A 144179-nucleotide genomic window follows, 5' to 3' on the forward strand; every position below is an offset into this window, starting at 1 on the left:
GTCTCGTGAGAGCACGGGGTTGCAATTTTCAGTTATGGGTGCCCGCAGGACTAAATCGCTATAGTAGTCCGATTTGCGTACACTTAGCGCCGCTCGAAACCAGCCGTGGATTTGGAACCTACAGTCTAGTTAACGTCCCTGCAGATGACGTTTCCTCACAGCCGACCAGCGTACTACTTTTTGCAGCGTCACGTGCAGATAAGTGATGACAAGTCGCTTTGCGCCCTGAATGCCGCTGCGCAAGGTACTGATTGCTGCACGTTGGTGTAGTCTCGCCTCTAAAGACACAAGCGCTTCGAAAGTCCCTCTGTCGCTGTCTGAACCACATCTGGCTCCGTTATATATTCGTGCAGCGTTGCGGGGATTAAAACCGGATGAATTCTCTGCATCTGACAATGGTATTTGCGGATGAGCTAGCTGAAACAGTTGTCTAGAAACCGTGAAACGAGGGAGGCGACGGTTGAGAGGCAGTTCCCGTACACCCGCCGGCGTTATCGCACAGAATCACCGCGTGCTACTCCGGGACGATGACGTAAATCCCTGGAACTTAATTACTACGGCATAATGAGGTTTCGCTATTATCCCATGATAGATTCAATTCTGCCGTAGTCCAAACGCATCGTGGCTAATTCGTTTGGACGGCACGTGAACGCGGGCACTTTGTGAAGACAACGGCAAACTGGATAACAGCTGCGGTGCCATCTTGCCCCTTCCCCACACTTCCCCTCCCCCATGCCACCTAAGTGAATGACCGTCAGCGGTATCTAATTTGCCCGAACGCCTTGAAGAGATAGCCAATTTCCAACTTTCTTTATGCAATTTCGAAGCCGGTAACTGCACAGCTTGACGGATTATGCATCCTCTTAAGAATTTTACCACGTTGCTATGCACTCACTCTATTTACTGAAGTCATAGCCTCCATTTGCCAACTTATTCGCCCGTTCACTGCTCGATGGTGGTTACGGGCTCGAGCTAGGATGATATCGAAAACGTTTCTTAATGCGATCAGCATTCTTTGGGAACTGCATGAACTTTCTTACATGAAGTCCGTTTTTAACTTCTTACACACCAACTTGGGCCACCGATTATGCGGCCGAATAGACAATTTAGGAATAGCCAACTTGGGCCATTGGTTATTAAAGGCCTGTCATATGACACTACGTATGCTAAAAATTCTATTCAATCCTTGAGAAAAGTGAGCGCTTGAATAAACAAGCTGAACAAAAGGCAGAACGTTATGAAGAATTCGGCAAAAGAAATTGGAAGTCCGCTGCAAATAATTGAAAGTGCTGGCATCAAAAGCATTGCAATGTGCAGCAAAAAGTGAGAGGAACAGAATACTACGAGAATGTGCATTGATGGAGGCGCTTTGAGCTATAGCAAATTAAAAATGTCGGTAACAGTACACTGAAGAAGTCGGCTACACAAAAAGGAAGAAATTAGTGTAACTAAATTTATTTAGTGTTAGCGGCATAACCGCCTTCGATCATTTTGGGATAGATTCTGACGATAATTTTTATTAAAAATAAATAAAGAAATAAAAAGGTAAATAATACTAACGCATCAAATAAACAAAATATGTGTGATACGACAATCAATTGAGAATTTGAAGAACGATCCTTCGTCTGGCGGCTCACGAATCATAAGAAAAAAACCCTTAACAGGAACAGGCAATTTGCGCTGTGCTTCACAAATATTGATAATGCGCAGGAAATTCAGTGAAATATTTAGCCATGTTTCCCACAGACTGATTTATTTACAGCTCTTGGTTAAACATTGCCTTGAGAAGACGCCACAACTAATGACTCGTTGCGAAGGAAATATTCGCTTCATTGAACGATTAATACCTAATGAGAAAATGCTTACTGAAAAAAAAAAAACGCAACAATTCTGGCCTGCAAAATAAAGAAAAAATGTTCGTGTACCGCAGATTGAGCAGACGTCTCCTGAAGCGCCTGTTACATACTCTTTTTGAACGCAATCAATCTATCAAACAAATAAATGCAACCATTTATCTCCAAGGCGCACCTTATCTTCCGTCTGCCGTGGCCATCTGCTGCAACCTCGCTGGTTAAGCACTAGCCATGTGCCCTTCTTGTGCTGTAGATCAAGGGATTTTTTCAAGTTTGAGACCACAAGAACAAAAAAGGAAACTAAAAAAAACGAGTTTCTAAAGAACTAAAAGAAATCAAAATGTATCATTAAGAACGCGCCATACGAAGAGAAGCTTTTCGTGAAAGGTTCACAAAAAGCGTTACTGGTAAGCTGCGTTATTGGGTTGAACAGAAAACTTTATTTTTGAGTAGCACTTACACGCTATTTTAGTAAGAATCACTCTAGTTATGCAGCAGCAGACGTCCTTGTTCTTCTAGCCTACTTGCAATACTCTCTTGTACGAAGAATTTAAATCTGTAATAACAAAAAAGGGATTTAATTTAAATGCGCTGAACGTGGACTATGGGAGTTGCGTGCCTGTGAATTTGCTTTTGTGCTACCTAGTCGAATGACATTACATCAGTATTATCCCCATGCACTGCACTTTTGGCACGTTGCCGAACACTTCCAGTCATTTATAAGTGGCAAATCTGTTTCACAAACAGCAGCACAGATGAAATCTTGGCTTAAAATAATAAGCCAGCATTAAGGTTACAGCGCTGAGTTTTTGGGATTTACTGCTCTTAACAAAAGGACAGAAAGGAGTCGTTATTTAGTGCAAAAATTATTGTTGTGTTCTTCCAGACCATGAAAGCAAAGCGGACAGTCATTTTCATTTTATGATGTTTTAATGGCACGGTGTAGTTATAGTCATTGAACTTTAAGCGCATTGGCGACAAATTTTCACGTTTCTTTGCTTCACGTCCTTGGAGATGGTGTGAACTGTACAAGTGCACTGCTCATGGTCAATCGGTGCTTCAAATTAATGCCTCAATAACTGTTTGATCAAAGAAAATAAAGCTAAGTTTCTTTTGTCGACTATGAGTAGTGCCCTTACGCCTTTCAGTACAAGCTGCTCTCCTCCTTACACATGAGTGAACAAAGTGCCTCTGGTCTCATCTGTGTTGGATACGGTGTAATTGACACACCATTTTGCTAACGAAACATTTGATTTGTTCTTTGAAGCCAATGCCGCAGGGCACAATTGCAGCCACCAGTCTTCGATATTACTTGCCAAGAGAACAGGGCCAAACCCCTTGGGACGATCTGGTCGTACAAAGTAATAATTCATACAAATACAAGCAGCCACATTTGATAAAGAAAACATTCTGATCACTACAGGGATGTCCTGCTGAGGCTGTTGAATTGTCGAAACAGCAGTTGTCTCCGCTGGCCCTCTCAGCCAGATACAGCAATCATATTTATATAAACACAAGCAATACCCTTCCCATATGGTGCCGTAAATCAAAGCCCATCTGTTCGATAGCGCGCCAAGGCTCTACTTTCGATGCATTAACTATGATCCCCCTTCCACTTCAAGGCTTGGCGTAGAGTTGGTACGCAAAATAACAACGTCACTTATCATTGGTGGCGCTTATATGCCTCGTAAGAACGCTAACATAATCCTGATCCATAAGAAAGCGCACGCCAAAGACTTGAAAAATTATAGACCGATCAGCTTACTGACCGTTGCCTACAAAGTATTTACTAACGTAATCGCAAATAGAACCAGGAACACCTTAGACTTCTGTCAACCAAAGGACCAGGCAGGATTCCGTAACGGCTACTCAACAATAGACCATATTCACGCTATCAATCAGGAGAAATGAGTGAATATAACCAACCCTTATATATGGCTTTCATTGACTACGAGAAAGCGTTTGATTGAGTCGAAAGCTCAGCAGTCATGAAGGCATTACGCAATCAGGGTGTAGACGAGCCGTATGTAAAAATACTGAAAGATATCTATAGCGGCTCCACAGCCACCGTAGTCCTTCATATAGAAAGCAACAAAATCCCAATAAAGGCGTCAGGCAGAGAGATACGGTCTCTCCAATGCTATTCACAGCGTGTTTACAGGAGGTATTCAGAGACCTGGATTGGGAAGAATTGGGGGTAAGAATTAATGGAGAATACCTTAGTAACGTGCGATTCGCTGATGATATTGCCTTCCTTAGTAACTCAGGGGACCAATTGCAATGCAAGCTCCATGACCTGGAGAGGCAAAGCAGAAGGGTGGGTCTAAAAATTAATCTGCGGAAAACTAACGTTTAATAGTCTCGGAAGAGAACAGCAGATTACGATAGGTAGCGAGGCACTGGAAGTAGTAAAGGAATACATCTATTTCGGACAGGTAGTGACCGCGGATCCGGATCATGAGACTGAAATAATCAGAAGAATAAGAATGGGCTGGGGTGCGTTTGGCAGGCATTCTCAGATCATGAACAGCAGGTTGCCATTATCCCTCAAGAGAAAAGTGTATAACAGCTGTGTCTTGCCAGTACTCACGTGCGGGGCAGAAAACTCGAGGCTTACGAAAAGGGTTCTGCTTAAATTGAGGATGACGCAACGAGCTATGTAAAGCAGAATGATGGGTGTAACGTTAAGGAATAAGAAAAGAGCAGATTGGGGGAGGGAACAAACGCGAGTTAATGACACCTTAGTTGAAATCAACAAAAGGAAATGGGGGGCATGGGCAGGACATGTAATGAGGAGGGAAGATAACCGATCCTCATTAAGTGTTACGGACTGGATTCCTAGGGAAGGGAAGCGTAGCATGGGGCGGCAGAAAGTTAGGTGGGCGGATAAGATTAAGTTTGCAGGTACAACCTGGCCACAATTAGTACATGACTGGGGTAGTTGGAGAAGTATGGGAGAGGCCTTTGCCCTCCGATGGGCGTAACCAGGATGATGATGATGATGATGATGATGTGCCTCGTATCCGGCTGGAGATTCCTTGCACAGGTTGTGGTGAATAGTGATAGTATTGCGACATATAATAAAAGTGACATGGATTGGCCCTCCGGCCACAGAAATGGCATAGGAGGCGTGAATGCGAACCACTGAGGCGATGGTCAGGATGGCAAGGAGAATCTGCGGAGGGAGAGATGACGCTACGAGGTAAGTTTATCATAGATGGAATGAAGGGGCAAATTAGTTCGCACGGCATTCACTGGCTGCATTTACGAATTACGTGTACTCATAACCCAACCAATTGAAGCCATCCTTAATCCATACTGAAAGTTAGTTTTACTTCAAGCTCCCGCATGAAAACCATACACCTCAGCTTCTAAAAGCTGCGGCTACATCAAATTAGTGCCAATGGCCATGTACATATTAAAGCTACTTTAGTGCGCAGGCAACGGACAGTTTGCATAAGCTTCGCCTTTCTTTTTCTTTAACATTTATGTTTCAGTTATTTGCCGTTTAGAAATGCATCCCGTCCGCATGGCTTGATGATAAAGGAATGCGAGTCAGCACAGCCACTTCGTTGGCCTTCGTAATTTAGGAATATTGTACACGTCAGCACTCGCACCATCATTTATCGCTACGTTTTGGCAGGAGCTCATCGCTGTGAAGTTTAGTTGGGTAAGTCACAAGCGAAGACGTTCCAAATATGCAGTGGAAGCTCTTCTGCTATAAATTCGACACACCAAGACGATACGCGTATAAGGTGAATGAATGGCGCATGTTAATAATCCTCGGCAAATAACGCATACGATTGCGTTACACGCAATATGTGATGAATGCAATTCTAGGTTTTTATGTGGCAAAACCATTATCTCTTCATGAGATACGCCGTAGTGGGGCACTACGAGCTCTGACCACCTCAGGTTCCTTAATTTGCGCCTAAACTTAAGTACACAAGCGCTGTCGCATATCGCATCCATCGAAATGCGCCATCCGCGGCGCCTATCCCGCCGGCGAGCTCGACCTCAACATCGCAGTGTCATAGCCACTCGGCTACCGCGATTGGTCAAAATGGGACAATTATTGGGGAAATACGCACAATCTACAGACAGAACTTGAAAGAGCGAACTGTACACCAATTTAGGCTGAGTACACTGGTTAGTCACTACCAGTTCTCCCGGCATATATCTTCATAAATGCATGGAATCTTGGGATATCTTCTTTAATAAGTTCCCAAAACACCATGCAAGGCATAGTGGACGCTTGTCGCATGCCAAAAAGAACGGGCATCTCAAATGTGAGGGCAGTAGTATACAAAGCAAAATTGTACATTTTCCTCATATATGTCGAATATGTATCTTACAAGGCGTTGAAACGTGTATGCCAGCAGCGCTAGAGCCTTTCTGTTACAACACAAAAGTCTCTTCGCATCGTGATCTCATTGACGCCATTTTGTATGCCAAGCGCGTCCTGTCAAAGGAACACAATCTAACTTCTTGGGCAGCTCCTATGGGAACCTCTGCATGCAAGATACCATTAGAACAAGAATACCAAATACCAAAGGAATTTACAGGAGCAAATACACTCTCTCTGAGAGTAATCTAATACGCGTGTCTTAGTAACCTTTGCATACAAGACGCGAAAAAAGAAAGCAGATGTCCCAAAATACGAAGGCATGGCCACAAGTGACGCAAACGTTCCAGGCATTAAGAAAACAAAGGAGCATAAAAAGTTTCTTTGACCCTTAACTAAATTTCCTTTGCATACCCCAAAGTTACTAGCGTTCACCAAGGGCCTCAAAAGCCCTATTTTAACTATTTTTTCCAGTTTTTATTGTGTGCAAGCATATCACGTACTACTCTTTTATTCTTGGTCTATTTTCATCATCGTCAGCCTACTAAAGCGGAAGACAACAACAGCAAAAAAGAGACATGGCACACGATTTACTGTAACAGCCCACATAGAAAGTCTATATAAAACCATTAAGCACAATTAAAAGTGAAGAAGCCAAATTTCAAAAAGTCATATCAGATGTAGAAATACATGCAATCAATGATATTGCTTGACGAAGCAAAACCACTTTCGCAAATTAACGAGTACCTTAAATGTGACAACACAGGCACCTTATTGGCGAATTATTTTAAACGTTGAAAAAAGCGTTTGAATTCATTGCTTCTTATCAAGCCCGGAATAAACTCGATGTTGTTTATGCTGCATTTCTCCATCGTCTCCTTCGCAAGAATCGTGACATTTCTTGGTGTTTCATTTCGGTGTCGATTCTGAGTGTTCTTTTTTTGTTGTTGCGTTGGAGGCGTACACTTATTAAAAATTGTTCAATAAAAACAAGGCACAAAAGCGAAATAATCTATGAGCAGGACCTACAATGACGTAACTATTACATTCGCTTGTTAGGAAACGAATTTGCTGAGGAAGCAAACAAGCACTTTATACCAATGGCATTCTGGTGGTTTCCCTATGAATTTCTACGATCTTGTTGATGTACGTCTATATTTTACTTTTCGTCTTTTCTCAACTTAAGTATCGAAATAAGCCAACGGTGTTTACATGCGTCACCACTGCCCCACAGGGAACCTTACCTATCCCTGTCTCGCCGAAATTTGGAGCACGCTTCAGTCACTTCGCACCACAGTCACACACATTGCGCAATGCTACACGTCACCTTGAAGCGCGTTTCACTTAGATCCTGCTATTGTTGCTGACGCTTTGTGCTTTAGCCGCCAGCGTAAAACAAATTATATACTGCGCCAGTCACACTACAGCCGGATTGCTAATGCTTGCGAATAAGGCATCACGAAACGAACACACCATGTTGACGTTACGTGATATCATCCTACCACATGTGTAATCATTCGCAACAGTTATTGCTTTGGAGATAGCATGGTGTGATCCGGCCGAGATTCTGTTTATATAAGCATAATGATCTTAAACGCCAGGTAATTCTGCGATGGAATCGTGCATTCTAAGCTGAGGACCTGAGCACGCTCCTCCATCTGCTCGCACTGGCATCTGACCACACAGAAATTAGGCAACGACCACCAACTTACCAAGGGCGCCTACGAAATTCACGTCTATTTCATCTGCCAGATTTTAACATTGGAATACCCAATACTCGAATATTGAATACTACATAGGATGAAATGAAGTGCTAGCCCAATAAAACTAACTGATTCAAAACATACATTTCGAGTCCCCTTTTTACTTCTCAGTTAGTGCCACCATTTACACATAACAAAAAATACAGAAATAAAGAGCTGATATAACACCCATTCTCAGGTTTTCATTGCTGCTGCCATCGTTTTCTATTTGACACTAAATCGTAAATATACGTAATAATGACAGTGGCATGCACGAACAGCGGATCCGAAATGTATGGCAGGTCGTCCAGCGGACTGATTGTTACGCAAACAATGTTCGTATTACGTCAGGATGCGCCCATGTTACTTATCGCGCCAGTATTTTGTGCGTTTTCTACCGCCTAATCTCTTCACTTCGCCCGGGTCAGGCATCGCTTTAATTTAAAAGCACGTTCTACGTGACCGCGCGATATTATACACTGCTCTATATTTAAGACGTCTTTTTATTACTTTTATCTTATGCCAGGCATTGCTATTGAGAAAGCGAGATAATTCTTCGGAAAGGAGAAACACAGCTTTGGGAAAGGCGGCTTTGCTGTTGGCAAAAATAATCTTTTAAGAGCGTGTCTAACCTGTTTCTGAACTTTCAGGCTCGGCTTCGCATAGTCATTTGTCTTGGCCAAGTTTAATACGATGGTGGTCTTCTAAAAAACTTCGCGAGAAATCGCCAACAGCTGCTTATGTTCACAGTCGATGCTCCAGTGAATAAATCTCAACAGAATTCGGTAGCGGGAAGGAGAAGGCGCCAGGTGAAATTACGTCAGCCTCGTTCTGAATGTGCGAGCTTCATCGTGGTTGCAGTATTCGAGATGATTTTTCGGGGCGTATTTGCACTAGTCTCCCCACTGTGGTAATGTGTCTGCCACAGAGGTGCGCATCGCGGAGGCTCCAGGAATGTCGGTATAGGCCTGAAAAGCATCCACATGATCTGTAACAGGGGCATAAGAAGCGCAGTGGTTAAATAAGTAGTGTATTCTTTTTTGTTTAGACCCTAGCTTTTCAGAAGCTATCCACCAACAGCGGTAGACGTTACAGTACAACACAGAAAAATCAGGCAAAGCAAATAAATTAAGTTATGAGGTTTTACATGACAAAACTACGATTTGATTATGAGGCGCGCCGTAGTGGGGAACTCCAGAAATTTGGGCCACGTGGGGCTCGTTCACGCACACCAAAATCTAAGTAGACGAATGTTTTCCAAAATTTGTTTATGAATCATGGATTTTCCCTCACAATTCGTGACACCTCCCAAAGTCTATTGATAAAACTGTCGCAGCCAGATTGCTTCCTTAAAGCGGAAAGTTGAGCGGACAATTGTTCAATTATTTCGGTTCTCCACGACCACTCGATGACACGAGCCCATCGGCTCTGCGCGGTTTCCAAGCTGCTACAGGAAATGATATGGCTGACAAAAATTCATTCGCCCAACTTGAAGCCTTCGTTTTCTATTTGAAAGAATGAAGTCAAGAGGGCTTATATGGCTGATTTCTCATTCGAAATTTATTGAAATCATATTCAAGACGCGAGTACCCTCATTACCTTCGAGTGTCTCCATTATTTTCTCTCTATACCCGCTTTGCGGTGTGCAGTTACGTGGCATGCAGGAGCGTACATTGTGTCTATATGATTAGTGAGTTGTCGCGGGTATCGACTTTCTGTCCTTCGACTTTGGCCCTCTAGGGCATAGTGCTAAACATTTCACTAATCGCACCATAACACCCTACTGTAGTATGATCCGGGATATGCTGCAGCTGGTGAATGCACTGGTAGGGAGCTTAGTCTGGAGCATACTCCAGGACTAGCATCACATGCCTCCAAGAAGGCATCACGAACAAACCTCTCCAGGTGTCATTAAATTCTACCTCTCTCTCTTTATCTCTCTCTCTGGCTCCGAGCACAATGCTCTTCACCAAGCTTTTCCGGGGGTCATTTCAGAAAGATAGTGAAAAATATTTGCGCACAACACTCGAAAGCGCTGCGCTCCTCTTGAGTGAAAAATTCCTGGCGTCTTCGCTATAGGCGTCATTGGAGCATAACTTGAGAGGAAATAAGAGACAGAAACATGCAGAGCACCAGCTTGTCTCGCGGACGAAACTCTTATGGCCGGAAGCAACACCACGGGAAAGGTTAAGCGAGTCATGATGCCGCTTAACACTGCAGGCTCCAGACAACGTTCATCTGGGAAGGATTGATATGAAGCAGGGACTATCATGGGACTTGCGCTACTCGGAGTACCACTCTGCTCTTTTGTTTCATTTTTATTTATGTTATATCACTTTCACCTTTGATACATTTTCGCTTTAGTAATTTTCTTCTCCCATACAATTATTTGCTGAGAAGCAATACTATTTGCAGAGTATGCAGCTCGATATTTTGACTAAATATTTCATTCATTCTGTTCCGCAATGTAGTCGTATCTATGCTGTTTGCCAGTTTACATATATACCGGGTGCTTCGATAGTGGAAGAAATCGTAATCAAAAGGATCGACTGACTGGGGGGGGGGGGGAGTTGAGGGAGGGGAGAGGGGCCTAGTTGTATTGCATTATGTACAGTGTAGGCGCGCAGGCGAAAGCCACATGTCGACAGAGAGACGGGGGCCGCGACGCTACGGACAACTGAAGGCTTGTTGCACGTGATCGAATTATATTTTATCACACAACATCTAGGAAAAAAGAAGTAGAACAGTACAACCCAACGAAACCGCGTGTCTCAGGCTGCTACTGATCAATAAAATTAGATTTTTTTTCGCAATGAGACGGACGAGAAATTCGCACAATCATCCCCTCTGCTGTTAATCTCTTCGGCTTCTTCGATCCTTTTCGGCAGCTGATAATTCTCATTTGCGAGTGCTTGCACGGTACAAAACAAAGCTTTGCATCCACAGGCCGCGCAACTTTCAGCAAGGTGACCTGTTACTACATGTTTAATTGCTGGCGTTATTATGCCGCTCCCTGAATCCTTAGGCCATCCGATAGTGGGGCTAACAGACTATTTTTTATAAAGTATACGTAACTCGTATGTTATTGACCTAGCACTCTACATGGTTCTGGAACACACATACACGCACATATATATAAATTTGCAAACTGTACCTTTTCTCCAGGTGTTAGGTATTCTCCTCGCTGGCCAGTGCGTCATATTTGACAAGCAAGCAACAATGGACTGCTCCAATAACTTCAAATTTTTCGCCAACGGGCATTGTGTAGAAGTGCCAGGCACTATTTCTGGCTCTGTTCCAGTCTGCTTTCTCGTATGAATCCTCGCTTGGTCGATCTGTCGGTCAGTTTACCCGCCTTTGTTTACTTCATTAAATCACTATGTTATTTCCTCGTCCGCCACTGAGCCAAGAACACGCGCATAAATTACAAACAAACTTACTGAAAAGCCACGGCGAAGAAAGGCAATCATGATTTTGGCGGGAATGGAAAGCTGCAATGGCGCGTAAGCGTCCGCGGCTCCCACATTTCTGACCGCCCCGGGGGCCTTTCATTCTAGTGGCTTTTGTTTACAAACTTACCGACTTGTATGTGGTGTAGACTGGCTGAATTTTTCCGACAGTCAATCCTTTTCATATTGTTTGCCCACTTTGTCTGGCTGTCTTCTCCTTTCAAACCTGCATGGTTAAACGTTGGTCAGCTCCACTTCGCATGGTCTCTCTTGCCTTCTCTCGCTCAATATTTACTGAAATTATCGTCGATTATGTCAAGGTCTCTCCACTTTGTATGTTTTACCTCAATTGCCTTCCTTCTAGATAATTTGCTTTTGTTTTATTCAGCTTGCTTATGTATGCTTCTTCAAGATTATTCATTACGTACGCGCACTGCTTAGAATTATATAAGCAGGTTGAATAAATGTTAGAGGAGAGTGTGTCACAATATATACGAATGGACATGTGCGGATGAACTTAATCTATGACACAGGCTCCAATAGTGAATGTCAAGCGCGCTATATTTTTTTTACATCTGATCACAAGTGTCTTGGAATTTCCAGTTTTAAAATTTAATGCTCTTTCATGTCACAAAAACACAGTTCCCGCAATAAGACCCTTCATGTCGTAAAGGAAATTTGCCATTATAATCAGCAAGTTTATGGTGCCGTGAAGTACAGCAGAGTAAGTTCTTGATAGAAAAATGATAAAATGAACAGCAATATCTATTTTATAGTAACGTGTCTGAACAGAAATGAGCTGCGTATGGAAGTTATTAGCCTTATTTCCAAAGCTCACCTCGAATACTAAACGGAGAAACTTATGGCGAAAAATATGCAAAGGCTTAAAATGCACCTAGAAAAGCTAGAGTTCCTTGACTCTCAGAACAATTTAAGGTAACGGAGGTAGACATAACTTTTTTTCTGTTCTCAGTATGTTAACGCCAGAATGATGTGACAGTGACGTCAGCGAACAAACGAATCCTACATGGAGGAAAATGTCATATTTTATTGTAACGTTGCATCGCGGATGTTTTATGTCGTGTTTCTCTTTTCTATGTAAATTATTCCATGCCTTCAAAAACACTGGGCTGCCAAATTATATATTGCATAGAGATAGGGTGCGCGTTTTTTGACAGCACTCAAACAACTGCAATGCATTGATATACTATACTGTGCTTCCATGTTCTGACAGCCAATCAGTTTACGTTTCCCAGTTGGACATGAGAAAATGTTGTGGTTAATATAAGAATGAAGTGAATGACGTACACAATTAGAAAGTAAAAAATTTATCTGTGCAGCTTCGTATTGGGGAATGAAAGAAAGTGCAAAAAAGAATAAAAAGAAATAAATGACGCCTGGCATGGCCTACATTTTTAACACAAGATAACTTAGTAAAGGAACTTAATACATAAAGACAGCTATTTGGTAGAGAGAGGAAACTGCAGTATTTAGAAACTAAACTTGATGGACCAACTCTGGCGGATGTCTAGAAAATGATGCCATCCAGCAACTAGCTTCTGTTTAAGTACTGGTGCTGTTCACAAGACGTCGATACATGACTGAGTGCACATGTAGACGGAAAACATCGTTTTCTTTTGTACATTATATGTTTTCTCTCTGCGTTCTGACATCATTACCCACTTGGTACTGATACGAGAAACGACTAAATTACGCAGAAATGCTTGAATGGAGCAACTAAATTGCATAGCTAAAGAGTATGCTTTTTTACGCCCATGTTCAAAAGGGCGAAAACGAACACTAGGTAAACATTCGCCCAACATGCCGACGCATTAAATTGACATATGTCTTTTTACCCTTGTAACGGTTTGTTTCGTAATTAAACTTGCCTTTAAATTCACTCATACGTGTTAACAAGTCTTAAACCATAGTGTATTGCCTTCGATATTGAACGAAGCTAACCTAAAAGAACGCTGGCAAAGAGATGTCTTAGCTAATGGGCCAGCGTTTACGAGTTTTTTCTCGCAAGACAAAAGTCACAGACATTTATTTTAGTCAAAAGAACATAGCCTGTTTTAATAATTCTGTTTCTTGCAATATGGAACGAAAGCACGGTAATTAAAGAACACCAAAACAGCGAATGCCTAAGAAATTCACTATCACAGTAATAATGGAAAGGGCGTCTTAAATATACCTATTTGTCTTGATGATTGTGCAAAACAATTTAAATGCATGCTTTTCAAAAAAGAAACTGCTCGTATACAACTTACTTGCGCTAATATCGCTGCATGTTTAGAGTGTCAGCGCCATCGGCATTACCGATAAAATGATAAAATAGTAGCTACCAGAAGTTGGAATACTGGTTGCACCAGAAGCCTCTTTGAGGGAGGGGGAGGGGTAGAGGGGATTCCTAAACTTCTATAATGCATTTACTTACAGCCACGATGCGCCATGTAGACCTGTATATTAATCTGTAAGTTTTAATCACTAGGTCTTATTAGATAATGTACTGCAAGCCGTTAAAATCATGTGATCTTTTTCCGATATTGCTATACGTTAAGCTTGATGACTCATGTCAACGTTTAATAAAGATTCCACTATACCGTGAAGCACTATGACATCCAACATTACTATCAGTATTCAAGTACTAAAGGCATGGTAAATATTAATGTATATCTAGGCTGGTTAAGTAACCGAAAATACTTGTTTTTACAAGGCCTTCATCAAAAACGTACGTCATTTTCTTGCATCACGTTTTATTTGCACCCTTGTTCGCGTTGTGCGCTTCCTGCAAGCGCCGGTACTATTGTTCTCGCGAGCCGAGCATGAAACCTTCTTGCGGCTCCCAAACTCTACCGCGAAAGCAAAAAGTCGCGGCGCACAGTAACGACACCTAAGTGCACGGATACTGAAGAACAAGAACACATCAGACGCCACTTGCATTTGCGCAAGCGTGCTGTTACACGAAACTTGGAGCTATTTAATCCATGCTATTTAATCCGTCCCTTCTCGTGCTAACTGTCATCTAGCATTCCATAGCACGAGGATGTGCACAGTCTACAGGTAAACAAAAATAGCACGACTACAACCACGAAAATAGCACCTTAGTACATTGGACTTGACAGATCATAAATGCGCTTTTCTTTGGTATTTACAACTAACGTGAACAACAAAAAAAGTTGGTTTGGCGTTTTAAATGCCGAAAGTACGGTATGTTTATGAGCCACGCCGCAGTCGGAGGCTCCGGACTAATTTTGAACCACGTAGGGTTTTTTTACTGCACGCAATGCACGATACACGAATGTTTTTGCATTCCACCCCCATCTAAATGCAGCCGCGGCCACCAGGATTGGATCCTGCGCCTTCTGGCTTTGCAGCACAATGCCATGGCCACTACGCTACACCGTCAGTTGTGTGCAATGAAATTTACCGAGATTTTTTGTATTATACAGTTTCATGATGCGATAACACATCAGCCTAACGTGATGCTAAAGAAAGCAACTCACGTTTCTCCTATATCTAGGAATCCTAAAAATTCTGACTGAGCTGAAGAAAAGTTCTCTTCGAAAGAAGTTCAGCACTGTGTACAAGAAAATACTAGGAAAACAACATGAAATGATCGAGGAACACAGCGATCGGTGCTGTGGCACAAAGATAGGAAAAATAGCAGTGCACCTCACACAGAACTATATGCTGAGCAGCTCCGAGACATATGGGCGAAATTAAAGCACGCTTTGGTGGACTGAAGTGGCTGTTCTACGCGGATTCCGTGAACTGTGTCCTGCTGGTTTCAGCATGCGTCAGCAGAATTCCTAGAGCTTGTGCAACAAGAGGGTCACTGTTTATAATGAAACGAGAGAAAAGGTCACACACTGCACGTGAGAGCGTCTCCAAAGTTCAACTTGAGCATGACAATGCTAGTGGTCTCTGACAGTCAAACTCAACGCATTGTTTATGACTGCGCTTTGAGTCGCCAGGGCCACGAAAGAAGTCCCGCTGCATTTTATGATGACAGCGGAAGGAAAAACTAATCTTCAGTGGGTTGTAAAAAAAAAAATAACTGCATAAGATGACGTGAGGAAAATTTTTGTCTCTTACTCTTCTTCTTTAATGCGACTAGTATTTTTAGAGTACTTCTCGCGCTTTCGATGGTCTGCCTATATATTGAGGTTTCTAACCGTTTTCCCGTCAATCTGGTGCACTGGGTAGTCCTTGGTGGAAACGATAGCGCATCAGGCTGCTGTGCTGATGGAACATGGTTCGAAACTAACGGTCAGACAACTTGCTACACTGGACACGCGCGACTTTGAACCTATGCACTGCACTTCACCAAACCTTTTTAACATCGACATGGGTCGCTGGGGATGTGATGCTAAGCATGTGGCACTGGTTATGTGCGTACTTCTCTTCAATGAACTTCTTTAGAGCAGACTTGCAGCACTATGCGTCATTCGGCCTGAGGTGATCTTCAATGGATATCTTTAGTACCAACACGGGTTACTGGCAGGACTTAATATTTCCCTTAAGTGGAGGGACGGCCTTCATAGGGCGCAGACCAGTATAGTATGCGCAATCTCACACACGCTCATACATCTTAGTGAAGCGTTCACTCAATCAATCCGCCAGCACAATAGTTAAAGAACATATAAACTAGAAGAATACCAGGATTTAACTGACGTCTCGGCCGCGAACCAGCCTTCACCCCGACGGAGGCTGGTCTGAGGTCGAAACGTCAGTAAGATTCTGGAACTTTTCATACGTGCTTCTATTTTTCTAACTATGCATAAATGGTGGTCCCGTCTTCGTAAGAGTGATCAGTCTGATGAAGGTAGGAAAATCTGCCGAAGCGTAATTGGGACATTGTACGGTTATGGAACATTGTAAGGTTCTTGATCATTGTAAGAATATTCTATGGTTCGACGTATTTCCACTGCTACTTCGCAGAAAGCCCTTGCCAACAAACTCTTCTCTACACCTAAACTCTGACATCGAACTTGTAAAGAACAGATTGTTGCTGTCGCTTACAGCTTCGCGCGTCATTGTCTGTATGGTTTACCACTGTGGCACGCACTTGTTTCCTGGCTTTCCCCGAACGCTCAGTAAAATCCATTTGGAACAACACGCTCCCGCGGGAGCGATCGCATTGCAAAAAAACTACCAAGCCTTCCCCTACCGGAAAATGGGTGTAAGTGAAGCTTGTCCTGGGTGCACCTGAACTTCGTCATTGTTAAGTAACGCACAAGTAACGGTGCCCGATTGCTTCTGTCTCGCGCTCCCTCAGCGCAGCATTTTCTCGTTGCTGTCGGATTGCCTGGGCTAGGGCGGCTCTAACGGCTGGATCGGCATCCCGACGGTGAGCCTTTTCGCGGGATAGTTCTTGCCGCTGCTCGTCGAGCATTGCCCATTCCTCGCGGGAATGCACAAGGCGTTGCCGCCGTTCTGTCCGTTTTCCGAGACTGAACTGAACGGAAACGAAGCTGGCGCAGTGCGAGCGAGAACCTTTCCTTCCCTTTCCTTCTCCAGCTGAAGCAAAATGGCTCAGATTGGTTACGTGCGTTGCGTGACCGCACACCTACCCAGCTGGAATCCTTGCTAATGACTCACGTTCAGGCGCTGGTGCAGCAGTTAGCCCGCAGCTGCTCTGCTCTGGGAGCAACTGGGTTTTGGCGTAACCATATCGCCACCGAAACTTGTGAGCCAATACAAGCTTCGCTTGAAAACTAAAGGAGTGATCTCGCTAACCATCATCACACTAACAGCAGCACGCTCTTAGCGTGTAATTTTAAAGAATTAGCATAATGAATCATAGCATCGGGCATCTGCACTGCGAGTCCCGGGCTAAAAACCGACCTTCAGAAACAGTATTTATTCGTTAGTTTTGAATCTATTATGAGGATGCCCTAACGTCACATAAAGAGGACGCCGATGGAGGAAAGAAACAATGTTTCGCCTTAAAATACGCTTCAGTAAAGATGAATTAGTTCATATAGATGGTTAAAAAACTGGGCGACCAAATCACAGGACACAAGTTGTGCTGTCTTCCTGTTCTCTTGACATGTCCTAGCTACTCTGAGTTCAAACTAAGGGAAAATACTCACATCTTTGTTTGTCTTAGCTTAGCGCAACACGTGGTAGAAGCGGCAACGGTTGTCTCAATCATCACTCTACGGATCTGAGAGGTACACGCGCACACGCACACGCACACACACACACACACACACACACACACACACACACACACATATATATATATATATATATATATATATATATATATATATATATATATATACATTAGTAGAAGTACTGCAACAGCCAGTACTATGCGCTTTAATGTGGTCCAAAGAACTATGACAGTCACTAAATATGCTATGAATTTTTTTAGTTCTCTTAATGGCAGGTGCTTGATTGCAGGAAACGAGCAGAAAAAGGTCATTTCATTTACTTCACTGGATTTTAACATACTGAAAAAAGACAACGAACTCAGAAAAAAAGACAACGAAGATCTGGAGGAATTGAAAACATCGCATGATAAGCGGGAAAGAGACCGAAATATATTTGTTTCCATCATATACTGCGCGGCCACAATAGGAGGCAGTATTTGGACAACATATTTTAATAAGAAGCACACGTGGCGCGTTGCAAAATAAGCACATCAGAAAAATCTGTTTTCAACTTCTCTTTGGGCCACCCATAGACAAAGCAACGGGGTCATTGCCATCAAAGAGCCATAGCCGTCGTGCGAAGTAGCGAAAGAGGCGAATAAAGAAATCCAAGCGGTTGAGCAGGTCGTTGCGGTGGTGGCTAACACAAGACCCGAGCTAAATTTTCGAAAGTGTCGCAGTGGTAGGCAACCATTCATTGTCACTGCGACCACCATTAACACCGCAGCAGACCTATACCGCTTTCTTGTCATCTGCGTCATCAGTGCTACTGCTCCGAAGAAAAGAAGCTTCGTGTAGAAGAAAAACATCTTGATAACCTTCAGCAGTGAGCTTCTCGGCTGTCTTGCCTTGCTCACTCACTGGCTATTACGGAAGTCCTCTCTTTTTTCGCTTCCTATCTTTTTTTAATGCAAACCTAGACCACTGCCTCCTTGTACATTAATCTTGGTTTCGGAAGATGAACTCTGTAGTTCTATGATGCCTCGCCACCGATTCCTTAGAGCTCACAACCAGGCGATCACTTCGTTCATCTAGCTTCGAACCCATCGCTGTTTCCCCTACCGAAACACCCATCAGGCTTCGTGTTCGCCCGGTCATTCTGCCTGTCCTCATGCGCCTGCCATCGACGGACGATAAATTCTGATCTTCTTCCAAATGAATACCCAGCGTTCGTAACCTCGCCACCGGAAATGTTTCCAGCACCTCGCATCACTTCTCCTCGCAACGTAGCATGCATGATGCATCAGCCGTCCTCATCGCAGCCTCCAGTCCGATCGGTTGGTTACCCCTGAAGTAGAACGCTTCCAAGGCAATTTCTCATCACGGGCTAGGAAGTTCTGGGCTGTGTTTGAGTCGATGCATTGGAAAGTAACCCGAAGTGTGCGCTCGGTCCACTCGACTGCGATATCCTTCCGCCTTCCTTGCGGTGATACCATCTGTCTCAATTAAAACCGAACGTGTACCTTGGATGGTTGTAGTTCTTGTTTATTGGATGTGAAAGCTGATACGCTGATATGCTGATATTGACCTGCCGATAGAGGTGGCACATTATATTGCAGAACAAAAAACACGAAAAAAAGCCTCTAGAGTGCAAAGAAGACGAGGGGAATATTCAGGTCATAGTTCTTTTCCTGATAACAGGCGTTACCGAAATATTTTTTCATTCTGTGCGGGGGTCTGGTGATGCGCTATATAGGCGTCTTCGGCGCGAAGCGTCATTACGTTTTTTACGAAGGAATGAAGGCAACTCAATATTGTAGCGTTTGGATCAGTCGCTACTGGGAACCACGCTCTGTTTCTATAAATGTGGTATGTTTATGTTTATTACCTTGGTGGACACTAGACATATATAATTATATAGCAAATTTTATATAAAACTTTTATAGCGTCGGAACACACTCATTTTTCTAAAATACTGCAAACTGCTAAATGCTCACAAGTACTTTCTTTGATATTTCGTACTCGTAGATTACTTTTAAAAGAAGCTGCCCTTCTTCAGATCTGCTGCTGAAAGAGTGATTTGTTTTCTTACCAGCCTTGTTACAAGCTTTTGTACTAGCTGTTCTAGGAATTGCTTGTGCCAAGACATAGTGCTGGACTATCAAGACTTATCACGTAATCAGCGAAAATATCAAGTTTACACACCGAATACATTATTCTTGTGGGAAAAAACATGAGTATCATTTTTTCAGCACGTAGTATAAACAGTGCAGAGTACCTTTGCGAACTGAAGAGCATGACAACAGTTCCGTATATATTTTGTTTATGTTACTATAAAGCCATATGTTGAAATTAACGTTTGTACGTACTTGCTTGTCGGGGTCATTGTTTGGCTTGAATATTTATCAGCGTATCTGATAAAATAAACCGTACGTTCACCCTTATGATAACATGCGTGGTATACGGTTATCTTTGATATAAATGCAACAGGTATTTCATTCAGATTTTATTCAACAAACGCTGACATTGCATTTCAGGAAACTGAGCATAGCTCTTGTAATCAAGAGTTGTTCAGCTATGTATTCGTTTCTCTTCGGGTAAAGAGCGTTGCCAATGGAGACCTCAGTACAACAGAATTCGCTGCTTACGAGATATTACTGTGCGACACAAACGCAGACTATTCTTTACATCTACTTATATTCTGCTGTTATAAGCTATTGGACAACAATGTGCTGCTTCTGTTTCAATTTCTAAAGGGAAGCAAATTGGAAGCTGATGTTTCCAGCGTACCAATACGAATGAGTAATTAGCCTCTTAAGCGAGCCATTCCATATAGCCTAGTAGATAATTGGTTAAGATGACCAGGCATTCACTTTCCTGTTAAAAAAGCGTCCAAAAGGCGAAGCATCCATGGCAATAGCACATTACTAGGCAGCTAGTAGGACAGCTAATAGTAGATTTAGTGGCCGTATAATCTTCTAAACATGGGAATACTAACTAAATTAACAAGCATGGTGTCACGCGCACACAAGCAAACACATCTGACTTAATCACCGCGCAAACTGGCTGTCAAAACGCTAGGGCGAGGAAACGTGGCAGCAGCAGTGAGCGAAGTCATATTCGTGCTGTCATCGCTTCAACGCAGTGAGCGCCAGGAACACACAGCACGCACAGAGCTATGAGCCACCGACACACCTAGATGCAGCCCCCAACGCAGATCGCTCTCGAGATGCGCCCGCACGACCACCCACAGCCGGCACATGCTCACTTGCAGCCGGTGTACAACGCCGACCGTCTCCCTCCGCCCGGTGCCTTCTTGAAGGTGCCAGCGTAATCGCTACCGTGCGCGCGCCTTCTAGAAATTTCTACGCAATCGATGTCGTGCATGCAATCCGATTACTTAAAATTCGGTGACAACAGACAACGGCTAGAATCAGCGATAACGTTAGAGAAGCTTCAGATACAGAAAAGTGCGACTTGCTCAGAGCGATAACGCTGCAACACAGACCGCTTTAAAAAAAAACACTCACCGAAAACAAACAATTTATAAGCGTGCCAATCTCGTGGTTCTCGCTCGTAAAACCCCAGAATTTTTTTTTAATACTTGTTCCTCCAAATAAGGGTTTTTCAGCTATTTGCTGTTCTCTACCAAGATATCGCTTTCGTAATAAAATGCATATACTGTAATATTGTGATTCGGATTTCCCTGCGTTCATTCTTCTTTTGATTCTTTTTCTTGCAGCACTTTTTAGGGAAATACAAGGGTGGTGTTGACGTGCGTAAATTGAACATTTTAAAAAGTAACGTAGTGAGGTCATAATTCCCTATACACCTAATAACAAACACTAGTATGTTAAGACAATAAAGACAACAAACTATATGCTTCAGAATAGTGGCTAGCCAAGCTTGTGGATGCAAACAAATACATTAGCAAACAGCGCATTAAACGGAACACAGAAAAGAGGCACACGACACAGGCGCTATATACGATACACTATACGAGAAACTATATACGATTTCATAAAAGACAACTAAAAATGAAAATGCTAAAGATACGTTTCGTATACACCTTTTATTCATTCACCGATTTAGAAAAACAATTGGCTCATAACAAAGCTGGTGAAATGTCCGAGTGACTATACCTAAATGCCAGTCCAGGAAAAAAAATAGAACAAAGAAAAACACCACATCTCAAAGCGTTCAATAGCTCTCACTTCACCCTGGGGCGTTTACAGCTATCGACGGGCAGGTCAGCTCACTTTCCTCTTTTTGGATACGTTGAGCAGCACGTTGCTAGAAAGGCATTTAGTCACCCTTCCGAGACAACTCGGTTTTCTCATACGCAGCCTTAGTGCAAATCCGCGGCTAGCACACATAGCGATGCGGTGTTAGTGACTTTCAGCGCGCTCTGTCGGTCGCCTTTCTTTCCCCCTCAGTAGGATGGGAGGATCGCGACGGTATGTCGCCGCCATAGAAGCAGCATGCGGTCGTTGTTTATTCAAATCGGGGACAACACTGCTTTGTTCTTCATGTTCCAGAAGGCGCACTAGGAAGAAAGGCTGTTAAAAAAGGGGCGTGAGCTAATTAAGTGGGAACGCCTTTGCATGGCTGACTGACTGGGATGCTCACAGAGCTGACCCGTAAGCGCAGGTGGGAAAACGCAAACTGATAGCAGAAGTGGTTGCGCGAAAACAACAAAATAATACAGCTGTGCTAGAGTAGTTCGGGTATTGTTCTAACCAACCTTAACAACACTTTCTGCCTGTTAATTTCTTACGCACTAGGGGACGCCACTATCGCAGAGGTGGCAATATATTGTATGGGGATGGTAGATAGTCCACCGTGCAAATAATGTCTGGTGTACCCGTATCCGACCGAGTTGAGCTCTTCGAAAGATCATTAGAGCAGATGCGTTGCGCCACGAAGACTATGCAATTGGGAATGAGAAGCATGAAAACAATGAACAGAATGAAACTTTAAACAAAGAGTGATGTGAAAGGATTAGAGTTCTTCATATTTAAAGAGGCGAAGAAAAAAAAATGTCTTTTTGAGTAATTTCTCAATTATTGTTTTGACAACGTTGGTATGTTAATAGGTCATGTAGTATTTGTCAGATTACGGTTTGCGGTGCCGTATGTGCCAATAACACAATTATTTACAATTTGAGCGTTTCTGTTTATCGACTGCTGGTAATACAGCATCGTATAGTCAACAGTCAGCACGCAGTAATAATGAATCTTTGTGGTGGAATAAATAAAATCTATAATCAGTTAATCAATATTGGATCCGGTTTCATTTCATTTCATTTATTCATTTTCAGGGCCGTTCCGCATGACAGATAGGAGCAGTTAGTAGACAAGAAAAGATGTGTAGATTAATCGCAGATTAATGAAGATGATCATGTTCAGCAAACTTAAAAGCTTCAGTTTCTGCGACGGACACGACGGAGGCGGGAAGGTGGTTCGAGTCCGCGCTTAGTCTTCGGAACAAATAAATCAAAATGAAGATTAACCCTGCAGCTTGGCACGCCAACTTTTAACCCGTGGTCCATGCCAGATGAACAGTAAGTGGGAGTAGTAAAAATCGATTGCCCTAGAGTTTCATTGGTGAAATATATTTTATGAGAGAGGCCCGAACGAGAAATATGACGGTGTAAGGAAAGGCCGGGAAGATCTAATGTTTTCTTCATAGCGTTCCACTGGCTGAACGAGAATAATCAGGAAGCATAAAACGAACAGAGTGATTTTGGATGGATTCGTGGTCTTGTATGAGGGATTTGTTGCAGGGATCCCAAACGGAAGAGGCACGCTCTTCTTTCGAGCGCACACTAGTCTTGCATAGAAGTAGCTGTAGAGACGCAGGAGCCAGGGGAAACTTACGGCGAAGGAAACCAAGTGTTCGGATAACATTATTAGTGATATGTTCAACGTGCATTTTCCATGATAGGTTTGCGGTAATGTATACGCCAGGATACTTATAATCAGAGTCAGAACCTAAAGGAAAGTTAAGGAAGTAGGTGCATGAAGACTGGTTAGATGTACGCGTTATTGTCATTGCATCGCACTTACCAATATTTAGTTTTATACACTAGGTGTGGCACTAAGTGGAGATGTTATCCAGATAAGATTGAAGAGTGACTGCATCATATGGTTTCGATATTTGTCTATATAATACACAAACTTCAGTATATAATCTAATTTGTTAGTCAGTGGAGTCAGGAAGGTCGTTAATAAAAATTAGGAAAATCAGATGACATAGTACGGAGCCTTGGGAAACTCCCGATGTTACGGGGCCTACAGGTGAGTCGCAATCATTAATTTTAACGTAGTAAGTATGTGCCTGCATAAAGCACTCGACCCAGTTCATCATGTTAGCATCAATATTTAATTTACTAAGCTTGAAACGTAGTAGTTCATGTCACACAGCATCAGATGCCTGCCCAAAATCTACAAAAAGGATATCTACAAATGATGAACAATCTAAAATGGAAAACAAATCATTGGTAAAAGTGAGCAGTTGAGTTTCGTAGCAGTTGTGCTTGTGAAAACCATGGCGATTAGGTGCGAAGAAACAGTTTGATTCGAGATGCGAAATTAGGCTAGAATAGATTGTCTTCAAGCAACTTGCATTAAACTGGGGTTAATGATATAGGTCTGCAATTTTGGGGGCTATGAACGTCACCAGATTTATGCACCGCAATCTCCTTTTCCCCCTTTCGGTCGTCCGGCAATGTGGTACTCTGCAATGTCTTTGAAAGGACATACCACAGTATGTCTTTTATGAGTTCTAGAAGTAGAAGTAGAAGTAGGCTTTAGAAGCCACGAAGTTTCACAGTGGAAAATTTCTAACCAGCGAACTAGCTGCGTCGACCGCTTCCTCTCCCAATGCTTGCGCTGAAGCAAGTTTAGCTGGTTGACGCGTCTACTGGCGGCTGGGGATGTGCCACAGCAGTCGAACAACACACGATGACCTAATGCATGACAAATATTCTGAAAAACAAGGAGGGCTGACGAGAAAAACCGAGAAAAAGGTTCAAACTTCAGGGAAGTCCGGAGACCTGCGACAGGCCTGTATTGTGACCTTTGCATTTGCGTCCTCTATACTGTGCCAGATGGGCGCCTTGTTTGCTGTTGTGCCTTTGTGATTGAAGTTATGTACGGCTATAGTTGTTGATAACTAAATAGCAAATGAATCATGATATCCCGTTAACTTTTAATATTTTTTCTGATAGTTCGGTGTTTGGTATTATTACTCGATAAAAGGAACCGATGGATGTACAAACAGGATAATCCGATGGGGTAGGCAAAAAATGGTTTGACTTGAAATAACCACTGGTCTAGAGAGTCGCGTAAGGTCTACGATTTTAGACGTTACATGAAAAAAGTGACTGACTACAACTGCAATTTCTACGTTCAAAACCGTAATAAATTACAGTGAAAAATTTCTGCTCCACGGAAGTAATTGACTGCCTTTGGTTTACTTTCCACAAAAGTTTTATTAGCGTTCATCGAATATAGTTAGCTACAACCAGCAGGCCTGGCTCTTTCAGTGCGCCAACTGTAGCTCTTCATATGTTCGTTATCTTTACTAACAACATCTTTTCAAAATTTGCGTCGGACATCTTGGCTTGTTTTCTTGCGAATACACGAACAGCGATTGGCAGCGATACTGACAACTCGCTCTATCAGCGAGCAACAATTTAGGGCGACGTTGTGATGTACGAACACTGTACAGGGGAAGGGGGTATACTCTATGATGCGATGATTGCGCTTGGGTCTTCCGTGAAGTTCCGCACTTAATTATTGTTGCTAGCGTTCAGAAAAAGCGCTCCCGCTATGGCCAATGAAATCGTGGATTGATAATACTAACGGTTACTCCCACTCTCTCTTTGTTGTTGTTGTTGCTGCGTTTTATTCTTTGCTTCTTCGGTGAATAGAGTCTAGAGCATCGCAGGGAGTATATTATTCGGACAGTTCTTCCTCAATGGCTTCCTAGCCTATTGCTTTCGAATCACATTGACGAGTTAAAGTGAAGCTTTCTTTTTTTTCTTTTCTTTTTTGCCTAGACAGTATCACTCACAGTCCAGGTAGAGGCCATGCCAGCTCGGACTAGTTTTATATGAAAGAACAATTGCTTATGACTTATCTGCAGCGCACCCGAGGAAAGTCAATGATGTCTCACGCAACTTCTTAATTTATAGATCTCGCTCTGCGCGCCCTCCTGTCCATTTCAGTTCAATTGAATCTCTTGTCGGCACACAGATCCCAATTTGCGCCGGCAGTTGCAGAGTCTAATGCCCACTAGGTGTTATCGCGGAGACGTCGCCTGTCGACCGACTCCAAAACGCAGCTGAAAGCTTAACGCTGAGGTTAGTCGAGCGTCCACAATAAAAAAGACGAGTAAAAGCAAATGAAGGACCTCTCTGCCAAGGGAACTACTGCGAAGAGAAAACTCAGGCGCCCTCTGCATGAGAAAGGCCAGCTCATCACCATGTCAAAAAGTGTTTTGTTTATGCAAAACAACAAAACAGACATAATGCAGCATCACCTACCCTAGAATATACAAAGAAGAGCTGATACAAAGACACTAGAAATATCAATTTCCGGGAGACCTCTTCAAGATTGTCTGCGCTGTGACAGGGTCAGTGACACGGGCTGGGAGATGATGTCTGGAAACTTTTCGCGGAAGTAGCCATAATATAACGCAGTTATAAAGTGTACACAACGTTTTTTATCATTCAGAATAAAAACAGGAACAGCGCAACACAGGACGAGCGAGTAAACAGCACAGGACTGAGCGCTGTGTTCTGTGTTACGCTGTCGCTGTGTTTATTCTGAAGATGAACCAACCAGCCCCTTTGAACATATTTCTATTGTTTTTGACGCAGTTGCTTGACTTCTTGATATTATGTGATGTGCAAGCGAAGTCGATTTTTACCACCGGCTGCAGTCGTAGCAGTCAGCCAGCAATCATTTCAATAATAACGCTAGAACTTCTTACAACCACATCACTGCCATTATTTTCAGCATGCAACTAGCGGCTTCATGGGCAAATTACGACAAATCAAGTTGATGTCCGACAATCATGGTAATGGTTTCTTAGCCTCCAGCTAAACCTGATGCAACATTTGTGACTTGGGCACTCCTGATTTATGATCGTGTGGAAAACTCAGTGTAGACAGAGTATCGATGCAAAGGTATAATCATGTAAAGTTTCTTGAATCAAACTCTGTAAATTAAACATTTAATTTTTCAGTACAATGCAAGGCCGGTACCAGCTACCTTGAGCACTTTAAGGAATAAAATTCACAATAAAATCAAGACCTTTATTTAAAATAACACTGTCAGTTACGTCCTATTAAGGCATGCAATGCATATTGTTGAAGGATGTTAGTCGTAGTTTAGCAAATATGCAGAAATGCGCAATGCTATAAGTATATTGGTCTACGTTCCCATTTTTCAATTGAATAGGTAATAATCTCTTCTAGCGGTCGTGATTAATAAATATAGGTTGTAAGATGTCACTTGTTCTTAAACCAAAAATTGGAAAAAAAGATAAAAAGGTGTCCGAGGAATACTACATAGACAATGCATCTTGCAAATTAGAGTTATGCGTCAACCAAGGCCGAAAGAGTGAAAGCTCTTAGGTTTCTTGCGAGTTAAATGGGATAGCGATGGTACATTCAGAACGTCGACATTCGTCAGGAAGCAAAAAAAGATCCAGTACTTGGTCCACAGATAAATTAAAGATATTAGGGGCTCTTCATGCTTTGCATTGACTTAGACGTCATTCTACAAAATGGCATATTGGCAATTCAATAAAGAATGGTCAATTACATCTATGATGATGCATATGTAGAAAAAGCATCAAAAGAAGCTGCACTTTGTAGCCATACTAACTAAGGCCTTATCTCTGTGTCTCCACTTGTTCCTTCCAAACGTCCTCTATCACTGTCTCCGATGTCATGTCTCTTTTCTAGTCTGACAGCATTCAGATACGTAAAAAAAAAAAAACACAGCAAGGGTTTTTAAAGAGCTCCCGTGAAACTAATGAGTCCAGATATTCGCCACGAAGAAGGACACCAAAATGTATCCAAAAATTTTAGCTGTAAGGCAAGCAGAGGGAGAAAGAGCGGACTGCCACGCCTCCCTACAAGAGGGGGAAAGTACAACGAAGAAAAAAAAATTACCAACGATTACGTTACTTCCTAATGCGAAATTTGAGCGCAGCAAATAAGCTGTTTCACCTTTTCGATAGATTGAGGCAAAGAAATCGAGCAACACATGTATGCGCTATCACAGAATTTTTTTTTTATTTTTCACACGTATTCCTTTAACAAAGACTCCACTAGGTAAGCTTCTGCTTCGGCGGCACGCACCTCTGGATTCTTACGGCGACGGCGCTGGGCCTCTGCTCTGGCAGCTCGTTTAGCAGCAGCAGCTGCAGCAGCAGACGGAGGACTTCCATCGGTCGTCTCGCTCATGGCTCAGAAAGAACTGGCAGATAATTTCGCAGTGGCGAACGGCAGCGGCAATTTCGGCTCGGGCGGTGCACATATACAGATCCGCCGCCACCGATCTGGCTCTCTGATTGCCACCGCACAGTGCGAACGGCAGCGGCAATTTCGGCTCGGGCGGTGCACATATACAGATCCGCCGCCACCGATCTGGCTCTCCGATTGCCACCGCACAGGTGTTGCATTGGAGGAGGAGCGAAGAAAGGAATTAAGTTCGAGCCGGCGCTTTGACAACCGGAGACTCGCAGGAAGAGGGGGGAGGGGGGCGGCGTGTACACCCAGCGGCAAACGATGGGGGCAGAAGCGCGCGCAGCAAGCGGACAACACGATAAAGGGAGGAGGGAAGAGATAGCAGCGACTGACTGATGCCGCTGACGCCGATAGTGAGTCAACCCCAGCTGCGGAGTTGGTTTCAGGGACAACGCCGCCGATGCCGACACAAACAATATGATACCCTCGCTTCCACAGCGCTAAGAACCAGGTCTAGCCGTGGGAAGGTGGTCACGTATTCGTCGACGTGCCGGGGCCTACGTGAAATAACCGGCGCGTCGGCAACTGAAGAGCACCCTATCCGCCACACAAGAACAGGGGGGGGGGGACCCTTTCCTCCTCTTCCTGCATGGCGGCGACGGTGTTCTATGCAGTCACGTTATCTTGACTCTCTAGCGGCGTCAGCGGCATCCAGCGGTATCAGTCGGTCGCTGCTAGCGCTGGGGAGATGAAAGGGGGGCGGAGCTGGTTACCAGGCCGACGACAACGCCGACGACGACGCGAAACCCAGGAACGGACGCCAAAGAGCTGCGCTCTAAAAAGGAAAAGAAAAGAGGCTACATTTAAGGCACGAACAACACGATTTGGAGATCTGAACAAAAGCAGATGCCTTGCCTACTTCCTCCACCATGAGTGATCCTTGTCTCTCAAGCACTATTGCCTTTTTAATCTCAGCTAGCGCGTGTTTCTTTTAATGTATGATCCCACGCTGCTTTAGTACAAATATAAAACATCCCGAGAGCACTGGGTCCCATATCCTAGTCGCGCTCTGCTTGCTGTTTCCTTCTCTCTGTCGAGGGAAGCATAGGCTCACCCATATAGCCCCAGTCAGGGTTGCACACGTCCAATGAAAGCCTTGTTGACCATAGCTAAACAACGACTGCAATGGACTTAGGCAAATCGTCGCACTGCGGATGAGATGGGAAGGATAAAGTATGTACACTCCCATGGAAAGCCCAGACTTCTGCTAGGATTCCTGTCGAATTGCCTTTCCATGTTTCGCCAATAGAATTGCTTCTGCACGTCAACCCAGAAAGTGAAAAACAGACGGACCAGACAGAGGATGAAAACCAGCAGACTTGCATTTGTAAGAACACTGCTCATCCGCCATTTTATTGCTCGATCCCGTACCGCGGGAGTTTTCCCAGGAAGAATGCAGCGTGCCAGAACAAGCTTGCTCTACAGGTCTGGTGATAAAAATGGTTTTTCCAGCTAGCATCCCAACTGCCTAATTTCTTGCCATTTCCAAAAGGCCAGAAAATATTATTTACCAAACTTATGCTTTTTTTTCTCGGAGAAGTGTTCCACATTATTCCTTCATCAGTTTGTCTTCCGTCGGAGTATGTCGATGAAACTGGCTTTGGATAAAAAAAAGTCAGAGTTCATTAATTGGAAAACGAGATACTAACATTAGTCATTTGCACAGATCATTCTAAGGCCATTCGATCGAATTACCTCTGAAAGAGTTTATGCGAAATGAGACAGCCCCGGTTTTGAAGGAACGCCCCTTACTCTTTCAGTGTCATATTTATTACACAGGAAACAATCTGTGGCTGTAAATAATAACCGAACCTCCCTATTTACTATAACATCAAGTGTACCTCAGGTCAGCATATTCGGCCCACTATTGTAAAGTATTTATAATAATGAATATATTCAAATAATATTGAATATATGCAGATGATACACACCTATTTATTCGGCGCTTTGACTTGAGTGAGCTTGTAGATACGGCCAATACTATTCTTAAATAGTTCTTTATTCGGAGGAAAGTACACTATTTAGTAATTAACACTACGAAATTAAAAGCTGTCTCTTTCACTTCTGTAGAAAAAGCTGTATGCCCTAATTAGGATATATACCTTATAGGGCTGCGCCAGAAATAACGTCATTACGGTCTTATTTTCAATGAAAACTAAAATTAGGACAAACAACTTCACAATGTAACTCGAAATATAACTAGGACATGCGGCATACATTCTAATTTCGGCTATATTCTGTTGGATAAACTTATCAGTGTATTCTTTAAATGTGAAACAATATTTCTTCGTATCTAAAGTTTCTTATACGCTAGTTCGTGCCTAAAACAGAATGAAGCATAAGACATTCATTCTTGCCTTCTGTGATTCGACCCTCTTCACCCTCCGCTCTATTTTTTTTTTACATTCACCCATTGACTAACCTTTGCTGCACAGCCTAAGAAGATGAATGAAATCTAAGTTAAAGCGAATCATAATCACAATGGAGAACACTCCTCCCACTCAATGATGTGTTCATATAAACAATGTTAGTGAGTATGAGCCGGCAAAAGAACATTAACGCAGAAAAGAAAAAAGAAATGGAGGAGCCATTCTACCCTATGAAGGTGCTTGACCAGCGAAGCGGTTACGGTTGTATAAATTATGTTGGTGAAGAGTTCTGATGGTATTTAATTATACATATAATTACGTATATGTCATCTATGCAAAATGCGCAATCATTAGTTGTCTTTTTTCTCTTTGTGTTATTTTTATCTTGTCTCGCAAGTGATGATAGCCTTATGGTCGCTGTGATACACGGCCAATAGCCCTGTGACGACGCCGGTTAGGTTGTTGGCTAGCGTCAAATCTATACAGCGTAGACCATTGACGCGTCGTCTTGCGCGCTTTGGGGTCACTGCAACACTGTAGACCGAACTGTTGGAGCACAAGGGACAGCAGCCACTTGCCACAGGGTCGCCACACGTCGACGTTGAAATCGCCCACCACGATGACGGGCGTGTCGTCGGTGGAAGAGAGCCACCAGAATGTGTCCCTCATGAAGTTCTCAATGTCACGTTTGGAAAAGCCCTGTTAGATGTAGATGACCGGAAGTTTAGTCTCGTCTGCGGTCTTGACGGCGCACAAGTAGGCACACTCCGAGACGACAATCTCTCCATATCGACGCGAGTGACGATATGCGTTGACCGGGGCTCAGTCAAGAGGAGTGCGCGAAAGAAAACACGCTTGCGTGTAATTCGCGATTGATCACAGTTCATGTTCAATTAGCTGAATGAAACTTGCAAGGACTAGAGTTTTATTCTAGCGGACAAACGTGGGGCTGTCTGTTTCCCTTCCATAGAAGTCCATGTTTTGACAGAAGACGGGAATTACACAATATTTACAACTTCACTCTGAACTACGTAATTATGAAAAGTAGATGAAACTTGGGGAAATGTTAAGAGTCTTCTTCGCGCCTAATTTTCATACAATTTATTTCGGGACATCATTGATAATACAAGAGTTAGAGCCGTTTTCTGTAAGCATACTCCCTCCGTAGTTGCCCGCGTATTGACATCAGACGGGAATTCTGTAACATTTGCAACTTCACTGTGAACTAATTATGACAACTAAATGAAATATGGTGGAATGATAGACTCGTTCTAGTGGGCAATTTTAGCTCCTTTTTGTCTAAGATACCTACATCATATTGAGAGCTGCGGAGCATTCGCGAGAAAATTGGCTCTCCCGCAAGGCGTTTTCTGTTCGCCGCAACGATATTCCCGCAGGGTAGCCATATATCGCTTCGCTGTAAAAATTCTAACAAAAGATATCTCCTCAGCAAGACACGGGTTGCGTTTCCTAATCTAACCAAAGCATTTCACGCGGTTACGTGTGCAGTATGAGCGATATAGAGCCACGATTTTCGTACAATATAGCCAGCAAATATGAAGTTCTGCCTGCATGAAATGGCACAAACACATCGTCTGTTTGCTGCTCCAAAATGTTTTCACCTCTTACAACTCATTTGCCGTTTCAGTGCCTTCCTTGCGTGACTGCATAAGACGAACCGTTTACGCGTCACGCACGCGCATTAGCGAACACTTTTTTTTTGTTGTAACGGCTCAACTGAAAAGAAATGGCTCTTATTTGAGTGTACTTGAGTCACCAGGCGCCGGCAGGTGCTATCAGTGAACTAAGCTAGCGAAATATGAGAAGGCACTAAAATGTGAAGTCATAACTTGCGTGATCCATCCGTCAGCACCTGCAACAGGAAGCGAGGCACCAATGCCGCTTTAGTTACCGCGGTGCATTAATCGATTTGTAAAAATCTGAGAGCTAACTTAGCTGTCAGTACATGTTTTTTGTTCGTCGTTGTTGTTTAGAAATTGTATGTTTGAGATCCATAAACGTTTTTTTTTTTGCACATCATTTTGTTTGGCTTTTTTGTCTGCGTTACGCAAACTTCCACAGACGCTATATTCGATATGCGCTCTCCCTACTTCATTGCTGTTGTTTTTTGTCATTACGTTAGACGATAGCCTTTCCTTTTATTTAATGCATTTTGGCTCTCTCACACTCAAACGCATTGACATCGACCGATCACTGCCTCTCGCGCCGAGCTTGTGACCCGAAGTCACGCAATGAGCTTCTGTTGCCCCTGTGTTCTTGCATTAGTAATGCGCTCCTCTTATTCTGAGTTACTTGTAGCCCTTACTTAGAAGTGCACATCTGCGTGTGCGTGCCTTCGCGTCTTTGTTCTCCTTAGTCTCATCGACCACAGCGTGGACAACGAACTGCTGCGAGCGCGTTTTCATTTATTTCTTTTTTTTTTAGAGTAACGTCTTGTTCGAAACTATTTTTCGAGCCCATGCCCCCCCGATAACAGTGTTTTTTTTCTATTTATAGTATCTTCTAGTATGTCTATCCGCTTGCACTGCACGAGAACTCATTTTTGACTGTAGAAAGTGAGCGTAAAATAGGGAACCATCCCTTCGCCTTTTGCCCCCTCTCTGAGGCACAGCTAGGTGTTTCATAGCCTTAGCGTTCCTTCGTGACACTAAACCACAGTACCGCAATGAACCCAATAACGGTTATTGAAGTATATGGGCCTGAATGGTGATGTAAAAGATGGCAGTTTCGGCCGAAGAAAAGCTCTTGAAAGCAGTAGCAACGTTTAATTTGGCCACTCTAGGTGTATCAGAAAGCTGGCCTATTGAGGAGCACTGCCAATGGCATTGAAGTCATCGCACCTTGACGGTGCTCGAGATGAGACCGAGCATGTGTTGGTGGGCTAGTTGGTTAAGCACGATTCCAAAGACGGGCCTACGTGCTGTCTCGTGTCCCCCTTCTTCGTGTGTTGTTCTATTCGGCGCCGTCTTGGTAATGAGACCGAGGGAATGCGGTCGGTATTAGTAAGTGTTCAAAGAATGAATTAGGTTGCCGTTTGCTTCTCGTTCACCTCAGACAATTGTATACACCCCCTGCATTCTATGAGATGGATGCTCGGCAGGAGCGCTAAACTGTGGGCGCACAACGCCGATGCCAGTGGCGGGAGCTAGAACACTGTCTTGGCCCCGACAGAGCTGATTGAGCGGAAGCTGAGGTAGTGTTTGCAGCCAAAACCACTCCACGTCTCTGCAGACCTCTAACCTCCTACGCGTGAGCTGCGCATGCGTGTCGTTACCATGACTGCAGGACGGCGCCAACGACGGCGGCAGAAACGCGCCTTCAGCGTCCGTACAATTGCTACCGCTCTGAAACAAACTGCATTTTTCCTCCGCGCATGATTATTTTGTGCTCTTGCGCCTCTCCTCAAAAATGGGCTGTCCTGTCTTAAACAGTGCAAATATGCAAAGGGCGGTTGTGAGGCTTGATTAACTTTTCCTTTATATTCTCTTTGTAGGAAGAGTGGATTACGGCTTAGTTGACGACGTTGCGTGAGCCAAGAAAATCAGCTCATTACTTTCTAGACAATGCAATATTCCTATGCGATATGATATCACTGTGCAGACACTGAGTTAACTGAAAAGTTTTTTCGTAATCATCGCGCCGAAGGTCAGGCCTGTTTTTTTCCCTTTTTTTCACCAACGTTGAATTTTGATAAATACAAGATTTTTTCAATTGGATCAGAGCGAAATCGGCCACTGATACCGCAAAACTGACAAGGATACGTATGACAAGATTTCATATTTCGTGGGTACGCATACAAACCTGACACTTATGTTACTTACGTAACATAGAATGTAGAATGTTCGACATGGTGCCCTTGTTTGTGTAATATTAGTGTGGCGTGATTCAGGCCTCGGTTTCAGGGTCACGAGGTATTAACTTCTTTTCTTTCCTTTACTTTCTTCATTTACCATGCGTAATTCTTATCAGAGCCGGTTGCGGACCAGTATTACAAGACCTGGATATCCAGGAGAAGAAAGGTTAGTGCACAGGCGCTTGTATTTATTTTTGTAGTTTTCTGAACATTTTTGAATGACACAAAGAGTATGCAAGACACGCCTAAATAATAACGAAGACCCTTATTTACAAAAAGAGTCGTTACGATAGAAGTCTACGTGAGAGCAGGTGTCAGCCAATCGTGACCTTGAACTCATTATCAGCTGCAGGGAAAAATCACTCGCGAGCGAAAACATTTTTTTAGTTAGGCCACACATTTCTATCCGCTTGTGTTACACGAGAACTCAAATTTGGGAGTCAGCAGAACAAAAAAGAGTGAGGCTAACCTGATACACAAAAATCACATTTCATCCCAGCTGCGAAGGAAAAAGCGCCTTGACTCGGCTTAATATGGATGTCAGTGAAAAATTGAGCCCGATAGCGAAATCAAAAAACTAAGTAGTTTCACTCTTAACTCGCTCTACGCAGTTTCTAGGGAGTCTCTAAATAAAAAAGGAAAGAATATAGGAACAAGGGTCGATGCAAGATTAATAATTTGTCAAAAGCGAGCAGCTTCATGCGTGCCTATAGAAACCCCGCAGAAATAAAAGCTGCAAAAAACAAAGTTCAATGCCAAGCGCGGGAAAACGGAAATAAACTCTTTGTGTAAGAGCAACTCTGGAAATAGCACGAAGATAACGCCGCAAGAATTGAGCGTCATTTGGGACATTGTATTAAAATTTTTATTCCTGTCCCGTCGGCATTTTGGTGCCAAGCCTGGAAGGTGTCATTTGCACGTCCTAAACGACAGAGCCGCTCAGACTGCTGCAGCCTCATTCCAGACTATCGGCAAAAAAAAAAAAAAGGCGACGGCGATAAGTGCATTCGACAAAAGTACGAGTAAGTATTCCATGTTTGGAAACTGACGCGAGGGGTAGTAAAAGTTGACAATCACTTTAGCATACGCTAAAGAGAATAAAGGGAAGAAGAAGAAGAAGTGTATCTGTTCGGTCGCTGTTTTTATGTGGTGCTCTGAGTTTTCTGGTTTTTTGGATAGTTACGGTTACCTTTGACGACGATTGATTAACAAGACATCGGGTGAAGATTCAACGAGCCAGGCGCCTTACAGGTACGACATTTCTTTTTTGAAGACCTGACTATTACCCTGCCGCTACGGTGGTCGGAAGCCGAGAACATCGTCACGAGCCTTATGCTCGTCCAAACGTAACAAGCCATATGAATGACGCTACGGGCCGTAATGAAAAGCCTGGAGCCTTGCAAGCGTCACAAAGCTTCATAAAGCCGGCACGTTTGGTTCTCCCCAACTCAGAATCAACTTCAGCGAATTCAGGAATGATGGCTGATGGTGAGGCCGAGACCAAGAAACCTCGCCTAGAAGACAGCAAGTACGATGATAGAACATCGACTTATGAGCTAAGTGATGAAGAAGAGATGGGTGAAGATGCACCATTTACTGTGGTCACGTATAAGAAAAAGCGAGCCGAAGGCATTCCGGTTGTCTTTCGCCCAACAAATGAAGGTGCTACTTTTTGGCAAGTAAATCCAAACCGAGTGTCTGCCGAAATAGTTTCTGCTGCCAAAGAAAAAGTACAGTCTTTCAGGACGACCAGAGATGGAAGTTTCAGTGTCAGCGTTGCTTCCTTAGCATCGGCGAAACGCCTTTTGATGCTCTCAAGTGTAGGCGGCCTGGAAGTCAAGCCATTCATCCCACAGTCGTACACGCGAAACGTTGGGAAAGTGAAACATGTGCCTCTGCAGTACACAGACGATCAACTCCTAGACTTCTTGAAAGACGCAGGAGTTATATCAGCACGCAGACAGATAAGGTATTCCCGCCAAGAAGATGGAGCAGTGAAGTCATATCCACTTCACACGGTAATCCTGACTTTCAGAGACGACCGCCCTATTCCTGGAAGAATTTACTTGGGTTTCACTAGTCACCCTGTCGAGGAATACCTAGGACCCGCACTTCGCTGCTATAATTGCCAGAGATTTGGGCACATGGCGAAAACCTGCCGTAGCACACGTCGATGCAAAATCTGCTCAGAAGACCATGACCACAAGGAGTGCAAGTCACTTCTTCAACCTAAATGTGCAAACTGTGCGGGGAACCATGCCGCCTCCTTCTCAGGCTGCCCACAGAAAAAAGCAGCGGCACAAATGCGTCGACATGAACTAATTCATGGAAGACAACCGCGACGCAGTGAACCCGCACCAAACCTCGAGATCGTGCATCCAGTGCCAGATCACCCACCTCAGCGGGCACCGGAACCACCACAGCCAAGAGCACCAACAAGATATACCTCCTCTAGAGAACAACCAACAGTGCAATCAAGAGACCAATCAAGAGGATCAGAGTCAAGCGCCCAGTCTTATGCATCAGTGCTACGGAAAACCACAGGACAACAGGCACAAAGTAATACACAAGAAAGCTCCTGTTCTCGCACACATTTCTCTCAGCGACCTTACGCATCTACTGCAGAAGTAACACCAGCTAATAGCGAACATACCACAGCATCGGTGACAACTGATTTTGCCGATGCTTTTCGCAGCTCTTAAGGCAATCCTATCTGCTTTGCCGGAAGCAAACAACCTACCAGAAGTAAAAGCCTTGTTGCCTCTAGAAGCACTGTTGTGTCAACAATCCGGGCCGAAACTGCGGCAGGCACTACATGAATAACCGCTACAAAAATGTCTCCATATTTCAGTGGAATGCCAACAGTCTTCGAAGAAAGTGCGCTGACTTTCGTAAACTGCTTGTACAATACAACTTCCCAATACTTTGCATTCAAGAGGCGGGAATCACTGACGACTTTCGCCTCTCGAATTATGTGATATATAAGACTTCTCGTCAAGGTAATGTTAGCAGTGTGCTCCTGTACGTCAGAAAGGACCTACCATCTTATCAAATTCAGTCCAGTGATTCAGACTTCCCGGAATTCATCGCATGTAAAGTATCCTTTGGCAAGCTCTGTATAACAGTGATTAATCTATATCTACAACCTTCAAACCGGGTTTCAGTAGAAGCGTTAGTGGATATCTTCAAAATAGCTCATTCTAATGTATTTATATGTGGCGACTTCAACGCACACAACATCATCTGGGGCAGTGATCATTGTGATGCACGGGGTAATGTTATTGAGTGCGCCATAGATAAATGCAACTTGACTGTTTTAAATGATGGGTCGCCAACATTCCTTCGTGGATACAATTACTCAAGCTGCATAGATGTTACCCTGTGTTCACATGATCTAGTGAATGGTGTGGGATGGACAACAGATATGGAAACGCGCGGAAGTGATCATTTTCCCATCCTTGTTAACCACCCTAGCATGCACTATGATATCAGGCGTTACAGCAGACTAACCAACTGGCAAGCTTTTCGGTACCGCCTAACGGATCAAGTTAACCAACATGCAACAGTGGAAAAATTTACAGAATTTTTGCAGGATAATATGAACATATGCACAAAGAACGTCCCAATACCAAAAGATTATGCTGCAGTTGACGGAGAATATGAACACCTAAGAGGCATCCGACGCCGATCCGAAAGAGCTTACCGACGGAGCGGAAGTTTGGAAGCATACAGAAACGCTCAGAAAATACACAATGTAATGCGCAGACGAATGGAAAGCTTAGGCAAACGGCGCTGGCGCGATTTCTGCGGCACGCTGTCTCCTCACACGTCTGTCCCACGAATTTTTCTTGTAATTCGTTCTTTAAGCGGACCTGTAACACAAAGCTTCCCATTTCGTGCTCTCGCTGTAGCCCGGGACACGTGTGAAATAACAGTTGCAGATGAATTTTGTGAGCTTATTTCGAGATCTGCTTTTTCATCCCAATGTGCAGAATTTGATATTTCAGTAGAATTGGCTAAGCGAAAAATTACTGCTTGCTACTGGGCCCAACATCCTCAATTAGATCACACTTTCACATTAAGCGAGCTCCAATTTGCAATTGCATCATGTCGCCAAAAGTCCGCTGCTGGGCCGGACGGCATTACGTACAATATGCTAAGAAACCTCGGACCGACAGGTACAAATGCGCTCTTAGACATCTATAATAACTTATGGATAGAGGAAACTGTACCTGACTCTTGGAAAGTCGCTCGGATCATACCAATTTTAAAACCTGGTAAGACGCCCTTGTGCCTTGAATCCTTCCGCGCCATTAGTTTGACAAGTTGTTTATGCAAAGTAATGGAGAAAATGATTGACGCGCGACTTCAATGGTGGTGTAATGAAACGAATGTGTTGTCCAACTACTTAGTAGGTTTTAGAAAACATAGATGCACAATGGATGCAATATTAGATATAGTAACCTGTGTGGAGCACGAGCGTGCATGTGGAAACATGACTATAGCAGTATTCCTAGACATCAAGAGGGCATGTTGGAACTTGGTCTATCTGGCAGGTCCTTGCGATGGATTTCTGAATTTCTATCAGGTCGCAAAATATTTGTTCAGACGGGTGAAGGAAAGAGTGCTGAACATCTCGTCAAACAGGGAGTACCACAGGGAAGCGTACTCAGCCCCTTCCTTTTTAACTGCGTCATGGCTGATTTAACACGAAGACTGCCATCACAGTTAAAGTTTTCTCTGTATGCAGATGATGTGTGTATTTGGACATCTGGATCTAATGCTCAACTACTCCAGATAACATTGCAAGACGGCATAAATATCATCAACCAATTTTTGAGAGAAAGAGGAATGGTACTATCACACGCAAAGACTGCTGTATTGCCCTTCACTCGGAGGCAGTTAAAAAATTTCACTCTTAATCTGGAAGGACATCCTCTAATGATTGTCACACAGCATCGATTTCTTGGCGTAATACTTGATAGGCAGCTATCCTGGGCACCCCACTTAAAAAAACTCGAAAACGAGGTCAATGCCACAGTGACTGTACTTCGCAGACTTGCAGGCACATCATGGGGCGGATCAGTATCGTCCATGCTGACTGTTTACAATGCATTAATACGACAAAAAATTGCATATTCCGCGCCCATCTTACACGGACTTTCCCACACGTCAGAAGAGAGACTTCAAAGACTTTTAGCTAGAGGACTACGCCTATGTCTAGGAGTTCCACGAGCGACTTCGAGTTCTCTTGTAATAGCTGAGGCTCGCCAATCACCATTTCCTGTTATGCGAACTACAGAAACATGCCGGCATTATTTCCGTCTTCAAACCCAGCATAAAAACCACCCATTGGCTCTAGACATAATGAAACGAGATAGAAGTTATGTTCATATAGAAATTCAAAAAAAATCTTCACATATTGCCAGGAAATGAATTTTGGAACTCAGACATCGAATATCCTCCATGGCTGCTTACAGTTCCAAAAATCGAATTGTCAGTAGAAGGAATATTCAGCAAAAGAGACATGTTCATTCAAGCTGCTCAACAACTCGCACTACACCAGATATATATGCGGTATTCAGGATACACACACGTCTATACAGACGGCTCCAGTACAGCAACCTCTTCAACTTCATCATTCATTATACCGCACCTCAACAAACAAGAATCATTTAAGTTATCTCGTGCGACTTCGTCCACAACGGCTGAACTGTTCGCAATCCTATGTGCGGTAAAATTTATATTGTCAGTAACAGAAGCGCAAAAATGGGTAATTTTCAGCGATTCACAGGCGGCTCTAACATCACTCTGCAGCACAAAGGGGAAAGCCTTCAGCGACAGTATAATTTATGAAACACTTAAAAACCTCACAAAGGCAAGCGAAGCGAAACATGCAATAGCACTCCAGTGGATACCAGGGCATTGCAACATTCCTGGCAACACAGCAGCCGATGAAGCAGCACGACAAGCGCACCTGAAAGATGATACGGCTCCGCTCCCAATATCAAAAAATGAATTACGCTGCATTATAAGGACAACGTCTGTCAACATGTCTAGAAACACTTGGTTTGACCAGAATTCTAAGAGCTCTGACTTATATCATATTGATCCATTTATTGAATTCAAATTTTCATTGTCATTAGATAGAACAATGGAAACGCTTATTCATCGATTACGGCTAGGCACTGCCTACACAAAGCATTTCTTACACAGAATTGGCCGAGCGGAAACCCCCGAATGTGATTGTGGATTTGTAGATGAAGATATATATCACCTCCTTCTAGATTGCCCACATCACGACACACCAAGATGCCGACTTAAATCAGCGCTAAGTAAATTAGACCGCAGACCTTTCAGTTTAAGGAAACTTCTGGGCCCTTGGCCAACAACGGCCTTGCAGAAGAGCGCTTTAAAAGCACTAAAGACTTTTTTTAAAGACAGTGGCATCGTTGGACGTTATTAGCGCTTTCATTGTTCTGTTCATTTGAATGTCACTCTATATATCCATCTGTTTGGGAATTATGTTATGTTGACTGCTTTGTTGTGACTGTATGTGCTAATATTTTAACACGATGTATATACCACCCGCTCACTAGACAACGTGTTATTAGGCGACAGTATCGATTGTACTTTTGAGACTTTCGACTACATAAGTGTGAAGACATTTGCCATGTATATTGTATGTACCCGCTGACCCGCTGACTAGAAAATGTGCTATTAGGCGACAGTATCGTTTGTACTATTGAGACTTTCGACTACATAGGTGTGGAGACATAGTGTGCTAAGTGTTATTAGGCGACAGTGTTATTAGGCGACAGTATCGTTTGTACTTTTGAGACTTTCGACTACGTAGGTGTGGAGCCATAGGTGTGCTTGTGTGAAAAGACTATTTGATATATAACCGTGCACCCTGAATGATGTATGACGGAACCACCCAAGAGATAAGGAGTAGCCGGTGCCTTAAACTGCGCGCCAACATCTCCTTATTTCATATGAATAAAAAAAAAAGAGAATAAAGCAGAAAGGCTGCGCACTCGCGAGACATTCATCAAATTACTTGACTTTTTCGTTCGAATGCGTTGTTACTTCCCATTACTTGTTGCTCCACCCAAAGGTCGTGGGTTCGAGTAAATTAATTGCCTCGACCTTAATTAACTGTGTCTTATTTACCTTGGCCCTAATTTACCTCAAAGGTCGCGGACTCGACGCCAACCAAAGGTCAGGGGTTCGCTTTTTCCCACGAAAGGTTGTGGGTTGGAATGCCTTAATTAGCCTCGTCTTAACTTCAGAGGTAGTGGATTTGACTCTCGCCCTTCACGATGTTAAGTGGAATCCAATTTGGAGAGGCTGGTTCGCCCATAGCTCCGTGTTGGGTCACAGGTTCGAGTGCCTTAATTAACTTCGCCTTAATTAGTACGAACGTTCTTGGGTTAAGCTCCCAACAAAGGTCGAGGGTTCGACTCCCAGCAAAGCTCGTGGGTTCGAGTGTTTTAACTCTATCCTAAATAAATGGGCTTTAATTCATTTTGCCTTAACAGAGGTCGTGCTGACGCTTCTTCGCCTCGGCTTCACGCTTCGGTACAAAGACATTGACGGCCTAATTCGCGCTAATTAACAGTAAATGTCGTAGGTTGGAGTCTCACCTAAGGTCGAGAGTTCGACTCTAGGAATTTTGGTGCCGTAACACGAGACATCTGAGTTTTCGATCCATGAGACATCTAAGCATTTCGCCTTAGTACGCGCAATCTATCTGTGACCTATCAGGTATTATTACCAGTATTAGAAAAACGATGAACTGTATTTAATTGTTCGCTTACATGTCAGTGCATAGTATCGAAAGTGTTCATCCAAGTAAGCACTATGGAGACTCGCAGTAGATATGAGTGTGAAACTAAATAGAAAAGCGCGACGCCTTCAAAGAACATTTGTGACAGCCTGCGAACTACACTGTCCTTTATTAACAGATGATAGGTGCTATAAAATGAAATAAGCTGCATTTTTGTACAATAAAGAAAAGGCAGCACATATGACAAAAGCTAAATTTCAAAATGAATAAAGTCCAGTTCGTACGGGAACTGGCGACCATCATCGTTTCTCCTTCGGCTATGAGAAAGGAGAGCACGTGGCCATATATTTCAGGCCGCAAATAAGATTTTTTCCTGCAATCACACCCACAAAAAAGAGCACATGTTTTGTCACTCCTTCGCGTAGTGCAAGAGCACGAAGAGGCAGGAAACGCAAGAAGGAAAAATTCGGCGGAAGAGCGTCCCTCCGAGTGCAAACGGTTAGAATAGCAATTCGCTTCGTGCTTCCAGCAGCCATTAGGCATGGGGGACACGTAGGTCTCACTATCAAAAAAAGAAAGCTATTCTTCCTTGCCGACCTCCGCCGCTATCAGCTACCACAGCGGGTCCCCTTAGCATCACAAATGCCCGTGCGGCGCAGAGTACGCTCTGAGAAGACTTCGCGCTTCCGTATGCCCCGGTGGATTGGTCGCGCAGAAGAACAAAACCGAAAAAATATAACAGAAAGAGAAGTTGGGAAACCCATAATAAGAAAATTACTAAAAAAATGACAATACGTAGCGCAGATAACCATAAAAACGGGCGCGAAATCTTCCAACGTCCACTTTTCTGTACCCGATAGCTTCCGCGACACGCCGGTGGTAATGACATCCTGGCTTCGGCGCTACCAGCACCGCCTCCCCACATTGCTAGACATAAAGGAATATACCGCACGTTACTGCGTATTTGGACTTTCCTTCTCCCCCTATTCTCACTTGGTAGATATTTTCTCGCCCGCACGTCCTTGGCAAAAGACTACTTTGCTTCAGTCATGATCTTGTTATTAGCCTAAATTATTCTCTTCATGTTCCTTGACGAGTTTCTACCCAGCACGCGTTCGCCACGTGTAATTCGGAATACAATTGTGCTTTCTTTCTCCTCTTTCTGTTACCGCAGATGTAGTTTTTCTCGAGCCTCTGCGCAGACCTAAGTTTCAGGTATGCAAATTAAATTCCGCCATCAACGGACAAGTCAGCAATTCGGCTTCGTCGCATCAGGTCAAATACATAGCCGTTTCAAACTCGTTTGTCGCTTTCATGGGCAGTGAATGGTGTTGTAGACTTTCGCTACGGTTTACCTCACCTCAGGCAGCAAAGCTGAGGCGTTGTCTTGGCGGTCCTTTTGAAATTGGTTCTCGATATTGAGGGATGAAGGTTTAGCCTATGGTCACACGCAGAGACCTCGCGATGTCTCTGAAACTGAATGGCGGCGACAACTGTAAATGCTACGGCGTACAACGGCGAATCACACCGCGCGGTGACAGATGGAGATGAAGCCACTGTTGCGTAGCAGAGAAATTGGCATCTTTTGAGCCATCTCGCCGCAAACAACACGCTCTTTCCAATCTCGTGGATTGGCGTTCCTTCAAGCAACATGCGCTGGTATATATGCTCCCCTTACTTGTATATATCAACCCTCGGACGCGTCGAATCGGCTTTACCGCAAAAGGAATTTTTCTGTAAACCTGCCCCAGTTTTCCGTTGCACAGAAACTACAGCATCGCCCGTCAACCGAGGATAGCACATATGTATACCTAGTTTGTGTACACGTGCCACCATGCCAGCTGCGCACATCACCACCACACATGCACTGGTCACTGGCTCTGCGCTCTAGAAAATCATGTGCAGGCAACGCAGCAATAAACGCTGCCTAACCGCCGTTTACATACGCTGTCAAGTGGATCGTTCTTTAACAAACGGAACGGCTTATTTCTTTCACTTTTCCTCCCGTTTTCAAACAGCTAAGTTTCCTTGTATATTCAGATCTTTACGCACTGGATCTTTCTTAGCTAAGAACACTTCCACTCGCAGAACCTCGATGCCAAGAACGTTCGTCGCCGCACGACCACTAGCTCTTTCAGACGCGTGCGTTGGCCCGCGCTACCTTCATGGCGTCTGGAGGGGCAGGTGTTGGTGTTGTGGTAGCAAAACAGGAATGGACTTCGCGCGCGCACGAGGAGACCAGTCCTTAGGTGGAGGTAGCGCTGTGTCGCATCACACGGCCACATGGCCTGACGGTTGCGCGCAGTATTTGTAGCTGAAATACGCTGCGCGTCTGCGATCAAGTCACGCTGAAATGTATTCTTCTTGGGTAAATGAATTGAACTGCGAGGTTTTACGCTCCAAAACCATGATATAGCTATGAGGCACGCCGTAGTGGAGAACAACGGATTCATTTTGACCACCTGGGGTTTTTTTTTTCTTTGCGAGCACCTGTATCTAAGTACACGGGTGGTTTTTGCATTTTGCATTTCGCTCCCATCGAAACGGGGCAGCCGTGGCGGCATTTGATACCGCGACCTCGTGCTTAGCAGAGCAACCATAGCCACGAACCAAACGCGATAGTTAATCCTTGGGTAATACACATTTCAATGCAGTATAATGACAAACCTCTTTTGACAACTTCCAACGTGGCTGTAGCACACAGCAGTCGCTACTTCTGGGTTAACCCCTTTCGGTACAGAAATTCCAGGCACAAATTTTTCGACCCGCACTTTTTCAAGCCGCTATTCACGCATCCTATGAAAATCTTCTTGCGAGACTGAATTTCTTTCCCGTCGTAAAAATACAAACACAAATAAGCAGATTCGGAAATCTAGAGCAAAAGATTAGTACCTCTTTCAAACAACTTAACAATCATATGAATGTGAAAAGTGTATTCTGTTAGACAGTTGGCGACAGGCGAATCAATTAACTTCTGTAGAACTGTCTGCATTAAGCAATGTTGGCAACCCGACTGAAACTATGATCAACAGTGCAGCTATTGCACCGCATTGCTGAGAATAATAGGCGTGGTCAAATCCCGCCTCGCCCTGTAGCGTGGTGCGACATTATTAATCGACCACCACTTCATAAACTCTTTCAAAAGGCAAAATCAACAATACGAGTCAATTTTATTAGATCGATGCCAGCTATTTCCTTTTATGTAATGTTGCCACTCTTTCTAAATAAAATTGTGCGGTTTTATGTGCCAAAACCACTGTCTGATTATGGGGCACGCCATAGTGAGGGACTCGGGAAATTTGGAACAGTTGGGGTTCTTTGACGTGCACCTAAATCTAAGTACATGGGTGTTTTCGCAATTCGCCCCCATTGAAATGCGGCCACTCGGATTCTATTCCTCGACCTCGTGCTTAGCAGCCCAATACCACGGCCACTAAGCAACCGCGGCGGGTCCTCACTTTCTCTGAGTGCCTATTATATATAAAGAGATGGCTTCGGACAGCAAACTACGTATCTATGCACACTCTCACAGTTCTACCGGATCGTATCACATCGGCACTGTCACTGAACCTTATTGAATCACTGAACAAATTATATGCATCTGCAATGGACACAATTGCCTATTCGGCAACAGTCTGTAATCTGCACTGCGCGTACACTTGCTTTATTCAGTGAAGAGGTTCGCCACTTGCGCGGCTCATTTTCCTTGGTGGAGTCATTTAGTATTTACAATACTAAGCAATATTGTTGCCAGAGATGGCTGCTTGAGGATAAAGTACTTCTAAGCCACCTAAAAGTTTGAGCCACTATTGTCGTTACTCTCGTCGAGCTCGTGACATAATAAATGAACATTCGGAGCGAATTAGCCCCTTTAATTGATCTTAGAGAAAAAACAGCGAAAAAGAATGAACGTGAAAAGTGCTTCACGGCGCCTGACGATATGTAATACTGAGCGGGTATTGTAAATTACTTGCCAATGCGGGAGGGCTTCTTTAAGAAACGCCTTATCGTGAAGGCCGGTAGCAGAGCTTTCACATAATATACCTGTAACGAGGGAATTTCGTGGGTAGTGTTTTAATAACACAATACCTTCGGCTTTTATGTTACGATCTCTTGCAATTGCAAATTGTACTGTATATTTATTCACTTAACAGCGAACCGGTATACCGCCTTCATTCGGTAATTCGTTATGGATAGTCACTGAGTGCTCGACAACTACTGAAGGAAATATTGTGTTGGAAAAAAGTATTGCAATGCTTTCAGCTCACTAGAGTTATTCAATGAAATATTTAAAGACCTTACCCAACTGAGCCGTGCCCGATATACATGCACTACCCGAAAACCACCGATGCCGCTCACAAACCAGGCCGTATGCCCGCCTAATACACAAAACAGACATGAAAAAGAAAGCTCAAATTACCAACACTATAAAGAGAGCACCGTCAAGCGAGAATATCCACATTTCTACTTGTAACTTCGCTGGTAACACCTTCTCGCGAGAGCCGTGAAGAAAAAGTGGCTTTCTTTGTTCATCCATACCGCACACCGTTCGCCGAAAAAAACGGTTAGGACACGGTCGGGTCGTGGAAAGAAAGCGTCCCCCAAGGCCTGCAGCCCAGCCGCCTTGACAGGGAGGTCGTAAGCGCTGACTGGCTGCACTGATGGCAGTAAAATGCATTCCTCGTCACATACGTTGCAATGAAAGCACGGCTCCCGCGAGTCTTTGAAAGCGCAAGTGCCGTCAGCTACACGACCGGCCACCGAACACAACCATCAGGTAACACCTGCTGGAGTCCTTCGATCAATCTGTATCTGTGATTGCATTGACCGCATCACCTACATTGGCTTTTATCACGAGTTGCTCATTTTTCAGTTGCTGTTTATGTTCGTTACATACTAAATTTTATTCTACACACTTGTACTTTTTCTTGTTTTATTTGGTTCTGCACTCTCTCAGTGACGCAGAAGGCTCTAGACAAATTTATAGCTGTAAATTATTGAAAAAACGTTTGCCTTTCTGGACATTGAAAATGAAGTCAAGATTGTCATCGAAAGAAAGCTATGAAACTCAGAGCTTATTCTTAATAGTAGACACGTGGCAATGCAATTCAAGGAGATGAGAACGTAGATCTTTACCGAAATATGTGTGATATTTAGAAGCACCGTCCTGGCTTTAAAAAATGACAATGTACACCAGTGATTATGAAACCGCGATGAGGGAAGGTTACGTTTATTTGGTTAGCGGCTATCGTGTGTGTACACCCAGAACATGATTGTGTATTACTGAGAATTCTTGCTGAGACATATCAAGCGTGATGTTCTAGATTGCACAGGCGCGCTGGTATGCGTATTTATGTTCCGTAGCATTGCTGCTTGGGCCTTGTATGATAGACCGGTGACACGTTTCCTGCCAACCATTAAGGAAGTGTACACGTAGTACTTTGTCGTGTTCAACAAGCCTTCGTTTTCATGTATGTTCATCCCACTCAAAAAGACTTCTAGAAAACAGGGAAGATATAGGCGTCAAGCTAAACAAACAGTGACGACGCGAAATAGAGCGAACATAAGATAGAATTAAAAGTGAACCATTGAAGAAGCAGCCAGTAGAGAAGAAATGATTCACCGACACAGCTTATGAACTTAAATGACATTCCAAAATTATGAAAACGCAGAAAAGGCAGCGGCTATCATTCTTACATAAAGTGTTTTGAGGCAAATTCTCAATAAATTTACGAGACCGTGAAAGCCCTCTCTTCTAGGAAGACGCTGCACAGCCACACATATTAACTGGCTCGTGCAACAGAATATAAAAGTGGCGTCTTTCCTAGAACTGTGAATGATTGTAACTATATGGCGGTAAAGGTTTTTCAGTCCAACAATTTTGTTGACCAGCTTGGCAACATTATTTTCTAGTTGTGTATTGTACGCTCCGGTCGCGTGTGATTGAAACTTCCGTATTTATTGTACATATTTATTGTATAGTAAATTTTTGTATTATTCTGCGTATTAATTTGTATATTAAGTTGTGTAATGTATGTATTGTGTATCATCGTATATTGTGTGCTTCTGCTCCAAGGTTAATTCATTCCTGTGTAATGTCGCCTGTGGTGTTTTAATTAGTTGGTTGCCCTCCTGCTTGGGCAAAATTAGCGCTTTTGTTTTTGTAAATAAACAAGTCAAATAGAGATGTTTCAATAATGGGGGATAACGGAGCACATCGAAGTTGAGAAAAAAGAGAGTGCAGTTTCCTGGTGGTCCTACCACCTGGGAGCCGGTTGTTCGCACCGCCTGCTGGAGACTCTTTCGGAGAACGGAAATAGAATTGGGAGCCACGATATCGGCCTTCATTTCTTTCTGTTTTGGTGCACTACGCTTATACAGGACACCATGAATCTCTCTTCTTGCCGACGCATTTTGGGGCTTTGTTTCCTTTGATGCCGCTAGAGGAAGAGCTTGGCTGCGCTTGAGATCTCTTTGGCAGAAAAGCTCCCACAATACCAATGTCAACCCCGTAGGGCACACTCCCGTGTTAGCGTATTTTTTATTACCTACATCTTTTCTGAACTATCGCGAAAGAAAAAAAAAACTTCTGGTGCGGTGAGATCGTTCAGCAACCTTCTCGTGCGGCAACCTATTCTCCATCATATATTTGTTAGAGATGAGCCTTGCGTCTAAAATGGGCCTCGTCGCAACAATAATATTCGTGGTAACCGCATATTGGACAATATTAATACTGCCGAACTGCTTACGAAAACAGTGGTGAGGTAACGTGCCAGCTGGTGCTGTATAATAATACATGTACACATGCAAATATGAACGTTGACACGCATAGATACAATTGGAAAGGCGTTTTCATTATTCAGCAAGCATTTGTACCGCAAACAAGGATGATATGTGGGCGTACTCTTATGTCAATATGCACGTCGCACTCTACGTTGGCATTTGAGAACAGGGCATGCTTGTATGCATAGTTCAGCTAAGGTAGCTCATTTCCTATATTTGTACTTTTTTTCTCCTGAATCTGTGATGCATCATAAAAATACTGAATAATGGAAGTGGCAACGCACAAACAGCCATACGTGCGCCACAAAACAGTACGTTGCTACACTGCACGCTTAAATTCAGATTCGGCAGTAACAGTAACGCACTCAAAATATGTATTTCATCCTATCTGTATTTGTATACTGAAATATTCATTTCATTCTGCCTCACAGCGCTCTTCTCTCCCAACCCTCTGTGTCTCTTAGTGATTCTCCTTACTTCCTCAAATTTGCTTGTGATATGTTGTATTGTTATTCTGTTTGCCCCGTTTGCCTCCAGGAAACACCCCAAAATTCCAGTGGATTCTACTTGCTTAATTGATTTTCCTGCCTTCGTGGTTAGTTAGTACTAACCTACACCATGTGTAACCAAGATATATATAATCAGGACTCTTTAGGTTTAAGCTATACCATCCTGCGGTATGCTTTAATGTTTCTCAATATTTGGTAGAAAACAATTGAGCTTCCGCAGCTTTCACTCCGATAACTTTATTTCTAGCAAGGAAATATAGCAGCACACATGGCAGTATTATAAAGAAATACCACCGCAAATTTGGCCATTCGTGCATAAAAGCTCCGTCAACGATAACGCAGTATAAAACTGCCGCGGTAAGTCTGCAGCTCCAGCGCGAAATTCCAGAGCGCGGGAGGAGGGGGTGTCTGTCCCGGTGTGGGCCAGCGTTCAGCCGTATACGCACATCTGATTCGAGGCGCGCTCATTTCTACGCATTCGCTACCGAACGAGAAAGCCGAAATGGGGGTGAGTGCCGCCGCGTCTAATGTGAGAAAACGGGCGGAAATATGAAATTACCTTTTTTGATGCTGCAACGTTGGTGCTGGATATCCATTCCCGTAGTACCGTAGGCGAATTGATGTGCTCTGTTTACACGAACCAATAAAATGCAGAACACGCTGTCAGTTTGGGTCAAAGCAGCGTCGTAGAGCATGTTCAAATGTAGCACAAAGAATAAGTCTAAGAAATCCTCTAGAGACATAAATCGGTAATTCTTCTCAATGCCCTTATTCGTGACACGCTAGTTAATTGCACAGAAATATTAGTTCTTGTGCTCTTCGAATATTGAAAGACATTACGGGCGAAATATGTGATGTTATATGTGGCAAAAATATTCTTTAATGTTTGAATAATAACGCAAGAACAACAGAGGGGACAACAAAGCGCTAACTTGCAACAGTTTATGTTCTTTTCAGAAAGCATATCCTGTTATATAGCCACAAACTAGCACACTAACCATGCGCAGAATGCCGCGGCAAGGCCGGACAGAATTCAGCGTGCCATCGATTGCCGCAGGTATCTGACCTCCTTGCTTGCCAGTTAGCGTGAGAGAGAATGGGTGCTCACGCACCCATGCTTGAATAGAAGTTTGCCCACTTCGATTAGTTCACGAGTGACATGCACGATCACTGTGTTTTCCAATGAAAATTTTTTTTTTACCTTGGCTTACATCCACACATGCAGCAGTGGGCAGAAAGCCACCATTGTTTAGCGCGGCCAACATTGTACTTGTGCTCTTTGAGTCTTTCATCAACGCATCGGCCTGTATGTCCAATGTAATATTCAGCACAGGACAGTACGATCAGATGCACCACCTTGCCTGTGCAATCTACCAATTTATTCTTGTGTGTGATAACGCACCCTTGTTTGGACCTAGATGCTGGGACGGTCATTTTGCAAAGGTTGCATAATTTTTGAGGGGCAGAGAAGACAACTTTGGCATTAACACGCTGAGTGACCTTTTGCTGATTATGCGCAATTCTATGCATGTATGGGATTACCGCAATTTTTTGTCTGTCCCGAATTGCTCTAACTGGATTTCTTTTTATTCACCACGGATGAAAAGATTCGCCGCAGGCCTTGAAAACAGGAACTTGTACAAGAGATGGATAGCCTGCCGAAGTTAAGCGTTCAGACTGCTCACGAAAGCTGTCGATCATTTTATGTTCGCAAGAGTTTGATTAAGGAATTTTTTTGTTGACTATATAACTTGCTATGCTTTCGGAAAAAAAATAAACTGTTCGAAGTTAGCCCTCTGTTCTCTCTTCTGTCCCCTCCGCTGTCATTGCTCTGTTATTCAAATTTTAACTCATGTTTTACCAACTAGCTTAATCCTACACCCTTCTTAATTAAAAATATTCAAACAATAATAAAGTGCACAGCAACATGGGTGCTGGAAGTGGCGAACAGTAGTCCAATAATGCATGTGTCAACCTGAAGCAAATGTTTCCGCAAGGAACATATTTTGGTCCCATCGTCAAAACCTCGCCTCCTGCGTGAGGTGACGTTTTGGCATATTGCAGCATAAATGTGTGTGATGTAAACCTTACGATAGCCGGTTTAATGTAGTAAGATATATACTGAATATATATATATATATATAAATATATATATATATATATATATATATATATATATATATATATATGCACACGCTATTCTCGCCGTTATAAGGCGCTGCATGCGTGCATGCGTGCCGGCATGTGTGCATGTGTGTCATTACCTTTTATAACTGTCATGCCACGGAGACCTCGGTCTAAAAGGAAAGTACATGTGACTGGTGCAGTGGTCACTCTTACCGGAGGGAATACCTGCACTGCTGGCGATTCCCGCAGCGCAGCCCGATTCGTCCATTAGAGGCGTCGCCAGCTTTACAAGCGATGTTCTAGAATGTTTGTAGTCATGATTCCCTTCATAGGACACATAAGTGTTTCCCTGGCTGCTCGTTCAACAGCTAAGTGGCCTCATCTAGGTATTAAAATTAACAAATTGACAAAGGAGAGTGCAGACGTAGGTAGCACATTGCTGTGTGCTCCTTTGCAGGAAGGTAATCATTTGCTTAACCAGCATTGCTTTGCATGCCTTACATTTAGGTGGGGTGGAGTACAGCTTTCCCAAGCCTGCTAATAGAAATATACATTAAACGACAGGGTCCGTGCTCCCCACTAAACCCTCCGTGTTGAGCAGCGGAGACTAGCCTACTAGAGTATGGTTTGTTTACTTGACGTTGTGGTTTATTATTTCCGATGCGAGCCAGCTACAGTAACGCTCATTTGCTTTGCTGATGGCAACTTCAAGAACATTCCGAGAATGAAGAACTCATGGAAACGTTCAATAAAACTCAATAAGCAGGTCAATAAACAGCGCTTGTGTCGCCTGTTCTTTGTGGCTTGTCCTGTGTGTTTGGGCTGCATCGTTCACCGTTTCATGGGAAGGTTAATCTCTGTGAACTTCATCTTATCGTTTCTTACCGTGATGACAGTTGGTTCTGGCCGTGAGGAGAATTACAGAATATCAGCCCGAAATTGTGTTTTGCCATTGCGATGTTTAGTGCCTCGCAGTTACTCACTGACAGCTCCCAAGTCTGTTTAGACATACGACTTCTAGTTAGACATACGAGGCGTCAGCACAGTAGTGCAGAGTGACATTTGTTATGGTCACTCACCTAAACGTATTTAACTTGTGATATTATTATTAACGGTATACATAAGCGGAGCACGGTCTAACCTTGGGGAATTTTCTGTTTCGTTATACATATTTTATTTATTTGACAAAGTTTGTAACGTGGTGTCACAACTGATACGAAATGAAGCAGCCATCGTCGCTCATGAAGCCTACAGAACTTATCCTCAGTTTGCAAGGATTGGCTGACGATCTATTTGATTCATTATCACTGAAAGAACAGCGCTTCAAGACGAGAAACAAACGTGGGACCTCACACAAACTGCGCTGTGTCTATGGTGTGTATGTATGTACGGTGTATGTGTGTGGCGTCTGTGTGTATTTCCTCCTTTGTGTCCCGTCTTTAGCCGCTGATTGTTCTGTTATCATTTGTCTGTAGTGCGAATGAACATTTAGGTAAAATTATGAGAAAATTAGAAATATTTGTGATTTCTCATCCCGACCTGCTTCATGTAGCTCTCACAAGCATGTACTGCCATTTCTTCAACGCTCCAAAAACAATTAACAGATCGCGTACAACCTGCTTTCCTCGTAGTAGCTGTTTTACTTCTTGTGCGCACTGTGAAAAAATTCAATCTCGAGGCAGTAGGATTCGCGAAATTGAACTTAGGCTGGCCGACAGATTCTTGCACAATAAATGAGATGCTATCGTTATCTTCGGTTCCTAGTATATAGGGTGCTTAAAAAAATAAAAGACGATGAATTGGAGCAATCGACTTCATTTACACCAGCGCGAGCCTCGTGAACACCTAAGGCCAGTACGTATACGATCTCACAATGCATAAAAGATCTGAACCCACTTTGTCTTTGCTGCATGGTCGCCTCATCGATTGATCCAGGGCCGCTGTGTTGTGCTTGTTGTGTGTCACCAGCCGGCGCAATACAATTCGTGAAATGACTAATGCTATCGTGCCCATCGGAGTGTTAAAACCGACTGTCTGCAAACACATCAAGTCAGCAAGTGGAGCACTTAAAACGTTCGATGGCTGTGCTTACGCTCCTCCCACTCAGCATTCCTCCTCCGTCCAGTTCACTGGCATTGACGCGTATTTACCCTTTTTCTTTACAATGGTGATAGACAAACGCAGGAAACTTACGCGTCCTAGCGATGGTAATGGTGATATGCCGTGTCTGTAGGAACGCATCATAAGCACTCGTCTGGCGACATATTCCAATCGATTCCAAAATAAATATGGTGCCTCCGTGACAGATGCCGCAGATCCTATGGGACCGACCAGGAGTGCATGAGTCACCGATCCATTTTATTCTGCGATTACTTTCTGAACTGCAGTGCCCGCAGGCAGCGATGTTCGTGACACCCATCATGGTGCCGGACACCATGTGCACATGTTTCAAGTGAGGCTGGAGAGCTGGTGAATTAATCAGATTTGTCTTACATAGGTTGTTTTCGCACTCATACGTTAAATATAATCTCAACAATCTTGGGCTTTAAGATTATGGAGCAGGCGCTAATGTAGCTGCTATTGATATGATGCAAAGACAAAGAACTGCATTGTGGAACCCGAGATAAAAGCCAATAAAAAAGGTTTTATAGGTTACCGGTTTCAAGTGTGTTATTTCAGTGGCACCAGAGACGCAGGCATGTTTACCTGTCAGAAATGGGAACATATCACTATGATAGCACCTCGCCAATAAGAAATGCATTTAGTAAAGCAATGAAAGGAGCTAGTTGGTGAACTTTCATGGCTATATTGCGCTCAGTTTTACACAGACGATATTAAATGAAGGACAGGACATCCGTCCACGTCCTGTCCTTCACTTAATGCCGTCTGTGTAAAACTGAGCGCAATATACCCATAAAGAAATGCATGGAAACAAAGCGTGCTGAAATATTTTCTTTCGACTAAGGAGCGATCGCCTAATTAGAGCTGAGTAAGACTGTTTTTAACGACTAGCCATCGACAATCTTATTTTTGGAAAGGAAGCCTCACCGCGTGGACGAAGCAGTGGTGACCTAACTTATGGCGTCTCTTGTGACATGTCCCTTTTCCATTGTACTCGCAGATTTTGATGGCGGGTGCACGCACCCACATCCATCAATTTTTGTTGTATTGTTTGAACATTCGTCTTCGACTCTGTCATATGATTAACATTCTTAGGATGCTTTATTCTTGGGATGTGCAGAGAGTTGCTCATTTTCATGGACTGTTAAAGGCTTGGAGCGATACAGCGTTATCCTGGTTTGGGGATCAGAAACACCTTTCTCATTGAAGCCACACCTAATTAACTATTAGAGAAGCTAGGTGCAGCCGCTGCTTTGAACCATGTTATTGCTTAAATGCGCTTTAGCAGCGACTTTCTTCAAGCCGGGTTTTTTTTTATTGGAAGAAAACTTCTTTCTCCACTCTCCTTTGTGTGACCTGGCTTATTTCCCATCGCTACACCTTGCGACCGAAGTTTCTATTGAGACCGCGCAGTGCTGTATTCGTGTTCATTGTAATATGAAGGGCCTGTTTTTAAATTAGGCAGCAAGCTATACTTAATGTGTCCACCTTTAAGTGAAGCCCTCGTTTGAGTTTTCATGTTCGTACTATCTGCTTCCGACATAATTTATAGCGCAAAACTATACTTGAAATTTTTAGGCTCGTTGCATCAGCACATTCACGTAGAATTTGGCAAGCACCGCAAGTTTACAGAAGTACACCGCGATTCTTTATAGCATGCCTCGTAAGATAAAAATGTTTCACAAGAAGTTCGTCATTCAGGAACATTTTATCTCGATTAATATGCCGTAAACAAGCCTTCCATTATGGCTTTGCAGAAACGTAATTCGTAAAAATCGAGAGGCGGAGACTTTACGCAGTTTTTTCGCTCAAAGCTCTTGACCGCCACATGAATGATAGGCACAGCGATCGTGCTGGATGCTCACGTGCTCATGTGAAATGCACTACAGCGGGGAACCAACGGTTTACTGGATGAATTATTTCTGGTGGTTTAGATGCCAAAACCATCATTTGAAGATGAAGCAGAGCCACATTGGAGGACTCTGGATTCATTTTGACTGCCAGGAGATCTTGGTCGTGCCCCCAATGCGCGATACAGGGCTGTTTTTTGCATTTAGTCCTCATGGAAATGCAGCCGCCGCGGTGGGGATTAGATCCCGTTACCCCGTGCTTAGCGGCGCAACAGCATAGGCGCTAAGCCACTGTGTCGGGTTGTTTACTGCACTTGAAGGTTTTAGTGAAAAAAGCGGAACGTAGATTACGCGTTGCGAATGTTAAAAGTTGAGCAAGGTAAAGAAATGTGTTATTTTTCTTTCTCGTTCTTATGGTAGGAACAATGTTACCCTACTGAAGTTCCTAGACAAGTGGATGCTTCTTCTTTTAGTGTTCACGTTGCAAGAGGAGAACAGTTTTAATATCCAAAGGACCCAGAATGTCGAATTTTTGCGCAGATTTGACGTTGAATTTCATGTAGTCGTTTGCAGCAATAAATGTCGTTACTTACGAATGCAAAATTGAAAGCTCATTTCAGCGCAAACACATACAGCAAGTGCGTTCTTTTGCGGATGCTTGAAACAGAACTATACTTTCCAAGCAAGCTAACTCAAATCTAATGCTAAAACTAACGCCTTTCTTCAGGTATTAGCCTTCTTTTTTTCTGTCGGGCATAGCCTCCGGGAGGCGAGCGCTCAAATTCGATAGACTTGTCTTATATCCTCAATGGTTTCCTCAGAAAAACAACAATGTATTGTTATCCCAGGCTACGAGTAAATAGCATTTCTTCTGGAAGGACAAAGAAAGCTTATTAGAACCTTAGGAATTTTTTTTTATAGAGAAAGTTGCAGTGCACCGCTTAAGAGAAGTTCTCGAAGCGGCCAGTTTCTTTTGTAATGTCTCCATGAAAGCCTGGCTCTTGCCAAACTTTATTGTTCGCTGTGAAAAGCTTTAATGAAGCTAAAGAAAGCTTGCAGGAGGAAAGTGCGATGGAAAGAGCGAAATACTTACGTCTCGAAAAATTTACGCGTGCGTGTATTGAACAAGAGATACAGTCGTCCCGACAAAGGCGACAACGAATTGGCCCTTGCAGAAGCTGTCAGCTGAATTGGTCAGCACTTCAATTCTTTTCAAAAATACATCGTGCAAATAGTCTGTCGAGTAACTAGTGCTTTATTCGCGTAAAAGTTTGATGGAAGTGCTCATTTTCACCTCTTTTCACGGAGCTCCGCAGTGACAGCTCCGTTTGCTTATCACCATGGCTTCCCGTAATGATACCTCACCGTGTTCTGCAACTTGAGCGCCAGCTACCACTTAGGTCACGCTTTCTTATTTCCGTAATTTTGGCACATTCTTTGACCAGAATGCTCGTGATGCGGAGGACTGGCTCAATATAATGGGTGATCATTTTTAGGCTATAGAGAATTTTAAAGAAAAACCGCCTAGTCCATAGGCGGTATAATTCTATTTCTTGAACTGGTATATTCAATGACGCGAACTTACTTGCACAAAATAATTCGAAACACATTTTAAACTAATTAATAAACATTCACTAATCGACTTCTTAAATATTTACTTTATCGCAAGTATGGCAATTTAAGACGAGTAGCACGTGAGTTTACAGGGCATATTCACTCAGAACGAATTCTCAGGATGACATCGGTGCCGAGGTATTCATTACCAAAGTGCGTTACAAAGTAAATAGGCGTTCCACTTATTTTTGTGCACCGGTGGGTAAAACAGCACTTTAAACAAAGTAAGTAGAAGAACTGCATTTTTGCCACGAGTTTGTCGGCGCATATCTCGAGAGCAGTGCTATTTGAATATGTGCTCTAAGCGGATATGACACAAACTCACCCACTACAATTCGTAAACCACAGCATGCGCCTTGAGGTAGTTATTTAGGAAGGTAATTAGGAAAATTTCTTAATCAATTGATTATGTGTTTTGATTTCTCGTGCAAGTAGCGTCCGGCTTTTTGACGAATGCTGCTCAAGGGATAGAATAACGTTATCGCCCAGATGCGAATTTTAAAAATTCTGTAAAGCCTAAAAATGATCACTCCGTATACGAACGTGTTAGTGAACTCCACTTGGGTGAAACAAAGTGTGCCTCGAGATGAACGCTTGAGGAGAAGCTCTCCAGCTGGGGAGTTTTCAAGCAAGAGCTACGCGATCTCTTTGGAAGCACATATGACCGCCAGTTGACCACACGTACCCACAGCCCATATCAGTCATGCCTGCTACCATGTCAGGCGTCTCGGACATAAAGACGTGCTGGCAGTTTTCTCGAAGCTGGAAGGGAAAGTCGTTAAACCTGAATAAGTTGACCACCTATTTGAAGGCATCGTGGACGAGCTGACTCAACATCGTTCATCTTATTAACACCAAGGGTTCTACCGTCTTGTTCGTTATAAAGAAATCATCATCATCATCGTCATCATCATCATCAGCCTTGTTATTACACCCACTGCAGCGCAAAGGCCTCTCCCATACTTCTCCAACTACCCCGGTCATGTACTAATTGTGGCCATGTTGTCCCTGCAAACTTAATCTTATCCGCCCACCTAACTTTCTGCCGCCCCCTGCTACGCTTCCCTTCCCTTGGAATCCGGTCCTTAACCCTTAATGACCATCGGTTATCTTCCCTCCTCATTACATGTCCTGCCCATGAACCCCCCCCCATTTCTTTTTCTTGATTTCAACTAAGATGTCATTACTTCGAGTTTGTTCCCTCACCCAATCTGCTCTTTTCTGATCCCTTGGGGTTACACCTATTATTATCCTTTCCACAGCTCGTTGCGTCGTCCTCAACTTAAATAGAACCCTTTTCGTAAGCCTCCAGGTTTCTGCCCCGTACGTGAGTACTGGTAAGACATAGCTGTTATAAACTTTTCTCTTGAGGGATAATGGCAACCTGCTGTTCATGATTTGAGAATGCCTGCCAAACGCACCCCAGCGCATTCTTATTCTTCTGATTAGTTCAGTCACATGATCCGGATCCGCAGTCACTACATGTCCAAAGTAGATGTATTCCCTTACCACTTCCAGTGCCTCACTACCTATCGTAAACTGCTGTTCTCTTCCGGGACTGTTAAACATTAGTTTTCTCCAGATTAATTTTTATACCCACTCTCCTGTTTTGCATCTCCAGGTCATTAAGCATGCATTTCAATTTGTCCCCTGACTTACTAAGCAAGGGAATATCATCAGCGAATCGCAAGTTACTAAGGTATTCTCCCTTAACTCTTATCCCCAATTCTTCCCAATCCAGGTCTCGAAATACCTTCTGTAAACACGCTGTGAATAGCATTGGAGAGATTGCATCTCCCTGCCTGACGCCTTTCTTTATTGGGATTTTGTTGCCTTTTCTATGGAGGACTACGGTGGCTGTGGAGCAGCTATATATATCTTTAAGTATTTTTACATACGGCTCGTCTGCACCCTGATTCCGTAATTCCTCCATGACTGCTGAGGTTTCCACAAAATCAAACGCTTTCTCGTAATCAATGAAAGCTATATAGAAGGGTTGGTTATATTCCGCACATTTCTCTATCACCTGATTGATAGTGTGAATATGGTCTATTGTTGAGTAGACTTTACAGAATCCTGCTTGGTTCTTTGCTTCGCAGAAGCCTAATGTGTTCCTGATTCTATTTGCGATTATCTTAGTAAATATATTGTAGGCAACGGACAGTAAGCTGATCGGTCTATAATTTTTCAAGTCCTTTGCGTCCCATTTCTTATGGATTAGGATTATGTTAGCGTTCTTCCAAGATTTCGGTACGCTCGAGGTCATGAGGCATTGCTTATACAGGGTCGCCAGTTTTTCTAGAACAATCTGCATACCATCCTTCAACAAATCTGCTGTTACCTGATCCTCCCCAGCTACCTTCCCCCTTTGCATAGCTCCCAAGGCTTCCTTTACTTCTTCCGGCGTTACTTGTGGGATTTCAAATTCCTCTAGACTATTCTCTCTTTCATTATCGTAGTGGGTGCCACTGGTACTGTTTAAGTCTCTGTAGAACTCCTCAGCCACTTGAACTATCTCATCCACATTGGTAATGATATTGCCGGCTTTGTCTCTTAACGCATACATCTGATTCTTGCCTATTCCGAGTTTCTTCTTCACTGCTTTTAAGCTTCCTCCGTTCCTGAAAGCATGTTCAATAGTATCCATATTATAGTTCCTTATGTAAGCTGTCTTGCGCTTGTTGATTAACTTAGAAAGTTCTGCCATTTCTATTTATAGCTGTATTGTTAGAGGCTTTCATACATTGGGGTTCTTCATCAGATCTTTCGTCTCCTGCGATAGCTTACTGGCACCCTGTCTAACGGAGTTACCTCCAACTTCTATTGCACACTCCTTAATGATGCCCGCAAGATTGTCGTTCATTGCTTCAACACTAAGGTCATCTTCCTGAGTTAAAGCCGAGTACCTGTTCTGTAGCTTGATCCGCAATTCCTTTATTTTCTCTCATACTCCTAACTCATTGATCGGCTTGTTATGTACCAGTTTCTTCCGTTGCCTCCTCAGGTCTAGGCTAATTGGAGTCCTTACGATCCTATGGTCACTGCAGGGCACCTTGCCGAGCACGTCCACATCTTGTATGATGCCAGGGTTAGCGCAGAGTATAAGGTCTATTTCATTTCTAAGAAATGTTGCCGCTTAACTGCTCAGCTTTCCCGTCTCCTTAACACAACACACCGTTCTTACCCCATGCATGACGCAATTGCAGCTAAATTCATTCTCTAGTTCGGCCTTCTTAGAGGCCTACTTCAGCAGTGCGTTTGCTATCCAAGCGCGCGTGGTGGCTTCGGCTTAAATATAGCTCACTGTGTAGTAGTATGCATAATACATCAAACCCAACCCTGTGCTCAATAGGAGCCATAACCCTTACAATAATGCAATTTGTTGCAGTCGCTTGAACAGTTGCTCGGCTATGGCGCCTCCGCGTTCGACCCATAGAGCCCATAAATGGCGTGAAGAGATTCAGGTGGTTATAGAGAGGTAAGTCAATTTGCGCTCACCACCTTTGACATTAGTTAGGTATGCAAGCTTTGTAACGAGTGGATAAATGTGAAGGGTGCATTTGTTAAGGACATTTCTGTATGCTATAGCTTCCAAAGAAAGCATCAGTGTGAGTATAAGATCTTTCGCGCGCCCGCTGCGACTGCGTCCCCGGTGAAGCCTACGTAACTTTATGTAGGGCCGATTACGTGGCTATCAGTACGAAAAGAAAAGGGGGCGGGCGATTGTGCCTATTTTTAGCTTTTATTCCGTGAGATCTCAAGGTTTCTGTCATAAATACAAAGCTGTTTCTTTTTCAAGCTAAAGAAGCTAAGCGACCTTGTTTCGATAATTCACATATTTAGTAATAGGAATAACTAAGAAGCTGGCTGTCCCACAAGTGACATTTTGCTTACAAATATGTGATCTTTGCTTAATGGAATAAACGTTTGCTATGCATTTCACTCCCACCTGTTTCTGTACAAGCTCTTCAGACGCAACTTCAATGGATCAAAAATATTTCAGTTAGGACGTTGGTAATGTTGATATGACGAGAAGTATGTCATACTGTAACAGAGAAATTCCTAATAGACACACCTTTCCCCACTCGTTTGCTATATGAGCCAGAAGTAAAGCGAGTGCTGTTCGTTTGGAATGAATGATTAATAACTTTTATCACATATTCCTTGAAAGGTAGTCCAATTATTTTAGTACATTTGCTCGTGATGGAAATCAAAACACATAGCCACCAGAAGATATGCAAAATTTTAGAGTAGCGAATATTTGAGTATTTGAATGGTTAGATATTAAAGTTGTGTACCTATGAACGGCAGAAAAATCATCAGCGGATCTCATGCTCATGTGGGAGTCAGTGTTAGCGAAGCTTTTAGTGATCATTGACTGAATCGCGAAGTAAATGCTATTCAAACTTAACGTTAATGACCAAAATGCTTGAAGGAAATGATCTAAATGGACTGGTATTTTACGTAAATAAAATGACAGTGACGCAAGCGCAACCAATGTTTAACCAAGCGAAATGTGGTGCGGCAAGGGTAATGTAACGATGGAAACAGATGCTGACGCAGCCTGTATTTAAAGGCTACAGAAATGAGAACTGAATGCACTCAGCCACTACGGGGATAGATTTTTTTATGTTGCCAATTTATTGTGTACCTCTCTGTTTCCGACTTCATTACTTTTTGCCGCTGGTAACTGGCAGTGTATATTGACGGTAAAAGGACGCCGGAATCTTCCCAATGGAAGCAGGATGGCCTGATAAATACGGCTTGACATTTACAGCTTGACCAGAGCTGAATGAAGATACAGGATGCTGACACTGAATTATCAGGATGGCAGCACGACTGCATGCAAAGAAGAAATGACGAGAAAGGAGGGAGGAGACACTGGAATGACGACATTCGAAGGACTATGACTGAGTGACCACGACAGATTGACGACAGTGAAACGATAACGATGGAATCACAACGGAAGTGCTGAGGACAGAGTGACAAAAACAGGATGAAGACCACAGAAGGAAAACCGCGGAACAATGATGTTCTAACCTCGAAGGCCTGACGATCATGGAATGGCCACGACAGAATTATGATGATGACCGAGTGATGACAGAGCGAGTAATCGCAGCGGATTGACGATGGAGGGAAGGCGGTGGAACAACAAGGGCTGAAGACTGTGCCATGACCACGACAGAATGACGACAGTGATGCCCAGTTATGCCACGCATACTATCTGATAATAGTAAGAGGCAAGCTTACCCCAAGAAACACTCCCGGCCGTATGTAAACTGTACTACCGGAAAGGTGTAGATATTACCAGTATCCTGTGGCAAGAGCTACGTCGGCCAGACTGGGCGCTGTGTAAATGAGCGCTCAGGAACACGAACTGCCTTTAAAAAGTAAAGACAGGGCCCATCTGCCTACCCCATTCCAGGCACACTAGTGTAATCCACGACTGGACCAGATAATGATTCTAGGCAGACGTAAGGATGCAGCTGCAAGTGAATTACTTGAAGCCAATCACATTAGGAAACTTGGGGCCCGTTGTACCAGTGACACGTCAGCTGCACTCTTTCCATCCGAGAGTAGTTTTACTGAAAAAGCGATGCAGGTGCTGTAATGCGCGCTTCTCATGCGCGGTTTGAAGGATCTTTTGGCATAAATTCGATGTATCAGTGTGCAAAACAAACATTTCAGAGCTAGCGCTCACCTTGTCATATCCTGCCTAATTTTTGTCAATTTGTGCTAAGTGAGCATAGTTCCTATGATCCGCATAACGCTGTGAACCGACCAGCCCAGCAACAATTATTATTAAGCATGACGACAGGAGCATGAATTTGACGGCTTGCCGACGACTGCATGGTTACAGCGGGACGACGACTGCACAACAAGGTGCAGACGACAGAATAATAATGGTGAGACGTCGACGAAGTAACAAACATGGCACATAAGAAACGAAGGACGACAAAGAATCGATGACGTCGGTATCATGGTGACGAAGTGACAACAGACTAATGCAGTATTTGCTCTCGACTATACCTGGGCGACTAAGAAATGACGTTGACGACGTGACGACGAAACTGTGTGCGTTGGAGATCATGTCGCCGATTGCGTGTATCACCTGCCAGCCCCAGCTGTATCGCTTTGCACTATATCCGATGCTGGTCTGCTTTATAGCCGGGACACCAATCGTGCAAAAACATCAGCCAGCACCCAACGCATAGTTAGTGGCATACAACCAGTGACCTAAGTTGTTGTCTAATGGGAGTGAAAACTGCAGCAGCCAGCAGCCTAAAAATGGGGAGGAGATCCAAAGAAAGCTTCGCTATAGAATATCCGTCGCCACAGATGAATTCCAGGCAGATGTGAGGGGCGTACCTCTGGCCGCCGTCGTGGTTCAATGCCGTGACGAACGTGAGCACGTGATGCCTTATACGAGGCACTGATTAGGCGAACACGCACGCAATTACACGGTGACAGAGCAAGAATGCCTCGCCCTAATACCAGCGTTCCAGATATTTCCCTCTTATTTGTATAGACGTCCATTCGTAGTCGCCACGGACCACACTAGCATGTGCTGTCTTGTGCATTCGTGGATCCAGCAGGAATGTTCGAATGCTGCCCCCCCCACCCCCTTCCACTTTAAATATGTACGCACAGCGCCAGGCAACGGCACGTAACAAGTTCATCAAGTTCTTTTGCTGATGCGCTTTATTGGTGAGCTCTTAGTTGGCCTGCATGCGCTATACTTCTTTTAATTTCGTTTTACATTGACTATATTAAGTACTAGCCCTTTACTATCGCAGCGCAAACAGCCGGCCGGTAACGTTAACTTGCAAATAGCATTGTTCCTTTTGTGTCTAGCCAAACACTGACAAATAACTATACTCTTGCTGTCTCTGTATGCCTCAGGAAATCAGTTGCGTCGGGGCCAGCACATAATATAACAACATGCCAACGATCATTGTTTAAAAAAGAAATATGTCATTCAAAGGCTCACTGGGACGCGAATTTATTATTATTATTATTATTATTATTATTATTATTATTATTATTATTATTATTATTATTATTATTATTATTATTATTATTATTATTATTATTATTATTATTAAGCATTTGGGCAGTCAATATAGTAAATCACTATCTGGAACTCGCAGGAGGGGGAGGAGGCGGGAAGGGGCTGAGTCTGAGTTAGTGCCTGGGCTCGTGAACCTCAGAAACTCTCGCGGGCTCCTTGCGAGACACAAAATATCGAACAAGAGAAACACGATGGCTGTGTACGCGCCATTTTCGTAGGAAACAGTGAAGGTATGTTCCTGTAGCCGGAGAGCCCACTCTGAGCTTACTTCGACATAACTTCAATGCATCCTACAAAAATGGCCGGTACATAGCCGCCGTCTGTCTCTGCTCCCCTTTCAAATCTCAGCATCGCTTTTTCGCACTTGTACGCAAGAATGTTGTTTCGACTGTGTAACAGCCACCTGCCCAATATTGCAAAAAAACGTTAACAGTGCCGTTGTTTTATGCCAGGGTCCTTTTAAAAAGAAATTTGTTTTCCCGCTGCATCATTTCTGCAAAGTACCTGAAGTACCCCAACTAAACCGGCCATCCATCTATTTGGTCATTAGTCGACTAGGGAAGCTTCCTAGAATTCTTGCACGGCTGTGGCAACACCAGCGCACTTGTGGCGAGAACGGCGAGAAAGCTGCTCCATCTGAGGCAAGAGCCCAACCATACGGGGTTGCGCAATGTTATGGCTCTCGAATATCAGCCCTCAGCCAGAGCGGTTTTCTGCTGCGGTGCACTTGCGAACCTAGAGGCCGCGATGTGATGCGGTGGCCGGCAGATTGCCCCACGTGCAAGGTAACGATGAAATGAAAGTTGAAACAAAGAAGTACCCAATATGATGCTTATTGGGTACTACATATAAAGGCAAAACCAGGCTGGGTAATCGAAGCTTAGAACCTTAATGCGGGATATCCCTTGAGGTCAGCGATAAGGCGATTATCGGCTAAGAGTAACCAGCAGCGCTCCGTGGAGGCCTCGACCGGGTTCGATGCGAAGCAATGTGAGGAGCATTTTTTTTTTCAGATGAATGTTGCTCACTTCCTCCTAAAGTACTCATCAGCAATACCCTGCCTGTGACGAAATAGTTGTTTAGACATCGAAGATGTGTTCTTACGTAAGTGGGCCTTTCTTCAGGTCCCTCGTCAAGGCGGGTTATTTCAGTAAGTTTCACCACGCTTTTACAAAGCAGCGTTCACAACTACAAGGATGGCTTTCCAGTGTTTCCAGTAACCTTGTCGAATTACGAAAATGCTTCATTTACGTGGATATATATATATATATATATATATATATATATATATATATATATATATATATCGGATCGTCCATGTTTGAATAATCATTAATTTTAAATTTAAGAGTTCATGTGTGCTCAAGATACCTGATGCGGTTGATTCAGGGGTTCGTTTTATGTTGATGTTCTTTTCAACTGAGCATGAAGTCTGAGATTCAGCCGCAGCGCTGATCTATATCCCTTTTCTTTAGACCATTACGGTATTAGCATCTCATTAACGAATAATTGCATTTCATTAGCGATGCATAACTACATTTTTAGACGAATCAAAAGGCATGACCAAATCTCAATTTGTACTTCGGGATATTGATGCATGGACATATGGATAGACACATATTGAGATACCGCAGTTGCTCTGGCAGCAAAAGGAAAAAAAACGTAACCGCATTTATCAGCAGAACTATGAGCGTTAGGAAGAAGGAATTATAGACTGGAGTGTACACATTCTTGATTTAAATAGCTTATTTTTCCCATTTGAGCTTGTAGTTACCGTAATTACTTTGTTATCCATGAAAAACGCAAAAATTGGGTAAAAAAGAAATAAATATGAGACGAGATTGCTACCCTAAATCAACGAATATAATAAGCACTGTGTGTGCGTGTGTGTGCGTGTGCGTGTGCGTGCGTGTGCGTGTACGTGTGTGTGCGTGCGCTTGCGTGCGTGGGCGTGTGTGTGTGTGTGTGTGTGGCTCACACTTTAGTTATGTGTCGGGTGCGCTACGGCTAAGGCCTTTAGTGTGGCGAATACAGAGGAGGGAAACAGGAGGAAGCTTACACCTGACGCCAACCCACTGTTCCTCCCGAGCGCCTCCTCGCGCCTCATCCTATTCCAGTCTACAGGGCGACTCTACACCAAACTCGGTTTTCAGGGCGGGCACAGCCGCATCACCAATTTCGAAGAGCTTAACTGCGTTTGAACTACTAACCGTATACGATACACAGGAACCCACATAAAGCGCAATGGCACAGTTATAAAAACAAACAAGCACACACATGCATGCATGCAGACACGCACATACGGTAACACGTGCACCCACACACAGAGACGCGCATACAAACACGCGCACACACGCACGCAGACACACGCAAAGCGCTCACAAAACACGTACTACGTAGACGCACGAACACACGCGGCCGCGCCAGGGAGAGCCAGTGTCGCGTCGGTGCTTTCGAAAGGCTAAGCCTGTTGTAACTTCTTTTTCTACGCGATACAAAACATTGTCGACCACATTTCCAGTAAGTAGGAAGGACCGTGCTATAAGCCGCGCTGAACTCGCACAAGCACCATATTTCTGAAAGTTCAAGCGCTCAGAAACAGTGCGGAAATAAGCAGCCACAGCACACCCGGCACACACGCAGCACTTTTGACAGAAACGCCTGCTACACGGGGGGCGATCGAGGTAGCCACCTTGACGTACTGCTAGCGCAACATCTTTAGAGCTTACATGAGGAAATTAGGCTATGGGATCATAGTGAAATACTTCTACTGTCAACCGTAACACGTGACGAAATTAACGAACAATAATAAACGAGCACTTGCCTGAAGCCTTCCATGGTGACAGTACTACCGACCGCTGGCACCCGGCACGTTTAAACTGCTCGCACCAGCCTCCGTACATCCATCTTCCAGCGCATGCCAGCACTTCGCGTTGAGCTGGGGCAGGGTTAATACACAACGCCTGGACCATAGATTCGTTTACACCGCGCACAATACCAACACCCGTTTAATGTTATTCGCAGAGCGCAAGACGCGAACAAAGCCTAAAAGAGACAATGCCTGTTTTGAATCAAGTGCTATAAAACAGCGAATGAGGTGACGAACAGCTTCCACCTTCCCGGTCTGGCGCATACTGGGTTATCTAGGCAACGGTACAGCGTCGTCGCGTCACTTCCTGACGCTTTTCATTATGAAGGAAGGAGACGCGTAAATTGTGCTGCACCGAGCACAGTCGAACTATGACAAAATTATCTGCCGCTACCCAATTATTCGGGCAGGTTTCCTTGCTCGCCTGGCCGCTTGCTTGCTGCCATTTCGTTGTTGTCTCTAGCTGTAGGAGTAAGCTGGGAGTTTCGAATACAATACGCTTCGTGCCGAGCCTTTTTTTTTTTTTTTGGACGCCGCCTTTGCCGCACTATTCTAGGTACAGTGCACCAATCGTGACCGTGAGCGAGACGATCAGAGCTCTTCTACAGGTGTTATCAAACTGTCAAACTAGGCGACCACGTGACGTTACCGGGTGAAGTTTCAGCGAGATCGTGGTTCGATAACGGCGTTCACATATTGGTCGTTTGACGGTGAGGCGCAAGCATTCAGTTCACACACGCACGTCTGTAAAAGGAGCGATAGTTGTGTTCTTCGGCAGCATATGTTTTGGTTTCAGTAAATCTATAGTCCGTAATTCATAACGCTGAAGCAATAAGCTGAATCAGTTCTTTGCAATCATACAATCATTTATGAACTATTTCCGTGGTGGGCTTCAAGTAAGTCATTAAGATAAGTCGTCTGACTTCGTTGGTTTACAAGTAAACTAGCCTAATTTTGATTCTTGCGTGTCGAATTACTACCTTGAATCGCTTAGAAAGATATCTCACCGTGCTTACACAACCCTGAGGAAGTTGCCTAATTATAGCATCTTTACAAATTTTTAAGTATTTTCGAATTTATTTGCTAAAATCAACGTAACCTTGCCTAAGTAGGTTTACTGCAGAATGATGGCCTGGCTCACCGATCTGAAATTAGTCCTACTAAATTCCTACCTATACCAACTCCATACCAACCTTTACTGCAAATTTCTTCATTTCAGCACACAACCTAGTTATCTCAACTAACATGTCCGTTTCGTAGAAACAGAGGAAGAGACTGAAGGTTGCGTTTGTAAGAGCGTATGTTGTGGAGCAGCCATTACAGTTCTGACCTTAATGCGGGGACGAATGAGAAAGACTTTGCCTCTATATTCTTTAGCCAAATTACGGCTGCAAATACAAATTCAACGTATACATTTCCAGCGGTAGACATTTCTTGGACGGGCCGGTTTTATCTGCTGGTAGCTCCAGCGCTGCACGGTACTGCTGTCAGTTGTTGAATATGCTGCTTGTGCTTCACACGTCCACGGCATACAAGCAACGAAGTGTGATTCGCTTTCTACGGAGCAAGAGAATAACGCTCATCAAAATCCACAGGGAAATGCAGCGCACGTATGAGGTAAACGTGTCTCACTGTGATAAGTATAAGGTGGTGGTCTAACGAGTTCGCAAAAATTCGTCCGCCTATGACAAAAAAAAAACGGTTCAGTGCCATTTGATGGGAAAGTGATGTTAATTGCCTTCTGGCAACTTCAAGCACCGCTTCTGCTGCATTTCATGCCACAAGATGCAACAATCAATGCCGACAGTTATTGTTCCACGCTGTCGCGTCTGCTGGCTGTCATCAGTTGGAAACGCCGAGGGATTCTCGATGTGGACAACGCAACATGTGACGATGAGAACCGCTGACAAGCTACGGTCATTTCACTGGCATAGTCTGGATCACCCAGCATACAGTCGGGACGTCAACATTAGTGATTTCCTTGTTTTCTGACAACTAAAGCAATCCCTGCCAGGACAGCGATTCAGGTGCAACGGTGAAGCCAAGACAGCATCCGACGGTGGTTGCACACTAATCTGGGTGAACTCTATCATAGGGGCATCCATGCCATAGGGGCAAATGGTGGTGTCTGATTTATACCAATATAGGAAGGGTGCCGTTCACTTTACACCCATGTCTTAAAGGGTGTTGTTGTTTAACACCCATAGGCAAAGTGTCGTCATTTTAACACGCTCTCCTTTGTGAGGTGTTACTTAGCCCCCTTTGCATGGGCTGTAGCAATAAACACAAAAAGGGTGTCACCCATGAGACAAGTCATTTACACCTTTAAGGGTGTTAGTTCTTACAGTGTAGTGCTTTGTGTTAAGCTCCACTTAGGCCTACGATCAGTTCGCGTCACCATAGTCATTGCCTACATGGTTTCAAATTTAGTTTATTGTGTAAGCCAGGTTATTTGTTTCCCGGTTCCTCAACGCTCAACTACTCTTTGATTACATCCTCTTCAATGCTCCTCCCTTTCTCTCTCTCTCCACTCTCTTTTTCGCAGAACTACCTCTTGAGGTCATTATCTACAGTTCATATTGTTTCGATTTCCTCAAGGGCTCCCGAGCGACGTGACCGAAATTTCGCAGGTACTTTGTAAAGCGCAAGATGACTCGACTCCGGTTATATAGTGGTGCCTTTAACGGCCATTTGCGTTTGCTTTCGATTTCCAATAGCAAATAAACATTTCTGCCGCACTCCGTCTTCCGTCTCCTGCACGGCCCAATCTCTAGCTGCATTCATCTGTCCATTTACTCATTTTGAAAATCTAGTCCTCGCTTTCAAGCAATCGAAGTCTCATAATGTAGCATGCGAGCCACGTTGGACTCAAAAGGAAAAAGGAAACACTGCGCTCGTGTTTTACTCTACCTATAAGCACAAGAAAAGGCGAAAGATCTCCAAGTAAAATGAAGCTACACAATGAAGAGGCCAGTTATTGCTTTTTTCTATTTATCAATTATTACAAATGTGTGAACACGACTTTGTTCTCTCGTTTCGATGCTTCAAACGATATACTTCTTGTTTGAAGACATTCACTTTTCTGTTGAATGAGTTTGCTGCAGAGCGATACCTTTCAAAGAAGTGATGTGCTTTCTTTTAGCGCAAGCTGAGGCTCAACACCAGATAAAAGGTAAGTGCACTCAAGACAAAATTAAGAAGGGGCTGAATCGTCTGTACAACTCAATTCCTGCAATTCTTTCATCTTTTGAGATACCGGTCACTAAATCTACCTGTCACCCGTGGCGCTTGCTATCACAATTTAGTGATCAAGCTCATACTTTAGTGGCCGGTCTGCGCAACTGCAGTGACGTCATTACCTCCGGGGAAATTGTGCACGCAACAATACACATCCCTCATTTTGGGCATTATCGCGACATCTTTCTCATTTTATTTTTTAGCTTTGCTGCTCTGCTGTGCATCAGAATAGTGCGTACTAGCTAAAGGCAGACAAATCCAGTTTACTCTAAATGTATTTTGTTTCTCGCACTATCTGTATCTGTGTTTGTGTACTTTTGCTACATTTATCATTTTTTTTTCGGCTTGTAAAGGTTGATTTCATTAAGCGTAACTTTTACGTGTATTCAAGAGGGTGCAACCCAGTAGCGGGCTGTGCTGCACACAATAATTTAACTTGTCCGTTTTGCAATAAGAATTGCTCAAGTCGCTTTTAGAAAGCTATGGTTCCAAATATATAAACATGATGAAAAAATATTACATTAAAATAATATTTCAATTATCGAAAGCAGGCACATGACAAACCCTGTTATGAATCGAAATTCATGGAGGCAAGTGAACGACCTGTGCAGCTTGGGCGAGATTGAAAACTACCACTTTAAAAAATAATTGATGAGACAGCAGCATGGTATTTGCAGTAGACGCCGCCATCTTATCAAAAACATTTTTTTAATGCACACAGAGTCGTCTTCGTTCGTTACAATATTGCTGGTTGTGGTCTCCGAAATACCAAGCAGAGGCGAGACAACTCTCTGAACCTGCGCAGTCGCAGTCTCGGATAGTCCCGCACAAAATGATAGGTGCCGATGTTTCGCGGTTCCGCTGTGCTTAGCGCAGCTTAATTTCAATTTCATATCGGTCCAGGAGCAACAAAAATTAGGGGGTTTTCGGTGCCAAAACAATTTTCTGATTACGAGGCACGCAGTAGTGGAGGACTCCGGAAATTTCGACCACCTTGGGTTCTTTAACCTGCACCTAAATCTAAGTACACGGCTGTTTTCGCATTTTGCCCCGATCCAAATGCAGCCGCCGTGGCCGGGATTCGATACCGCGATATTGTGCTCAGCAGCCTAACACCATATCCGATGAGCAACCCCGGCGGGTTAGGTCCAGGAGCAGTAGTTGCATTACGAGTGGCTGTGCTTTGCCAAATGTTTTTTTTTCTAAGCTATATCTCGGTGGTGAAGCTGAGAATCAAAAAGAGCACCACTTGCATGGCGCTATTTCGCCATTTCTTGCCCTAATTGCGCCACTAAGCACCGCCTACCATCATGAGAATGAGAATGTAGAGAGGCAATGGTGATGCCGATTGGACGGTGATGACAGTGCAATGACAGCAAAGGCGTTAAGGAAAACACGGACGAATGTATGGACGCTGCAAATCCAGTTAATAGGTTCTAGGTGCTGGTGTAGTAAAAAGGCAAAGCAATGTGGCCTAGATTGTGTTGGTCGATAAGCAAGTTCCAGTTAAATTACGTGCATGTATGCTCTGAATCATATGTGCGGAAAAGTTCATTAGCCCTCATTAGGACTGGCTACCGTCGGATAGCACAGCGCACTGCCCAACGAGAAGACGTCCAAAGCCGTGGTGTATGAGAAATACCACAAGTGCTCAGTCGGATTGTCGCCAGCTTTTCGGTCAAGAAATTCCTTGGAATGGTGGCTTTATGAAGCGGCGGCTTCACTTAGGCCGGATGCACAGAATGCTTCGTCAGCTGCGTAATATTTTTTGGGTTTTTTCTCACCAACACTAGCCGAAATTGCTCCACAAGTTGTCACAACAGCCATGTTCGTAGTGTATGCTCCGGGCATATGTAATAGCTGCAGGAAACCGAAACACATAAAAACAATAAAGAAACAAAGCGGGCAAAACATTAGGCGTCAAGTGAAAGGCAGTGCTACCGACCTTAGTAAAGTTTGCCGAGATTTAGAAATTTTTGGTCTTGTTCAGAGAAAAAGGAAAATTTCTCAAAATCTTGAAAAATTTTTCATACGAAGGAATAATATGGAGGGATGACATTATGTGGAGGATTGAAAAAAAACTCGGTGACGCGAGAAGCGAGCGCTGCACCGCCGGATTGATTGACACGTGGAACTTAAGAAATTATGGAGTGTTTTGATTTTCAATCACATATTGTCGAAGGATACTGCCCCTTCGACAATATGTTGAAATTCACTGCAATATATAAGCGCAAATGAATGAGCAGCATCCCCAAAATATTTCTTACGTCGAGAGGATAGTTCGGTCTAAGATACTATGCGCTAACAGCACTTAGTCGGCACTTACTATAGCGCTTCGTTGCAGGAATGTTTTTGTCCTGACCAATACACGCCAATAACGCAGCCCCATATGCGGGCTAAGGGCTATAACTGCACATGCTTTCAGGAGGAATTACCCCCTTGACTTTGCCTTCTGAAACTTTCTGAAACTATTGAAAATATTGAAGAAACGGTCGAATATCTGTGTGCTTCGCTACAAATGACGTGTAAGCGTGGTTGTGCTACGACAGCACATGATATGCAAGAGCAATTCAATGCATATTTTTTTTACCTTGGCGTCCTAAGTGGCACCCTGTTTTCACGCCATTACATTATATAGGAAAGGTGCGGGGTCAACTGCCCTAAAGTTATAATGATATTCTGTATCAGGCATGAGCTGTTCTTGTTGTATAAATTTATTTTCAATGTAGTGCAATGTGCAAACGTGCTTACGTCTTCTTCAGGGAGTATGGCTTGAAGCTGGAGGCTGTGCCGTAACCTTGATGATTTGCACTCCGGTACGGTTTCAGGTTCACTGCAGTGACTTCACTATTTAAATATATTAAAAGGAGCGCAGGTATAAATGTAAATGATAAAATTTGTGGCGCCCATTGGCTTATCATAAACAACCATTTATATTTGCAAAAAGATTTTTACAATTGAGGAAACGCAGCTTGCAAGGAATCTGAGAAAATCTAGAGCATGTATTTGTTCGAATTATAGGAATACTGGCTTCGGAGGTTGGCAGCACTGGGAGAGGCTATAAGTACTGAGAAAGCGAACTCATAATCTGAGTGCACCAGACTGTGAAAAAGTTCGCGAAGCGCAACACGCGCTTTAAGCATGGACGCTACTTGCAACCTTTGATCCCGGTGTTATTCTGTTCATCATATTAGCAAGCTGGAAAAGAACACAGAACAAGACTCGCAAAGAAATCACCTGTGAGAGAGGGAGGATCCTGGCCATTTACCTGAGCATTGTGGTTCAGGTAAATTGAATGAAAAGTATGAAAAAGTATGAATGAAAAAATGAAATGTCGCCCTGTGATATAGTAAGCGCTGAAGCGCCTTGCATCGTTTCATGCTCTCTTCACTCCTCCATTGAAGTGTTCAGTGGTTTCCGACTCGAACACTTCCAAATTCCAGCTGTCTTATGTTCCACTGTTATCCCTGTTTTACACTCTTTCAGTTAATGTTAGTATATGCTGTACTGGTGCCCTCTATGGATAGTAGGCGTGGTACCAGCCGCGGCGCGGGTCCACTCTAGTCGTAGTGTATGAGCTCGGGATGGTCAGGTCCCCCACTGCTGACAGAAATTCGCAGGGATAGGTACTACATCCTCGAGCGTCTCTTCCAAATGGTCTCGGAGTTATATGTGATGGTTACAAACAAATATTTTCTTTAGATTACAGAATAGTTTCGGCATTAAAGGTGTATCTCATATGTCACGCTAGAGGTACACGCGCTCTGATTTTTATAAAACACAAATGAAATTGCGTTACGTTACGAATTGAAGATTCGGAGAAAAAGCTCGTGCTGTATAAAAAAATTCATATTATGAGGTTTTATGCGCCAAAACGAAAATATTATTATGAGGCACGCCTTGGTGGGGGACTCAGGAAATTTGGGCCACCTGAAGTTCTTTAACGTGTACGTAAATCTGAGTACACGGGTGTTTTCTCATTTCGCCTCCCATATAAATGTCGGCACCGTGGCCAGGATTCAATCCCGCGACCTCGTGCTTAGCAGCCCAGCACCATAGCCGCTAAGCAACCGCAGCGGGTGTTGTAACTTTTTTTATTCTGAGCCAAATAACTATGGCTACACAAGGAACGCGCATTTCCTGTGACTCATGCAGTCATGTAGATAAGATCAGAGCGCGAACGCTATTGAAGAGCATTTGCAAATGCGAGAACGTTTCGCTCTGAACGGACACTGAAGGTTGATCTGAAATTGCCTTTTGGAAGCTTTTCGCGGCTGAGCTTCGAAGAAATTGCTGAGTTGCTCTTTCCAGGGGTGTCATGAGGGAACGCGAAAGCTAAGCAGGACGCCTAAGATTCATTGGAAAGTGAAGGCCTGCCTTCCTCAACTTAGTATCTTCGTAATTTTTAGGGCATTCATTAAACGAGAGCTCCTGCTTTGCAGCCAATTACGTGCCCATTACAGCCAATTACATCCACTAATGAATGAGTCAGACTATGCTTTTAAATTTACCAAGCATGGAGTTTTCTTCGCTCAGCGGAGTTATCACGCGCCGGCACTTGGCGTCTGGCTTGCGGGTGTATTAAGGTAATGCTCGTACAGAACACTAGTGCGGAGAGTACTTGTTTCATGACATTGGTGTCTTCGCTTCTATTAGGTTTCCTTTTACGATAGTTTGGAATTCTAAACGAGTTTAGTTATGAGCGCATGCGCCTAGCAACAAGCGAAGTGCCTTAAATGGTCAACAATGGTTTGCTCAAGTACAATAAGGACAACATAAGGAAAATGCTGATGCTACTTCAATTTTATGTTGCTTTCAAGAAGACGCTTTGTCTTACCCTGTACTAAACACTCCTGCAACCTATCGTTATATGTTCACTCCACTTGCTCAGGTGTGAAAAATTTCTAGTGCACAACACGATCATAAGCAGAAAAAGAACTTGCCGCAGGTCGGAACGGAACCCACAATTTCGCATTTCGCGTGCGATGCTCTACCAATTCAGCTACCGCGGCGCCGTTTCCCCATCCACTTTCTTAGGTATTTATGTGTCCTAGTAGAACCCTGGGAGTGTTAGCCAGCGCCACCACTCACAGACCTTGGAGGCGGACGTAGAACATCCTTTTTGACGCAGGCGTCACGAGAACTGGACCTTTATGGATGAAGGCAACTGGTCAATAAACCTACACATGCGAGTTTGTGCGAAATGCGAAGCTTGTGGGTTTGGTTGCCACCTGCGGCAAGTTTTTTTCATCCGCTTTAATTTCCATTAATTTGTCGTTTCCTCAGTTCATTCAGTAAGTACAGGTAGCTTCCCCTATGTTTTCCATGGTGTCAATGTTTGTTGGCTTCTTATATATGATATGACTAATAAAAAGCGGGCCCCTTGGTTAACCCCCTTTGTTCTCGTTTATATATATATATATATAGACCACTTGCAGAGAAACTCTTTACCAGATAGGCCGCATCTTTGTTTCCGTAGTGTATACGAACGGCGTGAATGTATACTGCAGCGCATCCTTGTGCAATTTAATAATCTAGTCGTGCGCACACATATGTGGCCTATGCCTATACGACCTAACAATCTGGGGGCATTGGTATTGTGATAACTCACGGAGTTATCACAATACGTTTATAACGCAGTAATTTTTTTTTACTTTTTTATGAGACGAGTAATATGCCATAGCATGCATTCTTTATATTTTATATTATCGCATATGCTGTTTATTTTTCCACTGCGTTACTAACCAACAAATGTCGTTCCCCTAAACGCAGGTACGTATAGCACAGGAAATTTTAGCCTGCCAATACATTTGCAGTAACCTTACGGTTACAGTTCCTTAAAACATCTCTATAAAGGTGTGGCAATCGCGGCAACAATACGGAGCTGGCGAACCTCCGACCAACACATGCTGGCAACCTGTGTAATACATGTTTTATGGCAAAATACGTGTTTCACGAGAGTGATGGGATAAAATACGGCAGCAATTGGAAAAACACTATCATGTTGACGCCAATGTTAAGCAAAAAAGAAAAGAGTGGTAGGTAGACGTTGTAAAACACTTCACTGGAAACGCCGGAATAACGTTGTTCCCTGCACGCGGATGAGCACGAGAAAACGCCAATAGTTGTCCGCGCGAACAACGATTCATTCCGCCTCTGCCACACACTGTGGTGTACCCGTACGAGAAGCGGGGGACTGGCGGGAAACGCCGGGCCCCATGATCCTATTTCCGTTCCCTCTGAGAAAGTATTTCGCATACGGGCAGCGTGCAACCGCGTTGTCCCAGGCACTATGTGCGGCACCAAACAACATCGTTCGCAACATGAAAGAGCTTCTAGATCTTGCATTGGAGAAATACGGGATTTCCGTGTAGGGGCACCTTTACTGGTATTTTTGCATCATGCTTTTGTGTTATTTTTTATTCTCTTTGCCTTTGTTATTCAAAGCCAGTGCGTTCTGTTTCCCGGGGAGCCCTCAGGGTAGAGCGAGACAGATACCCAAGAACGCAGCGTGTAGAACTTCAGCTATGAGAAGCAGGTGCCCTAGCTGTGGCAACCATGTCTTTGAGGACTGGGTCTTCTCCACAGCGTTAGACACAACCAATAAGAACGGTGTGTTATTGTTTGTTACATGGCGACTGCTGGGAAAAATGTTCGTATAACTCGAGGAAAGGTTTGCGTTGGGTAGGTTTCTTTGCAGTCATTTTGTGGTTACAATTTTACACACTGAAGCCACTTGCTTCCCAGAGGCTATACTACGCTTTGAAAGAAAAGTGCGTGCAAAAGAAGCTATGCAGAAAAATAACTCAAATATAGCTCAGTGCTACTACTAGCATGATTATCGGGCATGCATTCGCATGCTTTTCCTCATAAATAGAGATATATAATAGGTGCTTGTTAGATGGACAATCTGTGAATGAGGGCACGACAAAATTGAGCTATGCGACTTCTGAGCTTCAATTTCGGAATACGATTGCTTTCGTCAACACGTGGCCATGCAGTTGTGTACTATAGCAGTGCTGTAATGGTAAAAGCCCCACGTAAATGCCTGCTGCATACTTCCGTCAAGTTATATACGTTTGCACTTATCACATCACCATCACTATTACTACAATAACAAACATTATTGCGATATGCTCGTTCAGCTGGGCTACGTAAAAGCGGCGGCGACGCGCACCGGTAGGTTAACCGTGTGTGAAGAAATCAAGAGTGAATGGTGTCCAGCGCAAGGGTTGGGGTATCCGGATTCTTTACATCAGAACACAATCGATCATACAACCAGTGAGCCTACTGGAGACACCCCAGTTTCGCAGATGCATGGCGGCTGAAGGGAGGGGGGGGGGGGGGCGTACGGAGTGGAAGAGCCAGCAGCCGCGCCCTAATAATGAACCGAGTGCCTTTTCGTCAAAACGCAATAGTCGCGAAACTGCGCGATTATTCGTGTCTTTTGCTCGGTCAAAAGTGTATGAAAAATAATAATATCTTAAATAAATAAAGAGAAATAGTAAGAATACATACAACTTGCTTTTATGGATTTTTTGCACAGCTTTCGAGGCGGAGAAAAAAAAATCCGATGCGTATTAGAAGTAAACGAAGTATGACACCTTTCTGTTTTGAAACACATCTGAGCGGACAGAGAGAGAGAGAAAGAGAGAGAGACAAAAGGGAAGGAAATACACGGAGGTTAGACCAGTGTAAGTACCGGCTGGCTACCCAGTGCTGGGGAAAGGGTTAACGTGAAAGAAACAAATAGAAAAAAAATTTGGTCAGAAAATTTCACCGTATTCACCGTACTCACGCTAAACTCATCGTTATGCTTCGCGCTACAACTTTCAAAGTCTGATGCAGAATCCACAAGCTAAGAGGAAGCTTTAGCTCGTGTGCTCCTATCTAAATACATGTAAAAGGAGAATTAGTTATTCTCGGCAACCACTGCACCAAATTTGACGAGGTTACTTGCATTTAAGAGAAAAACTTAAAATCTAGTGACTGTTCTTTTAGAATTTTCGCTTTATGTTTTCAATTATTTATTAAAAATTGGCAAAAATAGCAAATTCTAAGACAACGATACTATCACGTTTACGACTCAGTAACTCAGCAATGAAAAATGATATCACAATTCTCTCAACTGCACCTAATAGTACATCTCAAGCAGACAAAACTGATATGTTACACATGAATCTAAAAAAATTTAGTAATATGAAAATACAGCTTTTGCAGACCCCTTGTACGTGACGTAACGAATTCACGCAAGCTATAAATTGACATATAGAATTTGTCCGCTTTGAATGATCTAGTGGGTGCTGTTTACAGAACGGCGATCTCTCTTCTCGATGCAGAGCGATTCATTTGGAAAGTTCATGCTTCTATTTTCTTTAAACCTTCAAATTTTTGAAAATCCTTTTCATAAAGTTCAGGCAATAAATCGAAATTCCGCTTCCAACAGCTACTAGTATTTAACATTCTCCCTCAAATGCGACAAATTTCATTAAAATCGGTCCAGAGATATCTCAGAAGAAATGTTTTTGCGTTTTACATGTATTTGAATAGGCCGCGTCGGAGTTGTGCACGGGTTGCTGGTGGTGGTAACAACTTTATTTCGTCAACAAAAAGCATTTGGTTGACTTTAATGCGCTTCCAGATTGCGTGAGGTGGCCGTCCGATCCGTTCCTCTAGTGCCACCTGTTATGGTCGTGAGGCGCTGTTTGCCGGCGACTTCCAAAGCCCAGCTGACGGCCTGCAGTTCAACCGCCGGGTCCGAGCTGGACACCGCATCCTCCCACTCTTGCTCGTTAGAGAGTTGCCATTCTTTTTTCGGTTTTAGACTGTCGCACTCGAATAGGATGTGTTTTAAATTTGCTTTTCTGACACCGCAGAGCTTACATTAGGGTGTGTAGACTACTGGGTAGGCTTTGGAGTATATATACGGATTGGGGAAGGTGGCAGTTTGTAGCTTCCGCCATGCCACTTGTTGATGTTTATTAAGGCTTTTGTCCGGCGGCGAGAGCTTCCTTCTGTTGATTCTCTAATTTAACGTTATCTCGTGGTAGGTGGTCAAGGTCTCTCTGGCCGGCCTCAGGACCGGCTCGCCCACTGCGCGGTTGACGAAACCTCGGGCTAAGTTGTGGGCGCCTCGTTCCCAGGATGCGACGCGTGGGCCGGAACCCATATGATTCTAATGGGTCTGGCGTCGAATATGGCGGTTTTAGGATTATTTTGTCAGGTTTGCGGACCCTCCCTTTCGCAAAGTTTCGAACGGCTGTCTTCGAGTCGCTAAAAGTCGTGTTGGCTTCAGTGCTTATAATGGCCAGGGCGATGGTCGCTTCCTCCGCCTCATGTGCCTTTTTGCTCCGCACAGAGGCGGCGGAGATGGGTTTTAGGTCCATGCCCACGACGCCTATCGAAAAGGCGTCGTGATCACGGAGCTCTGCAACGTCCGTACAGACTGCCTCTTTTTGGTTTGAATATCGCCTATCGCCGCCATGGTTGCTCAGTGACTATGGTGTTGGGCTGCTGAGCATGAGGTCGCGGGATCGAATCCCGGCCGCGGCGGCCGCGTTTCGATGGGGGCGAATTGCGAAAACATCCGTGTATTTAGATTTAGGTTCACATTAAAGAACCCCAGGTGGTCGAAATTTCCGGAGTCCTCCACTACGGCGTGCCTCATAATCAGAAAGTGGTTTTCGCACGTTCGACTCCATAAACTGCCCCCCGAAATGAAGCGGCGTACCCCCTCATCCGCCCACGCCACCATTCCTCACACACATTCCGAAAGCGCCGACAGTTCAATTTACTCTGCGGTCAACATTTTGCTGCATTTTACAGCGAAAGCAGTATATGACTAACTTACGGCGTCCGTTGACAGAAAAAATCATGTGGGTGGATCCTGGTGATAGTGCAAAATGGTTCCAAGATATTTTTATTTATTTTATTTAAAGATACCCAACAGGCCTCAAAGTGAGGCACTGAGTAAGGGGGGCAGTACATAGAATATACATAGAATACAAGACATCTAAACCGCATCTGCTTAGAACCTACAACCGCAAGTGCAACCGAGATGAAAAAAGAATTATTTAGTTCACGATTCAATACGGAAAAGAAGAAAACATAAATAATAACAAGGAATAAATCGCATAGATTGTTTTCAATGAAGTCGTGCACTTAACAAGATCAGAGTGCTAAACAGTAATACTGAAAAAAAAATGACAGAAATGTCAGGGACGCAACATTGCAATGGAACGGTCAACATAGCGACATAACGGTAATAACACGACAATAAGCTGTAAAAGATGGTGCAAGTATAGAAAGCATTGTGCAAGAAACGTAAAACTACACATTTCTTTAGTCATGCATTCAGTCAAGGCATCCCGGAATGAATCGTAGTTGGGCCGGCGTGCAATGCTGTCCGAGAGCGAATTCCATATTCTGATAGCACGAGTGCACGCGAGCACGAGCATAAATGGCATATACTCCTTTGGACTAGGGAACCTATAATGCGCTCTTCGGAATCTTCGGGATGCGCCCACGTATGGGGAGCGCTTAACGCCTGCTTCACCTACACCGCGATTTGGCCCGGCATTGCTCTTTCTTTGGCATAGACCCACATATGAGGAGTTCTTAATGCCTGCTTCACCTCCGCCGGGGTCGGCCCGGTGTTGCACTACTTTCGGGATTGGTCCACGTAGGGGGGGGGGGGGTGCTTAACGCCTGCTTCACCTTCACCGAGGGTCGGCCCGGTGTTGCACCGTCTTCGGGAGCGGCGCTCGTATGAAGGGTGCTTAACGCCTGCTTCGACTCCGCGGCGAGTCGGCCCGATATTGAACTATCTTGAGGCCGACCCGCAGCGGAGGTGAAACACTTTGCTTTTCGTTTAAGAGGTTTTACTGTTGTCAGCTTTCGCTGCCATTCTATCTTCACAGAGTGGAATGGTTGCAAATTTTCTCATTCCTTCTGGATGGCGGTGGTTATCGTCATCTCCTGGGGTGTGGAGGCCAGTTTTCTCATCGATTCGCTGCCCGCACGATTAACTCATGATGAGTTCAGTTGTCACCATATATTGCAGCAGGCAGGGCGTAGTTTATTGTTTTAATTATATTTTGTTTTATTTACAATGCCCAACTCAATTTTTATGTCACCGCCTATTGAACGATCACGCACATGGCTGTTCCTTCATTAGTTCAACCTTTTTTGTTTATACTGATACAGGGGCCAGGAAAGAGATTCGGTTGATAGTCGGCTGGTCTGGATGCTCGCGTAACGAGTTGTGGCCGGAGAAAACGCTCCTTGCGTTTAACTTTTCCATTTGCTTCATTATTTTCTCAAGTGACGGCTCGCGGCGACGCTGGCAGGTCCTCGGAACCATATACCAGCGATATGGGTTAGATAAGCTGGAAAACAAAATAATGCGAAACAGCGTACATCATGAGACCTTGCAATAGCCGCTATACCCATAAGAAATATGACTGTCACCCGTTATCTCGTCTGTCTTTTCCCTAATTGTGCAGCACTTTTCGTGCAAGATTGGCAACTGAAAACAAGAGGCGCAAGGAGATAAAAAATTAAGCTATCTACTAAGGGACAGAGCCAAGCCAACAGCCAAACAGGGCGGAAAAGCGGAAATTGTTTGTGAAAATATTTTTGGATCAGCATATCTTTACTTAAAAAGGAAGTAGAGAAAACGCCGCGGGAAGTGGACAATAATCCCGTGTGTTTTGAATGACACTTCTACTGTTATCAATCGAGCCAACTGACGTAGCCACTTCTCTGCTGCGCTAATGGGGGTGTTTTTCTAACCTTCTGCGGTGGGCGCAGTACGTCTAGAACAGCAGCGTCCTGCGCTCTACACGGTTGTACGGGACTGGTGACCAGGCATCGTTACGCGATTTCCCAGATAACAACACGAGTCGGTTTTGGCAATTAACATGGTAGAGCAGTAAACGAGGGATCCTAAAGAACTGTGATTGTTCCGCAAATATACATTTGTCTATAATTCTACCATGGCTAATTAAAAAAAATGCGAGTAGAAATCCCTATTTTGCACTTTCGCTCGTTAACTTGTTCTTGGCACGGTTCTTCCTGCGCATCTTTCATGCAAGAGTCCATTTTATGTGGTTCTTTCCTTTCCAAGTAAAGCAGAGGTGTATCTCACAGGCCTACCCGTAAGACACACTTTATTTCGATTCTCTTTTGCGGGTTTACGCGTCCTTGTGGCAAATAGTGGGCATTATTGGCATTTGTGCTGGTAAAAGTACCCCCCCCCTCTCTGTCATTTGCATAAAAAACTTGCCTTGGCTTGCCCCCCGCACCCCCCCCCCCCCCCCGCCCCGAAAAGAAATCCCGCGTACGTGCCTGTTCTCTGACCTTCGAGATCACGAAGTATCATAAAGTAACTAAGTAAAAAAATGTGTCAAGCGAGACAGTACAATAGACGAAAACAAATTCCAGCCGTTAACAGGAAAAATACCTTGCGCGGCGCATTTTAGTATACTGTTCAAAGTGCTAACTAGTCGACACTGAGAACGGGCTCAATACCTCGAATTCAGGGTGCCTTCTGTACTGATCACCGTAAAGTGAAGCAATGAAGAATTTCTGAGGCTTCCCAAAAGAACGAAAAAGGGAATATTGTAATTCTGTACAAATGGAATACAGTGTGCAAGAGCATCCATGCGTGTTATCTTTGCAGGAAGAGGCATTGAACGACCTGATTTTGAAAAGCAAGCCTGCAATGCTTCAGAAAACTTTCAGTTCCTTTCGCTGAAATTGGAAAAAATAGGGCCCAGGGAGGAATGCGTGGTTGTATGAAGTTAGCCTAGCAACGCACTGAAATGAAGACCAAGGCTCCAGCTCTCTCAGCCATAATAGTCTTAGTGCAGGTTCAGGAAATCTTTTTGAATTGCGAAGCTGGCCGCTTATTTATGGTGAGACGGTTTATTGGCCTTCAGGCGCCATACTCTTTCTTTTTTTCTTACATGGCTATTAAAACGAGAGTTTCGACGCACACTCCGCCATAACACGTTTCGGCGAGCTACCATTTTGTGCTTCCTCGCCTATAGAACAAAGCATTGATTTATTGTCTACGTTCCTCAGGGACGTTCTTACGAAATATTCCAGGACGTGAATTGATCGGATCAGCTCAGCGCAAAAGTCATTATATCTGTTTGACACATGCTTTCATCGCAAGCCAAAACGGTGAAAACCTTTCACTGAGAGAAATTGCGAATGCGATTATTTAGTGCTGCTCGAGTAGTTGGCTATCTACAAAGCTGCGAATTTGTTCGTTGGGTAATCAAGGGGAAGTACGTCACAGTCTTCAACTGCAACTTTTCGTCTGCGATTAATGACGTGGAAATGGCTCAATCTCGTCTCTGCTAGAAGGTGATGTAATGTCGTCGCTTGAATACGTAAAGCCATCAAAAGGCCACGTACTCTTCCGGCTAGAAAATATACCCCCAGTAGCTACCTCTTGCCAGCAGAAAATAACTTGGCCTTTTCTTTTTTTGGCTTGTAACACCCACCGTTATATTCTGTGGCGTAACCACAAGTGTATGTTTCGCAAACTAGTCTAAATGCGTTTGGAAAGAAGTCAGTGACTTTCTAGCATCCTCGGAATGGAGCGTTGAGACAGCGCAAAATGTGAGCTTTGTTCGTGGCTTCCAGAAACTGGGGCAGTGATTTCACCGTCGATTACGAAACGTACATTTATAAGGAGAAAGTAAAAATGTGGTAGGGTCGCGTAACAATGCCAAGTTGACGTTCTAACATTCTCCAATGACCGGCAATTTCGTTTGCGCGAGCTCTTTCCTCAAGCGCTTACTCTTTCTTTTATTCACGTGCCCTAAAAGCTCTATCCGGGAATAATATCTTGAAAATCTAAAAGGCCCAGCGCTATAGCAACCGAGATTGAACGCGATTGGCTGAAACTCCGCCGGCGAGGCTCGATGCCCTTTGCAACCGCTGGGAGAGTACGCCGCACCAGCTAACGCCTTCTACGCTAACTTAACCTAACCTAGCCTAACCTAACCTAACCTTTCCTATCATGGGGGCACGCAAAGGCAGTAATCTTCACGGCGTGACATCAGAGCGTCGGCGGCGGCGTTTCAGCCAATCACGTTCAACCGCGGTTTCTAAGGCGCTGTGCATTCTAGATTTTCAATATTCGCTTCTGCGCATTACAAAGGGTGGTACAGTAAAGCAACTGTACAGTCGTTAACAACAGCGTTAATAAAGCGAACAGGTACCAATGAGCGATCACATGTACCTGACAAGATATAGTAGGTGGCAGATATAGGACTTCAAGTACAATTATTAATTGCTGTTGTGAAAGCCTACACCTTTTGTATAAACGTGTTATGGCTTATAGGCACAACATCATCTAATAGGTTATTCTAATGACGGATGGCAAGAAATAGCGCTCATCAATTAAAAAGAATACAACGCACAAACTGAGCTTGATTTTTACAAATGCGCTCTAGGGGCGGAAAAAGGAGGCGGGCTGGCTGCATGTAAGAAGTCTTGAATGATAAGTAATTCTGATAAAGCTTATGGAAGTCAGGAAACAGCGCCAGCAGTCTTCGCTTTCCAAGTGATGGAAGATTTAGTGAGGCTTTGATATCAATCATGCTGGAAGGACGTCAGTAATTTCTTATTATAGATCGGACAACACGACATGGGGATACAAATTTGAAAGCCCCAAAGGTAGACACGTATGGCTGACAACAAGAGGGCCTTACCCTCTTGTTGTCATTAGCACTAGACCCCCACGAGGCGGGGGCCTAGTGTTAATGCGGACACTACGCCAGATCTCACCTTTACAAAGAACATTAGGGATGGGAAATGGTTTAACACCCAACATGATCTAGGCCGCGATCACAACATCCTCGAAATCACTGTTAAAGCAGGGCCGCGCAAATCTAAGGGCAAACAACTCTAAATTGTAGACTGGAAGAAACGCAGACAAATTCGCAAGAAAAAGGATAATACTATCACAGACATCCTGGAATGGAGCACGCAGCTGAAGCAGGATGTTAACGCAGCCACTCAAGCAGTCCCACAGGACGTGCAAATGAAAAAGGGAGACAGTAAACTCCATAATATGTGGTAAACTGAAGAAGGTCTTTTGAGGAGATGGAAAACTCAGAGACCCAACAGGACGCTCCAACGCAGGCTGGCCCGGCTTAACAGAGATATAGAAGCATACGCACAACAGCTCTGTAACTAACAATGGGAAGCAACATGGACCAATATGGTTAATCAATTAGGATTGTACAAAATGTGGAATTTCCTCAGGCACCTTTTGAATCCTGAGGAAAGTAAAGCCACGTACAGACAAAACATAGACAAAATCTTTTATGCACATGAGAAAACTGAAGTAGCTTTTATCGATGAGATAGCCGCAAAGTATTTATCTCGTGCTAAGCCAACAATTCACCCCAGATTACAAAGGCACCAAAAACAGACAATTAGACGAATAGATTAGCGAGGCGGAATTGAGACCCAGCTCTACAAAATCTTAACACTATATATATTATACATCCGCGGCGGGACTGCACGGAACAACAAAAAAGACGATCCGAAATCTCAATGATGCCTCTCTAGAACAACTTACCAAGTGTATAAACGAATGCTGGCCGTCCGGTACAATACCACAACCATGGAAAACGGCCCAGATTATTCTAATACCTAAAACAGGCAAACGGCTAGTTGGAGAACCTGAGACCCATTTCACTCACGTGCTGCGGGGGCAAAATCATGCAGCACATTGTGCTAACGAGACCGACCAACTATCTCGAGGATAACGACGGTATCCCCCCTGCAATGTTGGGCTACCGGAGCAATTTCCGGAGAAATTACCGGAGCTCCGACCTGCAGCACCAACTCTGGGCCGTCCAGCGAGCCGAGGAAGCCGCCAAGGGCCAACAACCCTTCGCCGAAACCTAGGCAGGGTCCACGTCCACCCCACCAAATCACAGGACAATTAATAAAGTTATTTGAATGAATGAGCTTTGTCCTAAACGAAATTTAGTTTATTTGGTAGATCTAAAGTGGGGGGTTACAAGTGAATGACGCGTTTTCTGTTTTACAGCGAACCTGGAAAGCGTACGACGTAGGCTTAGTCTTTCGTAGCTTTACTGTTAGGTGACGTCTGATGAATCCGACTGTTTTGTATGCCTTGGACCTTATAGCGTCAGTGTGGGTATTCCACGTTGGGTCTGCAGAAAGGCGCCGAAGTATTTTAGTGATGAAACATGCTCAATGGGCATCGTCTTCGTAACGTGAAACTGAGTAGACGCTTAGCAGCCTAGGTAAAAGTTATACCTCTTATTTTAGAAGTGTTACTTTTCATTTGTTATTGATCGCACCAGGTGCAAATGTTGTCTTTGCAAGGTAGTGCACTCGTCGTGGTTAATAATCTGTCCGTAAATCAGTCTTCAGCAACTAACGAAGTACTAGAAGGACCCCGAATTTAACTTGCACTAATGAAGAACATTCATTTAAAGAAACAATGCCAAAGCTGTTACATAAATCTAGTAATCCAGTTGGAAATGCTACAGTTTATGTTAAGGCTGGTATTGTGAAACAAGTGTGAGAAATCTTATCAAATGATTTAGCGAAATACCGTGGTATAAACCAATTTCCAACACCTTTATTAGTACACTCTTAAAAAAAGGTCTTCATGTTCACTAACTGAACACTAACACGTTATTGTCCTAAAAAGAACTACGTTCTTAGTAAACGCAGGTAATAAAATGTTGGTGAGTATTTTCACTACCTGCTGAAGCTAGCAAAAATAATTAACTTAGTACTAACTAACTACCACCTCGGTAGTGCAGTTACTAACGCAACTGAAATATACTTTCCAACAATACGATGGGGCCTATTTCATATATAAGTGCCGCCTGGCGTACGAAGTGAACAGTATTGTAAAATCATAAGAAAGTAAAATAATGAATACATGCGAAAAAAGAGGACCACGTCCTTTCACTGTAGATTAAGGCATGAATTAAGGTTATATATAGGTGGTGTTTACCGGGCACTTTAGGGCACACTGTCTCCGGGTCAGAATGTACTGCGTGTCTCTAACAAGCAACGATACGCAAGAACACATACACAGAACGACAGAGGTGCTAGGCGCTACTTATTTAAAGAGCAACTTCAAGAATATTCACAGCCACTGTATGAGGGAGCACATGTATCCCTGGTGAGCACCTATGTATCTGGTTAAATAATTGAAGCTTTGTGCACAAATTTCCAAAGCCCACTGTGCGCATATTTGAGTGCTAAGACGTCGCACATAACGGTTGGTCCAACATAATTAACAACACTGTAGTGTATCGCAGTTTTGCATAAAACAGTCACAATAACAGCATAATAGACCACTGCCAGACGAGGTAGTACTGGCTTCGTAGTCGCTTAGGAAAATCTACTAAGAAGCCTTTCTGTTTAGTAAAGGCAGCACTTACTAGCATTACTAGCCACTGGCAAGTACAGAACTGGTGAGAAAGTAGGAAAATACATAGTAATCTATTAAAGACATGCATTTACTAGCTATTAATTAACATTTTTTTATAGTTTAGTGGTGAGCAGCGCAGGTAACGTTTGATTAAAAAAATTGTCTTGCTATTTCGGTTTATTTACTGCACACACTTGCTTGCCTCTCATATTGCTCCTAATTGTCATCAAAGACGGACTCTTTGCTTTTGAATATACAAACGTTTCTTTTTTCTTGTTTATGGATCGCCTTACGCGCAAAGTTAACCATGAACTGTGGGTTGATGACGACATTATGCCTTTAGGAATGTGCTGATCTACGAGTTGTATGAGCTAACCGTGAACCATGGGCTAGTTTTCGTTAGTATTACAACAATGGAAACTGGTTAAAAATGATGCGAGGATGATGTCCTGTAAGAAAGGAGCGGCTCGACGTCCTTTCGTTTTTAGTCACACATAATTTTCTTTCGTTTTTCAGCTTAGTGACCGTTACCGTGACTTCGAAGCGCAAAACATTGTGGTCACTGATACATTGGAGCACATGGACGCGCACATTTTCAGATATGGTAAAAAAAAATTAAATCGAGAGCATTACTTCTACGTATAAGGAGGGAAACCATGCGCGTTAACTTAAGCAACAATATTATCTCAAGAAATTCAATGCACTCATTTATTCTTGTAACGCCCACGTATGTGCATATCCGTCAGTGTATCCCTGGATAATTAAAATTACCGGCTAATATTATTGGCAATGCTCGGTCTGTGCAATACACCAGACTGAGTGATTCGCTCAAGTAATTGATAAATTGAATAGATGCATCTGGCGGACGGTAGTAGACCCCGATGATCCAGGGTAATAGCAGGTGACGATTGCAAAACAATACACAAAAGTACAAAGTTTGTGCAGTTGTCTAAGATATGTGCGTGAAAATCGTTTTCCATGGCAATCACGACACCGCATCCACGCTGATCCAGCCTATCTTTCCTAAAAAGATTGAAGTCGTGGGACTGTGTCATTTCATTATCTGAGACACCAGGGGGCAACCGCATCTCTGTACCGAGGACCAAATCGGCACTACAGGATTCAATGAGCATGCACAAATGGTCTTGTTAAGAATACTCCGGAAATTGGATCCAAGAAGACACAGTGCATGTGTAATATTTTCCATGTCATTCAGTATTTGCACGTGGTTCACATTTTTGTAGATGAGCAATCGCGGTGTCTTTTGTATGTCCAAATCCATAGAGTCTATTACCGAAGGCAAGCTTATCACAATGCAGCTTATACTTCTCGACAGGATGTCGTTCAACTTTTTCAAAATTGCGCTATTTCGTTCTTATCATCTGAACGCTGGGCGAAACTACCTTTTATTACTCAAACTCGAGATGATACCCGTTTCGTAAACTGTTGCATTTTTCTTTATTATCCAAAACTTCGCGACACTCGGGCGAATGTCTCTCGTATGTCTCTCGTCTGTCTGTCGTATGTCTCTCGTCCACCTATGTGGCAACGTTTGATTTCACCCTGTTGAATACCGAGGTACTATGTTACAAACTAACGAATAAATTTTTTGCCATTCTGTTTTTACTGCCGGTCCATCAGCAATGCCCTTGATAACGTTTTCCTGCCGATTGTGCAAATTAGGTCGTCATCCTCTCGTAGATATGCTTGCTCGAACTGTTTTATTTGCAGGCATTTCGAATGGGCGTGTGATTGCTGTAGGATTTCATTTACGCTTTTGATGTCTTACGGAAGTTATCTGCAAAATCGAGTGGTATTTCTACGTTTTACAGTAGTATTCCTGCGTCTTCGAGATTCGTCCGACGATCTTTCAGCTCCCGTGACATTTCTTACTGAAATTTGTCAAGAGATTGTTCTATTCAAAATTTGATCCACCCTGTTTAGGCCTAGGCTTGTTTCACATCATGAGCTCAAATGGGAATACGTGCAAGACAGAATGAAACCACTTGTAGACCACCTCCTGGTCTCCAGCAACCAGAAAATGCAGTTTAGCGGAGCGACATGGTGGACTGACGTTCGATTGGCCTGTAGCGCGCAAGAAAACGTGCTAGACGCGCACGATGCGTCGATAAGTCTGTGCCCATGGAAAACAAGCAATAATACACAGTTGAGATCTGTAGTCAATAATAAGAGCAATAAAGGTTATCAAGTAGGTGGCGTACACTTACCTATGTACACCAAGTGAACAGCCGCTGTTAACAAGCAGTATTCGTCCCCAAATACCTCGAGTATGTTGTAGGTGACCATGGACCACGGGGCGTGGTAGTCGTTGATGCGGCGGCTGCGCAGAGCATAGTGGTGAATGTAGGCGCGCTTCGCTTAGATGACATGTCGAGATAAGGGCCTTCTTGATCTTTGTGCTGGTGGATCGCGATCAGCCGAACTGCTGAAAGCAAGCGCAGATCAGCCGCTGTTCAACCATACTTGGGTCCCCGGTGGGAAGCAGGTGCGTGGTCCTTACAAGGTAACCAGCCACTCAGATCAGATGCAATTGAGCAGCGCACACAGAACTGTAGGACTCTACGCACAGTAAATCTGCGTCATGTATTGTCATATTAAACGTTATTTCTAGGCGCATTATCCCTTTGTATTAGCCAATATATATACTATGGGCATATAGGTCATACTGGCTATTCGATTTCCTTAAATTCAAATTACCCCTTTCCCCAGCACAGGGTAGCCAGCCGGTACTCACACTTGTCAACCTCCCTGTCTTTCCTACCCTGTTGTTTTTCTCTCTTTATATATAAAAACAAATGAACGACTTGCTGCAGCCATTTGCTTGTGCCGGCTACCTTTTTTTCACTTGGTTAATTTTTTAGGATAATAAAACGTATATATTTCTTTAATACTTAATAAATAATATCACTGAACGTTTATCGACGCCGACTAAAAGTCCAACTCCACTATCGCTAATAGAATGCGCACTTTAAGCAGCACCACAGTACGATGAACCAACACAAAAAGTGCATTTAGTGTTGCATAAGTGCCTAAGCGTGTCTAATAGGGGCTCATGTTAGTTTACTGACCTGACTCATCTGATGACATACTTCATAAATGTTTCATGGTGGAAACATAGGGTATGTCAGTCAATTCGGTGGTGATATTAAGTAGAACGCTTTTTCTTGGATTCATATGAGACGGTTCATACGTGTTACCAGATGCCTGCATGTTCATGCTACTATAAGTCTACAAGACCAGGTACTGCAGGCATGTTAAGATCATTCTCGGTGGGCATGAAGGCCTACAACCATCACCGTTGTCATAGGTCATACGATAAAGACCTATATCATCACGGCCTATCTTAATGCTCTTTTGTCATCTTTTATAACATGTACTTATGTGACGCTGTAATTGTGAAAGTTCTCTAGAACAACTCATCTTCATCTGTTCCTGCTGCCACAATTAGCACGGTCTGCTCTGTGGAGTGTTAGATTACATGGACTCCGAGACCCTCGTAGTGAGAAAAGTGCTTAGAATATTGTACATTTGTCACTAGCTATGAAAACGACGCCTGCATTGCTACAGTTTCTCAAGTCATTTGATCTGAGCGATCATCAATAGGCTTGATGTACTGGTCTAGATGTCAATAAAGTTAGCATTACTGGTGTTCTTACACTGCATTTTTATTACTCAAAGACCTCCCACATTATAAAGTTAGCATATCAGACCAGTGTCCCTTTCACTTAATTACATTTAGTTTCATTTCTATTACATGCATAATTACTCTGAATAGCTGCTTTCGTAATAAAGGTTCCATCCAACATTTCGTCTAAGTAGAATAAAGAATATTTACATGGTTCTGTCACAGTGTATTTCGAGCTAGAGTTTCTTCGGCACGGTGCCAGTGCCTAACGTCCGCTAAATTTGCATTGACGTCGTTTTGTAGGTGGTGTTGCGCGGCGATTATCGAATCGTGAAACTGATCTGCATCACATAGGAAGTTTCAGTAGCAACCCTAAAGTGTACAGGGTACCCATTTTAAGTTCGCATTCAGTTGTTGATTGAGAACTAAACAGGATGCTTTCTTCTATGCTCATGTTGAACCAAGAGTTAAAATAATACACTTCACCCTGCGCTATAGAAACAAATTAACCTCGTCAGCGCTTTCTCACATTGGACTGAGCGCGTGCATTCATAAAATATTAAAGCTATCGCCCCTCCCATTAAAAAAAAAAGCTGGCCGCGACTTCCTTATATTGGTAGCAAGCCAAGCACTGTCCATCCAAGAATATCCAAGAGTGCATCCAAAGTGCATCCAAGACTGCTTTCGTGGGCATAGCAACGAGTATCCACTGGAAATTGCTCTCCTCATTTCCTCCCAGACTGCGAGCCCTCACGTCAATCTGACAGCGCGCATGGGCACGGGCAAATCGCTTTCATAGAGTGCGAGCCAGTAGGGTACCGCAAGGGCACTTCGTGGAGGACAGCACTGCACCACTGCAAATGAAACGAGGTTTGATCAGAGCAAAGAAAGAAAGAAAGAAAGTAAGAAAGAAAGAAAGAAATAAAGAAAGAAAGAAAGAAAGAAAGAAAGAAAGAAAGAAAGAAAGAAAGAAAGAAAGAAAGAAAGTTGATTCAGGAGAAAAAGAAAAAGAAATATGCTGGCACCACGGATATCAAAAATGCAGGACGTTGTCCAGCATACCGGTATGCTTTTGCAACTTGTATATAATCTAGTTTCCGCTCCACTGCTGGCAGCACTATCACAGTGTCTGGAGGAAAGTTTGCAGGAGAATAAAGGAATAAAAGAATGAAAGTGCAGAAATGGGACAAATACGTAGATACTGCAGGAAGAATATATTAAGAACGGGGTGCATATTACTTACTGAATGTGCCAATACTGTAGTTACCGACGATGATAACGCTACATGCGAGGGGAAGTGGCTCAATGATCTTGTGCGTTCAGACGTCATACACGCGCATGCACTTGTTCCGGCTATACTCTTGGAAGCACATCAGCATGCTAGGGCAACCTTCGCCGCGACAAGGGCAGGGTGAGGTGTTTCCTTCCTATGTGTTACAAAAAAAAAATACGTTAAAACTATTTTAATTCCGCATTTCGCCATTTATGCGGAAAATTTCTTGCATTATCTTTTCTCCAAATGCTTTCTGCAAATATAAACTAACTTAATCACTCTATTCAATGCTTCAGTATCCCTATTTCCAGGGTCTAGTCACATCGCTGTAATGTGCTTGACCGAGACCTACGCAAACCTGAACAAAACAGGACTGTAGTAAACGCGCTACAAATTTAATGAAATGAGGAAAAAAAGCCATGGTCAGGTTAGAACCGCAGCACTTCAACACTCAAGCTGCATCTACGTGAAAAGACAAAATCTGGCCTAACTGAAAAGGTGGAAACAAATGGCGCAGGTGTCATTTAATTACAACGTACCAGCCACAAATAAATGCGCTTCAGATTCGATCGTGCGATCCCAGCAAATATGTATGTAACTGTGCTTTCTCACCCTGGGGCCGTTTCTCATGTCGCATTAATTGCCAATACAGAGAACCCGAAGCCTTGTATATACTAAGTAATCAAGCATATTAGTTGATTGAGATGACTTCGAGAGTGAACGACGGAGGCACTATGTAAGCTGCGATGATGAAAGCCAAGCTAGGGAAACTATCCCAAAGACAGAAAGAAATTTAAAGCGATAAACTATTAGGCGGTCCGTTCTGTTCAATAAACGCTCGCGCAGTGTGTGTTGTTTAATTGCAGGCCACTGAAATTGGCGTTGCGTGCAATTCCTCGAAACAAGCAGCTCTGCTGGAACTTGAGCTGCGATTCTCCTGTAGGTCGCATAAATGTGGAGTTTCTTTCTCAACACGTTTTCCCCAACCCAAACGCAAGGTATCAAGCAGTAGACTTCTGTCTAGTAAAACACACTGCCTTTTAAGTCTCTTTGTCTCTATTTGCTGCCCATGAATGCAAATTACACCTTGATAACATGAATACGTCACTTCAAGAGCTGGTATTGAGTTACTTAAATAACACTTTCGCGTTATCTGCAGGCGGCATTCATTGACTTTGGCGCACCGTTGCTGAGCATGAAGATCACATAGGGGCGGGCTGTGCGAAACCTCTGGTATAACGTGGTTTCGGGGCACATAAAGAAGCCCAAAGTGGTAAAAATTAACCTGGAGCCCACCGCACCGACGTCGCTCCTTAGCCCACGAGTTGCGCTTGGACGCTAAACCTCAGAGTTGAATTCAATTCTACGAAACTATGGAATCACTGAAGTAACAAATGGGCTGTATAAGTGAACTTGTGCCAGTAATTTTTCCCAGCCAAACTTTGCATTAAAGAAACTGAGATTGCAAAACTTTTAGAAGTTACGCCCTCGTATAGAAACAGCTGGCTCTAATCTTTTGCCTAAATCCTCATTCCCGCTTCGGTACACTTTCGCTTCTGCATATATATTGGCAGTTCAGTGAGGCTCGGAATTCAGTGACGGTTTGAATGAGACGTGATTGTCGCGCAGATTAGATATCTCAAACGGCTTTGGGTAGGTTGTGTGTGGAATGAAGGATTTATCACTGCCGACGGACGCTTCCACGGTGCGGCGGTGAGATTACGTCCGCTGCCCTGTCACATCAAATTGCGACAAATGTGGCCGCCTAGCGTTGCCTGCGACTGGAAAGTGCACAACGCAAAGCATCCACGCGAACGAACCGTCTTTATCGATCGTGGGTGTTTGGTTTAGGTAGTTTCACAGGAATCATCTGTCTTCCTCCACCTATCGGTTTATAAAACGCGTGCCATGGTCCCGTAATTGGACCGTGCATCACAATATACCTGCATAATTTGCATAACCAGGTCGGTCACTCGGTAAGTGCGTCGACCGCTAGAATCACCCTTAAGTTTGCCAAGTGCCACTTTGAATTGCCTTAACTGTGATGCAATGATAATCTAAAATAAACAAAAAAAGCTAAATGCATGGTCTGCTAAAAAGAGAAAGTACGGGACATTTAATTTCTCAGAGAGAAAGAATAGTGTCGTAGGCGATGCCTTAAATATGAGCCTGTCTGGTATAGGAATGGTTGCACTACTTGTAAGACAAGCGAATAAGAATTTTAACCAAGTTGTAGTGGAAAGTGCGGCGACTCGGGTTTTTGTTGTGAAAGTTTTTCCTCTGCACTGTCGTTAGGCATGTGCGTGACAGATTATTCGTGCAGGTTGCTTTATTTGGAGAAGTCGGAAACGTAACCAGTTTTGGAACGCTTAATCGGAAACGGTGGCATCGTCATTCTTAGTCTGTGGAAATGAATTTGAAAGCGCAACACGTACACTGATACGCTTAATTAAAGAGAAAGTTGTCTCAAGCAGGGACCCCCACATTTTTAATGCCCTGGTAACCGACATTCCCGCGTTAGATAACTAGTCCATCTGCTGCCATGAGCGAGGATCACAGAGCTGCCTGGATGGACATTAGGCTTTCTCTGGCATCGGAGAGAGAATGTGTAGTCCCATATCAAGCAGGTTCGTCCTGCGAAACAAATTTTGGATGTGACGACGAACGGTAATTTTTTTACGCGAGGGGATTCGCACGCGAAGTTGCCGCTGAAGTACCTCGGCATGACGACGAGAATCCATCAGCAGCCAAGTTTTATAAGACCGTAATTAGATTTCGCTATCGTTCTGGCATGGACACATTCGCTTTGTGCACCGAGTACACCGCATTTGTTTGGACAACGTATAAGCGCGCGCTGTGTTCGGAGAAAACACGTGGTGCCGGAAACATCTGTCGTATCCTTAGTGCCCCTGGCCGTTAGCGTAATGGAAATTGTTTCAAGAGTGTATCTTGCAAGCCGATTAGCAAGAAATGTAGTAAAGCTGCGATAATGTTATCTCGTTCCCACTGTAATGAGCAGCTTTCTGTAGCGGCGAGACACTTACCTACAGCCACTTAGCGCTTCATGTCGTGGCTCGGCTGGCAGCTTTAATTAGCCACCACTCCATTCCTCACTTCGGTTGGAAAACTTTAGCACCAAAGTCTTGCCAGACACATTTGCGGCTTGCTAGAGAACGCCCTTTACACACGAGGCGCTTCGTAGGTAATTTGTCCTCGGAGCCTGCACGTCTTGCAGTCCAGCAATATGGAGGTGGCTTTCCAACTGCGTTAATGGCGCTGAAAAATTGTAGGCTGTGCACGGAGCTCCAACTACTTTCAGGATGAGGGACCTGGTAAACTTGTCTTGAAACAGTGGTAAATAGAGCCTAACGCTATACAGTATTGAAAAAAAATAGCTGTTTGATTTATGTTTACTTAACTGTGAAAGATGCTCTGCTTTGTCACTTATTTCTTTATAAAATGGATGTACCAAGATTTCCTACCATGACTCAACGAAGCGGACACCGGTCTTCTCTAGAATTTTCTCTTTTTCTTAAACTACTCACGTTTACACCAGGAAAGGAGCTCTTATACTTGCAATACAATTGTCGCAGACATCTAAGTTAAGAATGGAGCTCAAATCAGCTTAACTATAGGCAAACTGTTGGAATAGCAAAGCGCGTAGGAGAGGTTACATAACCTAGAGGGGTCGGCGATGACGTTGGCTGAATGGTAACGTTCCATAATTGTAGCGCAGCAGAAGCAATGGTTGAATGAAGTAGGTGTATTGGATAAAGCATCTTGCAATGAGTGTAACTTGGCTTAGCAGTGATGACTCGACTGATAATGATGTTGTTTGGGCATAGATGCTGTGTAAATAATATTGAAAACAATTTTGCTCCAACGTTCAGTTCGTCTTCTTAATGACGATAGCATATATGCTTATGTTACTGCGTGAGGCATTCACAATATCACTGCATTTTCCAAAAAGAAAGCATAAAGTCATCTCTCACAAAATCCTTTTAACCATACTTAGAACTAATACATTTGTTGCAGCTGCGAGAGAAACTGAAGGGAGAGTCTTCACTATACAAAGCAAGCAGGTGGACTTACAAAACACCGGTGTCGCACTGGCGTTTTCTCTTGCGCAGTGAAAGCCTTAATGGTTGTACCCTCAACCGAGCTCGAATGTCTCCGTAGGGGACGAGAGGCACCCAATTCGATCTGAGAAGATAGTTTCACACAAGCTACAAGAGCAGTTTTACTTGTCGAGGGTTTGTGTAATTCTTATGAAACACCGCAATAAATATATGAAAGAAAAGAAAGAGATCATGTGTTTCTAACCTGCGATCAGTGAGTGCCGGTCATGACTTGTCTTCCGAGTGAATTAGTAAAGAGATAACAAGCTCCACTCATCCTTGCTTGGTTGAGTGCCTTTAATTTTAATGGGGGGTAAAGAAAGAAAGGATAGACAAAAATACCTAAAGTCGCGATGGTGTTTATTGCGCGAGAAAGAGCGCGTGTTGTGCGTGTTCCTTTCCTACGGCCAGTGTCCTTCTGGTGCTCTAGGTTTTCTAATAGTGAGAAAGAAAATATACCTTAAGAACTTCATTGGGGCACTGCTCTTGAACAAGGAAAGTGCTCTGCAAAATTAGTAACACGCCATAGTAATAAGGCTCACAACACTCGACAATTCCTGCAAAGTCCTTGGTCTTTTAAAACATGACTATATATATATATATATATATATATATATATATATATATATATATATATATATATATATATATATATATATATATATCTGTGCCATACCACGTAATATAACAAGTCCGTGGCACTGCAACTAAAAGCTTGCAGAGGTCAACAGGGCAGCTGAGAGAGAATAAGTGTTTTATTGACTTTGCGGGCGCACTGGTCATTTTTCATCTACGTCTTTGTCGTCACAGTGGAGGTTGACAAAGAGGAAATCCTTGAACCTGTCCATGGCATGAAGTCCCTTCGCGAAGGCGGGCGCATGAAATTCAACCGAAGATTTTTTTTCTTGTCCATTTACTTCCTTCAACGAGATTACGAAAGCACCGAAAAGTTTACGGCAGCCATAAGCACCCTTCCTGTCATCATTGAGTTTGCCTCCTAGTCCACGGATTTTTAGCGTACCGGAAATGTTTGCACACAGTGACGGTAAGTGCATGTGGCAGAAAGCGAGAGAGCTGGAGCATGACGAGGGGGAGATTCCAGGAACCTTTCGTAGATCTGGTTTGACAACGCAGAAAGGTTTCACGTTGTTGCTTTAGGAGAGGAGAAGGGTACGGGTGGGATTACAGTTCACGTGGAACGGTTCCCGAGAGGCGTAGGAGTTAGCCCAAAAAATTACTCCTTTCTGCCCCCCTGGTTTCATGAAGCAGGTGATGAAAGTAGGCATTGCTGAGAATTTGTTGAAGAAAGAGAACAAAGCCCGATGCTAAGATTTCCGGGTGGCCGTTTCCTGATGCTGTGCAGAGACGAATAAGGAGATTGGAATCCCAAGTTTACACGATTTGCTGAATAGTGTGTACCTAGTAGTGGTCGTCCCCCAAGATTGAAAAAAGTGAGGACACACGTTAGCCGTGTTCAACCAGCTACAACGGTTTGCTGCGCAGCATTTCCGTAAAATGTATGTGACAATCCTTTGGCTAAGGCGTCAGTTCCAAGCCTCTCGAACGCAGATTGGAGAGTGCTATTCCTAGAACCCAGACAATCCAGGTTTGCGGTCTTTTCTTAATCATTTTGAGGCACTTGCCACAGACGCCTGTTCGTTCGAGGAAATTTCCTGCGGCAATCACCATAACACAAAGACAAGTGACGTGGGATTCACCATGGGCGCGTCTAAAAAGGTAAAGATATACAAACGTATAGTTTACGCTATGATTGGCTGCAGTGCTGCCAATGTACAATGACCGTGACAAGAAGCTGTGGTGCTGTAAGGAATGAGAACAAGACTCTGTGGCTTCGTCTATGTTTGCTACTTCTCAAGGGCATTCGTTTGACTTTCCCAAAATCCATAGTGCGGCGGAACAAATTCAAGTTCGTGGTATGAAACCACGTCTTTACAACAGTTTTGGACTTCGCCACTTCAAGATACTCAAGAACTGACACTGCAGTTCGCAGCTACTGGGAGCGTTAGACTTTTCAGATAATGACAAGGCCAGTGGCCACGGAGTTGGCTCCACTACAAACTGTTGACACAGAAAAATAAAGATGTAGGTAAAGCACCACATGTAACTTAATCGACAGCGCCAACATTGATAGCAGTCATGTGGCTCTTCAGATTATTGTGCACATTGGATGCGAAAACAGGCCAATAAAGTAAATTTATGTGTTTCATGAGCCAAATCATTGTCTCATCGTGAGGCACGTCGTAGTGGGGACGCCGGAATAATTTTCACCCCTTGGGATTTGTTAACGTGCCCCTAAACCTAAGTACACGAGCGATTTGGATTACCTTCCTTCCGAAATGCGGCCTCTTCGACCGGAACTGAACCCTTGATTTCGAGACAAGCCACCCAACGCTATAACCACTAAGCTGCCGCGGCGGCTGCGCTGGCATGTCGTATGATCACGCACAGGCACGCGCAGAGGCACGCGTAAAACGTGTAAACCACGAAATGGCTATTGAGGAAACTAGGACAATTAACCAGACAAGGTGAGCCATGCATTATACAAACACCAGCAAAACTACGAGTAAAAGCATAGCGTGGCAGCTCCGTTCACTTCATTTTCGTCGATGAGGCCAGGCGGGGTCTCGATTCCTGTAAGTGGGAGAGCCTCATTAATCATCTTAACCTAACACAGCTAACTGGCCCTGGCAACTTGGGCCATAACCACCGTGGCGCTCCCGATCGCGCCATGTCTCTTCGCTCGCTACCCGCCTACGGCGGCATAATCCCGCATCATACTTTCATCTTGAACGTCAATGTCGAGACGAAGGAAGCAAGGAAGGCAGACCTATTCGTTATGCGCAAGTGCACTAGCTTGCCTCCTGTTTTCTTTGGCTTTTCTGACAGCCATTACTGGGCCCACTGATCAATCATCGAGCGCTAACCTTTTTTGGGAGGGACAGTGAGAAGCGTTCTTTGTAGGCAACTCTGCTTCGTTGGCCGCATACTCACCGCAAAAGGGCAACACAGTTGACACAGGAAAAAGAAAATTGACGAGGCGTTGGTAATTGTCTGAGTGGTTTTTTTTCATCGTATATTTGCTGATATCGTCGTGAGAACGTTATGACAGTTAGCGATGCTTTCATGCTAGTCACCACTCACGAAGACCAGGCACCCATCCTTATTCAAGCACAGGATGCTCTTTTTTCTTAACAGCTGTCCTCTCGTACGCTCTTACGTGTGTTATGCATTTGCTGCCGCGAGCCACACTAGAGAGAAATAAGTCATCATGGTCACCAGAGTAATACCACAGTTTTGTGTTGTTTCGGGTTCCCCATTTCATTTTTCCTCCTCCTTCGGCTTGTGTCGGTTCATTGAGTTTACTGCAGGTGTCTCTCTCGTTGGCTTTTCTGAATAGTTGATTACCCTCGCATATTACGACTTATCTCAACTAACGAGCCATTTTGACTCCGCCCATCACGCTTTGTTGCCTGTGAGTCATTTATGTAGTTCAACTGCAAGAAAATAAGTCGGGAGCTTGTGCGAACTTGTGTAATTGATGGCACGCACATTGCTAAGGCTGAAAGTTCTTTACACAGATCTGTTGGCTGTTTACAAATAGTTGCCCAGCACTTCCACGCACGCAGCGCTAAACTTTAATAGACTATTCTGTTGAGCTATTCATAGATATCCATTATTAGTTGTTTATTCTAGTTGCTTCCCTTTCTCTCTTACTTTCTTGTTTTTATCTGAATTCAACTGGTAGCATCTCCGCTTCGAGATTTAGGAGCATGACTGTGCCCATCAGACATACTAAAGACAAAAATAAGGCTAGGAAATCAACCAGAATCTCTCGAGTTAGCTATCCTAACAGGAAGGAGGGGGTGCGATAGTGAGCATAAAGAAGACAGGAGTTTTCGTCAATCACATGCATTACAGAAAACGCAATGCATATATACAGGCGGGCGCTCGAGTTCATCGCCTTCTAGCATTGTAGAAGAGCTCGAGTTACTTTCTATAGTGATGACCTGCAAAGCCAAGCCTCTAGGACCTTTGCTTCCTGAAAAGGCCGATTTTCTACTCTACTCAAGGCACACAGGATAGTCTGGTATTGTTTGTCAAAATGGGGACAGTGGGTGGTGAACAGCTCGATAGACTCCTTACACCTGCGCTTAGCGCACCCTCGTGATTCAGCGATATCAATGCGACAACTGCATGAATTAAAGACGGCTATTTAGACCCCCTATGTTATCCTCGAAGCTTCTGCCCTGTAGGATAGTACAGGTAGAACAGAATGATTGTACAGTTTTGCTATGCAAAGGCGGTCTTAAGCTCCCAGCCAGGATTAGGTAATGCCTGCCGCGTGCACTCCAACCCATTCCGATACTTCTTAAATTTCCTTCTTATAATCACGGTCTCCAGTGAGTAATAGACCTAGACAAACCTACTTCTACACCGACGCTCTAAGCTGACTTGCGATAATGAATTCTTGTTCCCTCTCCAGGATAGCCACACATTACATCTGTCTTCTGCACATAAATTTATAACCCTTTATGCTTACACTTTCTTGGTTGAAGTTCTAAATCACTTGTAGTGCCTCATCTCCAACGTTGCTGAAAAGGGCAATATAAGCTGCACACTGTAGATTGTTGCGATGTTCACCGTTTGCTTTCATTCCTAATTTTTGCCAGTCACATAGCTTGAATACTTTCAAGGCTGCAGCAAATAGCATTGGAAAAATTTTGTCTCGTTGCCTGACCCCTTTCTCAATCGAGATTTTTTTCTTTGTTTTGTGGAAAAGTATTATATATAATGTAATCATTCTCTACAATTAACTTACGTTTCCTGTCTTCCTTGATTACGCTCTGCCTCAATTACTGCTGGTATTTGTACTGTATCAAATGCCTTTTCGTAATCTATAAAAGCTCTATAAAGGCACCGGTTGTACTCCACTGCTTTCCAAATTACCTTTATAATGGCATGGATGTGATTCATTTTAAAATGTACTTCCTCAAGACCAGCCTGTTCTCTTGGCCTTTCGTATCTCATTTATCTCTCTTTCTCTTTCTTTGGTTGATTAAATTGAAGTGTTGCCCTGATTCAACTCGAATTATGAATATTTTATAGAATACTGAAAGCAACCCCTCTTATGCGCCTATAATTCAATTCTTAAACGTCTCCATTCTAAAGAATTCGAATCATGTGGAATTCTTTCTACTGTCTGGTACAAGTGATGTCGCAAGACACTGGGTATAAAGAATGGCAAACTTTTCAGGCGTAATATCTCTCTTCATATTTCAATAAATCAACTGTGACTTAGGCCTGTTTCGCAAAGTCCTTATAACGTCATCGCTAGTTAAACACAGAGCTTCTGTATCCTGTTCGTCACTACATAAAATCAAGGCTGCCTGGCTGCTCTGGGTACTTTACAAGTCAGTATAGAAGTCACGTGCGGCCTTTACTATACAATCAAGAATACTGATGACATAACTCTGTTTGTCTTTCAATGCATACATCTTTGCGTTTCCCATGCCAAGTTTTCTTCTCTTAATTTCTTGCGGCCCCATTTTTGATTTCTTCCTCAATATTTCCGATGTTACAACATCGCAATGTGCAAGCGAATAAATAAAACCTCAACAAGAAGTAAAAAGACAGCAGAACTGAATGCAAAAACACGATTTCTGAATACGAACCAGGGCAGCCACAATTACATTAAATATAAAGAAATCATATCTCTTATGAGACAAAAAAATAGTTTTACGACGATTGGCTTAAAAAAATGAGTCACTACTAATGCTGTTCACTAGCCCAAGGGCAGGAAGAATATAATTACCTTTTATTTTTATTGAGATGAATGGACTTGGTTGAGACATGCAGAGCTATGGAACGTTAAAACGATTCCCAGCAATGTGACAGGTTAAAGCGTTGACGCGAGCAGAACTGCGTCCAACTATACCAGGTGGTCATGAACTAACCTTCTTAACCCAGAACGCAGCCACGTTATTTTGAGGGAATGGGTGCTTTGAGTGTTCACAAAACTGTATTCGCAGCGCAAAGCTCAATTTGGCCTAACGTCTGTAGCTATTTGGTAAAGCGTGTACCAAGATTGCTTACCACAAGCAAACATACATGACTTGAAGTATTTTCAGAGCGAGCATGTGCGAAATTTTGTTTGATTAATAGATGTTCATTGAGTACAGGCCGTCTACAGGTGAAAGAAAATGGCGCCGTAATTTGTAACTGAAGTGCGTGCACTCAGAGATGGCGTCTGGTAATCGGCCACCCAAGTCGTCATTGCGACCTTGGAAAAACTCCTCGGACACTGGTCAAGACGATCCTTAGCACAAAAGCTGTTGAACGCGTTGTTCCGTTTCCTGGGAATATGCTGATCGAATGAGAAGCTTTTTCAGTCTTGCGCCATATCGCACTCATTGGCACTTCAAAGGCGAAGGTTCTTTTTGCGATTTATCCACACTTTTCCCTATGGTTTCACGTGGCTTCCTTACCTTTTTCCTGGACCGACCCAGGATATAGTGCAGTTTAAACAACTGACACAGAGGCCACTATGTGTGTTCCACTGTTTATATGCCACTTGGTATGGACCAATGGGTATGTGCCGCACGGGATGTGAAGCTGCGTTTACTGGGTACGAGGCTGCTCAGCTAACTGGGTTTCTGCCACGAAGTATGTGTAACTGGAGTCACTGGGTGATGTGATGTGTAAGACGTGACGACATATGTCAGCAACCACTGGGGCCACTGGATACGTGGACCTGTGCCACTGGGTATATGTTGCAAATAATGAGGACGATAACGACGATGATAATTGAATATAAAAATTGTGAAGGTGATTTGCAAGGTGAATATTTATTTATTTATTTATTTATTTATTTATTTATTTATTTATTTATTTATAGACTCACTTACGTAATTATTTAACCTCTAGTTGACATCGATAGAACGTTGTCGCTCCAGCCTGGCTTTCACAAAAAATTATGTGATTCTAAGACCCCCATTCCCCAACATTCCCATACCACGCCATTCCCACAGCCTAACTCAACTAGTGGTTGAATTGTCTAGCTCCTATCACCTTTCAATTAGTTGCCAGTCAGTGTATACTGTGGCTAACCTTCCTGTGTTTTCCTTTCTTCTTCCTGTCTTTTGCGAAACATCGGCAGTATTGTCGAGGACGCTAAGTAGGGAGACGTTATACAATGTATTAAGGCGATGCATTGCGTTCGCTCCCTGACACGTTGGATGAAACGGGAGAACTCATTCTTTCAAAGGCTCCCGCTGCCATTTACATGCCTTGAAAAATTCGCCTAACCCGAGCCAACGTGCACTTGCACCGCAAATGTTGCAGGCGATCGCGTGGCGCTGTCAATGCAAATTGTAACAAATGGGAGTAATGTATGCTGCCTCTCAATGGAAGCTATAAGAACTTGGCATTTCACCCCAGACGGAATCCTTTCATACATCATCTACGGTCAAGCATCCACGAAATCCACGCCTGTCGATATTGCGCAGAGCGGTTGGCATAATTTCCGACAGATGGTCTGTTTGATGCGAGATGATTTCCATGATTTGGAGGAAAACCCCAGTTTTACATGTTACAAAAAGTTGTTGTCACAATACAATGCTACAATAATTGAGTGTGGCCGCATTCTACTCTGCTGGTGCGCTGTGGGGCGCGAATACAGAGTATACAACTGGGTCAGTTATTAGTAAAATTCGAGAGTCAACTTTCCTTTACCAAATACTTGGGTGCGGTTTTTTTTTCTCCGTTGATTAGGATATTTGCTTGCAGCGAAGTTTGCTCCAACTTGCGCAGAATAAAACACAGATTTTTTTCCCCAAGCTCGCTGAGCACAGCTCTCCCATAGCAAGTCATTACTGCCAGGAATTTGTTACTCGATCCTGCAAATTATGTGTTTTAGTCTCAGAAAAAAAAATAATTTCCATGCATTTCTATACAAGAGGAAAGTATAGAAATACAAGGACTTGCAGAGCCGTGAATTTGAAGCTGCAGCCTGTCAACAAAAGTATTTCAACGCACTGTTCCTATTAACTTCACAGGAAATGCCTTGTTGAGTCTAGGAGTCAGGTCACGCAGTTCTTGTTCCCGTTATTTCCTCCACTTCAAGGGCACAGCTGCCCCGAGCGCGAAATGTGGTGTCCTAATTTAGAAATGAACCTGACACTGAACAGGTGAGAAATAATGACATGGCTTATTTTCTGAAGGGTCGTGTCTAAAGAAAAATAACACCTTTTCCTGATCATTTAAGCGCGTGATAAAAATGTGCGGAAAGAAAAGACAACGCGGAGTTTTCCGAATATTTCAGACAAGAGAGAGACAAGTTATTCCAGACGAAGAACTAATACTATGCGCCTATTACACATATCGTTGCGTCTTGCCGTATACACGCCAACCACACATTCACACGTATAACTTAGTGCACCCTAATCTTCAATTCATATTGAAATTTTTCTTCCATCTCTCTGCTAGCTTTCCTCCCAACTTCACATGCATTTCTGGCTTCCATTGCTTTCAATTTGTCTGGCTTCCATTGTCATACACATCGAGCACACCTGGCTCATCCATAACAGAACTCTAAGCTACTTCTTTGACAGCTCCCGAGGGACTGGCAAATTTTATGACACGCGTGTTCACTTGTACATATGATTGAGCTCTCAACATCTGAATGGTCGCCTTCTTTCTAAGATAAGCCAGCAGCCGAAAGATCCAGTGGCACCTCCGCACGGAGAAGTGTGTCATAATTATCGCCGAACCAGTCACTACTTCAGCCGCTGGCTTGACCAGAACGAGAGAGCCGCATGATCTAACAGAACGTGAACCGATATGCGTATGAAGTACCCGCAATAAAAGCATCGGACGTTTTTTATCATTCTATAAGAACACTGTTGATTTTCTCCTAGGATGAACGGGAATTTAGAGACAAGGCTGCAATAAACTTTACATTCGCTATTATTCATCTTCATCTGAGGGTACGTGTTCGTTAAATACACTCTTCTCTTTCTGTTTTAATTCCTATTCCCCTTAACCCAGTGCAGGGTAGAAAACCAGATATGCATCCGGTTAACCTGCCAGCCTTTCCTCTCTCATTTCTCACTTTCTCTTCTGCAATGGCTTGGGCCGGCCCACCGCCGACACCTCAGTCGAACTTGAGAACAATCTCGTTCACCCGAAAACCTTAATAGTCCTGATGCCCTCGGGAGCTGCGATATGCCAATCTTAGATCCCTTTCGTTCTTTCTTTTCTTTGTCTTCAGCGAGCGTCACACTCCTGACCGCCATGCGACCAGGCAAGGTTTAAAACAATAATTTTTTCTTAAACCTCCTTACATATGGCTGATCGTAACATGGCCAAGAAGGATTTAAAAGAATAACTCTTCTTTTACAACCTCCTAAAGTACGGCGGACCCCCATAGGGTAATTGTGTCCTGAAAGAGGAAAAAAAACGTTATAAAGTTTTAGCGTGACAGTGTACATATGGTGATTGGACTTGGACATTGTACTATGGTGATTGGATATGGTGATTGGATTGCGATTCGGCGTTGGCTTTTAGGTTAATGCGTTTAATTCTGTTTTTTTCATATCTCTATGTGAAACAGAGTAGCCGAAGCCAGTTATAGGTGATATCTCCTAAGTAACGTATAATAAAAAGTGCAATTATTTGACGACGACACCAAGATTCGAACATAATCACGTGGATGTCCAGAAGCTCGCAGTTTACGTCGCTTTTTGATTTCAATGCTTGCCTGACTCACCCAAGCAAAGGTGAAGTTTTTCCTCATTATAGCGATACGAGTGGCAGCTTCACGTCGCTTCTGGTAGTTTGTCTGGGCCCATGTGTTAGACACATTTGGCTCACTAGTATTCTCCAACGCGCATACTAAACTACTCGCTTCAGAGTAGTCGTGCAGTCTCAATGTGCAGTACCAAAGCATGGCGTCCACGATTAGGTCAGTGGACTATGTCGTCACTCGTACATGGCTTTGATTTTTGACGGAGACCGTTTTCCACCGGATTATACCTCTTATCGATTTGTCCCTGGGTGTTAGATGCTCCTTTCGTGCTTTCATGTTTCTTGTGTAAGAAACTTCCCGACTCTCTAGGACCCTATGCTGGACAGCTACGATGCCCTCAATGCAAATTATCTATAATTATTGAATCCATAAACGAAGCGCAAGAGTTTGTTCACAAACAATGCCTGGTTTTTTTAAAAGCGCCTGCCCGTTGTTTGGTAGCAGACTATAAAGACAAAGTGATGGACGAGACAAAAATTTATTTGATTGATGGGCAACTGGTGAAATTGTATTATAAGTGCATCTGTAAAACCTCTTAAACAAAGGAACGAAGTAAGGAGCGATGAAGAAACTCCACGGGAAAGGGGAGGTGGAGGAGGTAATTCGCAGCCGGCCATACCTTTCCGGCATTTTACCCTGCAGTTTAAATTAAGAGTGGCTATGAATGTTACGGTGACCTAACACTTTCAGCATGGTCCTCTAATACTTCTTTTTGTTTCAATCCCTTTTGTTCTAATACGAATAGTTTCATGATATACCACCTAAAGCGGCCATGACGTGACGAAGCCTGACCGCTTGGGGACACTTGGCCATTGGCGAAAAAAAAAACGAACTTGCACGGTAGAGAAGCGGTGTATTCACGCCACCAAAGGCCGCTAATTGCGCATTTGTTTAAATATTAAGCCTTAAATGCACGTTAAATGCAGAGATTCCAGTCCAATGAGTAAATATTACTATGAATGACTAAACCTTTGTACATTGCTTTCTACTTAACCGAGGCAAATATCGTGGTCAGCAGTTGTTCGCTAGCACAACAGCGATGTAATAATTAAGGTAACATTACATACGTATTTATTGTGGTTCTAGCAGTCAGTGATTTGAGATATTTTGCTGTTAGTGCTACTCACATAAACGCACCATTTCTCTTGTGTTCTTCTCCAGCACAGTCGTACAAAATGTTTTGCAGCTCGATGGGATACTCGCGCAACTTATCGTCTCACCGCCAATGGCTATGTGCCCTCTTAACGAAGCTGTCCCACATCATGGCTACCTTGAGAGGCTCATAAAGGTCTGCCATTGAAGTTTTCTGATGAGAAAAAAAAGCAAACAATAGACTCACTATCGCATCCTCTACGACGTTGTCCGTGCATGCGTGAGTGCAGACGGTACCAGTTTAAAATGTTCTAGAACACTCTACTAATGCCACAGCTGTATTTATGATGGCAGAATTTATATAAGCACTTTTTATTTTCCTATGTGCGCAAGGACTAGCGTCTCCCCACTGCATACTAAAGATCCCAAACATCTTATCAAAGACTTACGGCAAAAATCGCTTCTTTGTCACCGGAGTTCTTATACGACAACTTTTTTTCCTCAGTCCACAAAGGTTTCGCATCCCTCCATCGGTCGGCCGATCAGCCTGTCGGTCGGTATGTAGCCAGATAGGAAAAAGCAAGCGCCTCATATAGCTCGAATTTAGCCCATAATATTGTGCCCGTGGAGGCATCTCTGCGCTGCGTACATAAGCATCAAATCTCCACATTAACCCCAGCATGTGCCCTTTGCTCATAGTAATCTCTAAAGGCCACGAACCTCTAATTGGAAGAGGGCATGATATTCAACGACTAATGTGAGACACTCTATGTGCCACAATGCTCTTACCTAGAAGAGTGGCGCATACACACGATGATTCTGTGCCACCGCCACCAGATGCTCCGGCCTATACAGCGCGGAATGCAGATCGACAAAGTAGTGCCAATGAGCGCACCTCTGTTCTGCGTAATAAAAAAAAAATAAAGCACAACGTAGAGCATGCACACATGACAGCTCCTAGTTATTTCTAAAGTACATGTTCAATGGTCAACTTTTCAAACGCGATTACTGGCCCGCATGGCGTCCGGTTCCTTTTGCTTCACTGGTGAGCACTGGGTGATCAGTAGGGAACCGAATTCAGTCACAATGCGCATCAAAGGCCCTTTCTTGTTTTCATCGTACACCACTGTGCATCGGCTTGTGTTCCGAGTGCCCACCACTGTCACAGAAAAAGCCTGATGTCATGCAGGCCCATTACCATGTTTGAATCTCTGAGCACGGTACCTCTTACTGCAATACTTCATGATATTCAACCGAGTATTCGATCTTTTTAAAATTCTTATACTTCGGCCACTTCATTATTAAGCAGTTCGATACAACACGCTGCAAAAGCCCATTCTGTTGGTAGATCTGGCATTGTTACAGCGATATAGAATCCATAAATACATTTACATATGTGTCGTACTCTCTATGTAAACCTTTTATCACCATGTTTCTTGACATTGCCTTTGTCGTCCTCAGACTGCTGCGTCAGACAGGCTTTAAGGTAATATTTCGGCATAGCTTGCGAACAATTCAGTGCAAAAAAAAATACCGCATGATATTATAGCTGACTTCTTGGAGCGCATACATCTTGTGCGAGGTCACATGTTGTATAGGGTGACACTCAACAATTGTGCACATCCAATTTAGCGACTGAACATTTATTCATTTTAGCTCAAACGTCTTTTCAGGTATATTCGAACATTGCCATTTCATTTGCAATATTTTTTTATATATTTCATGTATTATTTTGCGAAACAAGCATAAGGACTCGGATGCGAGTTAAGAAACCCCAAGGGGTATAAATTGTCCAGCACGCCACTACTGCGTGCCTCATCACCAGAGTGTTGCGTTAGCACGTAAAACATCAAAAGTTTTCATCAAAAACACGGAAATAAATGCTCAACGAATCACAAAAACAAAGTAAAAGAAAGTAACTTTGATTAGGATTCATACTTTCAAATTTCCGGGGCTATGTGTTCTACATGTAAAGAAAGTGTCCATTTGGTTCAGTGATAAAATGAATTCTTGCTCACTCTACATAGTAGGCTCAATGCCACAGAGCAAAATTTGCGCGACACACGTGATTTGCCCTCTTACTGACCGGAATATTTGACCTGTCAGTATTGCTATGTGAAATGTACGTTTTTAAGGAACAGACAAGTGCATGACCCGCATCATTTCCAAAACGGTCAGGCCGCTGCACAGCGTTCCTTTTGTCTTTGCTCTCTTTTCTTTTACTACCCACGCTTCCGTCATGACACTAACTGACTTCCATATAAAACATTCTACCACCTATTTATGGCCAGAAAAAGCAACATAAATGTTCAGGCATGCAAAAAAAAGAGTCTTCGTAGGAAGTGAGGAAATACCTCACTCTACAAGCAAAGCGCGTACATACCAGGAACCGCTGACACCGTCCCCGCAGTTCCGCTCACCAAAATACAACGAAGTGACACTCATTGCTACCAGCCACGGATTCGTTACTCATAAGTAGCAAAAATTATTCAGGCTTACGTATATTCATATTAACATTATATACTGCTTAGAAATATTGCCCGAATAACACAGCGTATCCCTATTTATCGACAGGTACATGCGGATAATCATGGCAATGGTGCTATCCAGGGGCTAATGATCATATTATAGGCGGGTCACCAAACAGCGTCCACATCTTTACAATCGGGGTTATTTCATCTTTTTTATTTATTCTGCCAAGAGACATTGGCTTGCATGAACCTGTACATTCACAGTCGTCACCACCGGCAACTGCTCGGGTCCGACAATAAGAAGTGAAAAAAAAAGTCGTTGGAACAGCATTCTATGAAAACATGTCTCCTGCTTTAGTGGCTGCAATTTATTATTGCTCTTTCGAACGAAACAAGTAAATCGAATCAAGTGAAGCTAAAATGAAAAAGAAGCGTCGTCGATAGAATCGTATATATAGTCGATGTAGGAACCCCCAAGCTCGAACGAAGCCAAGAGAGAGTGATGGGCTGCACGACAAACATTGAAGGCACAGGGAACTAATCTATACAGTTGTCGACAACAAATATTATATGGAACTCAGGTGCTGCTATCGTTAAGTTCACATAAAAATGTTGCTCATTACATCAATTTGTATAACCTTTGTGCCAGTCGCTTCAAACAATTTTGTGACGTTATATGCTACATCTTCTCTCTAAAACTTTTTAACGTTGTGATTTCATCATCACAGCTGTCGCTGGTGTATACACTGGAACAACAATCCAACGTCCAAGCTGCGGCTACATTCAGCGTTGGTTACCCATAGGATACTATACAAACTTCTTCTGACGTTGTAATCCGTCATCTATAGTACGAGCGTCTAGAACCAATACACCGGGGAGGCCTTTGACTATGTCTTACCGTTCCTCGGCCAGCATCGAACAAAGAGGTGTTGTATGAACCAGAGTCAGGGCCACTGCAGTGGAACAGTGGGAAAATGCACCTGTTTCAGCTCACCAATGGAAACTGTGGAATAAGAAAGAGGAATTGTTCCGAACAATATCTAAATGTGCAGAACGCACATTAGGATCAACGCGAAAACTCACCGTTCACTTAAATTTTTGGTTTGTGATATCAAAATTCTGGCAGCAGGACTGACGGCACTGTCCAAGCTCTTTCTGTTTTCTACCCGAGAACTTTTACCATATAATATCTTTCGCAACGTGCGTAGTAAGGTGTGTTCGACCGCTTTTCATTTTCATCATTACTGTGTGACGAAGGTTGCCAGCACCGCATTATGGCAGCATGTCTTGCTGTGCTATCATTTACTCTTGGTCACAAATGACGTTTCTGTATCGCTGAGCCAACGTCCGAGCACCTCCCACCGCAGTGGCGTCCATGTTTTTTTACTTCCGTTCCTGTGCGCAAGCCTTCCTCGATATCTTAAATGGATTCCTGACGACGCAATCTCCCATTAAGGAACCACAAACACCAGCCGCTCATGAAAACGCTTAAACGGCCCGCGCCGACGCGTGAAGCTAATGCTGAGGCGAAACACAAAAAGAAAACAAAAAGAAAGACAAAGGACAAACAACAATCTTGCAGCAAGACGTCGTGCCAGGACACTATCAGTGGATGCAAGATTTGAGCCGCCGCTTTGCGACCGGAAACTTTCGAAGAAGGGATATGAAAAAGAAATCGGAACTTCTCTCGTTAAATGCCCCAGTTTCCCGACGAGAAGAAGATGCAAATAAGAAATTATGAATGCAGCGTCAGAAGCGAGTAAAACATGTAGCAACGTTAGCACCTCAAACCTAAAGTACAAGGGTGAGAAAAAAAGAAGTTGCGGGATATGCAGCCACCATCATTATCACACTGCGTGTAATGAAACATGAACCGCAGAAAGAAAACATTCTGTACCATTATTTTCGTAATGCGCATTCCTTATTCGTTTGTTTATTCGTTTTGTTTCTAAGCGTCTCAACTTTTTCCTCCGCTCTCCCAGTAACCGAAGCTGTCATGTGAAGACTTGGTGCTGGTCGCAAACCTTAAATAAAAGCCAAAGAGGAAAAAAATTACCTTATCGCGACGTCCTGCTAAGTGTGTTAATATTAGCATTACGTCTTTATTCATGTACTACAAGCGAACCCACGCAAGCATTCGTCTAGACACCTCTCCTATACACCCTATCCTATACAAAAATTACGTCGTTGCTTCTCAAAATCAATACTGCTTACAAGTAACGCAGTTCTGGAGAAAAGAATGATAAAATCGGTTTAAGTTAAGGAAGATGAATTTGGGGCAACGCTGGGTGTGGGTGGGAGATTTACATAGTCAGAAATAATTAAACTAGTATGTACATGAAAAACGAAGAAGAAAGTCTCCAAAACAGAAGCAGTGTCTCGAAAACCAAAAAGTTGATGAAAAGTACACGTCAACGGAATTTCTCGTACACTCTTGCTTCATACAACGCCTACCATCGTGAAATGGAGGTGGCGCCATGTCCTGGATGATGACATTCTCGTCTCCACGTTGAGGACTACGTCGTTGTATGCAAAAATTCTGCACTATACAACAAACGACGAGAGGAGGTTTGTCCCTCTATCTCTTTTAGCTTTAGTTCGTTCAGTTCAACGACATAGTTTTGTGCAGCGATCGGAAGCCCGCCATTTCGCGCAAAACTCGCCGCCCATCTTCAGAACGCGTGAATATTGGCCGACTTCACCATGTCTCACACATTGACTTTTATCTGTGCACATTGCAGCACGTACACTGTTTTCTGTATATTGCCTTTCTCCTACTAATCCCTTGTTTATCATTATTTATTTAGCGAGGGATGAAAGGCGGGAGGAGGAAAACGAAGAAGGAGCGTGCAGTGGAACCATGAGGTGGGAAGTGGATGGAGAGTGTTTGGCGAAAGCATGAGAAGAAAAGCATAGTGCAGCGACGATGGCTACGATATGACGCCAGAGTTGCGCACGTCGTGTGGGAGGTCCATCAACGGCGGCTGCTGTGAATCACGCCCACGTTTCACCCACCTTCTGCGATCTCCAAATTAGAGAGGCAGTCGCCCAACGCTTCGCTCCATTTGCAACATGGCGCAGAAGACAGACTGTCCATGCCAGCCAATATATCGCGAAATAAAGCATATGTCGAATCGAAGTAATATCAAATTGTTTGGTGAATTTTTTTAACACAAATTTTATTGTTACGTGAACAATTTACCTTACTTATAAAGTAACGTCCAGAATCTGCACAGTGGGTATTGCAGGTCATTGTTTAGTTGTCATCCACATGAACAACTGCGTAGCAAAAGCTATCCCGGAGACTACGGTAACACAGGGAGAGAGCAAGAACAAATCGTTGAGTTGGTAAGCTTAACTAGAAACAACTAGAACTAAATCCCATTATTCAATAAATAGCCAAAAGTAGCTACCCTGCGTTGGCAAAAGGCGGTACAAAAAAGAAATAAAAGGCAGAGATGAGAATTATCTAAATTGCGCACAATGCAATCATAATATCTCATAATGTCTCATTGGATGGTTCAGGTCTTGGGCGAATGTCCAATATATCAATAGCTGTATGCTACATTTTTGCGTATCCTGGCTATCATAAGAGAAGATGCAAAGAAGACAGATGACTCTCTGTGTTCATAAAAGTGTGCTCGTGATAGTGAAGGAGCCGGTGCATTATACCGAGGGAAATCTACGAATACTGGACCAAGTACCCAGCAGTTGTAAGGCTGTGAGCTGGTGCCAAATTTTCCATTGCTTTTGCGGAGTAGAACGGCATATTATTTATTAATTATGCAGTGTGACTTAAAACACAGGTATTAATAGCGCACTTGGTAAAACATGGATATAGAAAACATGAGGACATGTACTAAGAGAACACACGTGAATGTTCATGGTGGAGCACCTGGTCCGAGCACAAAAGCTCGCGCAGGGAAATTTCGGGAGTTCAATACACTTCACTTTCTGAATCCTGTCCATGATGCTGACGCCAGTGTTTCATACTAAATTATTAGCGAGTTTTTCTACTCGCGGGCGGGTTTTGTCATCATGGTAGGAACTGGCGTTTGTGTTTGGACTGAATTGCTGTCGCGCTTTAAATGCACTAGTTTGTCGATCATGATTACGACGACGCCTGCCAACCCGTGGGTTTAGTTCGCAGCATTGCTATACGTCGCTTATTCTGTGTGTCCCTTGGTGGCGATGGACATTGGTACAACGACGCCTCATTAGGGCATGGATAATGGTTTATCGTTCTATCGCCTTCTATCCTAAACAACAAAGTGATGCGTTCGCATTGGAAGCGTTCGCATTGAATGCAAGGAAATGTCCACACGTATTGAACCAAAAGACTAGTACACAAATATATATTGACGCCTCGATAGTCCAGCGAAAAAGGTGTTACTAATAATATTTGAACTAATAATTACTATGCAAGAGGGAACCTTGTGTGAGGACCTTTCTCCGATGATTAGCACAGGTTGGGCTCTCATTCTGCAAGACGACCGCAGCTTTCGCGTTTAGTTTCCGAGTGGCAAAAGTGGGTAAGTCTGGCTTGAGTTATCGAACACAGCAGTATGCGGGTAGCTTCAATGCAGGCGCACTTATGTGTTTTTTTTTCTGAGTAAAGGCTTTGAAAGACTCGTCTATCTTAAACGATGCGGCTTTCGAAGCAATCCCCCACTTACTCTTGAGGCAGAAGCCCTTATTTGCGTAAATAAAGCGCTAGCCGCACCTGCGTCTTACGGCTACGCAAATCCACCTCCTTGTTCTCGAGGCCGGGAGAAAGCTTCATCCGCAGCCGGGAGCTAAGGCCGAAGCCATTGCGGGCGGCACAGATTTGGATTCCTTGTGCTTCAGGCTAATGCTTATCATTTTTGTCCAGGCTTGCTTTTTATTATGTTGGGGAACTGTCTAATGCTTATAATTTTTGTTCAGGCTTGTTTTTTATTTTATGGAACTGCCTATTGGTTATAATCTTTGTTAAGGCTTGTTTTTTTATGTTAGGGAACTGTATGTCCTTCGCTATTTTCGTTCAAAACTCAGGTAAGACTGGAACTCTCTGGGCACTCTCGGAGAGGGAAGGGATAAATATCTTACCGCACGCTGCAAATTTTCTTTGAGATGTGCCCGTTTTTTTTGCGTTATTGTAAACATTTCTGTCCAACTCAATTTGCTTGTTTGCCATTTGAATTTATTACTTATTGATTGTATGCTGTTACTAGTATCCTCTTTTTGCATGTGACTTGTGCTATTTATATATGTATTGCTTTACATGTTGTAGAAGATTGTACTTAAAAGTGTCTGCAGTGACCTAAATTTTGTTCAGTTGCCAGGCCTAGTCGCAAGTCATAGAGACCTCTTTTGGCTTCTCTTTTCTGTTTGAAACATACCTTATTGTGAATTGTATATTATTGTCTATGAATGCTATATGTTGGAGCATGAGAAAATATACAATCTGCAAAAATAAATAAATATTTCTCTATAGTATAGATGTATTAACATGCCAATTATTTTATTAACGCTATCGCTGCGAAAATTTAGGTAATAACGCCATCATCTAAACTGAAGCCTGATAGACTGCGTAATCTCTCAGAACTTGTATTATTTGATACCAGCGCTGAGGTATTTTCTGTCTGTAGCCATTTCTTTTCATTCTTTATTACCTGAACATAGGTATGCTACGTGATGCCTACGTGTCAAGAACTTTCCAAAAAGATTGAACAATTTGACTGATACTTCAAGGATAAGGCGGAATCGCGTATGTTAGAAATAGGCTCTAAAACAGCGCTTAATTGTACAGCATCAGGCTATCATAAAAGGCCTCGCTTAGTGAAAGCATTGATTTTATAAGGAGCCTGTTTGATGACTTCAAAACACGGCACGATAATTTGAAGGTATCAAATTAAGCAAATGAAATCATGTATCAATGGTATCAATGGTATGATGATGGTATCAATCAATCTTCAATCAATGGAATGATGGTATCAATCAATGAATGGTATCAAATTAAGCCCAAAATGAAATGCTTGAAACAACTGCTGTTCTGAAGCAATCTTCAGACTAATTAACATTGAAGTTATAGGAATTCATCTAACAAAAAGGTCAGGATTACAGTGCCACCTTGAAGCCCATGGGTGAAGTCATCGAGTGTGCTGTAACTGAATCCGACATTAAGCGAGCTCATCGTGCTCAGTCAAAACGATCTGAGCAACATTTAACTGCTCACTTTGTCTCAAGGGAAAAGAAAATAGAATTTGTAAAAGCCACAAGGCCCGGCTTCGTGTGAGCTACCTTGGATTTTCTGGCACAATTGACCCGTCTGTTTTTTGAACGACCATCTGACAATCAGTAATCAAATGCTGTTCTCGGAGGCTCTTGCCCTGAAGAAAAAGAGAAAAAAGTGGCAGTAGTCATAGTAGGGTATTTCGAACTTTGGTCGAGTGGGATCTACGCATATTTCCGTAAAATCCTGTATTGCGGTTGTAGTTCGTGAAACAGGCCGGTGCGCCTTCTTATCTGTGTTCCTTACGTATCCGTGAGAACTTTGTTCTGTACTTTGTGACCATCATCCATCACAGCTTCATTTTAATGCCCGCAGTCTACCTAAGAATCAAGAGGATGCAAAGGAATTCCTGTCTACTCTTGATCATAATTTTTCTTTTATGTGTGTTTCCGAAAAGTGACTTTTCAGTGATGACAGCCACATCCATTGGTTTCGTTTTTGCATTCATGAATATTGTCACCATTCAAAAAGTATGCATTGTAGTGCTGCTATCTTTGTTTTTCTCAACATCAGTTACACTCCCAGAAAGTGTTCAAGATTTCAAGTCGACTGTTGGGAAACAATAAGGGTAGAAACTAACTAATGTGCTCGTAGAGGTATGCAAAACTAAATATTTAGTTCTCAGTTGCGCTTATAGGACACCGGATTCTAACATTTCCAATTACCTCCCTGCTCTCGCTAAGATTCTTAACTATTATCAGGAAGTAAAATTTTAAAGATTCTGAGAGATGTAAATAGTAACCAGCTCGATGTTAATTCTTACTTTTACAATTTAGCTGGGTCAGCAATCAGACAAAAGAAAGACAGGAATGGATGCGCGACGAGGTTTTCCTGAGTTCTGCAGCCATAAACTACCGTACTTCGCTACTTCTTTCGCAAAAAAAGAGAATTAACTAGGTGTCAGGATAGTAATGGCACCTCTCACATCTGAAGGAGGGGCGCTACGGGGCGCACGCTCTCATAGTACATTATTATCCCTGTAAAGCCGCAAAAAACATTATCAACTGCACGAAACAGGAGCTGTTAACTGTCGCCCAGATTAAACGTTACGGCTACAAGGACACCGAGAACCAGTGCGTGGACGGATGGCACAGTAGGGCCTGTTTTGCACATCCAAAATGTGTTCTCTTGGCGGAATGATGAGCGACGCACTCTGGTGTCTTCACTGCTCTCGTGGTGTTCTCCCTGCCATCTTTATGTCACCTCTGTGCATATATTTCTTCGCATATTTTACCAAAGGTGAGGGACTGAAGCACATATTTATTTCCCGAAAGAATGCTTCCTCCGGAGCCGCTGCTAGTTTTTCGTCGCTATAATTGCTTGATCTTGACACTCACCATCAGACCATTTACTGATGAAGCTTGTGTTACTACTGCGGGCGCACGCGCTTTCCGGGAAGATATATATATATATATATATATATATATATATATATATATATATATATATATATATATATATATATATATAGAAACTAGCGCTGCTACTACTACTCGCTCCTCAATTTCGCAGGATGTGTGTCGAGTAAGCTCCGTAACGATATTTTGAGATGTGGTGAACTTGGTTTTAGCCATGAATCAGGGACCTCAAAGAGGTGGCACGTAATGCATATGTATTTCTCACGCATTTGCCGCTAAATCACCCCCAAATTTTTATTTAATTTCGTCATTATTGTGTTGTATACATAACTTTCGCCTGTAAGTTATGGCTGCTCTTGCTCAACAGTGTTTCACGGTCATCATGTTCAGCATTTAAAGAAGCATACAGACAAGTCGGCTGTATTATCTCCCAAGCGATAATTCAAGAAACAAGCAACTGTCTCCGCTCAAGTCAGAATAAGTATCACGTTGAAGAGTCAAGGTATATACTTAACGATGCTAGAAAGCAGCGGAAAAAAGTTAGTGCAACTGCGCCAAGAACTGCGGATCACCCAATAGATTTGTCAAATTCGTAATGTCTTATAGGTGAAAGCATTGATCCTCGCAAGTTTTGAATGTTTCGTTTTCATGGCAACGTGAACATGTAGTTATATGTAGTTAGGTGTCTAGCAATGAGCCAATATATAGCTTAAATAAACTTCAATTTTATCCATTTCTAAGCAGTTTACAATATCATAAACGCCTTGCAGATTTTTTTTATTTGTTTAGGGCGTCGTTCGTTTAAACTATTCTCAACACGGCGTGAGATATATATATATATATATATATATATATATATATATATATATATATATATATATATATATATATATATATATATATATATATATATATATATTGTTTTGATGGAGTTTTAATTAAATTCCTGCCGCACTGGACTGGCCGATAGCCGGACATGTGACTCCTGTAGATGCGGTGAAACCCCTGAGAATCTGTTGTGTATCTGCCCTTGCTACAACATTCGACACCTCTCTCTTCAGAGAACTCCAAACCCGGTGGACTCGAGACCATTTTTTCAGTCAAGGATACTCAGACCATGGCGACATCTTTCGCTGGTGCTGTTGGTGATGTGCACCGGTCTGAGTGACCGTTTAGAATCATGTGACTCTTCCCGCGTGCGCACAGTGCTCATTCCCTTACAATTTGCTCTTTCTATTCTCCCTTTCCTTTACCCCCTGTGCATCGCAGCAAACCGGACCCTTCTCTGGTTGACCTTCTTGTTTTTCGTCTGCTTGGTTCTGCTCCCTCCCTCTCTCCCTCCTTCCCTCCCTTGCTGCATGACGCAAACTACAACGCTTTGTTGCACGAACCCTTCTTGACATAAACCTATGTTGTTGTGTCGAATGCTCACCACCACACATAATTAGGCATAATTCTTCCTAGAGTTCGTAGATTTGGCTCCATTTGCTCGCCAAGTTTATGACAACGAATATGCAGTGTTTAAAAACGTCAGAAAGTTCTACAAGCAAACTATTCTACAGCGAAGTTGAACTGCGTGTGATGCATTTCAGCTGCGGCTGTGGAAACAGGCTGAGGCTCTCTCACAGGCTGCTGCGCCACGCGAACTGACTATAAAATGCTCGATAAATGTTGCCCGTCGAGCCATGGACCATTTAACAGTTAAATAAACAAGAAGAAGAAAGAAAGGGAGCATGATCGCTATAGCCTCTCTCGCAATTCGTCGTTCCCAATTTGAGACGTCTTGGACGTCTTTATCTCTTCAGCTAATTAAGCTGCAAACACGAGACCGACAAGTCATGCGTTCGGTGAAATGAGGGGATCCCGGCAATTTCAAGCAGTTCGCAGGCGCTCCTGACATGTGATCACAAGATCTTCTGCACACGGCATCACCATTAAAGATGGGACGAAAGATTGAGTTGTGCAGCGCTATCAAGTCTAATTGCGATCGATGCGCCAAATGAGCGCCGTGTGTCATTCAAAGCTGTCGCAACCGGAGCAGAGCCTCTCTATATCCGGCGATCAGAAACGCGTAACGAATGGTGAGTGAAAGTGCGTGCTTCCCAGTCTCCATCTGTCGACTCCAAGCTCCGGTGCTTCGCGTCGCCTTTTGGGGATGATCACTTTAGCGCGAAAATCCCTCACTGCCAAAGTCTGTGCAAACTTTTCGCGTTTATTCAGTTGGGAAACCTGAATGAGCCCTGCCTGTTTGATGTCTAATGGCATTGGACAGTCTATACATATGTGTGTCCCAGGCACGTGTGCGAGTTTGTGCATAAATGAGGCAGTTACTAAGACAGAGAAAGGGAGAACAATTCGTTCAACCAGTCTGTGTGTCGAAACGTTCTAATCTGGGTAGCGATGGCTCCCTGAAGTGACCCAGTTGCAATATATTTTAATCCTGCACATTACCTAACACTGCCGGTCTTCGTAGTGAAGTAGTGTTGCCGGTAAGACCGTGGGACATTGCTTAAATGCAACTGACTAAGTAGGCAGCGACCATACTTTGCTGCTCCATTTAATAGAGAGCTAAAAAGTAATGCACGATAATAAATCATGCATGATGTTTTTCTAATACAATAATTAAGACAATATCGTGTACTGATGGTAGGCATGAACTGATAGCCCGACTTATCAACATTCTTTGTGGCAAATCTACCATGCGAAAAAAATTAACAGAAGTTTCCGTATTAGCCTGAGAATGAAACAAGGGTAGGCTATGGGGTAGGTTATGGGTTAAACAAGGGCAGGTTATGGGCTCAATATGAAGCAACGTTGCTTCCTAAATTTTAGAAATTTCTGATTTTTTTCACATAAATACATAAATTTCTCCACTGCAGGTTTGCTGGATGTTGGCTAGGTCTAAGCCACATGTAACTAAACATATTTCGCAATTATTTCTGTGAATCGACGAGCTTATGACTACAATAAATTAAGAACTAGCCATTTCAAATATCCTACAACACCGGTGTCCTAAATTGCATCGTACCTAACTATGTGCGATCGCTACCATTCAATCATCGTTTCTAGAAATACTATATCTATCCCAACACTTGTTGCCACCACTCGCGCCCAATCGCCCAAGCGAAGCACCATTCCCGCTTGCTGCGTGGCATATACAGTTTGCTGTTTTCTCCTAACTCGTAGAATGTTTCTGCGAATGACCGTCATGAAGAAACAAATATCATGCGAGAACTGGGACTAAAGTATTAAGGGGTGATGTACACGTAATTAGTGCGAATGTAGCGCTGAGAGGAACAAAGGGAGTCAATGTGTGTGCTAGAGAAGGTGGTGGAGGGTGCTCAGAATGTTGATATTGATATGATTCGCTGGTAATCCTGCCTACCAGAATCGGTATCATAGACCGTATTGAATACTAAGTACGGCAGCCAATACTTCAATTTCTATTTCGCGTACTTTTCAGCGTGAAGCCTCAAAGGGGTCACAGACATTGTCTCGTATCGCTAGAGCGCAGCGCGAGAAGAATATAGCGATTATGTTAAGCGTGCACTTTTATTACGTCTACGTCTGTATGCTAAGCTGAGAAACGAAAGTTACATTATCAACATGTTCGAACCTGATCGAGCTGCTATGTAATCTCAGATGACAATAAGAATAGCTTGCGCTGAGCCGCGCAGATTAAAGACCTTACCTTACAACCACAGCCCTTCTTTCTCCTTCCTTCGCTTGCCGTTTCCACACTGGCATTACGGGTTTTTCACGTTGCTGACTAAAGTGTTTATGATGATCACCTCATTACTAACGCTCGCTTGTGATGGTCCACCTCAACATGTAATAGCAGGGCTGCAATTTTCTAAGGATGCCTTTTCTTACGTTATTATGGTATTTATTTGGCGCATGGTTCGTAGTGAATACGGTGCTCCACCCACATTATCGAAGGATCCAGCATGCTGTGAAAGGGAGACAAAAAGAATTACAGAGGGTCGAGCGGAAGGCATCACCAGAAAATCACGGCCCAGCATGCGGGCAGCTTTGGCTTTTGCAGTTTCTGCACACTGCAACCCAATTTGTCCAAACGACAGGAAACTACATTACAAACACTTTAACTTCACACGTTTCCCCACCTTGTACGATTAGACCTACTCTTGCCTACTTATGTAGTCTCCGTAGTGGAGGTTGTGTGGTAAATCAGGCACACTCTACCACAACTTATGGGAATGGGATCAGTACCCCGACCTATATCCCATATCCAACCTTTTCTGCGACCAGTGGGAGAGTGTGTTGTGCAGCACATGCCTCGTCGACAATAACGCCTTAGTTAACCGAGCAGCCTACGTCATACCCACCAACGACTGACTAGAAAGCCACGCCACAATTCATTTGCTTTATTTTGGCTCCATAAAGTATTTCTTTGTGCCTGCATAGGCAGAGGTATACTCTCGGTGCTGCAAAAAAATTGACTGAGGGGGAAGAGTTTGTCACAATCAGTTTCCATTTCGCAAACACTTTCGACATACAAATAATATGAAAAACTGGCAGTATGTGCTGGTACAGCGTTGGCTGAGTCGCCCACAGGCAGCAAGATAGGGGTTAAAGAAACAGTTCGAAGGGGGGGGGGGCCCATGAAGTGCTGGGTTACTGCCCTTCTAACGGCACGGAAGGAATTTATCAAGACAGAACGCAGTGCACCAGTGCTGTAAAGGAGGGCGGTGCTAGTTTGCACTAAAAGATTATGCTCGCCGATGTCTTGTACCTTTTGCTAAAACTCCGTAAACGCTTACCAGCAAGTTGGTTTTAGCTCACGCAGTAGTTGATTTAGTACTACAACTGCACGGAAAGGTACTATCGCAATGCGGTGTTTGCCGCGAGTGGTTCGGTAATGAAATAAACAAGAACATTACTTCTGAACAATATTCCATTCGTAAGTTAAAGATAAAGCTAGGGCTTTATACAACCTGTTTTACATGAGAGTAGCTGCTTGTCGCGTACACAACTTCCCGTTCGCATTTCTTAAAGAATTATGTTTATCTCTTCGTGCCCAGGCCGAACGCCCTCTATCACAAGACTAAGGTAGCCCTGTACAGGACAAGCTGTCACTCAGTCAAAGCAAATTGCCAGCAGTGACTCCCAACGTTCTTACAGCCAAAGGACTGTATCATTGGCTGGACGTAGTTATTATTATTATTATTGTTGTCGCGGTCGGCCGACACCGCTGGTTACAAACTAGCCTGGCGTTCGACATATAGTGCAAAAAGCAAAGAGCTAGAAACAGAATAAGCTTTCTCATTCAAGCGGGCGCGAGAGCACAAGAGAGCTAGGGGGCCCATTTAGGAATGGCCACGCGCACCCAAGCAGCCATGCGTAACTACAGGACCAAGCGGATTAAAAGAAATGCGTGAAAAATATGCGATGCAGAGAAAACCACCTACCGATAAATTAATGGAAACGCAGAGAGTATCGGCTGCTATTATACTGATAGCTCGATGAGCATCAAACTTTCTTACGACAAGCGTTTTTGCCCAAACCACTGCGGAAAATACTGCAGTATAAGTAACCAGGCCGCACCAATTAGGACCAATCAAGACGACTCTAAGTAGAGCTCACTTTTACTGCATCCACACTTTCTGCAACTACCGTGGCATCAACGCATTGGCGTGAACGATTTACGTGAATGTTTTAAAATCTTTTTCCTGAATATACAAAGAAATTGGCTTCGCGGGATTTTAGTATATTTATTCAAAATCATGCACACATATAATAAATTGAATAATGAAAATTATATGAATGTTCTGAATGGAAAAGATAACTTCCAGAATTAGGGCAATCGACTGGGATTAAGAAGCCGGAAAGAAAATTTTCAATAGTACAGTTAGTGGAAAATAGCACAGTTGTAGAGCCTCGAGCATTAGTGACCAATACCTCCAACTTGACTTAAAGAAGGAAGCCTCCTAGTAATATAAATAAACCAAAAGGAGACGACAATATCGTAGTCTGGTACACCGTATGTTGTAGCTGCTTAACACAGTTTCATTAAGCACCCCAGAAACCAAGTCAAAATTGCGGCAGGCTGTAACACATCAATATGGGAGCAGTATTCGGAAATTATAATTTGATTCGCCTAACCTGACCCAGACATTACTGATGGGTTACGCACCATCAGCTCATCTGGTACCCAGTGATATCAGAAAACGAAATCAAATGGAACCAATGCACTTATGGATGCTAATCACTAGTAATGGCGATTTTCGTAGATATGCAGTACAACCTTAAGTTGGGCCACGTACGTCCACGTTTTGTTCTTATAGATTCGTACCAAAGTTCTTCCGCCAGTGAAACATAAGGCGCAATACAATCATCAATTATGAGCTAGTAAACTTGTCTGGGAAAACCACTCAGGGCACATTACGGAAGGTGGAAATTATCGGTTTTAACAAGGCTTTTCTAGTACTGTCTCAAGTTTGCGAGCATTCTGCCATAATCGTTGTCATAACTGTTTTTCGTATTGCTAAATTTTTTCCTCCTCAATCGGGGTGCATCGCGCTCCTTTATAAATATCGTTAGGCGAATGGGGCCGCATTTTATCCAAACGAACTTTTCAAGCTCTATAAAATGCAAAAAGAAATTTAAGCTCTCAATAAATAGCATTGGGCAGTGCAAATTCTTTCCCTTCGGCTTCAGACGTTCATTTTGCCATGTTCGCATAAAACAGGTGGCTACAAATGAACCATCGTCATGTACTTCTTTTTTTAATAACTATTTGCGTCACACAGTCTTAGGCCTTTTTTCCCGTTGCAGCTATTTTGGGCGGCGTACATGAGAGAATTTGAAGTTGATATTACACGTTGGTGCAATGCTTCTGGAGACGTTTCTCGTCATTTGTCGGCTCTGATTTCACTGTGTCATCACCAAAGCTGTCGTTCATTACTTTGGGTGCCTTTTTGTCGAGTTTTATTTCAATCCGCTAGGCTATTCCTTCTGAATGTCCTAAATGTAATGTTCACGAAACACTCCAACAGAAATTAAATGCTACACAGCGGCGCTTGATGAAAGTCGCTAAAAGCCAAGTCAGTGCGAAAGAGTAAGCGCTAAGTTACACACGAATGAAAGAGAAAAATAAAACATGCTTTAGTTCCACGGCGATGAGTCTATTCTAGAAGGGAAAAGATCCGAGCCTTCAGTGCGGCGTTAGCGAAATCGGCGATCGAAAACGCGGTCTTCATTTATTGGACGCCGGAGTTTTCCGCTAACAACGAAATGGCAAAATGCGGAGAAAGAGTCGCTTCGAGATGTAGACTAACAGCAAGAAGTACGACGGAAAGGCCGCGATTTCCAACAGAGGGTGGTGGAAGAGGAGGCCGTGGTGCCGCTGCCTCAAACGTTGATTTTAGCTTGGAGCGTACGTGACTGCGAGCTGAGAGAGAGAGAGAGAGAGAGAAATAAACTTTATTGCTTGACCAGGCTTCTTTAGCCCAAGGGTGGGTGGCCTCCTCAGTCCAGGTAGCCATGGCTCGATGCCGCCACCGGAGCCCTGTTCACCAACCGCAGCTGGCTGTCAGGGTCTTGCTGAGAGGAAATTTTTTAATGTTTGGGAATAAACTTGTGCAACCGCTTTGTACCAGGTCATCATGTGGTGAGCACCTCTACGTCGCCTATGTAGCCCTTGAGCCTAGCAAAGCTGCTAGAAAATGATCCGTGTGCTAAACTTTGATCTTGATTTTTTTTCCGCTAACCAACAGCCTTTTTTTACCAAGGATGTACGCATCGAGCCCTAAATATGCGTTCTGCCAGTCTCAGCTGATTTAGGGGTTTTGCTTCGTGCATCGGTAAGATGTACGCGTAGTTATCTCTAAGAGTTTTAGAGAGTGTCGGCTTACGGCTGTCATGTATAGCTCAGTATATAAGAATCATGTTACATAAGTATCTACTTGATAACGTGACTTCGCTATTCGAGCACGTCGTCCTTTATGTAACACGATCCCTTTTAGAATTTCGATGGACATACCGAGGGCCTTACATAGATCATGAAGCAATAAGCACTATTTTCAATTTCAGTAAGCTCAAGGAACCAGAATCCAACGGCGAAGTAATCCTACCTTTAATGGCGATCCTTTATCTCATTGCAGTGTTACGTAATCGTTGATCGTTGAGGCATCGAGCAATGCCCATTGCATTAAGCCTGGAAAAAATGATGACACTGAAGGGCAACCTATAAGAGAGATCGAAGAAGAGCCCTATGCACCTCAACAGTAAGCTTTACGCAACACGTTTCTTGTTCTACAACGGCTAAGTTTAAAGAGTATGAAAACCGTCATTGGTAGGACCAAATTCCCGCAGTTTCGCATCTCTTGACAACGGAGGTGGGGGCATTTATGATGCAATTGTAAGTTACATTGAAAGTCAGTCAAACATACAAAACGAAGGAGATTATTCGTAGAGCACAGGGGCTACTCATATCATGGAGTACAGGTCTGACATTGTGGCTTTTTATTTAGTACACAGGTGATCAAGAAAAGATATAGTTGAATGAATTTTAATTTCATATTTGGCTGTACGATATATCCTATGGTTTTTCTTCAGTTGCACACAACTTTGCCTATTGTGAGCCATCTTTGGAACTCAAGAAGCGTAAATAAGTTGCCACTGGAATACATAATGTTTAAAACTCAGATTGTCTTATCATTAGTTCTTTCTTGATGAAGAGCAACACAGTGCGAACAGAAAAGTGCAAGATTATTCCATATTTTTATGACATAGGCTGCACCTATCCTGTTAGTAGATAGCGGCAGGCTAACATATATTCCAAGCTTATGTGGTATATGTGTCACAGCGATAACATTGTTGGGTGTTGCTGCTGCGTGTTGTTGCTAGCCAGCCATCTTGACCCCATTGACGCTTCTTGTATATTCATTGTAAGTACAGTCTGTCTATGCTCCCAACATCCCCGTAACATATTGGTGTAGGGGCTCTCATCGGGTTTCTGACCACCCCTTCCATACTTGCCCACTTTGATCCATCGGCACTGACGCGAGCGGCCATGGCATCGGCGCTGTTCTCGCCCAACAGCAGAATGGTACCGACCGAGTCCGTGATAGCTTACACCAGCCGCCTGCTATCACCTCCCGAGACAAAATACTCCATCAGCGAGCGGGAATGCTTGGCTTTAGTTTGGGCTCTCGCAAGTTCGGGCAAAATTTGTGCGGCCGCACGTTTTCGGTCGTTACAGAATACCAAGCCCTCTACTGGCTGTCTTCCCTCCGGGAAACCACAGGACGGCTTGGTCGCTGGGCTTTGCAGCTCCAGGAATTTTCGTTTGTTATCAACTATATGTCTGAACGTCTACGCAAGAATGCTGACTGCCTCTCTCGTCACCTCGTGGATCCGCCCAATCCTGCTGAGCATGATCAGGTGGCCTGCGTGATGGCATTGACTTCCATGACCGACATGCGCGCTGAACAACAGCGTGACGCATCCTTACAGTCCATCATCGCCGGAGTGCAATCTGGCAGCACTGACGGCACTTGCCGCATGTTCGTGCTGCACGACGGCATCCTCTACTACCGCAATATCAACCCTAACGGCCCTGAGTTGCTCCTTGTCCTTCCTCGTCATCTGCGATCCGTTGTTCTCGAACAACTTCACGATGCACCGACTGCGGGACACCTTGGAGTTTTGCATATATACGACTGCGTACGACGCCGGTTCTTCTGGCCGGGTCTCTACCGCTCCGTGCGTCGTTGTGTCTCAACTTGGGAATTGTGTCAGAGCCGGAAGAAACCTCCCCTGCCACCTGTCGGCCGACTTCATCCAACTGAATTTCCCTCTGAACCTTTGTTTCGCGTAGGCCTTGAGCTGCTTGGCCTTTTTGCGACGACGACTAGAGGAAATAAGTGGATCTTTGTCGCTAGTGATTGCGCAACACGCTACGCGATAACAAAGGCATCGCGAACTAGTTGCGCAACTGACTTCCCCGATTTTCGCCTTCACCACGTCATTCTCCACCACGGTGCAGCTCGACAGTTACTTACAGACCGCGGTCACTCATTTTTATCTGGATTTGTGGACAACCTCCTCCGCTATTGTTCCACTGAGCACAAGCTGTCCACCGCCTACGACCCACAAACGAACGGTCTTACGGAACGTCTCATCCGAACACTCACAGAGATGCTGTCGAGGTACGTTTCTAAATGATGATCGCAACTTGGACGCCATGCTGGCCTACTTCACATTCGCGTATAACTCGTCCAGACATGACACTGCAGAATTTTCAACCCTTTACTTTTGTATGGTCACGACCCCACATTGCGGTTTGACGCCATCCTACCTTCTGTGCCACGGGCTGCCACTGAGTACGCTCGTGATGTCATTCATTGCACTCACATGGCCCGTCAAGTCGCCCGATCTTGTTTATTAGCCTCGAAGCATATGCAAAAAGAGCGTTACGACCGGTCCCATCGCTATGTTCAGTTCGCCCCACGTGCTTGGGGGCTCCTTTGGTCACCATGTCGTTGGGTCGGCCTCTCCCAGAAGCTTCTCTGTCTCTTTTGAAGTCCTACGTCAAGTTAACGACGTCAATTACGAGATCGCCCCGTTCAGTTTCATCCATTCTCAAGTCCGCTGCCTATTGACATCTTGCACGTTTCGCGGCGGAAGCCACATTTCGCCAGCAGTTTTTCACCTACCATGCGCCGAGACGGCGCTTCAGCACCCGGGGTTCCTTTTACGGAGGGATAAAAGAAGAGATAGGACGAAGATCGCGAGACGCTGGCTGCTGCGTGTTGTTGCTAGAAAGCCATCTTAGCCGCATTGACTCTTCTTTTGTATGCATCGTAAATACAGTCAGTCTATAGTCCCAACATCCCCGTAACAATATGTTTACCTTCTCTCTTTGTTTCATCAATATTAGACGTGTCGATTTTTTATTGGCTCCTTGCTTGTTCGTAATGATTAGAAAATCAAAAATAGGCATTCCATGAAACTCATTCCTGAAAATATCAAACGTTTTAAATGCACTGTCATAGTCACTTCCAGAGAACAGTACCGCGGAAAAACGATGAAATAGAAGAATACGCAAAAGATAATTTGTCTTCCCGAACACAGCGTGCTTTGATCGACGCAGTCAAATCAACTGATGGCACTGTAACTTCTGGCGTGCTGCAGGAGTCTGCTTTGGGGCCCTTGTTGTATTTAGGCTATAGAAATGATATGTACAAAGTCTTCAGTGCAATGTAAGAATACATGCAGATTACTAAGTCGCTTACTGCAATGTACATAATGATCGTGATGCTAACAGCCTACAGAATGTTTTCAAAAGAAAAAATCTTGGTTGGTGCATGAATCTCGAAACAAGGCTAAATATTCACTCGTACGATTTAATCGCCAACTTCATAAACTTCTCCAGGTGAAATAAGTTTAGGATTTGTCCGACATTCCTCCTGCACGGGTTCATCATTACAAGTATATATGGGTCTACGTTTCAGAAAATCGGGCATGCATGTGACACATTGAATAACTGACTTTACGTCGTCGATAATGCTTAACCTCATTATACGTCATTTTCATAAGGTCCCAAAATGTTACAGAGCCCCATTGCAGTGCAAAGGTTCACACAGTACTCGAGTATGCTTACGTGGCTTGGGACCTTACAACCTCTTATAAACTTTACAAATAAACTTTAACGTATCCAAAACCACACCACCGGGTTTATTTTTGGTAGTCGCACCTTCCACAGCTGTATTACATTAACTGAGGAAAGCCTCAGTTGGCAAACACTAGAAGAGCGGGGTTTAAAAATGAAATTGTAACTTTTTCTCCCAATTTTGGTCAGGTTTCATAAACATAAACAAGAACTTGCAAATATTTCAGTCTCATTTCATCTCTTTGCGATGTAATCACGAGTTTAAAGCTCGTAAAATGTGCTGTCGTGCTGCTCTCTTCCGTGAAAAATTTTACCTGCCAGACTTCTACACACTTAACTATATAGAGCTTACGAAAATAACTGCAGCACCATCCTATGTGAAACTAACAGCATATAAAACTTTAGTAAGGCCAATTCTTGAGTATGGTAGCATGGTGTGGAACCCGCACCAGAAAGGACTCTCACAGAAATTAGAAAGTATTCAAAATAAAGCGTTGCAATTTACATACCATAAGTATTCTCGACACGAAAGCGTAAGTGCTCTTAGAAGCCAGGCAGCACTGCCTACCCTTGTTTGTCGGCGTCGTGTGGCTGTGATGAAATTTCTTTTTATGCTCTGTAATGACAACAATAATACAGATTAGCGAGATTACGTCCAACCACCACACGGGCACTCTAATAGAACCTGTCATAAAAAACACATCAGGCAGTATCTGACCCAGTGCGACACGTTTAGATATTCATATTTCCCATGGGCAATTGAAACCTGGAATTCATTGCCAAAGGAAATTGTAGAATCAGATTCTGTGGACAGGTATTCGGCTTTAACTCAGGAAGAGGACCTTCGTGTTGAAGCTTCGAACGACAATCTTGTGGGCATCACTAAGGAGTGTGCAACACTCCTTAGTGATGTCATACCAACTAACTGGCGCCCAAACCCATATGAATGATCCATACCAACTAGCTCGCGCCCAAACCCATATGATTACATAAACGAGTACTAAAGAAAGAATAGCTTCGTCGTCCGCTACAGATGTACAGTACAAAGAAATGCAGTATTATTTTGGGCGCTTTGATGTTACAGCTGCTGCGACAAATTTCACGAGTGCTTTCTGCGTAAGATGAATCATAATCAAGGACTTGGCTACGTTCAACGGTTTGTTTCAAAGGCTGCGCAGTATTCAATGCGTAGTCTGGTATAATTACCTGCTAAAATAGAAGGAATAAAAGATTTTGCCTTTAAATCGCACTAATAACAGGAATTCATTTTAAGCACATCACCACCCTTCTCCACAGAAGCCAAAGGCATTTTAAGCCGAGGCGAGGGACAGGTTAATGGTGGAAGTAAGAAAAGAGCTGTCGCTCCAGAAGATTAAACGCTGCCACTTTATTAGGTAGCTTCCTCAAGCTGCCTGGAAACAACCGGATAGATTATATTTCTCTCGGCGTTCCGTTATGTTGCGCATGACATGACGACAAAAAACTGTCGAGCCTACCGGTCATCGCTGCATGCTTTAATTTCAACACGCTGTACAATGATTATCGGCGAGAGTGAACTCGAGAGGCAGACAGAGCTAGAAACTACTAACAGGACAATGCCCGTTCATACGTGGCTCCATGACTTAAAATCCGTGATCCAAAACGCCTTTGATTTGCAACTATGAGCTAGTTATGCGAACAATTAGTAGCATTAAGTGTCACGCACTCATAGTGTCACGCACTCAGGAGTCACCTAGATGGTAGGAGTAACGCTCATAGAAAGGTTCATCTATGAAGAAAGGAAATATTGTAGGCGAACAAGAAATGTGAGACATGAAGTAATGTAAGAAGGAACGCAAGTACTAAACGAGTCATCTCCACGGTGCACGCTAACTCTGGAAAAATTCCCATTGTTCGAAACTCTTTTTTTCAGACTCGTGAGGATCAGAATAGCGGTACCGATGGTAATGTGCGAGGCGGAGGGCCATCACGCTATGTGGCTTTCCTCGACCTATATCCTTCTCGGTTCACTATGCGCTCGCCACCTTTAGCGGCCTCGGCTCTCTTTCAAACCATGAAGCTAAACGGGGGTAGCAGGGTTCATTGCACCATAAATGGAAATCGAGAATTGCAGACAGAACGCCGTGGCACTCTACGAAAGGGAATAACAGAGACAAAGGAGGCTGAGGTATATAACACACAACTTTACGAATGGTTTCCTTGCTTTTTACTGTTGAAGAAAATTGTAGTGGGGTGCAATCAACGCTGCATTGTCACTAGCTTGTGTCCCCGGAGGGCTACGAGCAAGGCGCCGAGAGAAAATACCGCAGTTAGTGGCCGAGGGCTGAGCCTTATTGCCTCCAGCGAGAGCGAAAGCTTCTCTCAACCTCCCCACCTCGTCCCCATGTTCTTCCTCGCGAAAAATTTCACCTCCCTACCTTGTTCGGTTCCTTTTCCTTCTCTCAGCGGTGTGTTCTCTGGACCATGGTCAAGGACCATTAATTCATCTCATGGTGGCGAAGCGGGTGCTACCAAGTGTCTGCGGTCACTTCGGGAAGGCGCTCTGCTTGTAGCACCGTTCATCTTTTTTACCTTCTTTTTTTCTTACGCAGAAAAAACTGAGGCCTGACCATAGGACTTTTTTCCTGTCGTTCATTTCTCAGTCTCCGGTTTCGTTCATTCTGAGACTTCATATTTCGGAGCAGTGGCTCGTGGAAGCGCCGCAATGGTGCGCGACGATCCTTGGCCTCCAAGCCCCACGGCTGCTATCTGCACAAGCGCGGTGTCCCCGAAGCCACTCTTATTCTTACTGTTTTCTTTATCGTGTAATCGTCTTACTTCTTTTGCATGTGGAACCCTGCTCTGTTACTTTCTTAGCCTTTCCGGTCGTCATTCAGTTAGCTCGACTGCACCCGGGTCATATATTTCTTTCCACCCGCAATGCCGGCTAGAAGTTGGTTCATTGGGTATATATTGTTGGGAGACATAAAAATGGAGAAACAAGTTATTAAGGAAACCTTAAGTTAGATAATCGAGAATATTTTTTGGTAGTGAGTGTGCGCGAGAGAAACATTGGCTGATAAAGTAGCTACGCACCAATGGATATGCAGGCGGCCGCTTAAACTAATTCCAGGTGGAATTAACTTCCTTCCTTTTTCACAAAGAGGATACATGCAAGCTCCACTAAGACATGTAAAGAAGAAATACATGGGACAAGCGTAGGCCATGCCTCACTGTCAGAGATAACTGAGCAGTCTGATCCAACTTCAAGGCAGCGGGAGTGCTCTTGTAGCTTTTTGTGTCATCGACGAACGCAAGCGGCAACATCTTCGCACGATACTTATTATGGAGAACGCTAGGACATTCAGCCACGACATATTCCATCGACCTATGACGTGTTCGTATTCCTTAACTCTTGTTCAACTACTAGCGAGAATGTGCGACACCTGATCATTTACTCCAGAATGTAAAAGCCATTGCAGCGTGGGCAGCAACATGCATACTCGTGGCGATAATGCTTGTTATATTTGTGCTGCTTGAAGCAAAAATAATTGATAAAATTACATGTCATATAATTAATCTTACATACTAATATTATATCGGATGTTCCAGCGAACACTTCCAAATTTTTAAAGCTTGCATGTGGTTTAAAGGTTGCACTTTCACAAAAAATAGATGCATAATCAACTTATCAACGAAATATCACGACTTATTTTTAACTGTTTACCTTAAGGCCCACATTGCAATTGACAAATTCCAGCCGTATAGTTCGCAAGGCGGATCCATTTGGAACAAATTTCAGGATGACGCCATTGTCGGGATATTAATTCCTGAACTTTGCGCAGAAAGGCATTGGAACTCCAGTGACTTTCTTTTAAAAACACCGTTTTATACATTCGGGCCGGTGATAAGCAGTCTTTACCGAACTACAGACCAATATCAATAACATCACAGTCACGAAAATTCTTAGAACATATAATTTGTAAAGAAATATTGCTTTTTCGTGAATCTCACAATCTGCTATCTAACGTGCAGCACGGAGTTGCGCGTGGTTTTAGTATGACAACGCAGTTACTTGAGTTCAGGCATGACATTTTCCTTAACCTTGATGTTGGCAGCCAGGTTGACGCCATCTTCATAGACATCTATAAAGTGTTTAACACAGTATTACATTCTAAACTCCTTGCTAAACTTAACGCTGTACTAATTAATTATCAACAAGTTAACTGGATTTCAAGCTTTCTTTTACTTCGTTCCCAGTTCGTCTTCTCGAGCTCTACCGAATCTACTGCCATTGATGTGACAGCTGGAGTGCACACAGTTCTTTGACCACTGCTTTTTTTAATTTACATGAATGATTTTCTTGTTAAGATCTCTTCTAACATTCGTCTTTATGTCATTGATTGTATTAACTTATTTATTAATTTTAATAATAATTTAAATAATTAATATTAACATAATATTATTTCTTATTAATATTATTTTAATATTTTTAATATTTATTACATAATTAAGTTATTAACTCTTTTGATGGTGATTACCACCTCCCAGACCACCTCATTTGCTAGATTTTGTACTTGGTGCAACACCTGGCGAGCGAACATTAACTTTGATAAAACGTTCCTAATGTCCTCTAAAAAGCTTCTCCTTCTCTTTTTCATAACTCCTTCAATAACCGCGCTATGTGCAGGATATCTGAGTATAAGTATCTCGGTGTTATATTTACGCATAACGTGTCATGGTCTAATCACATTGATTGCGAGTGTAACAAAGCACTAAAAAATTAGGTTACCTACGTCGTACACTATCCAACTCGCCTAAGTATCCTAAGCTACTGCTATAGAAATCACTAATTCGTCCTGTTGTTGACCACGAATCTGTCGTTTGGAACCCTTATAAGCAGTGTGAGATTAACAGGCCAAAAGCAATACAGAATAAAACTGTAAGCTTTATATGTCACCATTATGATCGTGACTTTGACCCTCTCCTGCACTTCGTTCATTGAATTTAACTTCGCTCTAGTCACGTCGCCGCATAGCATCATTGAATTTCTTGCACAGCATCGTCAATTCTTCCGCCAGACTTTCAAAAATCTATACTAACCTCGCGCCAGAGTCATCGACGAGACGACTTCCATACTTGAACTTGTTGCGCTACTTTGCACGCCCCCTAATATGTTTAAATTCAACTTTTCCCTCGTTACATAGAAGACTGGAATTCCTTACCTGGGTCTATTCGCTCATGCTCACCCCGAAGTTTTGTATCTGCCATCCCGGATGAATGATCCCAGCGCATCACCGTCCCCCCCATCGTTGTATCTTACATTTCTCTGTATAAATTTCCTGTGTTAATGCACTCTTGCTGTAGCGCTTATTGCGCTGCAGCACGTACAAATAAATAAATAAATAAATAAATAAATAAATGTAACTGGAACGCCAATCCATTTCTCTGCAAACTTCGGGAATCAGTGTCATACTGTTAATTCGTTCCAAGTGGATCTGCCTTGCAAACTCCACCGCTAGAATTTGTAAATTGCAATGTGCGTCATGGTGTAACTAGCTAAAAATTAATTAATGATTTTTATTTATTATTCAATTTCGCATTACATTTGTTGTGCAAGCTGTGTCTGCCTCTTCGAATAGACCACCTCATCAAATAGAATTGTGCTATCTCCCACAGGCAACCTTTAAGAATTTTTGAAAGTGTTCGCTGCAACACCCTGTATGTGCATGTATGTACATGCATTGTGAAAGCGCCTGTTCATCCACAGTAGATGCTGTGAGTAACGCCTATTATTTTACGTCAGATTGACAAATCAACAAAATATTTTACAGCTTCCGCTCAGATGGAAGTCGACATGCACTGCTCAGAAATACTTATTGGTCAAGTAATTTGTCTTAGATACATAAGGGCTACAAATTATTGCTAGTAGATAGTCCTTCAGGATCGGTCTGCGATGCTTCTCAAAGTAATACAAGAGCATTTGCGTGACACGCACATGCATCAGGGAGATACCAAGTTTGTAAAGGCGCGCTCTACGCGTGATAGGAATGCAGGAAGATGTTTCGCTGCGCTATTAGAAAATAAAATGTTAAATTGCTTCCTCCCTATTACGAGCAAGGCCTTTTCATTTACGTTGTAGAACGGAAACACTGTATTGTTTTGTTGTATACAGTAATTGTATTGGTGATTTATTAAGGCTGTACATGCAGCTAGTTGGATTGGACTCATGGTAATGACACATCAGCGCTGAAAATAACGGCAAAAAAAAATGAGAACACCTAAACACTTATGAGTTGCGAATGCGAAAGCATTAATGTCCACGTAAACGCCGCTGAGCGGTGCTTAGAGGCATGAGCTGCTCGCGGGCAAGCGAGACCGTTGAGACACTTGGCTCGTTTTCGTTTTGGGATACTGAGGCGCAATTATAACGCAGGTGAGAGCGTGCATGGTCAAAGAGCGCGACGATTACACAGGCTTCCGAGAGCGAGAGTGCAGGTTGCCTAGTGTCGCCACCAGCGATGCCCTCTCCCCTCACGCGACACCTGACGCGCTGGCGTTCCCTTTCGTCCGCTTTGCTCCGTCGAGGCGCGCTCTTTACGTGGCGTCGAAGCCAATAGGAATTATTAAGGCTCCTACAGACCACGGACGCCGGCGTTCTCGCTCAATGAACCATTTCACGCTTTCGCATCAAAAGGAGGTCACGATACAAGCCGTGTCAGTGCAGGAAAGTGCTCGGGTCATGAACTGCTTCTTTAGAGCGAAGCTGTTTATGGCTAGGGTTCCCTGGACTTTTGTTCTGCGTGTGAAAAAAATCGTGGGCCAATACCATAGATACCAGAGACCCGCAGCAGAGGTGAAGCAGGCATCAAGCACTCCCACAACCTTGCAAAAATAAGTTTAATATCTTGGGTGCAAATAAAAGTCGTAACAGATTTTAAGCTGATGAGAACAAATAGTACACCTTGACCAACGTTGGCCATGTCTACGTTCGTTTCAAGTACTTGCGCGTCTATTTTCCTTGCGTTCTGCTCTCCGTGGTGGTGGTCCCGTCGAAAAGTCACGCGTGTCTAGTTTCCTGCGGCTCCTCGGGGCGGCGGTGCCATCGTCCATGCGAATGTATATAAAGATCACGATAAATGAGCTGATACCGCGCTCAAAATTCCGTGTCACCTGTCTGTCGTGTACGAAGCTCCTTCGCTGGTCATCTACCTTCACAGAGTGGAACGACTTGTGATATTAATTTGTACTTGTCCTCCAGTTTAGCGCTAGTGCCCATTTATTATCATGTATTTCTCAGCATACCACCCAACAAAATCAGCAAGGCACGTTGGCTTTTGCACACTTGCTTGCTGCTTTCCCGAATCGAAATTTCTCTTTTGGACGCCATTCTTTCGGCCTTGAGACGGATGTCACGTGAGAGCGAATTACCAATAAATCTGGCGTCGCACCAAGCGTTCCATTGCACCAAATGGCGTGAAAGGTCGTGCTATGCGAGCGTCCTAATGTCGCATGCATTCCTTGCCACTTGTAAACTGTTAGCGTGGCCATCAAAGATATAAATTAGGCACAAGCCTAGAAAGCTGCAGACCCGGATTCCTATTCCTCAAAGGGGAAAATTTTTTCTTCGTTTGTTTTAAATACGTAAGCATTTCTATGGTTAAGCTTGCAACGAGAAAACTGTCCGTCCGTCCCTCCTTCACGTAAGATGATCGCTTTCAATACAGAGCCACCCAGCAGTGAAACAAGACAACGACGATGACGCGAGCACTGGCAGGATGCAGGAATACAGAGTATCAGCGTGAATACAAATTGTTGCAGCAACGAATGAACCAATGTCTCGTGCCAGTCTCACTTAACAGCTCGGTGTTGAAAGTGCACTTCTCTGTTTCACGATTCTTTCATGGTCGCTCTCTCAATTATGCCAAACACAACAGTGCACGAACATTCCACACCATGTGATCACTACGAAATGCTTACGCATCATTCAGATAACTTTCCGACAAGATTCTACGCACATTTTCTTTTTTTTTACACAGTCATCAAGTTCAATGCCTGAAGGATACCCAACCGATTCAGCAAGAACAAAGTAGGCGGGGGTGGGCAAAGAATGCTCTAGCATTAATGAGTTCATATCCCCTTGTTTACACACAACAGAGTGACACACAACAGAGCTGCGTTCCTCACAGCCAGGAGCTGGAACTTATTGCCATCGGCAGAATTTGCCCGTCGGAGGCTACTCTACAATAAAGCTTTGCGCTGGATGACGCTACGCTTGACCGATACAATGGCACAGTGTATCAGTACGGGCACTCGCGGAATTCCTAACCCGGCTACAGCACCAACGGTGTCCCAGGAATTTAAGTGGACATGAACGCCCACGCAGTGAGGGAAGGACCGATCAAAAGCAATATCGTGGAGAAGGGTAGATTAGCTCCGCCGCTGCTGTGCATTTCTATATGCAATGCGGTTCATTCAAATCCCTTTGCATTACACTGTTTTGCTTGAATCCGCGCCGCGCGATGAATGCATCACCTATCGTTAGAGAGACATTGCTCCAGAATAATGAAGGCGTTGAAAAACTTCTGTTCTTCAATGCGCTAACACGTGTAGCTTGACTCCTTGTATTAAACGATGTGACAAAAATACTCCCCCTTGACTAAGCAAACGAAGCATACAAGTGCCCCCACATTTGAATCACCTTGTACTTTAAAGGTAACCTTCCTCTGTAATAACTGAGCAATATTACCTTAAGCATGCACGCTCTGCTTCTAATTTAACAAAGTGAATTCACCAGGTCTTCATCGCACTGTTCTTCCAGTGGTCAGGCGGCATAACTGAACATCGAGGGCTGACCCGTGAATGCGCATGTATAGACGCGTTTAATGTTTGTAGACACACATCCCATAAATATTTTATTTCTCCCTCTCAAACAGTTGGAAAATTCGGGGGTGACGAAGAGAAAATATTTTGCAACAGGTTTCAAAACATATTCGATTCTGAAGTTGTCAACAGTTAAGCTACGCAGTTAAAATGTTGTTTAATTAATGACTTCTACTCCGAAATGCTCAAGAAAACATCACTTTTTAGAGAGAGGTGGAAGGTGCAGATTGATTTTGGTCGTGAATCGGAATGTAGATATTGGATTAGTGCTCAGGCCAAGAGTCCTACTTATGCGCTGTAGAAGGCTCCACCACGTTGGTATTAACGCAGGAAGGGTGTTTCATATATTGAATACATTGAAAAGAAGGGGACAATATATAGCGGTATCGTTTACAAACTTGGCTGGTGAAAGTGCACTTGACAGAAATGCTCTAACATAATCGCGTGCAGAAGTGAAGGTTTGAAATCAGCTCTATTGAAGCTTGAAAAACACCCGGTTTGGGCGTCTCCTTCAGCAAAAAGAAAGTACTTTTTTTTCTAAATGTTTACGTAACAAAAGGAAGAGGAAATATTTTGTAGTCAACGTGAGAGGTTTATCTTAACATATTATATAAAATAAAACAGTAGTAAAAACATATCTGAGTAGATGAAACTTTTTCATTCTCTCGTAGTAAATGAAATTGAAGAGGTACAGCTTTGCAATGGAAGGGAGAGAGAATGATTGGAGAAAGATACCTCGTTTTCTGCAGCCCTTTAGGGAGCACGTCTCAGCGCCTTGGGGAAAGGGAGAGGGTCGCAGCACAGCGGCAGGCAAGCGGCACATGTGCAGTTAAGAGAGCAGCCCTGTGTCCTCCAGTAACTTAAGCAGATGCTTAAAGGCGCAGATATGCGCCGGCCGGGGCGCAGAAGTTGCAGCACCGAGACTACAGGTCGGCCCAGTCGTCAAAACAATGTGAAAAAATAAGCCCCTCCTTGGAATAGGCGGGCTGCTTTACTAAGGTAAACGTACATAATACTCCATACAGAGAGAGATGAAATCAAGGAGAGGAAAGGCAGGGAAGTCAACCAGACGGGCGTCCGTTTTGCTACGCTATACTGGGGAAAAAGCAAATGTGGCGTAGAGAAAGGAAAAGGGGGAGAGAGTGAACTATGCATGCAAGTGGAATGATTCACGAGAGGAACATGAACAGTAACTTACATCGGTTCACTTCCAGAGCCGAACCAGTGAACGGATAGCTCTCCACCAGTGACGGATGTGGCCACAGTCCTAGTATCTTATCTTTGTCTAAAATAATGGTTGCGAGTTGAGCCGGTTTAAAGTTTTACGGAGCTGCGGCGTTGGACGTTGTAGAGAGGAGAGGTACTTAACAGGTGCTCAATGGCATCCCCGCACTTGCTGGAGTCACATGGAGGACTATCAGTTCTTCCAATACGTTAGGAGTAAGGGTTCGTAAGCACCACTCGCAGCAATAAGCAATACAATCTTTAAAACTAACTGTTCAATTATCCGTTATCATTATTCACTGGTGTCGTGTGATTACTGCTCGTAATGATGCCAGCTCTGGGAATGTGTTGTTTTGAACTTGGCACAAATGCTGCGTAGACGACATCGGAAGAATTATTTTTCTACGGCAACATTTAGCACCATTTGTCTATTGAAAGCTTTAAATTATATTATTGGGTTTTACATGCAAGAACCACTATCTGATTATCAGGCGCGCCGTAGTGGGGTACTTTGGATTACATTTTGATACCAATGTTTTTTTAACGCGCACCTAAGCCTAAGTAGACTGGCCTTTTTGCATTTCGCCTCTATCAAAATGCAGCCCCCCTGACCATGAATCAAACCAGTCACGTCGTGCTTTGCAGCGTAATGTCACATCCACTAAGCCAGCGCGGCAGGTACCATTTGCCTATAGCAGTATTGCTCTACTTGTGCTCTGCCATGGGTCAAAATTTGTTTTTCTTTAACCTTAGGACTCATTCCACGTGATGGATTTTTGTGACCGTTGTTACCATTCACTGTTTGCGATGATGAATGGAACGGATGCCGAGTGCCTGGGACACGACGTGCCTAATCGTCCCGCCCGTCAACATGAAAACACTTGTCCGTCAGGTGCGTGCGACGGGATTATGCACCAATTCAAATATACTCTCCTCTATCCTCCGTACACCAAGGAGTGACTTCTCCCCGAATCGCTCTATATGCTGGCACGACATTACTTACGTTCAACCCCTGTACTCCAGGGAGTGTTTTTTCTCCGTATTCCTCTCTGTGGGCTGACCAGTGTGCTGACAGGGCCTTCTACCAAGGAACACGAGATAATGAGGTTGCCCGGACGGTGGATGGCTTAAGAAGGCCAGCCAGACTCCAAGCTAAGAGATCTTCCCTGCCCTTGCGTGCCGTAGCACATACGCAGAGCGTTTCTGTAACTTTTTGCCTATAGAACGTGCCTCTCCCCCGTTATGATGCGTTAAACTTCCGTTATTGTTTTTAAATCACCTCGTCTTTCCTGCCGAACCCTGTCCGATGGTCGACCTGGTTCGAGTTCAAGCCAGACGCCATTGGAGGTCGCCAGAACCCCGTCCTCGTAATAACTGGTACCAGCTCTAACGCCTGCCAGGATATATCAGTTTTAGGCTGAAACTAACAAATTTTTGTTTTGCTTTGTTCCTAATGTTCAGTTTTCACCAGCCCATAACAAACAAGTCACATGTGATCAACAGTTGAATAACAATAACACGTGCGGATTGGGAACTATCTCAGCATTACGTGCACTCCGTGATGAACACAATGGATGGATCCGGCGCAAGATGTTCTCGAAAACCGCACCTTTGAGATGTGCGGAACTCTTTTACCAAGGTAAACTCCAAAATATACAAGAAATATAGGTCGCAGCGTCAGTAAGTTCTCAGCGGGCTGCTTTTCGCGTTCTATCGTTGCACGTAGTTATTACACTAGAGCTGTTAGTGCGACTATAGGAGCGCTCGCAAGCGTTATGTGAGGGTTTTCATGCTACATTAGGGAAACGTTTTCCCGGGTCTATATTTAGAAAAGTATAGAGTATGACGGCTGGCTCGCAGGCAAGGTTTCAAGAGTGTGGAATAATTATGAGATAAATGGAAGTTTATACAACCTCGTTTCCTTCCAATTAGAGGCGTTATATAGAAAGTAACGCTTAGAAGGTTTAGTGACGGTCATGGGACCACCAAAGGTAGCGGCAAAAACATATTCAGAAATACTTGCAGTAATGTTATGGGTGACATGTAGGAATGTCGGATGTGTATATGTTAATTGTGTTCCTTCGAAATATTACTGGTCATCCGTTTTATCTTCATTCGTCTGCGGAATAGGTGGAGCGCTATTGGCTATCGTGGTGTACGCTAATCATGATAGGCAAAATCTACGACAACGATGTGTGTAACGTTCATTATGTACGACATTTTTGAATGCGCCGGGTAAATACAACTTCAGTTGAAATTTACTTTCAACTAAGGCTGTTTAGAGAAATGTGCAACATTATTCTACCATCTCTTCCATTTTTAGAGCGAAGCTTTCTTGCTGAGCTCGAGGCACGTTTTGTACATATCTGGCCTCTAATGCCGAACGCGTTTAAGTGAATTGGTGGCGCCAACTAGGAATGGTACAGCGAAGTAGTTTCCGAGTTCACAGTTTCGAATATAGAGTTTATACAATCATTTCTAGAGGGAACTTTGGCGCTAGTGTTTACGGGAGCTATAAGAAGGGCGCTGCAAAAAATTAAAAGAAAATGGGTTTTGCGTGCCAAAAGCCCCATCTGATTATGAGGCACGCCGTAAAGGGGGACTCCCGCATAATTTGTACCACCAAAGTTTCTGTACCATGCACCTAAATCGAACTACACCTGTGTTTTAGCATTTCTCCCTCTTCTAAATACGTCCACCGCGGCCGGGATTCGATCTTGTGACCTCGAGCTTACCAGCCCAACGCCACAGCCCCTAAACAACCACGCCGGGTTACAACAATTTACCCAGCATTCAGCCTTGTGCGTTCAAACATCATTGTGTCTTTGCAGATTCACAATTTCTACCAAAATACGGCCGTATAAATGTTTACATAGAGAATAATGACATTGTCCGACTGCACGATTCGAACACATGACCAACGGCGCACAAGTCTGATAGTGAGAACATAACAAGCACGATGGGCTTAGATTGACTAGCAAACAAGATCTGTCAAAAAATGTATACATATATTTGAAATAAACTCTGATATGATTTAATTTGATTTTATTACCCCATGGACGCATGCGCCAACAAACGGTATGGAACACCCTTTCACGCGGGCACTGCAGCACGTTGAGATGCTTGGCATGTTTAGATCAGCAGTTGCACTATAAGAAACCAACGCATCACGAACACCTTGATTGCAACGTTATATTATGTATCGCCTCTGAAAATTGAAGCATATATATATATATATATATATATATATATATACAATGTACAGTTGCATTCAGTATGTGTATATAATGTCCAGCCCGTCCATAATTCACTGCCAATAAATACTTTTTCTTAAAAAATGCTGATTTTGAATACTCATAGTTATGCCTAGAAAATAACACTTCCTATATCTACGCACATAGTTCTCGAGGCACCCAATCTACAATATTTGCTTACAATGGCTGGCTCGAGCCTCGACGGAACAGAGCGGGCGAAAGAGAACACCTGGTGCCGCGGTATTGCGTGATGGAAGAGGGCACCGCCAAGACGCCACGTCACCCTCGGTCTCGGAAGCCAGCGTTATCCGCGTGTTTCTTCGCCACGCAAACTCTCGTCTTTCTTGTAACAGCGCCTTGGTAAGGCCACCGCCTGTAAAGACAAATCAAGTCGGGCCAACTGTCTCAATAAGCTCGCTCGCTCGCCCGCGAGCAGTTGATCACCTGAACGACCGCTCAGCGGCGTTCAATCGCACATTAGTACTTTCGCATTCACAACTCATAACAAGTGCTTAAGTGTCCTAGGAATTTTTCAGTACGAATTAGCTTACCATTTATTTCTCAGAAGTTTCCTTCAGTTGACTTTGTCGAAAGAACATATAAAAGAAAATGAGAGCCGCCGCAATGTGTGTGATCTCTTTGAATCTGTTTGCGAGATTATTTTTCCGACCGCTAGGTGCTAGAGATTCCAAAAAATATCTACAGCCGTTTATATAAAACAACAGTTTCCTTCAAATAAAAACCTAACCAATGTGGTGGGGTTCACATAGGCTAAACAAATGTACCCCGAAAATTTTTTTTTACGGAATGTATTGTTGACTTGATGGATTAATTTAACGATTATGATGTGGGAGAAGGTGAAAAAATGATAAGAGTTCTTATTGACGTGGTGGAGGGGCCTTCTTGAAGAAATAAATATGCTCCCATAACCCCTATATCCAATTTCCCGTCATCTACAGAGGCCCACTTGCATAGACGCCCAATTACTCGACATGAAACATGTAGGATCCCACGTAAAAACCCGTTTTTTCCATAAGTCACATGGTTTTATTGGATATAGATACTATTGGGAATAGTTTTTTTTAGTAAGGGGGCTTTTTGAGGCACGTCAAATTAGGCACAGAAACGAGAGACCAAGATGGAAAACATCGCCTACGTTGGCCACTTTCTAGCAGGCATTTACGCTCTTACGCTTTCTATTGCCGAAAAAAAAAATCTGGCCTGGCTTGTCGCCGGCGCTGCCGCAAACCTTCTGCGTAGCATATAGCTGCGAACAGCAGTGGGACGCATGCAAAGAACAAGGTGGAAAGCAGCAGCTATGCGTGTATCTATGCTGTCAAGTGAGGAGTTTCGTTTTGCCATGCCATTACAAAGATGGCGTATAGCACTCTGCTGCAATGCCCCTCCTCCCCCCCCCCCTATAACGGGCATTGTATGAACCATG

The 144179-nt window shown here is 43.6% G+C and overlaps 1 pseudogene; it reads right to left on the reverse strand.

Annotated features, from left to right (window-relative positions):
- Positions 1 to 136186: 136186 nt before the first annotated feature.
- Positions 136187 to 136359, reverse strand: LOC142583805 (U2 spliceosomal RNA; annotated as a pseudogene).
- Between the last annotated feature and the right edge of the window lie 7820 nt (positions 136360 to 144179).

Source organism: Dermacentor variabilis, chromosome 5 (assembly GCF_050947875.1).
Source record: "Dermacentor variabilis isolate Ectoservices chromosome 5, ASM5094787v1, whole genome shotgun sequence".
Classification (NCBI taxonomy): domain Eukaryota; kingdom Metazoa; phylum Arthropoda; class Arachnida; order Ixodida; family Ixodidae; genus Dermacentor; species Dermacentor variabilis.